Here is a 144,179-nt window from a genome sequence, read left to right on the forward strand (position 1 = left end):
CCCTCCTCTTCTTCTTCCTCTATGGCCTCTTCCTTTGCAGATTTCTCCTCTGAACCAGTGGTGCTCCATAGGCGTTCAAGGGGCTACGCAAGCAATCAGGCAATAAGATGCCATGCGATGCTTGAGTTGGTCTGCTTAGGGGACAGGAGCCACACTGCGGCAGAGATTCTGTCAGCTCTGCAGGGGCAGGCTCCAAGGTAGTTGACGCCATGCCAGCTTCAGCCAGGAAGGGTTGTATGTGACAATGACACCAATATCCCCTCCGCCCTTCCGACAGGGACACTTGACCCATGTTCCCTGTTTGGCTCACATCCTGAATTTGGTGGTGCAGCAGTTCTTGAGCAGGTACCCGGGCTTACAGGATCTTCTGAGGCAGGCCAGGAACATCTGTGGTCATTTCCGCCGCTCATATAATGCCAGTTCTCGGCTTGCTGACATTCAAAGAGAATGCAACCTACCCAAGAACCACCTCATTTGTGACATGCCCACCAGTTGGAACTCAATGTTGGCAATGTTGCAGTGGCCATCAATGAGTACCTGTGCGAGTATGGCACCAGGACAGGGTTCATTGGAGAATGAATATTTCCAGTGGTTACTGATCAAGGATGCATGCACTGTCCTGTCACCATTTGAGGAGGCCACAAGGATGGTGAGCAGTGACAGTGCATGCATCAGTGATACTCAGAACAGCAGGAGGAAGAGGAGAACTTCCTTACCTTTCAAGGCCCCTTCATCCAGATAGTATTCCTGCAGGCCCATAGGACACAGGAAGAAGAGGAGAAGGAGGAGGATTGTGTCAGCATGGAGATGGAGGATAACACTCAGCAGCAGTCTTCAAGGGATTGTTTTCAGCTCAGAAACCCATGGAGTTGTACATGGCTGGGAGGAGGTAGTTGCAGATCATGTGATCCTTAGTGACTCAGAGGACTAAGGATCGAATGCCTCTGAAAACTTACGCTGCATGACCTCCCTGATCCTGCAAAGCCTGCGAAAAGGACCCTAGGATTCATGGTATCAAGGACAGGGATCAATACTAGCTGGCAACCCTTCTTGATCCACGTTACAAGGGTAAAGTTGTAGAACGTATCCAGCCTTCGCAGAGGGAGCAAAGGATGAAACATCAGGAGGCCTTGAAGAAAGGTTTGTGCAATGTGTTTCCAGAGCCTGGGAGGTCACAATTTCCTGGTGCTGGACAACGTGTTGCTGAGGCTTCATTCACTCACAGAGAGATTGGTGGAGAAGGTGGCAAGCTGACCGATGCCTTCAGACAACTCTTCAGTCCTCAGTGCCCAGGTTTGATCGGTTCCAGCAACCATCGCCAGCGTCTGCATTACATGGTGCAGGAATATTTAGGGGCAAGATCACACTTGGAAACCTTTCTAACAGAGCATCCACTGGGTTACTGGGTCTTGAGGATGGACCACTGGCCGGAGCTTGCTCAATATGCAATTGAGCTACTGGCCTGTTCTGCATCCAGCGTTCTTTCTGAACACACATTCAGTACTGGTGGAGGGTTTGTAACCGATCACAGAGTGTGCCTGTCCACACTGCTCACATTCATAAAAATAAATCAGTCTTGGATCACCAGCTACCAAGCACCTGATGCTGATGTAACCAATAGATTGTTCTATGGATGTGGGATCCCTTGAAGACTGCCTATGCTGAGTGATTATCATATTATGCTGAGTGACTATCCTATTCCTCCTCAATGTTGATGATGCTGGCTTCTAATAATATTTTTGATTCGGGGCACCACCAGCACTTCCTAAGGCCCAATTTTTCTGCCCCTGTTTAACAGGGGCACGTAATTAAAATGTTTCATCTAATATTTCACAGCAGGGCCCATTCCTGCGCCCACCAAGAGTAACAGTGAGGCTTTACAGTGTTGTGACACCACCACCTAAGGTCCAATTTTTGATCTAATATTTCACAGCAGGGCCCATTCCTGTGCCCACCAAGAGTAGCTGTGAGGGCTTACAGTGTTGTGGCACCACCACCACCACCAAAGGCCAAATTTTTTTGCACCTGTTTAACAGGATGTAATTGCAATTCTTCATATAATATTTCACAGCAGGGCCCGTTCCAGCACCCACCAAGAGTAACTGTGAGGGCTTACAGTGTTCTGGTACCACCAACACCCAAGGCCCAATTTTCTGCAGAGTATATAGGGCAGGGCATATAGTATATAGAGGCAGTCCCCTACTTACAAACATCCGACTTACAAATGACTCCTACTTACAAACGGAGGGAGACAACAGAAAGTGAGAGGAAATCTACCCCTAGGAAGGGAAATTCTCTCCTGTAAGAGTTAATATGGGGAAAAGGTGTCTTCACTGATGCTCTATCATCAATCCTTGTTTCCCTAATAACCCAACATTTTCAAAATCAAATTGTCCATGGAACAAAAAGTGAGGTGAAATCTTCTGAACAGGGCCACAGACAGCAAAACAAATGTTACAGGGGTGATAACCCTTCCCTATGTTATCCAAAAAGCTTAAAAATAGATTTTTTGGCTAGAGCTACACTTTAAAAATGTACCTGTTCCATATCACAAACAGATAAAACTTAAGAACAAACCTACAGTCCCTGTCGTGTTTGTAACCCGGGGATCCCCTGTATACTGCTGTTCAGAGTATATAGGGCCTGGGGGTCTTACACCTTTTTTTTTTATTTGAGAGCAGGGTTCCCCTAATATCCATTCCAGACCCAAAGGGTCTGGCAATAGACTGGGGGGGGGAGCCCATGCTGTTTTTCTTAATGATTTTCATCTGTATTGCCGGGACCCGTCAATAACAGCCGCAAGCAATTTTAAATGACTTAATGTTCTAAACACTGGAAAACTATTCCACTTTACAGGCATACTATAGACACCCCCCAGGTATGAAATTTAAAGGAATATTTCACTTTTATTGTTTCATTTTAAGCATTATTAAAATTACTGCTCCCAAAAAACTGCAGTTTTTAAAACTTTTTTTTTTGCATTGATACATGTCCAGGACAGGCAGGACCCCAAACACTTTTTATAACAATAACTTGCATATCAGTCTTTAACATGAGCACTTTTGATTTTTCACGTTCGTGTCGCATTCAACGGTGTTCGTGTGTTCATGCAGACTTTTTGCCTGTTCGCATGTTCTGCGGTGAACCGAACCAGGAGGTGTTTGGCTCATCAATAAGCAGTGTACATGAAGCCTAAGATGCCCAAGGTAGGCAACTGGCTATGCATCTTACTACTTGATCTCCGTCCATAAAGTCGAAGGGGGTTATATCCCGCTGCACTTCTGTGCATCATACATATATTGTCTATTTTGGATGTTGGTAGTTTTATTTACTTATACTGCATACACACGGTCGGAATTTCCATTGGGAAAAGTCCAACGGAAGCTTTTCATCGGAAATCTTGACTGTGTGTAGGCCCCATCGGACTTTCTTGGACGGCATTTCGGACGGAGTTAGATTTAGAGCAGGTTTTAAATTTTTCCAACAGAAAGGATTTCTAGTGGAAATTCCATTTGTCTGTATGCAATTCCGACAAACCAAACACCATGCATGCTTGGAATCAAGTCGACGCATGCTCGGAAGCATTGAACTATATTTTTCTCGGCTCGTCATAGTGTTGTATGTCACCGCGTTCTAGACGGTCGGACTTTGGTGTGGCCATGTGTAGGCAAGACTACTTGAGTGGGATTCTGTCAGAATTCCATCAGAAAAACCTTCAGCGTTCATTCTGACGAGAAAACAGGAAGTGTGTAGCCCTGGATACCATTGTTTCCCTCATTATAATACCACCTTCCACTCACTTTCTGTACAATCTCCCTTTGCTCTGCACCCTTTCCATATTAATAATGCTACATAAATTCCAACTAGACTGTATGAACCATTATTGAACACACCATGTTTCATACATTTTATATTGAAGTGATCACCTACCTGTGTATAGTGATGCAGACTGAGTAACTGAGCTAGTGCATGATTTGTATGGAAAGTACCATCACCAATAAAACCAGCCACTTCTCCATGTCCCTTACAGTAATAGTTGGGAGCTTCCTTTTCTCCAGACAATATCTTTGTGGCATATCCTATTGTTTTCATTGGATCAGAACAAGTACTAAATATATGATAGCCCAGGGTAACGTTGGGTAAAAGATCGGGGTTCTTGTTAATCTCATTTACAGCCAAAATCATGGCTAAGATGCATCTGTATTCTTCAAGGTCAACCCTGTAGGATAGTGAAAGATTTTCAAACTACGCAAAATTATTACGTCTGAGACTACAGTTTGGGCACAGCCCACAGTTTAATTAGAACTAACACAAACTTATGTGTAGTGCCACCACCGCAGCAGCTACTGTGTTGGGTCTTTTGTTCTTGCCTTGACCTTGGCAAGTGCCTTAGCTTCTAACACCTCAGGTGTACATGTTAATATGGGTAAATTAGCAATTTTTGTTAATACTTTGGGGTCACCCTGAAATGAGACTCGAGACCTTGTAGTAAATACAAATGTAGTGCTGGCTCCTGATGACAATGCGCTATATGTTTTTAAAGTTAATATTCTTGAAACCACAGTTGGGTTTTGGGGCTAATTTGACTAAATTATGGTTTCTTTCAAAGTATTTATTAGTTTCAAAAGTATACAATCAAGTAAGAAGTACAAACAATATCTCAAGATAGACAACAAAGACTGGTCGGCCTTTAGTGAGACAAATATTTTGAACAGTGACACAAGCCCTTGACCTCTGGGGGCCCCAGATCAATATAAATTAAAACAGGGAACATAACATTAAAAGAACGAGCTGTATGGCTACAAGAGTCCCTGGCGACACCAAACTGAGGAGGACCAGAGGCCCCAGGGGGCCAACCCAGCACCCCTTACGGGAACTTGCTGTGCTAGGCAAGCTCACGTCCTCCCGCACCCAATATAAAACCAGAAGGGTCCAAGGAATCAGTGAGTTTATGAAACAGGATTGAGACCTACAGAGGAAAGGCTATTAGACTTTTGAGACCAGTCAGAAAAAAAGTACCGTTATCTTCTGAATCTATCATGAGGCTAAAATGCTAAGAGACTGAAAGAAGATGAAGACAGGGGAAAAGTGGGGTGAACAGACACAATAGAGAGTAGAAAAAACTACTAAGGGAAACCAGAAGGATCTGATAAACACCAGATGGGCTAATAACACTAAAGAATCGCACCGTATGTCTAACTGGAAGGGGTGTTCATCTAGTAGAGGGGATAAAACGAAGGTAGGGGAAAGGAAAAAAAAAAAAAAAAAGAGGGGGGGGGGGGAGCCAGTCAACAGAACCGACGCCGGGACCCGAGCGCCCAACAAGCCAAATTATGCTATATACCAGTGATGAGGGAAATGCCCACATGCTGGGCCCAAGGTTCCCAAACTAATTCAAATTTGTCTTTATAGTCTAATAAAATGCTAGTCATTTTCTCCTGGGTCATAATCCAAGATATCTTATGTTTGACTGCCAGTAGGGAGACTCTGGGCTGTTTCCAAGATTTGGCTATGGTGATCTTGGCTCCCAGCAGCATAAAGTGGATCAAGATGTTAGTATACTTGCTATTTTGTGGGATGGGGCCATTCAGGAGGGCCACAGAAGGGGTTCTAGGGATCTGAATATTTGTTACCTGATTGATCAGGTTGAACAACTTCCGCCAGAATGGTCTGAGTTTGATGCATTCCCACCAAGTGTGGACCATTGTTCCTGCCATGTCACATCCTCTAAAGCATAAGGAATTGGTCGAGGGAAACATCCGGGCCAATTTAATCGGGGTCAAATACCATCTAGTCATCACTTTAATGTTAGCCTCGATCAGGGAAACATTCTTAATTCTTTTATAGGCTCTGGAGAAGGAGGAGAACCAGGACTCCGGTTTCCATTGAATGAGAAGATCCTTTTCCCAGGCCAGCATGAAGGGTGTTTTACTGCCATTCTGGGCAAGAGCTTGGTATATAACCGAGATCCCCTCTCTCTGATCAGTGGCTTGACCACACCACACTTCATAATCGGAAAAGCGCGGAGGTCCCGGTTTCTCCCTCCAGATCCCATGAAGGTAATGTTGAATCTGAGAAAATCTAAATGGTTCAGTGTTTGGGAGTTCTAGCTTCTTTTTGCAAAATTGCAGGGAGATAGGGCCTGAGGGTGTGAAGAAATGACCGATTCGGTACAGCCCCTTATCCAACCACCACTTGAAAGACTTAATATCTGTTCCTGGAGGGAAGTCCCGATTATTAAAAATATGAGCGAGTGGGCGAGAGTCTGACACTAAGGATTTGTTTGTTTTAAGCTTATCCCAGAGGGAGAGGGATTGTGAGAGGGTGGGCGAGAGAATGGGGGGCCGCTCTTTGGCAGGGACCCAGAGCAGGAAATCTAAGGTATGTAAGGGGGCGGCCTGTCGCTCTATTTGCAACCATTCCGGTTTTTCCTGCCTGGAATATACAGTAGATAATTGAGCAAGTCTGGCCGCTTGAAAATACCAAAGCAGCTGCGGGACTCCCATCCCCCCTTGTTTTTGAAGCCTAAAGAGCGTGTTACAGGGCAATCTGTGACCCTTCTTCCCCCATATAAACTGAGTTACCTTCCTCTGAAATGATTTAAGGTGGTCAGTCCTGATGGCAATTGGCATTGCTCTGAATAGATAAAGAAGCCTGGGAAGGAGAGTCATTTTAAGGGAGTGAACCCTGCCCAACCATGAAAGGTCATGCTTTGCCCAATTTTGTAAGTCCAGCTCCAACTTCTTGTAGGTGGGAGGAAAGTTGGCCGAGTATAGTTGTTCTATTTTAGGAGTGAGTTTGATCCCCAGATAATCAAGGGACGTGTCCCTCCATGCGAATTCAAAGTTGTTCTGCAGGCTACTAACTGTCTGCACCGGGAGTGAAATATTAAGGGCGTGAGATTTGGCAAAATTGACCTTGAGGCCAGAGGCCACTGAAAAGATCTTTAGGGTTTTATAAAGGATGGGCAGCGAGGTGATTGGTGAGGTGAGGAAGAGCAGTAGGTCGTCTGCGAACAGACCGCATTTATGAGTTTGGGCACCGCACGAGACCCCCTGTATGTCAGGATTCGTGTGGATGGCAATGGCTAGTGTCTCGATAGCTAGGGCAAAGATTAAGGAGGATAAAGTGCACCCCTGCCTAGTGCCTCTAGCTATGGTGAGTGGTTGGGAGTAGTGGCCCAACAATCGAATAGATGCGGTCGGATTCGAGTAGAGGGCATGTAGGGTGCCCAGAAACCTGTTGCCAAATCCCCAATGTTCCATGAGCGAAAAGATATATGGCCATTCGATGGAGTCAAAAGCTTTATGTAGGTCAATGGACAACAGCATACCTTCCTGTTTGGGACCCCCTATCCAGTTAGATTGAAGAACAGAGATGATGTCTACTGCCCTGCGAGTTAAATCTGGCCCTTGTCTTCCAGGGATAAATCCTACTTGGTCCTTATGGACATATCTGCCAATAAAGGATGCTAGCCGGTTGGCCAGGATCTTTGTAAGTATCTTAAGATCATTATTTATTAGAGATATGGGCCTATAATTCTCTACATCTTCCAGGCTCTTATTCGGCTTTGGGATAACCGTAATGAATGTGGTATTCAGCTGAGGATCTAATGGGGCACCTTTTGCGATTGAGTTGAAGAATTTTGTCATATAAGGTGCTAAGGGATCCACAAATGTCTTATAATATATAGCAGAAAGACCATCAGGCCCCGGAGCCGAACCCGTTTTGAGGGATTTCACGACCTCCCTTATCTCCTCAGGCGAGAATTACGCTTTCATTACATCTCTATGGTCAGCCGATAGTTTAGGCATGGGCAAGTCTCGAAAGAGGGCATTGCAGGCTTGACGGTCGCCTGCTTGGGTTGAACTGTAAAGTTTGGCATAGAAGTCTTGGAAGGCCTTCAGTATTTTGACAGGGTTAGCCGAAAGCGTTTGCCCTGCTACCCAAATTTTAGGGAAAAAGTGAGAGCGAGACTTAGGGGTCAATTTGGTCGCTAGCATGGACCCTATTTTATCTTTCTGGTGAAAATCTTGCGCTGCTCCAGCGGATATCTTTCTCTGTCCTAACCGTTAGGGCCAAGTTTAGTTCCAATCTGGCCACATCAACCTGCTCGGCCAGAGCCCGAGAGGGATGTTTCTTATGCTGAGACTTCAGGGTTTTAAATTTAGTTTCAAGGTTTTGTATGGCGAACTGTCTTGCTTTTTTTGTTGCGCGAGGCTATACCTATAATTTTACCTCTAACCACAGCTTTATGGGCTGCCCAAAGGGTTTCCGGAGAGACCCCACCCCCCACCTCATTAAGGCTAAAGTATTCCTTCAAGGAGCTCTCGATTTCTTTGGAGACCAGTGGGTCGTTCAGAAGAGATTCGTTAAGTCCCCAGTGTGTCCCTGTCCTTTTCGTAAAAAACATTGTTCATTGAAATGCTAACTATCGAATGATCTGACCAGGGAACGTCGATAATGGAAGCCTTTCGGGTGGGTGGGATCAACTCCGGTGGAACCAATATATGGTCTATCCTAGCATAGGATTGGTGTGGTGGAGAGTAATGTGTGAAATCGCGCTTGGTAGGGTTAAATTCCCTCCATATGTCAACCAAGCTGTGACTGTGAAGGAGCCTCGCAATGGATAAGCTGATTTTGGTGGGGCGTGTTAATTGAGAGCCAGGGGGTTTGGATCTGTCAAGGCCCTGATCAAAGGCAACATTGGAATCTCCCCCGAAAAGCAGCTTTCCCTCCGTCAGGGGGAGTAAGGTTTTGAGAAGGTCTTGAAAAAATTTAAATTGTCCTGTATTGGGGCATAATATGATATTATGGAATATATGTTGCCCTCAATCAAGCCCCTGACCAGTATGAACCTGCCCCCAGGGTCGCTTTAAGTAAAGGAGTGTTCAAACTTGCACGTCTTGGCAAAGAGGATAGCTACCCCTTTAGTCTTGTTCTCCGCATTAGCTAAGTAAAAATTAGGGTAGTGTGGATGGAGGAATTTAGGGCTGTACCGAACTGGGAAGTGTGTTTCTTGTAGGAGAACTATATCGAGTTTGAGGGAGCGATAGTGGTCAAGGGCTAATCTCTTTTTTCTGGGGGAGTTTAGTCCCTGAGTGTTGTGAGAGGCAATACGGAGAGCCCCCGAAGAACTGCTTGAATCAGTCATGGAACCCTGTGAATGGTGAGTTGTGTAAGTAAGCTGCTCTTACCCAAGGATGATCCCCTACCCTGAGGACTGGCTGGAGGTGAGGAGGTAGACAAGTACCATATTGGCACCGTGGTCCCGGTTCGGCTTGGCGGCTGGCTCCGAAGAGAAAAGAATAAGGGGAGAAAGGTAAAGAGAGAAACAAACATATATGAGAAGACATCAACAAATAAAGACTGTAAAGTCTGGGGGAAATTACCCCCCATAGACCAAAAGGCCAAAGGAGCCGGCACCCTAACTGAGGGCCGGCTGTCCGTCCCGCAAATACAAGAACTTGTCTTCGCGGGAAGGATGGAGGCGCAAGGGGGTCACCCCTGCCCCTAACTGAAAATTAAATTTATAAAGCCAAACAAAAAAGCCTAAGACACCACATATGAAAGGTCATATAAAACAGAAAATAAACATGAACAACTTGCGATAGAAGATGCAAAACTAGCAAAATATATCTGTCACATTCCAGTCCAGTTCGAAGGAAGAAACCGTTCAGTGGGTTGTTAATAACATGGAGGAGCCATGAAGGGGTAACTAGGAGGATAACGATTGTGTAAAGCTAACAGTTCCTCCACAACTCTCCTGTGAGGAGAGAAAAATCAACCAACATGGCCGTCAAAAAAAAAAGGAAAAAAGGGGGGGGGGGGAACTATTCTGGAGGTGCCAGAAAAGGTCCTGTAGGGGGACAAGGTAGAGTAGGAGCCCAAGGCTCACAACAACAGAGGGAAACCCGTCCCGACTTAGTGACCAAACTTAGAGAAAACCAGTTTGAGGGTCCTGAAGTCCTCGTTAGGGGGGTCTTCCATCCCTTGATTTCTTGCTCTTTCCGGATGTCCAAAGGGGGAGACCGGGCTCGTTGGTTGTAGACGCTTGGTTGAAGCTGCAGCGTTGGCCGACACTTCCATGGGAGCCTCCTGGGAGATAATCTTCAGGTGGAGGAGAAGCTTTTTACCTTCCTGCAGACTGGAAAATGAGTAGGTGCGTTCCTGGTAGGTAAATTTAACTGCGAAGGGAAAAGCCCAGCGATATTTGATCTCCTGGTTAGAGAGGGCCACGAGAAGCGGTTTCAGGGCTCATCTCTTCTGAATGGTAGATGGGGACAGGTCAGCGAAAATTTGGAGCTGATGACCGTGGCAGGAGACCTGTTGCCTCAGTCTTGACTGCTTTAGGACCTCTTCCTTTACTGCATAGAAGTGTGGCTTCACTATGATGTCCCTGGGGGAGCCATCTTTTCTCAGGGGTCCAAGAGCTCTGTGGGCCCTGTCTAGTTCCAGTCGATGTGAGGGAATATTTGGGATCAATTACTTAAAAAGTTCCTGGACTACTGCAGACACATCAGAAAATGACTCAGGAAGGCCACGGATCCGTAAATTATATCGCCTGGACCTATTTTCGAGGTCGTCGATCCTATATAGGGCCATATCCAGTTGCTCCTGAATAGTGATGGCCGAACAGTTTGCCCGGCGGTCGTTTCGCGACGAATTTCGGCTGTTCGCGGTCTGCCAGTTCGGCGGACTATTGGCGTCGTTCGCCCGGCGGACTTCCGTGTTTTTACTGTGTAAAGGAACTTTGACCTTATGACACATCCATCATGGGGTACAGGACAGCCAATTGAGACATGACAGAACATGGACACTTGGACATTTCCCCTAACTTATAAATACACCCGATCCGGTGGCCATTTTACATTCTTTCTTCTGTCACTATAGGGAAAGGTTGCTGTTTGGAGCAGGGACAGATAAACCACTAGCTATTTGGTACACAAAAGTTCTTTTCAGGACTGGTATAGGTGTTAGGTGTGCATAGGTTTGCTGTGCTACCGATTGTTGCAGCAGCCTGAGTGTCTTTTGTCAGTTTAGATAAAGGGACAGAGCGCTGTGCCTGCTGCTATTTTAGGGACAGCCAGATTAGTCATCATCATCATCATCATCATTAGCTGTTACTATCAGGTCCACAAAAGAGCTATTCGAGTAACCAGTAATTGTTCCAGTCTCCTCTGTTTTGCCAGTTTGTATAGGGACAGGAAGGAAGCAGTGTGTCAGGCAGTGAGGGTCAGTTTAAACAGTTGCTGTTACTATTAGTTCCACAAAGGTTCTTTTCAGGACTGGTATCAGTGGTATGGTAATAGGCTTGTACACGTATAATATTCTTTCTTCCAAATATAGAAAGAATATTATACTTGACTGCTGCCCTTCTGCTGCATTCTGCTAATCATTCACAACTCACTTGTTCCACAAAGCTCTTTATCAGGACTGGTAACTTGGTCTGTGTAGGGTGCTACAGTACATAGGGTTGAGTGCGGTACAGTCTGCTGTTCTGTAAGGACCGCTATCGGTCCACAATAGATAGGGTTGAGGTGCACCACTGCTGACCGCTGCCCTATACTGCAGCAGTCCTTCAGCAGTATAGGGACTGACGTACAGTCTGCTAATCAGTCACACACAACCTACTTGGTCCACAAAGGTCCTTATAAGGACTGGTAACTTGGTTAAGGGTGCTACAGTACATAGGGTTGAGTGCGGTACAGTCTGCTGTTCTGTAAGGACCGCTATCGGTCCACAATAGATAGGGTTGAGGTGCACCACTGCTGACCGCTGCCCTATACTGCAGCAGTCCTTCAGCAGTATAGGGACTGACGTACAGTCTGCTAATCAGTCACACACAACCTACTTGGTCCACAAAGGTCCTTATAAGGACTGGTAACTTGGTGAAGGGTGCTACAGTACATAGGGTTGAGTGAGGTACAGTCTGCTGTTCTGTAAGGACCGCTATCGGTCCACAATAGATAGGGTTGAGGTGCACCACTGCTGACCGCTGCCCTATACTGCAGCAGTCCTTCAGCAGTATAGGGACTGACGTACAGTCTGCTAATCAGTCACACACAACCTACTTGGTCCACAAAGGTTCTTATAAGGACTGGTAACTTGGTGAAGGGTGCTACAGTACATAGGGTTGAGTGAGGTACAGTCTGCTGTTCTGTAAGGACCGCTATCGGTCCACAATAGATAGGGTTGAGGTGCACCACTGCTGACCGCTGCCCTATACTGCAGCAGTCCTTCAGCAGTATAGGGACTGACGTACAGTCTGCTAATCAGTCACACACAACCTACTTGGTCCACAAAGGTCCTTATAAGGACTGGTAACTTGGTTAAGGGTGCTACAGTACATAGGGTTGAGTGCGGTACAGTCTGCTGTTCTGTAAGGACCGCTATCGGTCCACAATAGATAGGGTTGAGGTGCACCACTGCTGACCGCTGCCCTATACTGCAGCAGTCCTTCAGCAGTATAGGGACTGACGTACAGTCTGCTAATCAGTCACACACAACCTACTTGGTCCACAAAGGTCCTTATAAGGACTGGTAACTTGGTGAAGGGTGCTACAGTACATAGGGTTGAGTGAGGTACAGTCTGCTGTTCTGTAAGGACCGCTATCGGTCCACAATAGATAGAGTTGAGGTGCACCACTGCTGACCGCTGCCCTATACTGCAGCAGTCCTTCAGCAGTATAGGGACTGACGTACAGTCTGCTAATCAGTCACACACAACCTACTTGGTCCACAAAGGTCCTTATAAGGACTGGTAACTTGGTGAAGGGTGCTACAGTACATAGGGTTGAGTGAGGTACAGTCTGCTGTTCTGTAAGGACCGCTATCGGTCCACAAAAGATAGGGTTGAGGTGCACCACTGCTGACCGCTGCCCTATACTGCAGCGGTCCTTCAGCAGTATAGGGACTGACGTACAGTCTGCTAATCAGTCACACACAACCTACTTGGTCCACAAAGGTCCTTATAAGGACTGGTAACTTGGTGTAGGGTGCTACAGTACATAGGGTTGAGTGAGGTACAGTCTGCTGTTCTGTAAGGACCGCTATCGGTCCACAATAGATAGGGTTGAGGTGCACCACTGCTGACCGCTGCCCTATACTGCAGCAGTCCTTCAGCGGTATAGGGACTAAAAGTTTTGTCACAGGGTGATTTAAAAAATGACAGGCAGAGGAAGAGGCAGGCCCTTCCGCAGGGGTGGTAGGGGTAGGGCAGGAGCAACAGCCTTGATCCAAAGTGGGAAGTTGCAGAAGGTGCGTTCAATTACTTTAAAGGACGCACCAGACTTGGTTGAGTGGCTCACTCAGCCTTACTCTTCTGCACCCTCCTCATCCTCTCAATCTGCACCCTCTTCTTCACTCTCTGCTATGTGCACCCCCAAAGACACTACCACCAACAACACCACCACCGAATTATTTTCCGATCCATATCAAGAGGACATTTCTGATGTGCAGCTACTCTTGGTATTGGATCAGGAAGAGGAGGTAGCAACAACCGCTACTCAGCAGTCTGATGACAGTACCCAGATCAGCCCAAGGAGGAAGTTGGTCCCCGGTGTTGTTGCCTACTCCGAGATCTCTACTTTTAGCGGTGGGGAAGGTGACGTTGATGATGACGTGTCTAGTGATGTCACGTGGGTGCCCACAATAGAGGAAGAGGAGGGGAGTTCAGAGGGAGATATGGACCAGCAGATAGGGAGGAGAAGCAGGAATAACTTACATTGCACAGGAGGGACAAAGCAGACTGCAAATGTATCAGGAGCGAGTCATCGACCATGTACGGTCACATCTGGCGCTCCCAGGACACCGGCACATGGCTCCGCAGTGTGGGCTTTTTTTAACGTGTCCGCTGCTGACAATAGCGTTGCCATCTGCAATCTTTGCAGTCAACGAATTAGTCGCGGTAAGCCCAACACTCACCTAGGGAATACCGCCTTAAGAAGGCACATGGGCAGCCATCACCGAGCCGAGTGGGAGCAATGGAACACACAAAGCCACATTGCAGGCTCTCACCGTCCAGCCTCGTCTTCTACTTCTCCTTCTCCTCTCTCCTCACAATTGTCCTCCACTCCACCTTCCATCACGCCAAGCTCACATTTTTCTGCAAAAAGGCAGGCTTCCGTGGGCCTAATGTTCGAGCGTAAAAAAATGATGATGCCGGATAACCCTCTTGCCCAACGATTGACGGCTGGCTTGTCAGAACTCATAGCCCGCCAACTACTGCCATATAAACTGGTGGACTCGGAGGCCTTTCGCAAATTTGTGGCCATTGGAACACCACAATGGAAGGTCCCAGGAAGGAAGTTTTTCTCAGAGAAGGGCATCCCAGAGCTATATGGCCATGTTCAGCGGCAAGTGAATGTATCTCTGGCACACAGTGTCAGTGCCAAGATACATCTGACCACAGACACGTGGTCTAGCAAACACGGGCAGGGAAGGTATATCACTTTTACTGCCCACTGGGTGAACCATCTGACGGCCGTCAAGCATGTAACCCGTGGCACCCGTGTAGATTTGGTTTTACCGCCATGGATTGCATGCAGGCCTGACTCTTCTTCTCCTCCTACTTCATCCTCCTCCCTCTCCTCCTTTTCCGCTGCTAGCGTCTCTTCCGCTGCGCCGCCCAAGCTCCCCAGAACCTATTCCACATGCCAGGTGAGACGTTGCCATGCCGTGCTGCGTCTGTTGTGCCTGGAAGCCAAGAGCCACACTGGCCCGGCACTCCTTTCAGCTTTGCATTCACAGGCAGATCAGTGGCTAACACCGCTCAATTTGACAGTTGGTAAAGTGGTGTATGACAACGGTGCCAATCTGCTTAGCGCATTGAAACAGGGCAAAATCACGCACGTGCCATGCATGGCACACGTCTTAAACTTGGTCATGCAGCGATTCGTTGTCAAATACCCTGGGGTCCAGGACATCTTGCGGCAGGCAAGGAAAATCTCGGCCCATTTCAGAAGATCTTACACGGCCATGGCTCGCCTTGCTGACATTCAGCGGCGACACAATCTGCCAGTCAGACGTCTTATTTGTGATTGCCCGACGCGATGGAACTCAACCTTCTATATGCTTGATAGGCTGCTCCAGCAGAAACGTGCAGTTAACGTCTACCTGTATGAACTCTGTGGAAGAACCGGTTCTGGGGAGCTGGGTTTTTTTTTACCGCGCCAGTGGCTGCGACGCATGCAGACTTCTGCGCCCATTTGAGGAGATCACCAAACTGGTCAGTCGCAGCCATGGCACCATCAGTGGCATGGTACCTTATGCCTTCTTTATGGAGTGTGCATTGCGTCATGTCATTGATCAAGCTGTGGAGGAGCAGGAGCGGGAAGATGAGGAAGTCGCAATGCTGGATGAATTCCCAGAGGGGGCTACTCTATCTGAGACAAGTCAACAATAGGAGTCTGAAGAGGAGTCAGAGGAGGATGGTGCCGGGGCGGATGAGAAGGAGTTGCGGGTACCAATCCAACAGCGCCTGCAAGAAGAGGCCGGTTTGAAGATGTGCTGGTGACTTCAGATATGAGGTTATTCTTTCAGCCGACCCATCGACAAGTGTCATCCGGATCCAGCATCAGGGAACGCCTAGACCGTCAGGTGTCCGACTACATCGGGTTAACGGCCGATGTGGACGCTCTGAGGAGTGATGAACCCCTGGACTACTGGGTGGGCAGGCTTGACCTCTGGCCAGAGCTTGCCCAATTTGCAATGGAACTGTTGGCTTGCCCCTCGTCCAGTGTCCTGTCCGAAAGGACGTTCAGCGCAGCAGGGGGGATTGTGACCGATAAGCGTACTCGCCTAGCTCACGACAGTGTTAACTACCTCACATTTCTAAAAATGAATGAGGCATGGATCTCGGAGGAATTCAACACATGTGACCAGTAGACCATGTATATGTCTATAAACTATTTTTTTAATCGAGCACAGAGACCTTCTTTCTTCATTTGGCTCACTTCCTTGTCCAAAAAAAGCACACCGTACTATATGCCCGCACCCTCCTCTTTGAAGAGGTTGAGCGGTGTCATATTTCTACTGGGGCTGCTTATTATGAGGGGCTCCCACCATCCCTGTGCTGTGCTGACATCCTCCTGGGGCTGTACCTCTGTTGTGCAAATTATGAGGGGCTCCCACCATCCCTGTGCTGTGCTGACTTCCTCCTGGGACTGTATCTCTGCTGAGCATATTTTGAGGTTCTCCCACCATCCCTGTGCTATGCTCATTATGAGGGGCTCCCACCATCCCTGTGCTATGCTGACTTCCTCCTGGGGCTGCTTAAGGTGCTGTTGTCAGTGCTGTATATCACTGTGCAGGTGTCATTGCTGTATGTCACGCTGCTGATGTCAGTGCTCTCTATCACGGTGCTGTTGTCAGATCACTCTATCACGGTGCAGGTGTCATTGCTGTATGTCACGCTGCTGATGTCAGTGCTCTCTACCACGGTGCTGCTGTCAGATCACTCTATCACGGTGCAGATGTCATTGCTGTATGTCACGCTGCTGGTGATCATCTCCTGCACCCTCTTCTTTGCCTACCCTGGTCCCAGACCTTCCCTCTCCTCCATTGCCTTCATGCGCTCCACATTCCTGAATTGTCACAACATTTTCCCATATAAAAAAAGAATGCTTGTAGTTGTCGATCCCAGATTCACCTCATACATGTGTTATGTCATTGGCCATGTGGTGGGACTATGTTTGCACAGCTATTAATTCTTTTGTGGCTACAAATTTGACCTGTAGGTTTGCGAAGTTCGCCTCCCATTGAAGTCAATGGGGCCCGCCGCGAACGCTCGGTTTCGCGAACGATCGGCCGCATTCGCGGTCCGCGTTCGTGGTCCGCGTTCGCGAAACGTCCCTTCGGAAATTCGTCCATCACTACTTACCACTGACCGCCCTGTCCAGCGAGGCATGGACATTGCCTTCCACATGCCGGTAGAGAATCTCCTTCCGTGAGAAAAAGTGGCATTTGGGAACCTGCCACTGAGGAACAGCACATTGCACAAGCTTACGGAAGGAGGCCGAGTCTACCAACTGAAAAAGTAGCAGTTGAAGTGCTAGCAATTTAGCCAAGCTAGCATTCAACCGCTGGGCATGTGGATGGCTGGGAGTGAACTTCTTTCAACGGTCCAGCTGCTGGGGCAGGGAAATTTGCCTGCTACAATTGGATGTCGTGTACTGCTAGCAGAGTGCCCACAAGTACTTGGCTGTGACACATCTAATTCTACACCTTCATTCCTCTCAGTGCAGGTTTCAGAGAGGACTAAATGTCTAGAGGGGTTGGAGATCCCAGCTGATGAGGAACAAGGAGAGGTCCACTTTGTTCTTTGGTGTGGGTCTTTAAGGTACACTTGCCAATGAGCTGCATGGCAGGTCAACATATTGCCAGATTGCTGTCCTTCTTGAGCATCCCCTCTCTCTGCGCTCATGCCACTGCCTTCCTCTAGCTGGGTATCATCAGCATAGCCTTCAAAATGCTGGACATCCTCCTGGAGCATGTACCCAACACTGTGCTCAAACAGTTCTGGGGACTCCTCAGGAGGACATGATGTGTCTAGGGAAGGAGTGACTGATGACATTGAGATGAGGGAAGAGGACGCATTGGCAGTTGCTTGGCTAGTACCCTGAGCCTGGGTGAGATAGGATGAGGAGCATGAGGAGGGCTTGTTCATCCACTCTACCAAGTCTTCGGCATGATGCGGCTCAACCCATCCAGGTGCCAAAAATAAGGACGAGCGTGTCCCATGGCCACGTGCTGATGACAATGCACTGCATCCACGACCAGCACTGTTGTCTCTAGACACAGAACCTGCTTGCCCTCTTTTATTGGCTCTTGACTGTCTGCCTCTCCTTGTTGGCCTTCCAAATATAGTAATGGCCTGCAGGGAAATGGGGAAATCAGCAATTGGGGTAGGCACACTACACCCACTGTAAATGCTGCAGATGCCTGTATTACAGAAACAGAACAACGCCAGCAATAAGGGGTATCTTCAGGTGTATACTGTGCAGGAGGCACACAACAGCCACGCTAACAGCTGCAGATGCCTGTATTACAGAAACAGAAAAACACCAGCAATAAGGGGTATCTTCAGGTGTATACTGTGCAGGAGGCACACAACACCCACTCTAACTGCTGTACATGCCTGTATTACAGAAACAGAACACCAGTAATAATGGGTATCTTCAGGTGTATACTGTGAAGGAGACACACAACACCCACTGTAACAGCGCTAGGTTCCAAAGCAAAAAGACACTGTCCCTGCCTATCTTGCTCTTTCCCTGCACACCAACACACTACACAAGGCCACTGTGCTGGCGGCCTTATATAGTGTGGGGCATGTACTAAACCCCCTGAGCTATATTTGGCCACAGGCATCCTGCCTGTGGCCAATTATGGCTCTCCTGGCTGCCGGCGCTATGATTGGCCAAGCATGTGGGGTCACAGTGCATGCTTGGCCAATCATGAGCCAGCAATGCACTGCAATGGCGTAGTGAATTGTGGGCCATTCGGGCCACACGAATATGATGTGAACGGTCCACAAAGTTCTGAATTCGGCAAACAGGTGAAAGGCCCATGTTCTAGTCAAGCGTGCATTCGAGTCGAACACTGAGCTCTTCTAATGGGGACAATAAATAATAGTCCTTCAAGGAGAGTAAAGTTCAAAAAAGTGCATATACAGTGGGGATTGAAAGTTTGGGCACCCCAGGTAAAAATGTGTATTAATGTGCATAACAAAGCCAAGGGGAGATGGAAAAATCTCCAAATGGCATCAAATTACAGATTAGACATTCTTATAATAAGTCCAAAAAAGTTAGATTTTCATTTCCATCATTTACGCTTTCAAAATTACAGAAAACGAAAAAATTGTGTCTGCAAAAGTTTGGGCACCCTGCAGAGTTAATATCTTGTACTGCCCCCTTTGGCAAGTATCACAGCTTGTAAACGCTTTTTGTAGACAGCCAAGAGTCTTTCAATTCTTGTTTGAGGTATCTTTGCCCATTCTTCCTTACAAAAGTGTTCCAATTCTTTTAGATTTCTGGACTGTCTGTCACACACTGCTCTTTTAAGGTCTATCCATAGATTTTCAATAATGTTGAGGTCAGGAGATTGTGAGGGCCATGGCAAAACCTTCAGTTTATGCCTCTTGATGTAATCCCCCGTGGATTTTGAGGTGTGTTTAGGATCATTATCCATTTGTAGAAGCCATCCTCTCTTTAACTTCAGCTTTTTCACAGATGGCATCAAGTTACCATCCAAAATTTGCTGAAATTTTATTGAATCCATTTTTCCTTCTACTCGTGAAATGTTCCCTGTGCCACTGGCTGCAATACAACCCCAAAGCACGATTGATCCACCCCCATGCTTAACAGTTGGACAGAGGTTCTTTTCAGTAAATTCTGTGCCCTTTCTTCTCCAAATGTACCTTTGCTCATTCCGGCCAAAAAGTTCTATTTTAACCTCATCGGTCCACAGAACTTGTTTCCAAAATGCCTCAGGCTTGTCTATATGTTCATTTGCAAAGTTCAAATGCTGATTTTTGTGGTGAGGACATAGAAGAGGTTTTCTTCTGATGACTCTTCCATGAAGACCATATTTGTACAAGTATCTCTTTATAGTGGAATAGTGTACCACAACTCCAGCGTCTGCCAGATCTTTCTGGAGGGATCGTGCAGTCAAACGTGGGTTTTGAATTACTTTTCTCACAATCCTGCAAGCTGTTCTGTCTGATATTTTTCTTGGTCTTCCAGATCTTGCTTTAACTTCTACTGTTCCCGATGACTGTCATTTCTTAATTACATTCCGAACAGAGGATATTGACATCGGAAAAGGCTTTGTTATCTTCTTATAGCCTTCTCCAGCTTTGTGAGTGTCAACTATTTTCAGTTTCAGTTTTCTAGACAACTGCTTAGAAGAACCCATGGTGCTGATTGTTGGGGCAAGGTCAGATGAGTCTGGCCATTTAAAACCTTTGAGATTGTCATCACCTGGTCTTCCCAGACGATTATTAGGAACAATCCATGACACTGTCAAGTCTCAGCTTTGCAAAGGGGGCAGTGCATGCTATAAATTCTGCAGGGTGCCCAAACTTTTGCAGTTTTTTTGTAATTTTGAAAGTGTAAATGATGGAAATAAAATCTAACTTTTTTTGACATATTATAAGAATGTCTAATCTTTAATTTTATGCCATTTGGAGATTTTCTATCTTTCTTTGGCTTCGTTATGCACTTTGATACACATTTTTACCTGGGGTGCCCAAACTTTCGATCCCCACTATATATATATATATATATATATATATATATATATATATATATATATATATATATATATATATATATATAAGGTGGCTTAGTGAAGAAATGCAAAAAAAGTTCTTGAGCAACTCCACAAGATGCTCCTTATGGCAGTGGTCTCACAGGACTCTCACCTTATACATGTGAAGAAATCAGCATCAACAGATATCACCAGGTAAGTTGGTCTTTCCGCAGCATCCAGAACCCAGTCAAACTCTTATACATTGACCACTGCACTAGTGGCTTTCTGCAACCCCTATTTTTCTCCATGCAGCTGTCCTAATATACTCTGGTATAATATAGGCAATACAATGGTATACAAAATAAGAAAAATGCCCCAATGGTGTAGTATGTTAAAATAAACTATGGATTAATTTATTAAGGTGCTGATGAATGGCTCTTACATTAAAAACAATTAAGACAGGCAAAAAAAAAACAGAAAGAATGGCGTTCACAGCGCCTCCTCGCGTTACTTCTGGTACGCGTCTGCTTATGGCCACTCCCTATGCGTTACGTTACGTGACTTCATATGGGGAATCTAGCTAAAACTATGTTAATCTCCTTGGTTGTTATAATTCTGATGTTTCAAGTCTTCTTGAGAATAAAACCTATGCTTGATCAATGTAGTACCTGGAACCGGCTTTTATGTTTAGAAGTTTTCGTATTAGGATATGGCGAGGTGTGGGGTAGGAGTGTTGCCTCTGCAGCATTGAACGAATACTCCATTGAGGCAGCAGTTTACAAAGATATTTATACAAAGATAACAATGTATTATTAGGTCCTAAAAAGGAAACTATTTTAAAATTAAGTCAAATTTAACTGATATTAAAATGATTTTAGAATACACCAAACAAAATGTATTTATTAATATAGCCAGATAAATCTACATATAATATAATAAATTGGCCCTGACACAATTACCATACATTGTTATAAGCTTATAAAACAACATGTTTAATATTTATTTTCCGGGAAGGTGTTGAGTGAGATCTTCCCTCTCATGAAGAGTGATGGGTGTCTCTGGTATCTGACACTTTAGAATGATTTGGATACTTTGTCCCCCTCTGGTCACTGTGGTTCCTCTTCACTAAGTTACAACATTGTTCTGTAGTAATGTAATGTCTGGTGGGAGGAACCACTACACCCAGCAGGGGAAAAGGTTTCCAACAAACCCGAATTGTCTGATATCAGCGATGTTCAAAGCAAAACTTCAACTCACTGTCCACCAGAGAGGTAAGTATTAAATGTTAAAATTTAACAGTGTTCAATCTCAATACACCAGCAAAATACTAACATTACCAATAATAGAGATAATGCTATAACTACTGGTAATCCAGTGTTGCTCCATACATATTAGCGGATTACTGTTTTTGCATTCAGGTCAGGTCTGAACAGTATTATGTAACTTTTTGGGAAAAATATACAACCGAGAAGTCCAGAACTTGAGGCCATTATAGCAAAAACCTCCACAGCCACCATGTATTTCCCTCTGGTGCTCAGATAGGCCGGGATCATGGCAATCCAGACACTGCAGAACACCAGCATGCTGAAGGTGATGTATTTGGCCTCATTAAAACTGTCCGGTAATGTCCTGGCTATAAAAGCAATAATGAAGCTCACAGCTGCCAGAAGCCCCATATATCCCAGGACAGAGTAGAAGCCGATAACTGAACCCTCATTACACTGAATGATGATCTTCCCCTGATAAGAGTGAGTGTCCCGATCCTGGAAGGGGGGAGAAATAGACAACCAAGTGACACAGATTATGACTTGGACCATTGAGAAGATACAAATGATAGAATTGGGCAGTTTGGCTCCCACCCATTTCCTCCAGGGACTCCCAGGTTTGGTGGCTTTAAAAGCAATACACACCATAATACTTTTGGCAAGTAGAGAAGAGACGGCAACTGAGAAGATGACACCAAAAGAGGTCTCACGCAGCATGCAGGTCACATCTACTGGATGGCCGAGGAACAAGAAGACACAGAGGAAGCTCAACATGATGGAGACCAGGAGAAGATAGCTCAGGTCCCGGTTATTAGCTTTAACAATGGGGGTGTCCTGGTAATGTATAAATATTCCCAATATTAAACCAGTCAGGAGACAACAGAGGATGGAGACAGCTGAAAACACAGCAACAATGGGATCATCAGTATAGGAGAGAAATTCCACCACTCTTGGAACACACCGATCCTTCTTCTGATTTGGCCATTCATCATCAGGACATTTCATGCAGTTTTCACTGTCTGTAGGAAGAACAATACAAACACAATGAGCATCGGGGTCAGAGCTTCTGAGAAAATTAATTGCCTTGTGTTGTCTCACAGCTATCAATGGGAATTCCATCATAACATTGTGGGAGAGTAAAAGGCAATATCTTAAATAATAAATGTAATATACTGTACATATAATACCAATATGAATACAATATAAATATAAAGTATAATGTAATAAATGACCTGATTCCTGTGGCTATCAGTTGCGATGACCATCAGCCACCCGCATTTACACAGTAATCAGTGGTTATTTTTAGCTCTGATTGCTGTATAAATGTCAATGGTCCCAAAAAAGTATAAAAAATTGTCCGATCTGTGCACTGCAATGTCGCAGTCCCAATAAAAAACGTTTTTTATTAAGGTTTTCATTTATACAGTTGCATACGTAACATAAGACATTCATAACAGAAATAAGTAGACAACCAGATTGGATCCAGCTATAACACATTGTAGCTAAAACCTTCATTATGTAACGTGTGAGTGGGAAGGTCTAACCCCCTGCCCAGTCGCCCCTGTGGGGTCTAACTGTGACCAGGAGAGGGGTATACCCCTAACCCACATTTGGACTTTCGTATCTGTTTTATTAAGATATTATTATTATTATTAATATTATCCAAATGTATGAATATATGCTAAGTAAAAAGTATATAATTGCTGGTGTCGTTGCTCAATTTCTTGTAGATGGTTGGTACATTAGTTGTGAATTATTGTTAGTTAGAACCAATTGTTTTGGTATATTTCAGCTTGAAATGGCCGGTAGATGCAGTTGATGCGGAATAATGGTGTTTATATAGTATGAACTGTGTGTCAGAAGTTGAAGGAGATGCGTCTAGTGCAAGCCAGGGTTAGTGTAAGTTTTGGTCGTACCTATTGGTGAATCTGCTGCTGGTGGGGTGTATGTTAAATGGTGAAAGTAGGGGTAATGAAAGGGGGGATTGAGAAGGGATGTATCAGGCATATAGGGATTGTTTGTGTGTGGATGGTTGTGACACCATAACTCTTGTCGGGATCTTACAAAAGGAGATTATGATATTCACTTGTTGTGCAGAAATGTAACCAGCAAGACCATGTCTGGATAAATTTGCTAGGGGTGTCTCTTGCTTGATGAATTAAGTCTTCAATTTCTATGGTTTTATTAATCTGACGTATCCAGTTTTTTAGGGATGGGGGTTCCGTGGATTTCCGTTTGGCAGGAATGCACATGTTTTCTGCCATAATGAGATGTGTGGCAAGTGATCGCAGGTAGGTATGGTTTGGGTGGGTTGAGTGGTGTAGTAAGAGTCGTGCTGGAGAATAATCAATGGAGTAAGTAGTAATCTGTTGGGTAAGCTTGTGTACCTCTTTCCAAAAAGGTTGGTGTTTGGCGCAGGACCACCATACATGGAATAAAGAGCCATTTTCTGTCCCACATCTCCAACAGCGTGGAGATGTTGATGGGTATATATTATGTATTTTGAGAGGTGTTCTGTACCACCTAGAGAGCAGTTTAAAGGCATTTTCTTGGACACATACATTTACTGACCCTTTGTGTGCAATCGTATATATATTTTCCCAGTCCTTGTCAGTCAGGTTAATATGGAGATCTGTGTGCCATTTGTCTGTTGTCCAATCATGCAAATAGTTTTGGCTTGGAAATAATAAATTGTAGTAAATGAGATGAGGTGTCTTTGATGGTCTTTTTTCTTTCACATCTCTTCGAAGGGTGTAAGTTGTCTTGTCCAGTCTGCAGTCTTAGCTTTGGAGTCGAGGAAGTGCCTGATTTGTAAATATATCCAAAATGGGATATTATTAGTATTCAATTTGGTTTTTAAATTCGTATAGGACAGCGGGAAGCTGTTTTCCAAAAAGTGCTCGGCTGAGACTGAGGTCTGTGACCAAGAATCCGTTAGGAAGGTTGGCCACTGTTATACTCTTAATATCTACATTTTAATTGGCTTTATTATATTTTATTTAGAATATGAATTCTCCATTGTGTGAAAGAAACTTTGAATCAGGTAATCCTATGTTATGACATGCGATAATTGAAGAAGTAAACATTTAAAACCTGTTAGGATTTTGATGAATATTGTATATTATATATATGCTTTTAGAGATAAATGCCTATGTAACTGATATGTTGTTTAGTTTCACTTCCCCCCACTTCATTAGTATGTTCAGCTGTGTTGAGTATTGCCAGATGTTATGGTAACCACTCTTTAGCCCACACCCTTGTGAAGGAGGGTTTATTCTTTTGGCGCAAATTTAGAAGTCTGTTTTATATAAGCAAAAGTTAGGTGGGAAGGCTTCCTGTTGGATCCTACTCTCGCAACTAAACAGATTCTCAGAAAACATACATCTCAGCTACATTCAGCATACAAAGGGTTATTCCGCCATTTTAGAACACATGGTCAAGCTTGAAGTATTATATATTTGAAAAGAAAAAAAGATACTAATAATTTTATCATTGTACTATTTTTGTAAGTATTATTTTCCATTTAAGTGTGTACAATAAAAACACACTTTTTGATTTACGCTGACTCAGAACTAATTAAGGAAATTCGTCTCACAATCTCAATCGGTCTCACCAGTTATATATAAGAGATATATATACATTTTCAAATATTTTTACAGCCACATTCCAGGGGGAAAGGCTGCATTCATTCTGAGTGGGGTCAGCGGTCCCCATGTGGAAGAGGTTTTGTATTTGGTACACGTGTGTTGAAAAGTTGAGAGCGTTGGGGAAATTAATGGGTGTGTAAGGAACGTGGACGGGACTTGTTTAGGGTCGAGCCAGGGAGTTTGGGCTACTGGGATGGAGTTTAGGGAATTTTCTAAATGGACCCAGTCTTTGGTGGCGGAGTGGATGTTCCAGTCAATGATTCTAGATAAGTGACAGGCCTGATAATATTTCTTGATGTCCGGAATGCCAAGGCCTCCCTTATGTTTGGGTTTGGTTAATTTGTCATAGTTTAGTCTTGGTCGTAATGTACCCCAGATAAACTTTGTGCTTAGCCTGCGATAAGTTGCGAAGAAGGAAGTTGGGAGTTTGATCAGTAGTGTTTGCAGTAGGTAAAGGATTCTAGGTAGTATATTCATTTTCAATATTGCAGCTCTGCCAAACCACGAAAAGACTCCTGTAGACCATTGTTGTATGTCTTTGGTGATATGCTGTAATAAGGTCAGGTGATTTACACGGTATAGGTCTGCTGAGGAGGTGGTCAGTTGTATGCCTAGATATGTGAGTTGGTCGGAGTTGCATTTAAATGGGAAGTTGTTCTGGCATTGTAATTGTTGCTCACGGGGTAGAGATATGTTTAGGGCGTTGGATTTAGCAAAGTTGATTTGAAGATTAGATATTTCTTTAAAGTGGGCGAGTTTTGTAAGTAGATTTGGAATAGTCGTTAAGGGTTCAGGAAGGAAGAGAAGTATATCATCCGCAAAAGCTGCAGTTTTATGAGTGCGTCCCCTAACGTCTATTCCTTTTATATCAGGGTTGGCTCTGATGCTTCTCAAAAGCGGCTCAATCGTGAGAACAAAAATTAGGGGAGATAGAGGGCATCCTTGACGTGTTCCGTTCGTGATGGGGAAGGCATCTTATAGGTGGCCGTTGACTCTTATTCGAGTTGTAGGCTTGGATTATAACAGGAGAATAAAGTCTAGCATTCTTGGGGGAAGGCCAATGAATTTTAGTGTTTCCGTCATGTAGTCCCAGGCCACTCTATTAAATGCCTTCTCTGCATCAAGGGATAAAAAAAACCTTTACGGTGTTGTGATGTGAGCCAGAGGTGTATATTTATGGCCTTGAGCGTGTTATCTCTCGCCTCTCTACTGGGGATGAAGCCCATTTGGTCCGGGCGGATGAGGTCAGGGAGCATTGGGAGGAGTCTATTGGCTAGGATTTTGGCATACCATTTAAGATCTACATTTAAAAGTGATATCGGTCTGTAGTTCAAGGCTAGTGAAGGGTCCTTGCCAGGTTTGGGAATTACAGTGACATGATCTGTCAGTAAGTCTCGAGGTGGGGTGGATTGGGGTGTGCATGAGTTGAATGTCGAGAGGAAGTGAGGGGTCAGGATATGTTCATAGGTTTTATAGTAACCTATCGTTAATCCATTGGGACCAGGGCTTTTACCTGCTTTCATTTGTTATTTCCGCTTCTGCTTTAGTTAAGGGTTCAGTTAGGGTTTGAGAGGCTGAATCCGAAAACTGGAGCGGGGCCGCAGTGGTGTAGGAAATCCGTGATCATCTGTTTTCTCTTGATTAGTGTATGTTCTGGAGCCTGTTTGGTCAAGTTATATAGCTTTGAGCAGTAAGTCACAAATATTTTCCCTATATATGGCGAGGCGTTGACTTTGCCACCTGTCGGGTCTGTAAGGGAGTGAACGGTGTTGTGTGCTTTTTTTTGTTGGAGAGCTCATGCTAGTAATTTGCCTGCTTTGTTTCTTTTTAAAGTATATATATATATATATATATATATATATATATATATATATATATATATATATATATATATATATATATATATATTTTTTTTTTTTTTTTTTTTTTTGGGAAAGGATATATTTGTGTCAGATTTGTTTCCCTAGGAGTTCTAGCATTTCTTTTCTACATTGGGTCAGGGAAGATAAAGTGGTAACAGCTTTGGTGTGTTTGTGTGAATTTTCTAATTGTCGAAAACGGTTGATGAAATCATAAAATTTTTGTCGTTTCTCCCTGTTTCGATTTGCAGCAGCTGCTAGGAAATTCGCTCTGACCACACATTTGTGTGCTGCCCAGTTTGTAAGAGGTGTAGTGTCGCTGGCTTTGTTGTCGGTAAAGTATTGCATGATGATATGTTCTGTTTCCTTGATCGTTAATGGATCGGTAAGGAGGGAAGGATCAAGTCTCCACGATTTCGAATGAGGGTGGGCGTCAGGGAGTGTTACTGTGAGCGTGATTGGATGATGATCTGAAATAGATGCTTGTGATAGGAGGGGAAGAATAGATTGTGAGATGAACAAGTAATCTATGTGAGAGTATTTGTTATGTGGGGCTGAATAATATGTGTAATCTTTGGTATCGGGGTACAGGGTTCGCCATGTGTCATGTAATAAGAGGGTTTGTAGTTGAGTTTTTATTGCTCTCAGAGCAGCGTAGGGGAGAGATGAAGTGCCGTTGGAGGTATCGAGCAACGGGTTTAAGGGAACGTTGAAATCTCCACCTAAGATCAGAGCCCCTTCCTGATAGGCTATCCATTTTTGTGTGATTTGACGAAAGAACGTGACTTGGTTGGAATTCGGGACATATATGTTTGCTAAGGTTAACATTTTCCCTTTGTACGTTTCTTTAATAAAGACATATCCACCACTATTGTCAAATTCCTTGTCTATAATCAACAATGGGCATCGGTTAGATAGCAGGATAGACACCCCTTTTGACTTTGATTCTCTGTTAGTAGAGTGGTAGGCTGTGGGAAAATAATGGTTATGGAATTTCGGGGTTGCATCTGTGCGGAAATGAGTCTCCTGTAAAAGGAGAATGTTAGCTTTACTTTTTTGTATGTATAAAAGAAGTTGAACTCTTTTTCTCAGGGACATTAAGCCCTTTTCCATTCAGTGAGACAATTTTGAGTTGGTCTATGGCGGTCTTGTTGGATCTTGCAGACATTGTGTAAGTATACATTCACTAACACAGGTTGAACAGGATGGACTGGTGTCTTTATTCAACCTTACCAACAGACCAAAGGATACAAATAAGAGATGTTCATTTTCAGAGTTTTCAGCCAATTTAAATTGGAACACTCCATTATTATTTTTCTACTTAAAGCAACTTTATTGTGCATGCTTCTTTTTTTTTTTTTAACAGCCTGTTATTTTTTTCTCCACTTGCCAATGGACAATAACTAACTAATCACTAACTAAGAGTTCAACTATGTGATATTATCTATCTATCTATCTCTATATCTTAAATTAATGAATCTATTTAACCACTTCAGCCCCGGAAAGATTTGCCCCCTTCCTGACCAGGCCATTTTTTGCGATTCGGCACTGCGTCGCTTTAACCTGTTCCCGTCCGGCGCACGCCGATGTACGTTGGCAGAATTGCATGGGCAGGCATATTGGCATACAGGTACGTCCATTTTTATATGCCGCTCTGCCATCGCATGCACGCCGCCGGCGGCGTGCTCGCGTCCCTCGTGAGTCCGGACTCGATTGCCGCGGGGATACCCGTGATCGTCTCACGGGGTGGCAGAACAGGAAGATGCTGTTGTAAACAGCATCTCACCGTTCTGCCTAGCAACAAGTGACGCTGATCTCTGCTCCATGTGATTGGAGCAGAGATCAGCGTTCACTAAAACAAAGCCCAGCCCCCCACAGTTAGTAACACTCCCCTAGGAACACTTAACCCCTACACTGCCGCCCCCTGGTTAACCTCTTCACTGCCAGGGTCATTTACACAGGAATCAGTGCATTTTTGTAGCACTGATCGTTGTATAAATGACATTGGTCCCAAAATAGCGTTAAAAGTGTCCGATAATGTTGCAGTGACGATAAAAATCATAGATCACCACCATTACTAGTAAAAAAAAATGATTAATAAAAATGCCATAAAACTATCCGCTATTTTGTAGACGCTATAACTTTTAAACTGAGAAAGAAATTTTTTTTTTTGGGGAATATTTATTATAGGAAAGAGTAAAAAATATTGTTTTTTTTCAAAATTGTTGCTCTTTTTTTGCTTATAGCGCAAAAAATAAAAACCGCAGAGGTGATCAAATACCACCAAAAGAAAGCTCTATTTGTGGGAAAGAAAAGACATAAATTTTGTTTGGGTGCAATGTTGCACGACCGCGCAGTGGTCAGTTAGATCTACGCAATGCCAAATGGCCCAGTCATTGGCCAGCCAAATCCTCCAGGGCTGAAGTGGTTAAGGAGCAGCAAACCTGCCCTTAATTTATTCACTGCAACATGGAGACTGTGAAAACTGTACACATTATTATACAGAGGAGCCTTGGCTTAGGCACTGTGACTTACACATATATTTGCAATGGTAATCAACAAAACCCTCTGTCTTTGACATAAATTGTTAGACTGGGTCAATCTGGTTTGTTTGCAGGCTAGCTGGTAAGGCTGGCCATACATAATATAATTTTCTTGCACACTTTTTCTTTACATTTAGCAAAAACATATAATAAGTTAAACACTTCCCGAACGGGGCATGCCAATGTACGTTGGCAGAATGGCACAGACAGGCAAATGGGCGTACCTGTACGTCCCTTTAAATTTGCCGCCATGCCATCACGTGTGTGCGTGCATGCGTGCGCCGGCCAGGACCTCCGTGAGTCAGATCGTGGGTCCTGTGGACTCGACCACTGCGGGGATGCCCGCAATCATCTCATGGGGAGGAAGAACGGGGGAGATGCTAATGTAAATAGGCCACAAGTTCTGCCTAGTGATACTGACACTGATCTCAGCTCCCTGTGATCGGGAGCAGAGATCGGTGATGTATCACACACAGCCACACCCCCCAACGTTAGAAACACCCCCAGGACACACTTAACCACACACTGACACCTAGTGGTTAACCCCTTCACTGCCAGTTTCATTTACATTTGTATAGCACTGATTGCTGTATAAATGACAATGGTCCCAAAAATGTGTCAAAAATGTCTGATGTGTCCGCCATAATGTCACAGGCATGATAAAAATCAATGATCACCACCATTACTAGTAAAAAAAAAAAAAATATTAATAAAAATGCCATAAAACTATCCCTTATTTCGTAAATGGATATTTATTATAGAAACATTTAAAAAAAAAAATTTTTTTTCAAAATTGTCGTGCAGTTGTCAATTAAAGCCACACAGTGCTGAATCACAAAAAGTGCTCTGGTCTTTGGCTAGCAAAATGGTCCAGGGCTTAATTGGTTAGACTTAATACTTTCAATTTGTATGCAATCAGGCAGGCCCTTGCATTACAAAATATTTTGAGGTCTGTATGTATGAAGGGGAAGAGGTATATTACCAGTGTAGCGGCCATAACCCTTTGTAGGGCGGCCTTGAATTATTGGGCTTACCGGTTACTTCCGCTTGGCTTGTTCTTCCACGTCTAGGGGTTCCCAGGGTTGATACCCAACAACTTGGATGCTGACACCAATAAAGTCCTTTTGAAAGGTTTTATTTTGCAGAGGTAGCATCCAATAACACAGTCTCAAATAGGAACAGAGGGCAAGGGTGAAGAGCTCAGGCACCTTGAATTGCAGACATAACAAAGTCTCTAATACCACCCAGAGAGTAGCCACTCACAGTTGGGTACTTCACAGCTGAACAGATCTCTAGTCAGAGATCATGGCAGTCAGCACATTGATTCGGAACTTGTCAAAACCTCTGCACGTGTACAGGTTATAACTGACAGTGGACAGGAACCTTTTTCTTCAGTACCTGGAACGTTCTCTGTCTCCTTGATAGTATTGGAAAAAGTGTGGATTTGTCAATGTTCTTCCCAACTCAGTAACCAGGCACTTCTCAGGATGCCACTTGTCGGCCCTCCTCCGAAGAGTCCTCCCCCGATCACTTTCACGAGCTGTGGTGTCCCTCCAAGCCGAGAGCACACCCGGAAACCTTGAATCCTCCCTCAGTTACTGCGCCTCAGACCAGCCGGTTCCCAGACTCGGGAACAGACAGATCCCTACCTCAGACCAGACAGGTCTATTGGGGGTAACCAACAGAAGCATGTTGTGGGATGTCGATCACCCTGGTCCTGGAACCAGAACAGACCACACGGGCCTCACAAACTCCTCTCCTGAACACGTGACCTCCACATCTTAATAACTCCTTCCCAGACTCCTCAGCGGGGCCCGACACACCCACTGATTGGTTCTGAGAAGGCTCATACCCAAAACGTCCAACCAGGCCTGGTTCTGGCTTGTCATGTGCACTTCACTGTACACATGACCAAGCAGAACTTCTATCACAGCCCAGCAAAAACTCATGTAAAGGTTAACCTACATAATTGACCCTCAGAACCCCTATTGTTCTGAGGCAAAAACAAAATTTACATAGCGAATTACATTTTGTCATTCGCTGCAGGGCGTGTGTGGCACGGCCTGTGATCAGAGAGTCTATGAGACTTGCTGGATCACAGGGCCCATCAGTGCCATCTTATCAGGGCCCATCAGTGCCATTTTATTAGTGGCCAGCAGTGCCGCCTTATCTGTGCGCATCAATACCGCCTTATCTGTCCCCATCGGTGCCGCCTTATCTGTGCCTATCAGTGCTGCCTTAACTGTGCCTATCAATGCAGCCTATCAGTGCCAACCAGTGCCGCCTCATCATCATATAAATGAAGGAGAAAAATTACCTGTTTTCAAAATTTTATAGCAAACTATGAAACATGATTTTTTTTTTAAAGATTTTCCATATTTTTATGTTTGCTTAGCAAAAAATAAAAATCCCAGCTGTGATTAAATACCATCAAAAGAAAGCTCTATTTGAAGAGAAAAAAATATAAACATTTAATTTGGGTACAGTGTTGTATGACCGCGCAATTGTCATTCAAAGTGTGTCAGCGCTGAAAGCTGAAAATTGGTCTGGGCAGGAGGGGGTTTAAGTGCCCAGTAAGCAAGTGGTTAAAAACAATTATACAATTTGTTTGTGCTAATGTGTACCACAAAAAAAAAACTTTCTGTTTGTTGTTTTTTTTGAGATATTGGACATTCAATGTTAGATTATGTAACCTAAAGCCCCTCCCACTTTGCACTTTGTTATTACTTTTCAAAAACAAATATTCCATATTTATGCTGCATTGGCAGGAAAAAACAAGCATATTGGTATAGTGTGTTTTTTTTTTCACACAGAACTCTCATTTTGTATCAGAAAAAACGATTATGGGACTCATTTATGCTTTTAGCCTGAACTGCCCTAAAACCATGGAGAGAGCGATGAGTCTAAAGCATTATGGGTGCATTATGGGTGGAACTGCATGTTCTACACTGTGCCTGCGTAGGTTTCCTCCCACACTCCAAAGACATGCTTGTAGGGTAATTTGCTCCTGTGTAAATTGGTCCTAGTATGTGTATGTATGAATGTGAGTTAGGGAAGGGATCTTAGATTGAAAGCTCTTTGAGGGCAGGGACTGATGTGAATGTACAATGTATATGTAAAGCACTCTATAAATTGATGGTACTTGAAGTAAATAAGTTAATGTACAGTATGTGTTCCTAACTTAAACTTTTCTATAAACTGGAAAAATTTAGTTGGTTTTACTTGAACCTATGGTCTATAAAGTGGAAAATTTGAGTTGGCTTTACTTGAACCTATGGTCTATAAAGTGGAAAAATGTAGTTAGCTTTACTTGAACCTATGGTCTATAAACTGGATAAATTGAGTTGGCTTTACTTGAACCTATGGTCTATAAACTGGATAAATTGAGTTGGCTTTACTTGAACCTATGGTCTATAAACTGGAAACATTTAGTTGACTTTACTTGAACCAATGGTCTATAAACTGGAAAAATGTAGTTGGCTTTACTTAAACCTATAGTTCCACACAAGTTAAAGTGGAGTTGCACCCAAAAAGGGAACTTCCGCTTTAAGCACTCCTCGCCCCCTTACATGCCACATTTGACATGTCATTTTTTTGGGGGGATTGGGGGCTTTGTTAGGAGGGGGATTTCCTGTCCCACTTCCTCCTTCCACCCAGGGGCCGCCAAGGTGACTCCTCCTTTCTCCTTAGGCAGCCCCTCCCTCTAGGCGATCTCCTGGGACACGTGACAGGTCCCAGGAGATCACCCGTCCACTCCAGGTGCGCAGTGCAACTCGTGCATGCGCCGTGCATGCCAAGCCGTGAAGCCGAAAACTGTCATGGCCATGTGCCCAGAGTGCCGATGGACGCGCCGGCGGAGAGGAGGGGGGAGGAGTGACGCTCCGTTCGTCTGCATTGCTGGACCGTGGAACAGGTAAGTGTCTGTTTATTAAAAGTCAGCAACTACACTTTTTTTAGCTGCTGATTTTTAATAAACATAAAAAGCCTGGAACTTCACTTTAAGGTATGTATTCCTAACTTAAAACAGTATGATCGATAAACTGAAAAAAATATTTAGTTGGCTTTACCTAAAACAACAAAGTTGAAAACATGAAAATTCAAATGAGTCAGACAAAAATAAGTTTAGTTGACAGTACTTAAAAAGCTGATGCAAATAGTTGCCTCAATTATTTTGAGTAGACCCAGCACAATATTTTTTTTTTACAGTGTGACTGTTCTTTTGTTGTGTCTGGAATATAGAAATGATAAAATAACATAAAGTGGTAACTGGAGTCCATCTTAAACTGGCCATACACCTATAGATTATCTGCAGATTTTCTATGGTCAGATGGAAAAAGTGCAACAGATTTCTCCATGTTTGCTAAACTGTGTGGATGGAGGAATCTCCCACTTTTTCCATCTAACCATAGAAAATCTGCAGATAATCTATAGGTGTATGGCCATCTTAAATCCCTAAGACAGCAAATGTGTTCATGGCTAGGTCACCAGGTGAAGATTAGGGGCAAAATGCCTTCCTCCAGCCTATAGCAGACTGATGACATCATCTTAGCCTAATAAAAGGCACTGACTGGAGCTCAAGGACAACTTTTTAAATCATAAATGTGGAATTTTAGAAACTATACAGTTGCTGTGCATTGTGATATATCAGGCATTGATTCACGCAAGCTTGTAAGGCTATGACAAGTCCACTTTACTTTACCGTGCAAAAATACCTCTTGATGCTGTCATAAAGAAATAGGAGAGAAGAGGGATTCTGTCGTTTTGTAGAAGTGGTAATAGTGGTAGTAGTAGTAGCAGTAATAGAAGTAGCAAAATATAACTGGGCAGGGCTGATACCATTTCTTGTGATTTCAGTCCACAATCTCTGGTGTTTTGCCATCCCACAACAGGAATTAGGAGCTGAGTGCATTTCTAAAGCCCCGTACACACGAGCGGACTTTTCAACATCCAAAGTCCGACGGACTGATTCCGCCAGACTATTCGATCGTGTGTGGGCTGCAACGGACTTTTGATTCACCAAAGTCTGACGGACTTTAGAATATGGAACATGCTTCAAATTTTTCCGACGGAACTCCGCCGGACCCAGTCCCTTCGAAAAATTCACTCGTGTGTATGCTATTCCGACGGACTAAAACCGACGCTAGGGCAGCTATTGGCTACTGGCTATGAACTTCCTTATTCAAATCCAGTCGTACGTCATCACGTTCGAATCCGTCGGAGTTTGGTGTAATTGTGTGTGGCCAAGTCCGCTCAGCCGAAAAGTCCGTCAGAACTCTATCGGAACTCCGGCAGAACTCCGGCAGAACTCCGGCGGAACTCCTTCGGAAGTCTGTAGGACATAAGTCCTCTCGTGTGTACGGGGCTTTACAGGTACAACAGGTTATCTCATTGTATTTGCAGAGTCTTTGCAAGGATAAAGCACAGGGAGATGTGCTTCATATGTATTTTCCCTGACACACACTTTACCTACAACACTTCTACAGATTCCATCAATAACTTGCTAACAAATACAAAGTCTACCGGAAATGTTGGAGATCTCTCCTTCTGGACACGAGATGCACTCATAGCAACATTTATGAATTGAAGATCCAAACTTTTTTCTGCTGCCAGGTAAACAGGGATTTGAACATCGAGATATCGGGATCTGAAATCAGATATTATTATTATTATTTTGTAAATGTCCATACTATCTCATGAGGCTATACACACTTAGCCCTTGTACACACGGTCGGACATTTCCGACAACAAAATCCGTCGGATTTTGTCCAAAACTTGTGTTGCATACACACGGTCAGACAAAGTTTTTGGAAAATCCAATCATATGTAAGGTGATGACGTTATTTCGTTACAACGGGACTACGTTCAGGCTAGTAGCCAATAGCTTTGCTCTCGTAATTTGATCTGAGCATGCGTGGAACTTTGTCCGATCAGAAATCTCTACACACAATCGGACAAAGTCCAATCGGATCATGGTGTCGGAAAGTTTTATAGCCCAGCTCTAAAACTTTGTCCGTCGGATATTCAGATGGAAACAGTCTGATGGAGCCCACACACAGTCAGAATTATCCAACACGGTCTGATCAGACATTTTCCGTCGGAATATCTGGCCGTGTGTTAGGGCTAAGAGTTACACATAGGAACGAGGTTTGGGTTTTCCCCTGCCATGGGTTTAAGGCAATTTCTGTGGGTTTGAGATTCATTTGGGGGGAGGGGAGGTATTATGGGGTTTATTCCATTCACTCCATTCATTTGTAGTGTTTGTTGATTTCTATTGTATGTTGATAGGGACTCTATTTTAGATCAAACTGTTATTTATTTATTTATTTATTTATTTATTTATTGAAACAAGGCTTTCCTTCATAAATAGACAGCTTTGGTTTCAGGGTGGAGTTTTGGGTGTTTTAATCATTTATTTCATTAAAAGCAACAGTGTGGTTATAACATGGCTAAGTTCTTTGAGAACTCTTGGGTGTAAGCCATCCAGTCCTGGTGATATGTTCACATTAAGTCTAGTTTCACACCTATGTATTTTTTTAACCTCTTGCCACCGAGCATACGCAGATGTGCGTACTCGGCTTCCGGGGGTTATACCAGGATGATGCCCACACCTGCAGACATCATCCCGGTACTGATTTTTAGAGCGGGTGATTGGCTTTCCAGCCATAACAACTGATGCGGCTAAAAGCTGCTCGGCTCTTATGCCGGAGGAGCGGGAAGGGACGCCCCCCCTCCTGCTGCCTCCCGACGCTCTTAGCGGGGCTCCCGCTCAATCGGGAGCACCGATGCATGATCCGATGCCGCTAGGGAGGGACTGGAATGAAGCGGCTTCATTCCAGTCTCCTTGACGTAAACATGGAAGCGACGTCATGACGTCACTTCCAGTTTACTCGGCTGCCAATGGCGCCGGATTTAAAAATATATACAGTATTCAGAATCGCTAAAAATGGTGATCTGAATACTTTGAAGTGTAAAGGAGGGATCGGGGGGTCTTCTGTCACCACCTATTACTGTCACAAGGGATGTTTACATTCCTTGTGACAGCAATAAAAGTGATCAAAATTTTTATTTAAAAAAAAAAACTATTTATTCATTTGAAAATAAATAAAATAAATAAGATTTTTTTTTTTTTAAAGTGCCCCCGCCCCGTCCCTGCGAACTCGCGCAGCAAAGAAAACACATACGGAAGTCGTGCCCGCATATGTAAACGGTGTTCAAATCACACATGTGAGGTATTGCCACGATCGTCAGAGCAAGAGCAATAATTCTAGCACTAGACCTCCTCTGTAACTCTAACCAGAATTTTTTTTTAAAGCGGCGCCTATTGAGATTTTTAGGTACCGTAGTTTGTCGTCATTCCACGAGTGCGTGCAATTATAAAGTGTGACATGTTTGGTATCTATTTACTTGGCGTAACATTATCTTTCACATTATGCAAAAAAATTGGGCTAATTTTACTGTTTCTTTTTTTTTAATTCATGAAAGTGTCCCTTTTCACAAAAAGTTAAGCCAGTGAGTTTGTTGTTTTTTTAGCCAGTGAGTTTTTGTAAAGTGTCAGGGACTTTTTTTTTTTCCACGGCAGGTTGTGCTTTGCATGAAATAGACTTCAATGGACCATACCAAAAATGCACATGTTGCATTTTTGATGCAATGTTACATGCATTTAGCGTTTCTTTTTTTTTTATTCTCCATAACAAACTGTGTATAGCTGCTTGTTAAGGAGTTGGCTGGGAAGCTGGCCACCACTTCCTTAACAAGTGATGAGTCATCAGCTGTCAACAGGGATCACCACTGACAGCTGAATGTGAAAAAAAGAATTGCTGGCAATAAAAAAATGTCCAAAAAAATGCATGGGGCCTCTCCAATCCATACCATGCCCTTTGAGTCTGGATTTTGAGGGGAACCCTGTGCCAGAATTAAATAAATAGGTGTGGGGTAACCATTAAAATATATACCAGACTCTTATTCAAGCATGCAGCCCGGCAGGTCAGGAAATGAAGGGGGTGAGAGAGAGGCCCCTCCTGAACCATACCAGGTCACATGTCCTTAATATGGGGGTGCTTTGGGGCAGGGGGGCTCAGCCCCCCAAAGCTCCTTCTCCCCATGTAAATAGGGACGGGGCCTTTTTTCACAACTCAGGCCAATGGTTGTGGGAGTCTGTGGGCAGGGGGCTTATTGGAATCTGAAAGGGCTCCAAAGTCCCCCTCTTTAACCACTACAATACAGGGCACTTTCGCCCCCTTCCTTCCCAGCCCAATTTTCAGCTTTCATCGCTCTCGCAATTTCAATGACAATTGCGCGGTCATGCTACACTGTACCCAAATACAATTTTTATCATTTTGTTCGCACAAATAGAGATTTATTTTGATGGTATTTATTCACGACTCCGTTTTTTATTTTTTGCGATATAAACACAAAAAAAGCGGAAATTTGGAAAAAAAAACAATATTTTATTTTTTCTATTTTAAAAGAAATCCAATAAAAACAAATGTTGTCATAAATTTAAGCCAAAATGTATTCTGCTACATGTTTTTGGTAAAAAAAATTCCGTTAAGCGTATAATAATTGGTTTGTGTGATCACGGACATATGTACGCAAATGATCATGTACAGATGTGTGCAGGTGATCACATACATATGTGTGCAGATAATCATTGGGACATGTGATTTTAGTGGGACATGCCTTTTTATTATTTGGGGACATGTGTGGTGACATGTGTATTTTGGGGACATGTGTGTTTTACACTAGACTAGTGATCAGTAAGTAAAAAGCTGTAAAAAACAGCTCATACTCACTGATCACCAGCCAGCTGCAGCGATCTGCTCTCCTCTCCTCAGCGACGACTTGCGTGTGAGGAGAGGAGGAGCCGATTACCTAGCAACCGGCTGTTTGTTTTGATCACATGATGGCTGTGATTGGACACGGCCGTTATTTGATCAGGAGGGCCAATCACAGAGCCCTCCTGCCGATCCGAGATGCGCCGTGTCCGGGTGACACGAGCGCATCGGGATCATGCCGCTGAGCCGACGCGCGCGCGCGATCCCGCTCCTTCTGAAGGACGTTCCTGAACGTCCAGTCAGAAGGAGGCGGCTCCCACCCGGCCGTATATGTACATTGGCTGGATGGGAAGTTGTTAAATGAATATGGGTACCCATTCACCAAAAAACATGAGTTATTAACAAAAAAAGTCCATACTCAGGGGGTTCATAAAAGGTGTATTGGATCTGAAATCCATTGGAAAGATATCCTGATGATTCCCCACTGGACAATTCCTACAGGTGTCAGGCAGTAGATTTCCACAGGTGTCAGGCAGTAGATTTCCACAAGTGTCAGGCAGTAATCAGATCCATTCCCACAGCATCAATGCCAAAGTGCAAGTAAACGAATATGTAAAAGGAAGAAAAACTCCAATAGTGAAAAACTGCTAAAATAGGTACCCCTGATGACGTCACATCTGACTAAACGATTGTCGGGATGGTACGCACACACTCTCTGTGCATGCGTGATCACCCTGATCGCCCTCACATGTTGATGTGATTTTATTTTGTTTGTAATTCCATTTTTTTTTACTAAAGTGATCGAGTGACTCGGCTGTGGGTTATCTCGTTACATGCAGCATTGCATTGCCCTCCAATAAAGCCTATTTTAGCAGTTTTGCACTATTGGAGTTTTTTCTTCCTTTTAAATATTTGTTTACTTGCACTTTTGCATTGATGCTGTGGGATTGGATCTGATTACTACCTGACACATGTGGAAATCTACTGCCTGACACCTGTGGGAATCGTCCGGTGGGGAATCATCAAGATATCTTTCCAATGATTTTCAGATCCAATAAGCCTTTTATGACCCCCTGAGTAAGGGCGGTTGCTGGCTTTCTGTTAAGCCTCTTGTCTCTTCATGGTGACGGGTCTCACGTGGTCAAGCTCATATATTAAGCTTCACTTGTTATGAATGATCCACTTCACCAAATTCACATTGCACCAGGATTTTGATTTATGAACTCAAGTCACTTATGAATTATATGTATATGTGTATAATTGCTAGTTTCTGAGCACCTTATGATGCATTGGACTCTCATTTCATAAATTCTTTGCACATTATATGGTTATATGATTATACTATATGACTAATGTTTAATAGCCACGGTCAATATTTGCACATTTGCACTTTAATACCTACGTTTTTGGTATCTGCATATCTGTATACATTTTCTAGAAGCGCTGCACTTTTTGTTATATATCTGTTTTTGTACCTACTATCTGGGTTATAGTGCTTAGCTGCTGTATGTTGTTGCTTTACTAAGCACGGATATTACTTCTATTTTTATTAACAAGCGTATATTGATTGGTTTGCGCAAAAGCTATAGCGTCTACAAAATAGGTGATACCTGTGGCCAATTATAGCTCAGGGGGGTTTAGCACACGCCCACACTATATAAGGCTGCCAGCGCGGCAGTGTGTTCCGGCGTGCAGGGAAAGAGAAAGATAGGCAGGGACAGTGTGTTCTTTTCTCAGGCATCTGCAGGAGTTAAAGTGGGTGTTGTGTGCCTCCAGCACAGTATACACCTGTATCTACCCTTTATTGCTGCTGTTCTCTCATACAGACATCTGCAGGAGTTAGTGGGTGTTGTGTGCCTATAGCACAGCACAGTATACACCTGTATCTACCCTTTATTGCTTGTGTCCTCTCATACAGGCATCTGCAGGAGTTAGTGGGTGTTGTGTGCCTCCAGCACAGTATACACCTGTATCTACCCTTTATTGCTGCTGTTCTCTCATACAGGCATCTGCAGGAGTTAGTGGGTGTTGTGTGCCTATAGCACAGCACAGTATACACCTGTATCTACCCTTTATTGCTTGTGTCCTCTCATACAGGCATCTGCAGGAGTTAGTGGGTGTTGTGTGCCTCCAGCACAGCACAGTATACACCTGTATCTACCCTTTATTGCTGGTGTTCTCTAATACAGGCATCTGCAGAAGTTAGTTGGTGTTGTGTGACTACAGCACAGCACAGTATACACCTGTATCTACCTTTATTTCTGGTGTTCTCTAATACAGGCATCTGCAGGAGTTAGTGGGTGTTGTGTGCTTCCAGCACAGTACATTATACACCTGTATCTATATGCCGCGTACACACAATCTAATTGTCTGGCGTACTTAGTCTGCCAAAACGCATTTCACTGGACAATTCGATCGTGTGTGGGCTTCAGCGGACTTTCTCAGCGTAAAGTCCGGCAGACTTAGAAAGTATTTTTGCAGTCCAATCTTTCCGCCGGACTTGGGTTTCAGCGGACAATACGTTTGTCAGTATGCTAGTCCGGTGGACTAAGAATGACGCATGCTCAGAAGCAATTTAAGAAAAGGAAGCTATTGGCTACTGGCTATTGAACTTCCTTTTTCTAGTCCCATTGTACGTGCTGTACGTCATCACGCTAGCAAACGCCAGACTTTCTGTGTGTCCGTGTGTGGCCAAGTCCGTTCAGTTGAAAGTCCGCTGGACTATCCGCTGGATTGTTTGCCGGACTAAGTACACCGGACAATTCGATTGTGTGCACGCAGCATTAGTGGGTGTTGTGTGCCTCCAGCACAGCACAGGATACACCTGTATCTACCCTTTATTGCTGGTGTTCTCTCATACAGGCATCTACAGGAGTTATTGGGTGTTGTGTGCCTCCAGCGCAATATACACTACCCAATTGCTGGTTTTCCCATCTCCCTGCCGGCCATTACTATGTCTGGAAGGCCAAGGAGAGGCAGACAGTTACAAGCCAATAAAAGAGGGCAAGCAGGCTCTGTGTCTAGAGACAACAGTGCTGGTTGTGGACGCGGTGTATTGTCATCAGCACATGGCCATGGGACACGCTTGTCCTTATTTTCGGCAGCTGGAAGTGTTGAGCCTCATCATGCCGAAGACTTGGTAGAGTGGATGACCAAGCCCTCTTCATCCTCCTCATCCTCTCTCACCGAGGCTCAGGGTACTAGCAAAGCAGCTGCCAACAGGTCCTCTTCACTCGTTTCAATGTCAACAGTCACTCCTTCCCTAGACCCACCATGTCCTCCTGAGGTGTCCCCCGAACTGTTTGAGCACAGTGTTGGGTAAATGCTCCAGGAGGATGCCCAGCGTTTTGAAGGATCTGATGATGATACCCAGCTAGAGGAAGGCAATAGCGTGAGCGCAGAGAGAGGGGATGCTCAAGAAGGACTGCAATCTGACAGTCATGTTCCACCAGCTGCAGCATACTGCCAGGTTTGCTCCAGTGATGAAGAGGAAGGGGATGATGAGGTCACTGACTCCACGTGGGTGCCTGGTAGGAGAGAGAAGGAGGAGGCACAACTCCAACGAGGCAGGACGCCCTACGGGGGCCAGCTTAGGGGCAGCCTCTGCGCGTTATTCCAAAAGTTCTTTGGTGCGGGCCTTTTTGGATACCAGTGCAAAAGATCGCACCACTGCTATTTGCAACATATGTCTCAAGCGTATCTCGAGTGGCCAAAACATCAGCCGCTTGGGCACCACATGCTTGACCAGACATATGTTGACCTATCATGGAGCTCGTTGGCAATCATACCTTAAAGACCCACACCAAATAACAAAGTGGACCTCTCCTTGCTCCTCATCAGCTGGGATCTCCAACCTCACTAGACCTTCAGTCCTCTCTGAACTGCACTGAGAGGAATGAAGGTGTAGAATTAGGTGTGTCACAGCCAAGTACTTGTGGGAACTCTGCTAGCAGTACACCCACGTCCGATTGTAGCAGGCAAATTTCCCTGCCGCAGCTGCTGGACCGTCGAAAGAAGTTCACTCCCAGCCATCCACATGCCCAGCGGTTGAATGCTAGCTTGGCTAAATTGCTAGCACTTCAACTGCTGCCTTTTCAGTTGGTAGACTCGGCCCCCTTCCATGAGTTTGTGCAATGTGCGGTTCCTCAGTGGCAGGTCCCCAGACACCACTTTTTCTCATGGAAGGTGATTCTGGCTCTCTACCGACATGTGGAAGGCAATGTCCTTGCCTCGCTGGACAGGGCGGTCAGCGGTAAGGTGCATATTACCACTGACTCATGGTCCAGCAGGCATGGACAAGGACGTTACCTATCTTTCACGGCCCATTGGATCACACTTCTGGCAGCTAGGAAGAATGCAGGACAAGGTGCAGTAGTGTTGGAGGTTGTTCCGCCACCACGCCTCCAAAATGCTACTACTGGTTGTGACACACCTCTCTCCTCCACCCCCTCCTCTTCTTCTTCCTCCATGGCCTCTTCCAGTGCTCTGTCCTCAAAACCCGTGGTGCTCCCTAGGCGTTCCAGGGGCTATGCAAGTACGCAGGCAAAACGATGCCATGCCGTGCTTGCGCTAGATTTTGGGGGACAGGAGCCACAGTGGGGCAGATATTTTGTCAGCTCTGCAGTGGCAGGCCGAGAAGTGGTTGACGCCATGCCAGCTTGAGCCAGGAATGGTAGTTTGTGACAATGGCACCAACCTCCTCTCCTCCCTTCAACAGGGACAACTGACCCATGTGCCCTGTGTGGCTCACGTCCTTAACCTGGTGGTGCAGTGGTTCTTGGGCAGGTACCTGGGCTTACAGGATGTCCTGAGGTAGGCCAGGGAAGTCTGTGTGCATTACCGCCAATCATTTAATGCCAGTGCTCGGCTGTCTGAGCTCCAAAAGGAGTTGAACCTGCTCAAGAACCGCCTTATATGTGACATGCCCACCAAGTGGAACTCAACGTTGGCCATGCTGCAGCGGCTGCACATGCAGCAGAGGGCCATCAATGAGTACCTGTGTGACTACAGCACCAGGACAGGGTCAGGGGAGCTTGTTTTTTTCTCACACCGGTGGGACATGATCAGGGATGCATGCACTGTCCTGTCGCCATTTGAGGAGGCCACGAGGATGGTGAGCAGTGGCAGTGCATGCATCAGTGACACTGTACCTCTTGTCCACCTGTTGGAGCATGCGCTGAGTGGAATAATGGACAGGGCACTTGAGGCAGAACAGAGGCAAGAAGAGGAGGACTTCCTTGACTCTCAAGGCCCCCTTTATCCAGGCAGTGTTTCTGCTTTCCCACCCATCACACAGGAAGAGGAGGAGGAGGAGGCTTGTGTCCACATGGAGGTGGAGCCTGGCACTCAGCATCAGCAGCAGCAGTCTTTTAGGGATGATTTACAGTCCCAAGAAACACGTGGACTTGTACGTGGCTGGGAGGAGATGGCTGCGGATCATGTTGTCCTTAGTGACCCAGAGGACTCCGGACCAAATGCCTCAGCTAACTTATGCTGCATGGCCTCCCTGATCCTGCAAAGCCTGCGGAAGGATCCTCATATTCTTCAGATCAAGGAGAGGGACCATTACTGGTTGGCCACTCTCCTTGATCCACGGTACAAGGGTAAGGTAGCGGACCTTATCTTGCCATCACAGAGGGAGCAGAGGATGAGACATCTCCGGGAGACCTTGCAGAAAGGTCTGTGCAACGCGTTCCCAGAGACTGGGAGGTTACGAACTCCTGGTCCTGGACAACGTTTTGCTGAGGCTTCGGTCAGTCACAAAAGGAGTGGTGGAGAAGGTGGCCATCTGACCGATGTGTTCAGACAATTTTTTAGTCCACAGCCCCAAGGTATGATCAGTTCCAGCAACCATCGCCAGCGTCTGATTTACATGGTGCAGGAATACCTAGGGGCAAGGTCAGACTTGGACACCTTTCCCACCGAAAATCCTCTGGCTTACTGGGTCTTGCGGATGGATCACTGGCCAGAGCTTGCACAGTATGCAATTGAGCTACTGGCCTGTCCTGCATCCAGCGTTCTTTCAGAACGCACATTCGGTGCTGCTGGTGGCTTTGTAACCGATCACAGGGTGCGCCTGTCCACCGACTCGTTTGATCGACTGACTTCATAAAGATGAATCAGTCTTGGATCACCACCAGCTACCAAGCACCTGAAGCTGATGTAACCGAATACTTTTTTTTGAAATGTCACATCCCTTCAAGACTGCCTATGCTGATGCTGAGTGACTGTCTTGTTATGTTGACTGACTATCCTTTTCCTCCTCAATGATCCTTCTGATATCTTGGAAGAACATTTTTGGTTCTGGGTGATGCCACCAGCCCAATTTTTCAGCCCCTGTTTAATAGGGGTATGTAATTAGAATGCAATGCTTTGCAGCAGGGCTCAGTCCTGCACTCCAACTAGAGTATATGGGAGAGGTTGCAGTGTCGTGGCACCAGCACCAGTGCCTAAGGGCTAATTTTGTCAGCCCTTGTTTAACAGGGGCATGTAATTAAAATTTTTGATGCAATGCTTTGCAGCAGGGCTCATTCCTGCACTCCAACTAGAGTATCTGGGAGAGGTTGCAGTGTCGTGGCACCAGTGCCTAAGGCCCAATTTTTCAGCCCCTTTTTAACAGGGGCATGTAATTACAATTCTTGATATAATATTTCACAGCAGGGCCCGTTCCTGCGCCCACCGAGAGTAACTGTGAGGACTTATAGTGTTGTGGCACCAGCACCACCACCACAACCACCAAAGGCCCAATGTTTCTACCACTGTTCAACAATGGCATGTAATTCAAATTCTTGATATAATCGTTCACAGCAGGGTGCTCCAGCAAGAGTCACTTTGAGGGCTTACAGTGTTGTGGCAACACCAACACCTTAGGCCCCCATTTTTGCAGAGCATATAGGGCAGGCCCCTACTTTCAAACATCCAACTTACAAACGTCTCCTACTTGCAAACGGAAGGAGACAACAGCAAGTGAGATGAAAAAAAGACGGACAGCCAAGAAAATTTTATTTATTTCCTTTTGTTTAATTTGGGTACAGGGTTCCCCTTAATATCCGTACAAGACCCAAAGGGGCTGGTAATGGGCAGGGGGGGCTACCCATGCCATTTTTCTCAATGATTTTCATCTGTATTGCCGGAACCAGATATTAAATTGAAACTGCAAGCAGTTTCAAATGACTTTTTTTCCGTTAAATGTCATTTTGTGCAGGGACTGTTCTAAACACGGCAAACACGTGGCACTTCACAGGCATACTATAGATACCCCCAGGCATGATATTTAAAGGAATATTTCACGTTTTTTTTTTCACTTTAATCGTCATTAAAATCAGCGCTCCCAAAAAAACAGCCCTTTTTAAAAAAAATTTAGGCATTGACCCATGGGGCAGGAGCTGGGTCCCCAAATCCTTTTTAGAAATTAGCACTTTTTTTTCGAAATGTTTGAGTCCCATAGACTTCAATAGGGTTCTAAAGTTTGCACGAGTTTTCGGTCCGTTCGAAAGTTCTGGTGCAAACCAAACCGGGGGGGGGGGGAGGGGTGTTCGGCTCATCCCTAATCAACTTAGGAATGACCCCATTTATGAACAGGCACAGTGGCTAGTATATCTTAGAATAAGGTTAAAAATCCATTTAAATCATCCTAATTATGGACCTCCTCAGCAAACTTTATAAACAGAAAACAATCAAGTCATTTCTTACTTTGCCTCTTCTCCAGAGTCCCGGATCGCTAATATTGATACTCGTTTCATGTACAGAGTCTGGGCTTTGAATAATATAAATTGTTCTAAATTTCAACATGTTAGGAACACGAATCCAGACTTGTAAAAAAAGTTTAGTTGGAACTTCACTTCTCTCATTAAAGTAGACCTCTTCTGCGTTTGGGTCGGTGTAATGAACATTCCTCACATATTTGTGCAGCTTTTAATGGAAGAGAGAGATACACACATTACTTTATACAGTTATAGGAGTTCTGAAATGAAAGCCTGCTTAAAAAATACAAAGTGGTTAGGTTCCAGTTACTAGGCGGTCTTCCTGTAAATAGGAATTGGAATGAATGAATCAGGAGAATCACTAATGCCGCGTACACACGACTGGACTTTCCGGCAGACTAGGTCCAACAGTCATCCCGACTGACTTTTCAGCAGAGTTCCGACGGACTTCCGAACAAACAGACTTGGCAACACAAAAATGGACTAAGTCTGTTCGAAAGTCCGTTCATTTTGAATGTGATGACATAAGATGGGACTAAAAAAGGAAGTTCAATAGCCAGTAGCCAATAGATTCCTTTGCGTCATATTTGGTCCATCGGACCAGCATACTAATGAACGGTTTTCCCGATAGGAATTGAGTCTGTCGGACAGATTTGAAACATGTTCTATCTCTAGGTCCGTCGGATTTTTATAACAAAAAATTATCAGATTAGCCCACACATGATCGAATTGTCCGATGTCCTGATCCCGTCTGACCTAGTCTGCTTGAAAGTCCGGTCGTGTGTACGGGGCATTAATCATCACTTTTTGATGCTCCTGCAATGTCTCTATGTACATCTCTCTGACATGAAAAGATTCCCCAACCCAATTATCCAGAGAATCATCAATTATTATTTTTTTTTTCCAGATTGGACAGATCTGCATGTATATGTTCAGGAGAAAATGCAATTTTCCTGTCTATTACACTCAGACTATTACTGCTATGCCACGTACACATGATCAGAAATGTCCCCATCAAGAGATTGAGAGCATGTTCGGAAGCATTGAACTTCATTTTCTTGGATCGTCGTATTGTTGTACAGCACCGCGTTCTTGACGGTCGAAAGTTTAGAGAACTTTTGTGTGACCGTGTGTATGCAAGCCAAGCTTGAGCGGAATTCCGTCAGAAAAACCATCCAAGTTTTTTCCAACGGAAAATCCGCTCGTTTGTATGGGGCACAAGAGTGAGAAGCAGATGACATAGAAAGCTTCATATTGCGTTATTGGCATTGATAATGATTAAGAATTATCAAGCACACCATTATGTATTCTCCATATAGCTATATCACCCCTCTCTTTTAGACCCCCTCCTGAACCATACCAGGCCACATGCCCTTAACATGGGGGGTGAGTGTTTTTGGGCAGGGGGACTCTGCACTCCCCACCCCAAAACACCTTGTATCCATGTTTATGGGGACAAGGGCCTCTTCCCGACAACCCTGGTGTGTGGTTGTCGGGGTCTGTGGGTGGGGGGATTACCAGAATCTGAAAGCCCCCTTTAACAAGGGACCCCCAGTCTCCCCCCCCCATATGTGAATGAGTATCGGGTAGATCATACCCCTACCCATTCCCCAAAAAAGTGTCAAAAAGTAAATACCACAAATGACAGTTTTTGACAAATCCTTTGATTTTCTGAATCCTATAAGCCCCCACCTGCAGACCTTGATAACCACAGCCCAGGGTTTTCAGGAAGAGACCCTTATCCCCAACAACATGGGGACAAGGTGCCCCCCCAGTTTAAAGTGAAACAATAAAAGTGAAATATTCCTTTAAATTTTGTACATGGGGGGTGTCTATAGTAAGTCTGTAAAGGGGCACATGTTTCCCCTGTTTAGAACAGTCCGAGAGCAAAATGACATTTCTAAAGGAAAAAAAGTAATTTAAAAGTACTAATGGCTATAATGAATTGTCAGTCCCGGCAATACACATAAAAGTTAATTGATAAAAATAGCATGGGGTTCCCCCACAGGGAAACCCGGAACCAAAATAAAAAAAAAATGCATGAGGGTCCCCCCAAATTCCATACCAGGCCCTTCAGATCTGGTATGGTAGTAAGGGGAACCCCCACACCAAAATGTAAAAATAAAATGGCTTTTGGTCCCCCCAAAAATCCATGCCAGACCCTTATCCGAGCAACCTGGCAGGCCACAGGAAAAGAGGGGGGGTGAAGGGGGACCCCCTTCTGAACCGTACCAGGCCACATGCCCTCAATATGGGGAGGGTGCTTTGGGGGAGAAGGGCCTCATCCCCACAACCCTTGCCCGGTGGTTGTGGGGGTCTGCGGATGGGGGTTTATCGGAATCTGGAAGATCCCTTTAACATGGTAACCCCCAGATCCCGCCCCACATGTGAAATAACAGCCTACCATTTCACCAAAAATGTGTGAAAATGGTAAAAAAAAAAGACAATACAAGCCTTGGGACAAGGACTTGTCCCAGTTCGTGTATTGTCTTTTTTTTTAATTTTCACACATTTTTTGTTAAATGGTAGGGGTACACTTGTAAAGTTTACAACTTGTTAAAGGGGGCTTCCAGATTCCGATAAGCCCCCCTGCCCGCAGACCCCTACAACCAAGGGCAAGGATTGTGGGGATGAGGCCCTTCTCCCCATCCATCAACATGACGACTAGGTGCTTAGGCTGGGCTACCCCAAAGCACCCTTCCCATGTTGAGGGCATGTGGCCTGATAAGGTTCAGGGGGGGCAATTTCTCATTCCTGTGGCCTGCCAGGTTGCGTGCTCAGATAGTGGGCTAGTATGGATTTTGAGGGGGACCCCCACGCTATTTTTTAAAAATGTTGACACGGGGCTCCCCTTAATATCCATACCAGACCTGAAGGGCTAGGTATGGAATTTGGGGGGACCCCCATGCAATTTTTCTTTACATTTTGGTTTTGGGTTCCCCTGTGGGGGAATCCCATGCCGTTTTTATCAATGAACTTTTGCGTGAATTGCCAGGACCGACAATTCCTTATAGCCGTGAGTACTTTTAAATTACTTTTTTTCCTTTAGAAATGTAATTTTGCTCTCGGACTGTTCTAAACATGGAAAACATGCGCCACTTTATAGGCATACTATAGACACCCCCCAGGTAACAAATTTAAAGGAATATTACACTTTTATTTTTCACTAAAATCAATACTACCGAATATTGTTGCCATTGATACATGTCCCCTGGGGCAGGACCCAGGTCCCCAAACAGTTTTAAGACAATAACTTGCATATGAGCCTTTAAAATGAGCACTTTCGTTTTTTCATGTTCGTGTTCCATAGACTTTAACGGTGTTCGCATGTTCGAACTCATTTTCTGTCCGTTTGCATGTTCTGCTGCGAACAAAACTGGTGGGTGTTCGGCTCATCCCTAGTCAGCGGTAATGTGGACCTTGCTGCTTACTGCCTTGCCCAATCATGTCTAAACATTGCCTTCCACGTGATGGTACAGAGCTGGTATGGCCTTACGGTTAAAGAAATAGCAACTGGAAACCTGCCATTGTGGTACAGCCCATTCAGCAAATTCACAGAGGAGGGCAGAATCCACCAGATGCAAAGGATTTGTAAAGCCAGCAGTTTTGACAAGCTGGAATTTAGAGGCTGGGCATGTGGGTGGGAGGGAGAGTATTTTTATTTTTTGCTGCAGCAGCTAGGGCAGAACGATTTTCCTGCTATGCTCTACAACTGGTGATGTGCTGTCGGCTTGCAAGGACCTGGGACACCCTTTTCCTGTCAGTGGAGGCTGCTGAGAGGCTCATGAGGTATAGCAGGGTTAGACCTGAAAGGTGAGGAATGAGGAGAAGTATTGTGGCCCTTTTGTGTGGCTTTCAGGTGCTCTTGCGTGGTGGGAGGTTAAATGCATTTGTAGACATGTAGTACCCAAATGGCTGGTGCTTTTGCCATGTTTATTCTGCTTGCCGCAGAGAGTTTGCAAATTGCAAAATCAGCTGCACATGTGCTAAAAAAGGCCCACACAGCTGAGCTGTGGGAAGTGAGTCGGGATATAACAGATCCACAATGTGATGGATTAGAGTGGTTGCTTTCTACTGTTCCATGATGGCTGCCTCTGGAGGACACCCTGCCTCTTTGGAGTTGTGCCTCACCCTCACTTTCCTCCTCTGCTCTATCCGGCACCCAAGTCGCATCAGTGACCTCATCATCGTAATCTCCCCCTCCATCCTCATCATCACTGGAGCCAACTTGGCAATACGCTGTGACTGGGGGAACATGACTGCCAATTTGTTGTTTATCAGTGTTCTCCCATCTCTGTAGGCTCATATTACTCCCTTCCTCAATCTCAGAATCAAGTAATGTCTATGCATGGTCAAGAAGCAAGTGGTTGGCGCTGTGTTTAAATAATTCAGCTGACTCCTCCATGGACTATAGCAGGAGTAGCTGTGGACAAGGAGGCAGAATAAGCCACTCTGGCAGCTGCGGTGGATTGTGCACTAGTCTCAGCTTGGATGACAGAGGATGAGGAGGATGGCTTAGTAAGCCAGTCCACCACCTCCTCTGCATGCTGTGTCTGGATAGCATAGGCAACATCACTAAACAGAGAAAAATGTGCCCTGTCTGAGGATGGTCAACATCCACCTTTGCCTAAGGAGACAGATGCAGCTGGCCCCCTCATAGAGGCATAGGGACATCTGATTCTCCTTGTTGGCCTCACAGGCATAATGGGGGGCCTATTATTCAAAATCAATAGATACTAGGAAATGTGTAATTGGATGCATTGTATTCAATGAAAATTGGTGTTTGGTGCACTCTAAATTAAGGCCTGCCAGTGCCACTGACATAAATGTAAAAACTATAAAAAAAAAAAGGGAGGACACCATGTCTCAGTCAGAAAAACTGTGTCTAACAATTGAAAAAAGTTGGCAGGCAACCCCCCCTCCCCCAAAAAAATGTGGCAACCAAAAAGAAAAGGGGTTACACAGCACTGTATACAACACTAAATGGGCCCTAGACTGCACTGTGCAGTGCATTGTGGGGTGCTCGGCAGGTGAACATCCTGTTGAGCACCGTGCAAATTCAGATGTTCGCTGAACGAACAAACAGGCAATGTTTGGGCTCAGCTTGAACTGTTCGCTCATGATTGTTCATTTGGCAATGTGTGCAGGAGCTGAGCAATCAGATAACAGCCTATGTGGATAGACCTGTAATACTGAAAATAGGAGAAGTGCTTCCTGGGTTCTGTAAAGCTCACCTTACACTATACAATCTGATTGTACAATCTCCTTTAGCTCTACCATCAACTATGTAGTGCAAGGCCCTGGTTGGATACAGAGTGCTTGGATGGTGTGTCCTTTTTATTAGGGATGGGCCAGACACCTGCCTGTTCGGCTCGCACCAGAACACCCATATACTTTAAACACCTTTAAAGTCTATGGGACACTAACATGAAAAATCAAAAGTGCTCATTTTAAAGGCTTATATGCATGGTATTGTCCAAAAAGTGTTTGAGGACCCGGCTCGTGCCTCAGGGGACATGTATCAATGCAAAAAAAAGTTTAAAAAACTGCAGTTTTTTTGAGAGCAGTGATTTTAATAATGCTTAAAGTGAAACAATAAAAGTGTAATATTCCTTTACGTACACGGGTGACCCCCGCCCCCTCTGACAACACGGGGAAAGCCATATGGAAGTCCCTGTGCGTCAGAGGCGGTGGAGTCACCAGGTGGCCCTGCCCTCCATTATATAAAAACTGTCACCTGAACAGAAGCGTCACACAGCGGAAGACTCCCACTGAGGCAGATCGTGTGGAGGATGAAGCGGAGAAGAAGAAGCCATAGGAAGATGCCGGACGAGAAGACCGGAGGAAGATAGAAGAAGAAGCGGGGGAAGAGAAGATGGAGGAAGAAGAACACTGAAGAAAGATCAGAAGAAAGAAGATGGAAGAAGAAACAGGGAAAGAAAGAATAAAGAAATTGTCAAAAACCCTCTCTTGTCATTTTTTAACATTTTTTACACTTTTTTTGTGAAATGGTAGGGGTACATGTGTACCCCATTACCAATTCATACGGGGGCGGGATCTGGGGGTTCCCCTGTTAAAGAGGGCTTCCAGATTCCAATAAGTCCCCCCTGCCGCAGACCCCCACAACCAACGGGCAAGGGTTGTGGGGATGAGGCCTTTCTCCCCACCAACATGGGGACAAGGTGCTTTGGGGGGCTACCAATGTTAAGGGAATGTGGCCTGGTGCAGTTCAGGAGGGGGGCGCACTCTAGTCCCCCCTCTTTTCCTGCGGCCTGCCAGGTTGCGTGCTCGGATAAGGGTCTGGTATGGATTTTGAGAGGACCCCATGCCATTTTTTTTGTTTTGGCATGGGGTTCCCCTTGATATCCATGCCATACCTGAAGGGCCTGGTATGGAATTTGGGGAGACCCCCACACATGTGGGGAAATCCCATGTCGTTTTTATCAATGAACTTTTATGTGTATTGCCGGACTGACAATTCATTATAGCCGCTAGCACTTTTAAATTACTTTTTTTCCTTTAAAAAATGTCATTTTGCACTTGAACTGTTCTGAACACGGGAAACATGTGCCAATTTACAGGCATACTATAGACACCCCCCCCCCCCCCCCCGGTACATACATGTCCCCTGGGGCAGGACCCAGGTCCCCAAACACTTTTTATGACAATAACTTGCATATTAACCTTTACAATTATCACTTTGATTTCTCCCATAGACTTTTAAAGGGTGTTGGAATTTACAGCGAACACCCCAAATTGTTCGCTATTTGGCGAACGGGCGAATATCCAATGCAATGTTCGAGTTGAACTCATGTTCAACTCAAACATAAAGCCCATTGCCTACCTTTTATTATATAAGTTTTGGTAAATCCAAAGGAGATTGTTCAGAGATTGTACAATCAGATTGCATAGTGTATGGCTAACTTTATACACCTAAAATAAACTAGTTGCACTTTCAATTCCATTAATTGTTAATGGCACACCAAATACAGAAGCAAGCACACATTTTTCCGCGTGAAAAAAAGTGAAAAATGCAGAAACATGCACATTAAGAAATGGACAATATGCCAAAATGTCCCATGAGCTACCTTGCCATATGTAGTGCAGCCCATTGAAATCAATGGGCTGCCCTATGCGTGTCACAGGGAAAATGCACAAAAAAGGGTGCTCCCACTAAGTGTGAATGAGGCCTGAAAAAAAAAAGTTGTCGCGTTTATACAAGAACAATGGGGCCCCATTCACAACTATACCACGAGCCACGAGCAGCAAAGCAATACAATGTATTTAGAAAAAGAATATCTCTTTTTTTTAAATACATTGTATCGCTTTTCTGCTCGTGGTGCTGGCCAGAAGATATCTATATTTATGGTTAATTGCTGTTACTCGCTATGACTGCCTGTCTGATTAGCATGGGCTTCTCATATTAAGCTATCTCTCACCTGAAAATAATTGATACCCTGGTTTTCCAGCCTTAATTGCGCTCATGCAGATTTTTTTATTTTATTGATGTCGATTCTAGCCTACTATAATCAATAGTGCCTTCTACATTAAGCCTCTTTTTTGAGCGTTCCTGTGGCTGAAAAATTATCAAACATCTGGCATCTATCTTTTTTTCCTGGGATATAGCAGATTTATACTTTAGTTGTTATTTAAATACCACTATAGATCTTCTCTCTCTCTCTGCTATAGCTATCATAACTAGCTCCAGAAGAAGCGCGAAGACACGCAAAACATGTCGAGCATGAGCATAGCACTAGCATCTAATCATCCTTGATGTTCCGCAATTTTGTCCATACACCATTTCCTGGATTGTCTCATATTCAAGAGCATCTTCTCTCGCTACTATCAACTACTTTATGGCTATGGTATCAGAGCGGTAACATCTACTGTGATTAATCCGTGATTGTTTATGACTTTTTAAATAAAATTTGTAAATAAAAATTATATCTTTTTAAATTTCAATAGTTTTTGTAATTGTGCCTAAAAAGTCCATAGACCCTCCTTTCTTCCATTTGTATACGACTGTGATTCAAGACGCGGCGCGCTTATCCCCTTCCCGCCGAGCGTACGCAGATGTGCGTACTCAGCTTTTGGGGGTTACACCTGGATGATGCCCGCACCTGCAGGCATCATCCCGGTATCGTTTTTTAGAGCCGGCGATCAGCTTTCCAGCCATAACAACCGATGCAGCTAAAAGCCGCTCGGCTGTTATGCCGGAGGAGCGGGAGGGGACGTCCCCCCTCCCGCCGCCTCCTGCCGCTCTTACCGGGGCTCCCGTTCAATTGGGAGCCCCGATTGAACATCCGCTGCTTCTGGCAGCTAGGGAGAGACTGAATGTGGCTTCATTCCAGTCTCCTAATCGTAAACACAGAAGCAACGTCATGACGTCACTTCCTGTTTACTCGGCTGCCAATGGTGCCGGTTTAAAAAAAAAAATACAGTATTCAGAATCGCCGAAAATGGCGATCTGAATACTTTGAAGTGTATAGGAGGAATTGGGGGTCTTTTAGACCCCCGGCCCTCCATAAAGAGTACCTGTCACCACCTATTACTGTCACAAGGGATGTTTACATTAAACATTAAAGTAATCAATTTTTTATTTTTTTTTAAAACAATTTATTAATTTTAAAATAAATAAAATAAATAAAATAAATAAAATAAATAAGAAAAAATAAAATTTTATAGCACCCCGTCGCCGTGAGCTTCGTGCAGCGAAGAAAACTCATACGGAAGTCGTGCCCACATATGTAAACGGTGTTCAAATCACACATGTGAGGTATTGCCGCGATCATCAGAGCGAGAGCAATAATTCTAGCACTAGACCTCTTCTGCAACTCTAACCTGGTAACCGGAATTTTTTGTTAAAGCGTCGCCTATGGAGATTTTTAGGCACTGTAGTTTGTCGTCATTCCATGAGTGTGTGCAATTATAAAGCGTGACATGTTTGGTATCTATTTACTTGGCGTAACATTATTTTTCACATTATGCAAAAAAATAGGGCTAATTTTACTGTTTCTTTTTTTTTAATTCATGAAAGTGTCCCTTTTCCCCAAAAGTTGCTTTTAAAACACTGCTACACAAATACCGTGTGACATAACATATTGCAACAATCGCCATTTTATTCTCTAGAGTCTCTGCTAAAATATATATATATATATCCCCAGATGACGCCACATATGGCGAAACTTACGTAGGGTGGTCTTGACGTGCTTGACGCAAATCACGTGACATATGGGGGCGTTCGCTTTGCCGGCTGGCTTTTCTTAACGCTGATTTGACCTTTATGTTTGTGAGTATGTTTTTTATTATGGAATAAAAGATTTTGGTTTACGGTTTTACGCTATGGGAGTCTTTGCTTGCCTTTTATGAATGGTCCAACCACGTGGAAACGAGGTGATGTCCCTGTGTGATGACCCCTAAGATTCCTGATATCAAATGCCTTTCTGATTCTGGGATTTGGTAAGTGCGCATTTTTACCATTTATCAGCACGGTGTTGGTGAAGGAAATTCTCTCTCTTGTACCCGCATAGGATTTCTTGAGAAGAAACACTTATTATTGGACTGTTATGCCCACGATTACATCTTGATGAAGAACTGTTTTCTTATATATAATTTTGAGCACTTTATTTATAATATCTTTGATTGTTCATAAAAATGTTGTGCACTTTACCACTGTATGCTCATGACTACGTCTTTATGAGGAACTGTTGCTTATATATCATTTTTAGAGCACTTTATATATATATATATATATATTTTTGTACACTTGATTATTGTATGAGTTATAGAGTAAATTTTTATTATTCACTTAGTTGGGTTTTTGCATTATAATTTTTGACTAATTATAGTGTATACATATTATTCTGTTATAGGTTTTAGATATATTTTTTTAGATTTTTATAATTGTGAGCGCGGTTGAAATTCCTGACATATATATATAATGTTTGGGGGTTCCAAGTAATTTTCTAGCAAAAAATATGGATTTAAACTTGTAAACACCAAATGTCAAAAATAGGCTTAGTTATTTAAGGGATTATTTACCAACTCTGTATCCACCATACCACTTGGTGTGTTGATACATGTATCCCCTTTTTCCATAAAGACACACTTTTGTCCTATAATATAGGATAGGATCATAGTAATATAAACACTTATTATCCAACTTACTTTGCGCTGTAATCTATTTTGTTCAGATTTATGTTTCTCCATGTACATTGCATGAAGAGCATTGCCCATAACATATACAGCCTTGTAGGCATAGGAGAGCATTGCTGCAAAACCAACAAGAAAGGGTAAAACATTTTTTACATCTGTACAACGTTCTGCAGAAAATTCATTGTAAAGCTGTAAACGGTAATTTTTTAATTTGTTTGAGGAAAGGCAGTGAAATGCATACAGACCAATATCTTCCAGAATTGGGTCATTTGGGCAGCTGGAGAAGTTGACACCATTCTCATAACGCTCAATGTTTGGTATTTCATTTGGTGACCAAATAAAAATAAAGCTGTATTTGATTAATGCCTCACACGAAGCAGTGACACAAGATAGTTTACTCCACGACGGTGGGAAAATAAATGTGATTGTTTCTATTACAGAGGGCATTTGAGAAATAAAATAATAAAAGTCGGGTGTGAAGATTCCACACACTATGATAACTTTAGCTGCTGATTTACTAATAATCCTTATTCTCTGAAAAGCACCTTCTTCATTATGAGTGAATTGAACGATATAATCTGTGCAGATCCCATGTTGGCTCATCTTCTTCCTCAGTTCTTGGGCCTCCTCATCACCGCTGCCATCCCATGCTGTTAATATTCCAACCCAGTTCCATTCCAAATACTTCAAAAGTTTTATAATAGCTGCAAAACGAACCCAATCGTCTGGTATCATACGGAATAAAGTTGGATAGATTTTTACATCACTCAGGTGTAGGTCAGTGGCTCGATAAGTGATCTGGGTAATATGTTGGAAAATGCATAAATGAGATGTTATTAAATAATTAAAATTGTGTAGAATGGAATAAATGAATGGCACACAAACAGGGATGAATCCATGGAAAGAATCGCCTATGGCAAGCACTAAAATTGCACCCCTACCCAAACATCTGTCACCCATAGAAGATTAGATCATAATATCAACAGCCTTTCCCCCCAAATGCTTGTTCCCCCCTTTCCTGCCCTGCCAGGCCGCATGCTCCAATAAGAGCCTGGTATGGAATTTGGGGGCCACGCCATTTAAAAAAAATATTGGCTATTATATTATATAATATTACCCCAAGATCCATACCAAAACAAAGGGCCTAGTATGGATTGGAGGGGGAACTCATGTCATTTTTTTTTCAGATCTTTTGTTTACATGCTGCTGTCAGCAGAGGAATTCCCCACTAACAGCAGGGAAGTGGGCGGGAGCCAGCTCCTAAACAACCAATAATGGCGCATACACATGAGCGGACTTTCCATGAGAATAAACTCTGACGGTCTTTCCGACAGACTTCCGTTGGAGTTCCGACCGAACGGACTTGCCTACACACAATCACACCAAAGTTTGTTCGTTTCAAACGCAATGACGTACGACAGGACTAGAAAAGGAAGTTCAATAACCAGTAGCCAATAGCTGCCCTTGCATTGTATTTGGTCTGTCGGAATAGCATACAGACAAACAGTTTTCCCGATAGGAATTGATTCCATCGGAAAGATTTAAAACATGTTCTATTTCTAGGTCCATCAGAATTTTTGAAGAAAAAAGTCAGATGAAGCCCACACACGATTGGAATATCCGATGACATGATTCTGTCGGACCTTTTCTGCCGGAAAGTCCGCTCGTGTGTACGCGGCATAACATATCCCTGCTGCTGACAGCAGAGAAGAGTCCCTGGTTGTTAGGACACTGGCAGGAGCCAGATCCTAACAATCAATGTAAAAATGGACCCTTTGTCCACTTATATCTGTTTCCATTTTTTTAAACTGAACAAAAAATGAGACTTGTTGGGTTTAAAAAAAAAACAGATCTGAAAGGACGTGAATGTAAACGGATCATCCGTTTACATTTATTTGCCTATAGGAGTGTATTGCTGTTTTTTTTAATCCCTCACCGGATGGATGAGAAAATGGACAGACTGAACTCCCATGTGAAAGGGCCCAAAGTGGATTAGTATCCCAAAAACAAAGAAAGGGAAGGCACGAACCCCTGGTGCATTATCAGAGTAAAAACTGGATTTATTGATAAAAAAACAACCAATAAAATGCATACTCACAAAGGTTCATAAGTTTACAGCAAGTAAACTTTTGCTATATATACAGACGTTCTGCACTCCGAAACACGGAGACTCTATAGTGTATTGCACTATGTATCATTGATACCCATGTTGTTCAAAATGCTTTCTTATATAATGTTTTTATGACAGTTTAAGTTATTAGTTTTTAACAATCGTATATGAAGCGTAAGCGAGCCATCAGAAAGAATCAAGTGAAATGCTAAGACCATCCAGCATCTTGGTGCTAAGGCCAACTAGTTCTCCTACCCTTAATGCACCATAAAAATCAAGGGCAAAATCCAAAGTAAATAAATGTGTTTCGAAATCAGAACCACAGACCTTGGGCAGCTGTAACACTAAGCCTTTTGGTTTGTCCCAATATAACGGACAGCGATCTGCAAAAATCTTTACCTTTTTCCAACCATTAAGGACTTGACACACCAGGAACAGTTTTGTAAAATCCAGCCATCCCAGCAATTTTAAAAGAAAAGCTAAAGGCGCCAAGTTTTTTTTTTAATCAATGACCAATGGTAGATCACCCTGAGCAAATAATTCCCCAACAAACCGAAGGAAAGGGTCCTGTATTTCACCTACAGTGGGTTCAATACCCAATTGCTTTTGAGCATGAACCAACAATGCCATATTCTTCAGTATACCATCCAAGTACCAAGGAGCCAGAGAACTTCTGATGAGGTCCCACATGCTGTACCTCTTAAATTATTTGACCTAGCCAGGCTGGACACAAGTCACTTTTATCTCTTGCCTCCGGAACCAATGCTCAAAATCACTCCTGCTAAAAGCGGAACAAAGAATCAGAAATTTAATTGAATTGACCAGGAATATGCAAGCTCTAAACACATTATATCACAAACATAATAATACAAACTGACATAGTAATGTCACCACCATGAGTGAGGAAGCTGAGAGGGAATTAATGGCGGAGACGACCACAGAATTATGAGCATAAAAGCACACTTCTCTATTTCTGAGGAGATCACCCCAAAGAGCCACGAAAAAAATAGGCTCCGAAGCCAAACCCACCTGCTGCATCTGCGTACAGCTCCAATTCAGAATTGGTCTGAAGAGGGTCCAACCAGTAAGATTTTCCATCAAAACAATCTAGGAATTATGCCCAAATGCACAAATCTGCCTTATGACTTGAATACAGGGAACAAAATGATGGGACTGCCATGGCCAGAGACAGTCTATGTGAAAAAATCCATCTCACTGGTTGACAAACTACTACATTTTGCACTGAGAGCAAAAAAAATAAAAAATTGACCCTTCGTTATGTGTAATCGCTTTTAGGAAAATGTATTTTGCATGTCGAGTGTTGCACATAACGAAGGGTCATTTTTTTTTATGCTCTCAATCCAAAATGAATGTCCTGCCAACCTATTTTTTGGCAAAGTAGAAATGCCCCGAACCAAAGGACCATCTGCTTTATCCCTTGCCAACAGGACCCTGAAACTTTGAAAAAAACATAAGGAAGATGGCACAACAGTAGCCCACACAGGTCAGAATCTACAGAGCATACCAGAAAAAAGTCATCAAGAGTGCATGATGGAGGACATAACCGATCTCTTTTTCACCACCCACTCCAGGAATGTACTAAATGCTTCAAAATATGAACAAGAGATGGCACACCCCATTGGAAGATAGTGATACACAAAACAATTCCCTTTAAACTTATAACCCAAGAAAGGAAGGCTATCAGGATGCACTGGAAGCAAATGGAAAGCTGATTTTGCCATCAAGGCACCCAAACCAGCCTCCCTAATCAGGTTAAGTGCAAAATCAAAGGTTGTATAAGTAACAGAGGATAGATCTTTCAGGATCCCATCATTCACCAAGCCCCCTTTAATAAATGCTAAATGATGAATAAGCCAGAATTTACCGTGAACCTTTCTTGGCATGATTCCCAGTGGGGACACCACTAAATGAGGGATAGGAAGGATGGAGAAGGGTCCCGGCCATCCTACCCAAAGTTACCTCCCTATCCAATTTTTCCTGTACAACATCAGGGTGAACCCTAGCAGATTTGAGGTTCTTATGAGTTGTAGTTTAAGGAAAGGACATACAAGGTATCACAAAGTCATTTAAATATCCATCCCCAAGCAAAGCAGCCACCTCCATATTAGGATACCAATACGGGAAGAAGCGCCTCTAAGTTCACTGGGGTCTTCCCCTTTTCCAGAGACATCACCCCACCGCCTTTGACCTGATTTGTCTTTTTTGAAACATCGCACCACAGGGTGTCCCCCATTGCAGTGTAGCGCACCTTTTCTTTGTTTAGAACAGTACCACAGCAAAATTAAATTTTAAAGGAAAAAAAATTAATTTAAAACTGCTCGTGGCTGTAATGTATTGTCGAATCCCGGCAATATAGATAAAAATCATTGAAAAAAATGGCATGCCCCCCCCCAAGTCCTTTACCAGGCCCCTTTGGTCTGCTATGAATATTAAGGGGAACCCCGCACCAAAATTTAAAAAAAATAGTGCGGGGGCCCCCCTCTAAAATTCATACCAAGCCGCTCAGGTCTGATATGGATTTTAAGGGGAACCCTGCACCAAAAAAAATGGCATGGGATTCCCCCCAAAATCCATACCAGGCCCTTATCCAAGTACACAACCTGGCAGGCCGCAGGAAAAGGGGGGATGAGAGAGCTGCCCCCCTATCTTGAACCATACCAGGCCACATGCCCTCAACATAGGGAGGGTGGGACCCCAAAACACCTTGTCCCCATGTTAATGGGGATAAGGGCCTCATCCTCACAACCCTTGCCCGGAGGTTGTGGAGGTCTGTGGGCAGGGGGGCTTATTGGCATCTGGAAGACCCTTTTAACAAGGAAACACCAGATCCCGACCTCCCCTATGTGACTGGGTATCAGGTACATTGTACTCCTACCCATTCACCCCAAAAAAGTGTCAAAAAATTGAAAATGACAGCAGACAGTTTTTGACAATTCTTTTATTTAAAAAATAAATAAATAATTGTTCCGCAATGTAAATCCATCTTCAAACACAGCGGTGATGACCAGAGAAAAAAAATAAAAACCAAAAAACTGTGCCTCGATGGGAGACTCCTGCCGACTGCAGCCTTTTTGCACTGACAGCTGTGAGAGCATGTGGCATGTGGCCTATGTTGAGAGCATGTGGCATGTGGCCAAGTGGTGTGCTCTTATAAGGGTCTGGTATGGATTTTGGGAACCCCCACGCCATTTTTTTATTTTTTTTTACTTTTGACATGGGGTTCCCCTTAATATCCATTACCAGACCCAAAGGGTCTGGTAGTGGACTGAGGGGGATGGGGGCCCATGCTGTTATTTTCAATGATTTTTATGTATATTGTCGGGATCTGGCAATACATTATAGCCGCTAAGCAGTTTTCAAATTACATTTTTTCCTTTACAAATGTAATTTTGCTGCTCTCATTCACAAAATAATCTACGGCCACTATGTAAGCAGCCTTACATAATTTTGGGCGTGGACTCAGCCCCCTGAGCCATGATTGGCCAAATGCACCCTGCCTTAGGCCAATCGTGGCTCTCACAGAAGAGCGTGCTGTGGGTGGCCAAAGCACGCAGGTCAGGTGCATGCTTTGGCCAATCAGCAGCCGCCAATGCACTGCAATCATGCTGTTCATTATGGGGCGTTCCATGGGTGCTCGAATTTCCCACGAATGTCCCATAATGTTTTAAATTCGGCGAACATTGGGCTCATCCCTACTGGTAATAAGGCAAATGGTCCCTTAGTGGCAACAGCTACCACTCTACCTCCGACCACTGACAGGTTTTCCGGGCCACAGAACCATCACTTATGCTTGGACTGCAAGCCACAATCCCAGCCTTGTGCTGCTCTCTTGCTTCTGGATAGGCCCTCAGACAGCCCAGCAGTCATACAGGGGCAATATGACAGCCATCCAAGTATCACAGAACGTAGATCACCTGACTCCACGCAACTATATAGGCGCTTCAAGCAGGCCATGGGATTCAAAGAAACCCTTACCTATTGGCTGAGATATCTACATACCCATAATCTGACCTTGCATTGCCCTTCTCCTATCTAGCACCACCAAGTACCCAGCCACCTAGTGGTAGTAGAGACAAGTGCAACCAGGCCAAACTTAGGGAGGAATCAATAGACCTTTAACAATCAACCAGAATAACTACTCCTTGGCAAGTAAATTTTTGAAGAGCATCCCTGCCTAAACTCGAGAATGATACACATATTTTCCCGATGTCACAAAACTACATGGTCATAATGAGACATCCATTGATCCTATATCTCCTTGAACTTCCCACTGTATTCAGAAGGGGAAGAGATACAACTGAAAAATCTACACATACGGCCTAAATGCTTTTATAACTTCATATAGATTGTAACCCAAAAAGCATTGCCTTACTGCTTCACAGAAAAGGGGCACAATAGGGTGTGTTCATTAGACATGTGCACAATGGCAAATTTTGTTTAGTTTCGGTTTGTTGTCATTCGTAAAATTCATCATTTCGTTCTGTTATATTCGTTATGTTACGTTAATACATTTTTGAATAATTCGTTATTATTCGTAGCGTGTCAAATTCATTCGTTCGTATTCGTTGAAATTCGCTATTTATGTATGTATAGACATTCGTGATAATGATTCGTAGTTTGGAAAGTCGTTTGTTTATTGAATCTTTTAACACACATAATGACAACGTCTCTTCTCCTCAGCTCAAATACAATACAATACAACACCCTTCTAACTCAGTTCTCAGGAATTCCCTTTGCCAGTAATCCATCCTCCGGCACAAAATTAATTAGCTGATTGGACTATAAGATTTACTTTGAGCTGAACTTTTGTTTCATTAGATCTTTAAAGAATTACCGAATCATGTTGAATTCATTCAAATTCATTTGTTGTATTTCTTTTGTATTTGTTGTAATTCGTTATTTTTTTATTCGGACATTCGGGGGTTTGCAACGGATTACAGAGTGTGCCTGTCCACAGACTCTGTTGATAGGCTCACATTCATAAAAATGAATCAGTCTTGGATCACCAGCTACCAAGCACCTGATGCTGATGTAACCAATTGATTTTTCTATTGATATGAGATCCCTTGAAGACTGCCTATGCTGAGTGACTATCCTATTATGCTGAATTACTATTCTATTCCTCCTCAATCTTGATGATGCTAGCTTCTAAGAATATTTTTGGTTCAGGGCACCGCCACCACTGCCTAAGGCCCAATTTTTCTGCCCTTGTTTAACAGGGGCATGTACTTAAATTTTTTGATCTAATATTTCACAGCAGGGCCCGTTTCTGCGCCCACCAAGAGTAACTGTGAGGCTTTACAGTGTTTTGCCACCACCAGTTCCTAAGGCCCAATATTTCTTCCCCTGGAGAATGTAATTACAATTTTTGATCTAATATTTCACAGCAGGGCCCGTTCATGTGCACCACCAAGAGTAACTGTGAGACTTTACAGTGTTGTGCCACCACCACCACACCACCACCAAAGGTCCAATTTTTCTGCTTTGTTGCCCTAATAACCCAAATTTTTTCAAAATCAAATTGTTGATGGGACAGAAAGTAAGGTGAAATCTTTTGAACAGAGGTACAGGCAGCAAAACAAATGTTACAGGGGTGATAACCCTTGCCTATGCTATGCAAAAAGCTTAAAAATAGATTTTTGGGCTGGAGCTACACTGACAAAATGTACCTGTTCCAAATTACAAACAGATTCAACTTAAGAACAAACCTACAGTCCCTATCTTGTTTGTAACCCAGGGACCATCTGTATACTGCTGTTCAGAGTATATAGGGCCTGGGGCCCCATGCCTTTTTAAAAAAAAATTGGGTGGGAGGTTCCTCTAATATCAATATAAGACCCAAAGGGCTTGGTAATGGACTTGGGGGGGGGGCATGCCGTTTTCCTCAATGATTTTCAACTATATTGCTGGGACCCGACAATACATTACAGCCGCAAGCAGTTTTAAATTACTTTTTTTCTTTCAGAAATGTCAACATGCACCACTTTACAGGCATACTATAGACACCCCCCAGGTACGATATTTATAGGAATATTTCACTTTAATTGTTTCACTTTAAGCATTATTAAAATCACTGCTCCTGAAAAAAACGTCAGTTTTAAAAACTTTTTTTGCATTGATTCATGTCCCCTGGGGCAGGACCCAGGTCACCAAACACTTTTTATGGCAATAACTTGCATATTAACCTTTAAAATGAGCACTTTTGAATTTTCATGTTTGTGTCCCATAGACTTTAATGGTGTTTAACTTTTTGCCAGTTCACATGTTCTGCCGCGAACCAAACCGGGGGGTGTTTGGCTCATCCCTAAATGTGTACAAGCAGCCTAAGACACCCAAGGTAGGCAACTGGCTATGTATGTTACTACTTAATCTCTGTCCATAAAGTCCAAGGGGGTTATATCCCGCTGCACTTCTGTGCATCATACTGTACAGGACGCCAAGGTTGGGTCCTGGACGGGTGCTATATAAAGGCCTCCAGGAAACAGCTCATAAAAGACAGGAAGTAGTGAAGAGGTGGTGGTGAGGAGGAGTAGGTGATTTACACCTGTCTGATGAGCTGTGTTGCTGTTTGGAGGCTGCTAAAGATTCAAGGACTCTCAAAACTCTGGAGCGAAGACCCGGCTACAAAACTGTATGTTTTTTTTTTCATTTTGCTTTGTGCTGAAGATAAGCAGAATTTGTTTCATATTTTTGACCTGTGTGCTGAAGAAAGCCTTATTTTTGATTTGCTTATAAATAAAAGCCTTTTGTTTCAAGTTTAAACGGTTCATGCACTAAGTCCCGTGGAGCTATTTTCCCCAAAGTTTACAACTGGTGTCTTGGATGCTGGCAAAAGTGCATTTGCAGCTGCAAAAAATGTTTAAAAACTAAAAACTGACATTTAAAGAGACTGTGTAAATGGCATGTCTTGGGTGAAGTCAGCTCAGATGCTGCAAGCAGCAGGTAAAGACATGGAGGAGGTCATCAGGGCTTTGGCACAAGCCATTGTGACCCAGCAGCAAGTTTCAGCAGATGCAAACCATTGCTATGAGGAAGTGATGGCTCAGCAGCAGCAGGCCAACAGCAGGAAAGCACACGGTTGCTAGTCGCCCAGTTTACTGCTCAGCAGGAGTCCACTCAAGCACAGGTGGCTGCCTTGCAGGAGGCAGTACAGCGGCTGGCTCAGGGAGGAGAACAAGCAGTTGTCGCTGCTGGCAACCAAGTGTCTGTGAGGGCAAGCCATTTTTTTTACAAAAACTGACACTCAACGATGACGTAGAGGCCTTTCTCACCACCTTTGAAAGGATAGCGGAGAGAAAGGGGTGGCCCCATGACCAATGGGCTGGCATTATCTCCCCTTTCCTCACTGGAGACCCACAAAAGGCCTATTTTGACCTCCCAACAGAACACATCAGCAACTATGAGCACCTGAAGGCAGAGATCCTGGCCCACCTAGGAGTGACCACAGCCATCCAGGCTCAGAGGGTGCATCGCTGGTGGCACAAACCTGACTGACCACCTAGGCTTCAAATGCATGAACTGGTACAGCTGGTTAAAAAATGGCTGCAGCCAGAAAAACTGTCAGGCCCACAGATGGAACGAGTAGTGATGGACTGGTACCTGAGGTCCCTGCCAGATGACCTACAGTGCTGGGTAAGCCATGGAGACCCTGCAACCGCTGACCAGCTGGTTGAGTTGGTTGAAAGGTACACCATGGTGGAGGAGCTGGTTGGGCCTGCCAAGTGCCAGGAACCCTCACCAAGGGCAACCAGACCGGCCACAGCACCTAGGAGAGAAGCCCTGCCAGACATTGGAACCCACAAACCTGCATCGTCTGCTGCAGAACCTCGAAGGGTGGTTCCTATCCCAAGAATTGGAGACCTACAGTGTTGACGATGTCGGTCCAGGGGACATACCCGGGCGCATTGCCCACTTCAGGAGGAGCTTATGGATTGCGGTACTGGTCAGAAAAGCTCTTTCTATGTGCAAAGATTGTGTGCCACTCATCTGGATCCGATCGCAGGACGGTTTGAGTGTGAAGTGTGGGTGAACCACCTTCTTGCCAGGTCTCTACTAGACTCCAGTAGCATGGTAACACTTGTACATGCCAGGGTGATTGGGAGCCTCGGCCCAGTGAGTAAGACTCTACGCATAATGCGTAACCATGGGGACACCAGGGAATACCCCCCTGGTTCCGGTGACTGTTTCCTATGGCCGTACCTCAGTAGCACAAGAGGTCGAGGTAGTAAGACGTTTAATACATATTATAGTGGGGCGGGACTGTCCACTATTTCTTGAACTGTGGAACAAGGTACAGATGGGGCTGCCAGGACAGCTAGGAGCGTCTGAGTGGTCTGGGCCTGAAACCCCCACTTGTCACTGATTATGATATTGTAGCGAATGTTAATTTGATAATGTTTCTGTTTCAGGTCTCAAATCCGAGTTGACCTCTGGGATGGGGGGGGGTTCTTCCCATTACAGGTCATGCTGGGGGAGTATGACGAGGAGATCTCCCCATTGCAGTTCCCGGTTGAGGAGGGTGAATGGGAAACACCCTCAAGGCCAGTGCACCCAGACCTGGATGTATCCAGGGGTGCGTTTGGCACTGCCCAATTGCAGGATCCTACTTTGGGCAATGCTCGAGAGCAGGTTTCTATTGTTGATGGGGTCTCACAAATACCAGGGGCAAATCAGAGGTTTCCTATTTTTGCGTTGAAAGGGGACTTGGTTTATTGAGTGGCTGAAATCTGAGGGGAAACTGTAGAGCAGTTGCTGGTTCCCCAACCATATAGGCGGATGCTACTTAATCTAGCCCACAATGACACACTGGGAGAACACTTGGGGGCAGAGAAAACAGAGGCTAGGATGACTACCAGTTTTACTGGCCAGGGGTGAAGGCTGAGGTTAAACGATATTGTGCATCTTGTTCCATTTGCCAGTTAAGTGCCCCACTATAGAAGCCCTCTGGTACCCTTGCCAATTGAGGTTCCATTCGAGCGGATTGCTATGGATCTCGTGGGACCCCTGGTAAAGTCGGCAAGGGGACGCCAATATATATTAGTCACCGTAAGCTACGCAACCAGGTATCCAGAACCAGTTCCTTAGAGGAAAACTTCCTCTAAGGCCATTTCCCAGGAATTATTTCAAATGTTTTCCCGAACTGGATTCCCCAAAGAGATACTAATGGACCAGGGCACCCCTTTTATGTCAAAGGTGATGGCAGACTTGTACAAACTATTTCAGATTAAAAAGTTGCAGACGTCCGTCTATCACCCGCAGACCGATGGCCTAGTTGAGAGGTTTAATAAAACTCTAAAGTCCATGTTAAAAAGAGTGGTCCAGAAAGACGGGAAGGATTGGGATATGTTACTCCCTGCCCTCTTGTTTGCCATCTGGGAGGTTCCATAAGCGTCCACGGGCTTCTCAACGTTTGAGCTAGTGTATGGACAAAGGCCCCGGGGGTTGCTCGATCTAGTAAAAGAAACATGGGAAAGTGAGTCTTCACCGCACAAAACAGTGGTAGAGAATATCTCCCAAATGTGAGAGAGGGTGGCTAAGGTGATGCCGCTGGTGAGGGAGCACATGCAGAAGGCTTAGGATGCCTAAAGAAGGGTGTATAACCAATCAGCTAAAATCAGACAGTTTCAAGGAGGAGACTGGATGGCTGTCCTAATACCCACAGTGGAGAGCAAGTTCTTGGCCAAGTGGCAAGGTCCGTTTGAGGTAGTAGAAAAAGTGTGTCAGGTAAACTACAAGGTACACCAGCCAGGGAAAAGAAAACCATACAAGATCTATCACGTAAATTTGTTGAAACCCTGGAGAGACAGAGAACAGGTATCTGCGGTGGTAGCGGTACAGTCAGGGGACCATGCAGAAATCTACCTGGTGCAGGTGGCTGCTACCTTAACTAGGCCCCAAACTCAGCAAGCAAAAGGGTTTCTTCAAAGAAATAGGGACATGTTTTCAGGGTTGTTGTGTCTCACCAATGTCATCAAGCAGGGCATTGTAAACAAGCCCAATGTAAAAATGTGGTTAAAGCCTTACCATATCCCAGATAAGGACTCTCAAAACTCTGGGGCGAAGACCCGGCTACAAAACTGTATGCGTTTTTCTTTAATTTTGCTTTGTGCTGAAAATAAGGGGATTTTGTTTTATGCTGAAGATAAGCGGACTTGTCCCCAAAGTTTACAATATCTATATTGTTTATTTTGGATGTTGGTAGTTTTATACGCTTAGCCCTGGTTACCATTGTTTTCCTCATTACAATACCACCTTACACTCACTTTCTGTACAATCTGCCTTTGATCTGCACCCTTTCCATATTAATAATGCTACAAAAATTCCAACTAGACTGTATGGAACAATCATTGAACACACCATGTTTCATACATTTTATAATGAAGTGATCACCTACCTGTGTATAGCGATGTAGACTGAGTAATTGAGCTAGTGCATGATTTGTATGGAAAGTACCATCACCAATAAAACCAGCCACTTCTCCATGTCCCTTACAGTAATAGTTGGGAGCTTCATTTTCTCCAGACAATATCTTTGTGGCATATCCTATTGTTTTCATTGGATCAGAACAAGTACTAAATATATGATAGCCCAGGGTAACGTTGGGTAGAAGATCGGGGTTCTTGTTAATCTCATTTACAGCCAAAATCATGGCCAAGATGCATCTGTATTCTTCAAGGTCAACCCTGCAGGATAGTGAAAGGTTTTCAAACTACACAAAATTATTACGTCTGAGACTACAGTTTGGGCACAGCCCACAGTTTAATTAGAACTAACACACATTTATGTGTAGTGTCACCACCGCAGCAGCTACTGTGTTGGGTCTTCTGTTCTTACCTTGACTTTAGCTTCAGTGCCTTAGCTTTTAACAGCTCAGGTGTACGTTAATATGGTTAAATTAGCAATTTTTGTTAATACTTTGGGGTCATCCTGAAATGAGACTCAAGACCTTGTAGTAAATACAAAGTATAGTGTCCATAATACTCAGATAAACAGGGTATAAGAGTAGAATTTTTGCAGTATGAACTATAATGAAGCTTTATTGGATATGGTTAGAGTGCTACAATGAACTTGGACTAGAGCAGAGTAAACTGTAGCTCTCTTCACTAAATGAGCAGAATAAGGAAAGGCAAGACTGGGAGAAAAATAAACGCAGATCAAGACTAAGTTGCCTATGAACACTTGAGACTAGGAAGCTAGGACTTTGTACAAGAGAGTTGGAAATATCCAAGTGAACTACGTACAGTCTTTAACCAGTTGCTGACCGCCGGCCGTCAAATGACGGCCAGGCGGCGCAGCTATTGTGGCGGGAGGCCGTCATATGACGGCCTCCCGTTTAAACAGGGATGCGCGCGATCATGCGCGCGCATCCCTGTTTCTTCGGTGGCGGCGTGTCACGGAGACACCGCTCGCCACCGAAGGGGGTGAACAGCCATTCGTTATGGCTGTTTACCACGTGATCGGCCGTGATGAAGTCACGGCCGATCACAGATGGTCACACCCCCTACGTGCACGGCGCATGCGCGCGATCGCGAGCGCACTGCGCGTGCACGTCGGTGGCGGCGTGTTCCCCGGGAACACTACTCGTCACCGACACTGGTAAACAGCCATTGGCTGGCTGTTTACCCACGTGATCGGCTGTGATCCTTTCACAGCCGATCACTAAAATGTAAACAAACCGCGGTAACGGGATGTTACCGGGTTCTCCTCCTCACACACCGATCGTGTGTGAGGAGGAGATTGCGGTAACATCTCGTTACCGCATACAGTGTACACCAAACATACTGATTGCCCCCCCCCAATAAAGAGGACCTGTCACCACCCCTCATAGTACCTGTCAATCACAGTCCATCAGAGTACCTGTCACAGTCCATCAGAGTATTTGAGTACCTGTCCCAGCCCATCAGAGTACCCGAGTACCTGTCCCAGCCCATCAGAGTACCGAGTACCTGTCCCAGCCCATCAGAGTACCCGAGTACCTGTCCCAGCCCATCAGAGTACCCGAGTACCTGTCACAGCCCATCAGAGTACCCGAGTACCTGTCCCAGCCCATCAGAGTACCCGAGTACCTGTCCCAGCCCATCAGAGTACCTGTCCCAGCCCATCAGAGTACCCGAGTACCTGTCCCAGCCCATCAGAGTACCCGAGTACCTGTCCCAGCCCATCAGAGTACCCGAGTACCTGTCCCAGCCCATCAGAGTACCCGAGTACCTGTCCCAGTCCACCTGAGTACCCGAGTACCTGTCACAGTCCACCTGAGTACCCGAGTACCTATCTCCAGCCCATCAGAGTACCCGAGTACCTATTTGCAGCCCATGTCTCATAGAATATACGTTGGGGTGTTTACTTTCCAAAATGGGGTCATTTTGTGGGTAATTTCACTGTCCTGGTGGTCCAGGACCTTCAAAAGTGTGATGGGTAGGAATGAAATAAGATGTGTCATTTATGCTCCTAGAACGCCTGAACGTACTACTTCAATGTTTGGCCCATCTATGTGGCCAGGCTGTGTAAAAGTCCTACACATGTGGTATCGCCATACTCGGGAGGAGTAGCAGAATGTATTTACATGTTATGTGTTAGAAATATCTTATAAATTGACAATTTTGTGTAAAAAAAAAATGCGTTTTAATTTTTTTCCACATATTCCAAAAACTTCTGGAAAAAAATGAACCGTTCAAAAGACTCATTATGCCTCACAGATTATACGTTGGGGTGTTTGCTTTCCAAAATGGGGTCATTTTATGGGAAATTCCATTGTGCTGGTACTCCAGGGCCTTCAAAAGTGTAATAGGTGGTTGAGAAACGAGATGCGTAATTTTTGCTCATAGAACGTCTGAAGGTACTACATCAATTTTGGTGCTCTGTATGTGGCCAGGCTGTGTAAAAGTCTCACACACGTGGTATCGCCGTACTCGGGAAGAGTAGCAGAATGTATTTTGGGGTGTAATTTTTGCTATATACATGCTATGTGTTAGAAATATCTTATAAATTGACAATTTTGTGTAAAAAAAAATGCGTTTTAATTTTTTTCCACATATTCCAAAAACTTCTGGAAAAAAATTAACCATTCAAAAGACTCATTATGCCTCACAGATTATACGTTGGGGTGTTAGCTTTCCAAAATGGGGTGATTTTATGGGAAATTCCATTGTCCTGGTACTCCAGGGCCTTCAAAAGTGTAATAGGTGGTTGAGAAATGAGATGCGTCATTTTTGCTCGTAGAACGTCTGAAGGTACTACATCGATGTTGGTGCTCTGTATGTGGCCAGGCTGTGTAAAAGTCTCACACATGTGGTATCACCATACTCGGGAAGAGTAGCAGAATGTATTTTGGGGGGTAATTTGTTGTATACATATGCTGTGTGTGAGAAATAACCTGATAATATGACAATTTAGTAAAAAAAAATAAAAAAAAATAAAAAATCTTCATTTTGCAAAGAATTGTGGGAAAAAATGACAACTTAAAAAAACTCACCATGCTACTTACTTAATACCTTGGGATGTCTACTTTGTAAAAAGGGGTCATTTGGGGGGTATTTGTACTTTCCTGACTAGTTAGAGTCTCAAGAAATGAGATACACCTGATGTACTGAAGGCCTGATCAGAAGTGATGAATTTTCAGTGATTGGCACCATAGATTGTAGACTCTATAACTTTCACAAAGACCAAATAATATATACTAATGTGGGTTATTTTTACCAAAGATATGTAGCAGTATAAATTTTGGCCAAAATTTATGAAGAAAAATTACTAATTAGCAAAAATTTATGACAGAAACGAAGAAAAAGGCATTTTTTTCACAAAATGTACGTTTTATTTTATTTATAGCACAAAAAATAAAAAACCCACTAGTGATTAAATACCACTAAAAGAAAGCTCTATTTGTGTGGAAAAAAGGACGCAAGTTTCATATGGATACTGTGTTGGATGACTGAGTAATTGTCATTCAAAGTGTGAGAGCGCTGAAAGCTGAAAATTGGTCTGGTCAGGAAGGGGGTGTAACTGCACTGTACTGAGGTGGTTAAATTTAAACTTCTGATGGATAGGTGGATGTCCCTTCACTTTGCGAGAAAGTCCAAAGGAACATTAGACAATCTTAGAACACTGACATCGGAAGGGCCCAGAAAAAGTTAAAGTTTAGTGCTATATTTACTCTCTCTCTATATCTATCTCTCTATCGAGATTATATATATATATATATATATATATATATATATATATATATAAATTAGAGGTGCGCATCTTCACCGGTCTCACGATTCGATTACGATTATCTGATCAACAATTCGATTTGATCAGATTCCATGATGCATCACGATTACCGACATGCTCCCACTTCTGCTTGGGCCGCCTAGGTGGCCCTTCCACCCTGCAATCTTCTGGGACACATCACATCGCAGGACAGCGCAGTGAGACAAACGCACCGGCTGGGAATCTGCAAGCTACCACAACCAGATGCCCACAGTAGTATTGCCAACGCTGTGAAGAGGCGGGGGGGGAGAAGGGAGGATTTGTGTGGCCACATCGCTGGATTGTGGGACAGGTGAGTGTCTTTTTATTAAAAGTCAGAAGATGCACTTTTTTTGTAGCCGCTGTGCCCATCAAACGTAGCCACTGTGCCCATCAAATGTAGCCACTGTGCCCATCAAATGTAGCCACTGTGCCCATCAAATGTAGCCACTGTGCCCGTCAAACACAGCCACTGTGCCTGTCAAATGAAGCCACTGTGCCCATCAAATGCAGCCATTGTGCCCATCAAATGCAACCACCTGTGGCCCTTAAACGTGGGCCGAGCTGAGCAGAGCAATCACATGATCGGGATGTATTTACTGTGAAATTCAGTATGAAGTGACATATTTTTTTTAAAAAGCACATCATTATTTGTAACATGGAGTGTATTAAACAAAAGTATTTTTAAATATATGCCTGCAGCGCTTTCCCAGGAGGGGCGGGGCAAGTCGGGATGACGTCACCCGCAATCGTTTTTCCAATCCTTATGCAATGATGCCGCATCGGGACACCAGGATTGTGATGCATCGATGCAACAATTAATTTCAGCACCCCTAATGTATATACAGTTGACCCACAATACAATAGATCCTCCTAGTGGGTATACACAAAGTCTACAAAGATGTCACCAATGGGTCGGTGACCTGCTCACCAGCTCCACTGTATCTGTTGTAGCAGACTCCTTCGCCCCCTTTTAGGTGATCTTGATTACAGGCGGCTTCCTGTAATTGCATGAAAACTGTATGAATAATGAACCTTGTAAGCTCGTTAGAGCTTACAATCTTCTAGATTGTAAGCTCTAACGAGCAGGGCCCTCTGATCCCTCCTGAATTGAATTGTATTGTAATTGTACTGTCTTCCCTGATGTTGTAAAGATCTGTGCAAACTGTTGGTGCTATATAAATCCTGTATAACAATAATAACCTTGTGGCACAACAGCGGGACCAGCACGGCAGTGGTAGCAAACAGCTAATCTGGGTTCTATACTCTGGATCCTCCTGCGATGTTAATGACAGGTCTCTGTGTGGGTCTTGACCCCAACAGCCAGCTGTACCCTCTCTATGCCCCAGTCCAACGGTTTGCAGCTGATCGAACGGCTCTTTGGAACTGAAGCTCCCACCACTGATACAACACATGGGAGTTATTTACAAAAGGCAAATCCACTTTGCACTGCAAGTGCACTTGGTAGTGCAGTCGCTCTAAATCTAAGGGGTGGATCTGAAATGAGTGGAAGCTCTGCTGATTTTATCATCCAATCATGTGCAAGCTAAAATGGTGTTTTTTATTTTCCTTTCATGTCCCCCCCCCCCCCGGATCTACAGCGACTTTACTTCCAGGTGTACTTGCAGTGCAAAGTGGATTTTCCTTTTAGTAAATAACCCCCACAGTCTCCTAAGTTCTCTCACTCTCTCCAACAGGTTCTTCCCTTCTACAGTCAGTGATGGTGACTGCCCTGCTCTTTCCTGGGCTTTTCTATTTATATGAATCCTCCTAGGCTGCTCCTGCCTCTAGGCACAATAAACTCTGTAGTCCAATAGTGTAGCAAGTTTTATTAGTAAAAATAAAAAGTTAAAATGCAAAGCTCATGCACTCTTCCCATCAGACTTTCGGTGGAATTCCAATGGAATTGCCGAACGAACGGACTTGGCCACACACGAATGGACTAAGTCAGTTTGAAAGTCTGTTCATTTTGAACGTGATGACATAAGACGGGACTAAAAAAGGAAGTTCAATAGCCAGTAGCCAATAGCTTCCCTTGCGTCGTATTTGGTCCGTCGGAACAGCATACAGAGGAACAGTTTTCCCGATTAGGAATTGAGTCCGTCGGACAGATTTGAAACATGTTCTATCTCTAGGTCCGTCAGATTTTTTAAATGAAAAACGCTCGTATTAGCCCACACACGACTGGAATGTCCGACGGACTGATTCCGTCAGACCTAGTCTGCCGGAAAGTCCAGTCGTGTGTACGCGGCATATCACACACATAGCGTTTGCTTTTAGGCCAAAAAGTTCAATTTTGCTTTGTCTCCCACATGGCTTCTCGCAAACTGCAAACAGGACTTCTTATGACTTTCTTTCACCCATGTCTTTCTCCTTGCCACGCTTCCATAAAGGGCAGATTTGTGGAGAGCACCACTAATAGTTGTCCTGTGGACAGATTCTCCCACCTGAGCTGTGGATCTCTGCAGCTCCTCCAGAGTTACCATGGACCTCTTGGCTGCTTCTCTGATGAATGCTCTCCTTGCCCGGCCTGTCAGTTTAGGTGGACGGCCATGTCTTGGTAGGTTTCCAGTTGTGCCATACTCTTTCCATTTTTGAATGATGGGTTGAACAGTGCTTTCGTGAGATGTTGAAAGCTTGGAATTTTTGTATAACCTAACCCTGCTTTAAAATTAATGCATCTCCAAGAATTCTGGGTGTTCTGTGGGCTCAGTCTATATAATCTATATGGTGTGTAGTATGTTCTACGTGTTATCTTAACCGCTTCCCGACCGGCTTCTGTACATATATGGCGGCAGGATGGTGCTCCTGCATGAATTGCCATATATGTACGGCGGCTCCTTTAAGAGCCATAGCAGGCACACGCTCACTGCACAGCAGGGGGACCCTAAGCACATGGCCGGCGGGCATGATCGCCCCCGGCCACGCGTGATCACAAGATCGGGAACGAGAGCCAGAACGAGGATTTGTGTGTGTGTGTAAACACACACATCCCTGTTCTGACAGGTGAGGAGAAACAGATTGTATGGTTCCTACTAAGTAGGAGCAACGATCTGGCTCCTCATCCAGTCAGTCTCATCCCCTCACAGTTAAGGCCTGTACACGCGATCGGATTTTACGACGGGAATTGTGTGATGACAGGCTGTTGTCAGAAAATCTGACCGTTTTGTATGCTCCATCGGACAATTTTTGTCTGATTTTCTGCCAAACAAATGTTGGATAGCAGGCTTTAAAATTTTCTGACAACAAATGTGTGTTGTCGGATTATCCGATCGTGTACACAATAGTCCTTCGGACGAAAAACCAAAGTACAAACACGCATGCTCAGAAGCAATGCTAACCATAACACAACATTAGCAGAAGTTGCCCAAAGGGTGGTGCTAAAGAGCTGAAAAAAACATGTAGTTACGAGTTTGTTGGCCAACAATTCTTTGCCGTTTTGTATGCAAGACACGTTCATGGTTAACTCCCTTCGGACGAAAGTCCTACGCTTTGTCCGCAGAAAATCTGATCGTGTGTATGGGTCTTTAGAAACACTCAATAGTGAACACAGTTAACCCCTTGATTTCCCCCTAGTGGTTAACCCCTTCCCTGCCAGTGTCATTTGTACAGTAATCAGTGGCTATTTTTAGCTCTGATTGCTGTATAAATGTCAATGGTCACAAAAAAGTTTCCGATCTGTCCGCCGCAATGTCACAGTCCCGATAAAGATCGCTGATCACCGCCATTACTAGTAAAAAATAAATAAAAATGCCATACATCTATCCCCTGTTTTGTAGACGCTATAACTTTTGCGCAAACCAATCAAAATATGCTTATTGCGATTTTTTACCAAAAATATGTAGAAGAATATATATTGACCTAAACTGATGAAGAAATTATTTTTTTCCCCAAAAAAATTGGATATTTATTATAGCAAAAAATACAAAATATTGTGTTTTTTTTTTTTTTTAAATTGTCGCTCTTCTTTTGTTTATAGAAGAGGGACCTGACATAGAATACTTAATCAAAAGTGTGTCACGTCCCAATAGAACATGAAAAAAATAAGGGGAATACCCCTAGAGTGGGACTTTTTAGGCACTACTGCAAAAAAATGAAAATGTGTATGAAAAAGTATATAATTTTATTTCAAAAATAACATATCCAAAAAAAATATATAAATAAAAAGAAAAAAAATTTATATATATATATATATATATATATATATATATATATATATATATATATATATATATATATATATATATATAAAATAGCTGTACAAGATTGACAATTATGAATACAGTTAAAAACCATCAATGGAATGTAATACAATCTCCCTGAACTGCCGCGTTTCAGAAATTCTTTCCTTCTTCAGGGTTTGTACTGAGAAATTTACATCTGAGAAATTACAGAGTGTAGAGAAGGGGGGTTAATAACAGATATCACCACCATAACAAACCTTCGAAATTACCACAGACGCAACTCACTTACTTATAATTCATTGACATTATATGAGTATCCACAAGTTTTAAATAGGAGTTTATGCAACCTCACAACTGGCTCCCCACATACATCCACTAAGGGGTCTGCTTAAAATCTCCCGGGCCAATGGAAAAAACGCCCAACCGGAGATATCTGTAAGATAGTGCTGAACAGAGCGCTGTATGCTGAAACCAGGTACAGCGCCTGTGTGTGTACTGACTGGGGTCCAAAATGTAAGAAACCTAAAACCAAAGGCACATAATTAGATCAACTAGCTTATAAGGCTAGGGTATCTCCTTGGGGAAAAATGGGGGAAATGGGTCAATAAAAGAGACGAGAGAGACCTACCTAGGCACCGAGATGCAAATATAAGCCAATAGGCAAGCTGGTAAATAGAGAGGACTATGCTAACATTAGCAGGATATCTCAAAACCAAAGCGGCTTCAGTGTTGACACGGCCAATGATGTTATAGACACAGAGTATAGGAAGAAAGAGGAAAAAAACACAAAAACCCAAATTATTAATAGGCATCCAAGGGAAATCAACCAAAAGATGTAGCGTAAAAAAGGGTACAGTCCCCACTTACTTTAAGAGCACATCTCAATCTCTCCTGACCAGACCATCCTTGTCCCTACCTGATCTACTACTGAATGAGCTGGGCTATTTGTAGCCCTGCTGATTCAACCCTCAGCTGATTCCATTGGAATCAGCTGATTGGGGGTGTGTCCAGGCCAAGTCCTCACGAAGGGCCCCCTGAGTGTTGGCTGCGCCCCGGCTCCTCACTGCGACTGTGCTGATGACGTTCAGCACAGAGGCACCGACATCACACAGCCGCGCCAGCGGAGTGACGCATCGCGGTCAACTCCGACCGGCACGGCTGACAAGCCCTGGAGACAGCCTAATTGGCTTGTCCAGGGCTAGATTGGAGAGAGTGTGACTGATGGAAAAGACACAAACAAAGCCTCCTTAAGTGTCCTCAAAGAGGACATCATAGCCATGCCAGGCACACACACCAAGACAACTCCAAGAATGGGCAGAGGGGACACTAACACACCACAATAGAATTACAAATGAAACTAAAAAATACAGAGATGAATACATTTTGTAATGCCGAATAGTGTTAAAAATGGCAAAACAAGAGAAAACAAAATGCCATTAATAATGATAATACCCCGGCCATAACTATATAAGAAATTCCTTGATTCCAAGCCAATATGGTAAGTCACACACTGAATGGGTAGTATGCAAGGGAGCCAGCTATAATGTTGCAAACACGGAAAAACGGCCAGACAGACAAGCGTGCAGGACTAAAGGACAATACAAAACTCGACATAATGACAACTGAATGAAGAATCTACAGTTTGATACAATTGGACACATAGCTAGATTATTATCCCTAAAGCATCAAAACAACAAGAAAAACAAACATAATGGACATAGATGCATTGCAAAGTAGATAACGCCAACCATATCATTAATTAAAAGAGGGGCATACGTTCCAGACACTAGAACCCTATACTTAAGTGGGACAATCAAAATCACAAGTCCTATTTTTCCATTCCCCCTGGATCAAAACCCTCCAAAAATGGCTTGAAACAAACCACATCGCTGAGCCCAGGGGGCTTGGTAGCTTTTAAGTTGTAAATCCAATGTAATTCGAGTTGGAGGAGACTCTGGTTCCAGTCTTCCCCCCCCCGAATTCGGATGTATCCGATTCAGGATCAGGAACTTGATCCTTGGGAAGACACCATGATGTACCAAGGTAGTATGTCTTCCCAATGGCAAGTCTGGGTCACAGGTTTTCATGCTCCCAATGTGTCGGTATGCCCTATGCCAAAATTCAAGCTTGGTCTTCCCGACATAGAAGCACTCACAATCACATCAAAGCATGTATATAACATCTAAGGTCTTACAATTTGTGAAATGCTTAGACCTGAAAGTACTACCTGTCAGGTAAAATAGGATTCCTGTTGGTATCCATAAATTTGCAGTACCCACATGCCCCGCACATGAAAGTGCCCTCATACTTGCAGTGTTCGATATCATAGCCCCCCTTAAATTCACTCCTTACTATTCTAGATGCCACAGATGTGGCCTTTCTAAAGGTAAAGAGAGGACTTTCGGGAAGAAGTCTGCCAAGAATGGAATCCAGGGTTAGAACATGCCAGAATTTGGATACAATTTTTCTCACTTCCACATGTTGATTACAGTACTTCGTGATAATCCGAAGAGCATTATCTTGATTTTTCATTTTTTGTGAGTAGATGTTTATGTCGGGTATGGGATGTAGCCTGTCTGAAGGCTTTTTTTAGAGATGTACGTGAGTAGCCTCTCAAAAGAAGTCTCTCACGTAGATTGTCAGCCTCTACTTTGAAGATTACATCATTGGTACAGCTTCTTCTCACCCTGGGGTACTGGCTGTACGGTATTGATCTTATTAAACTTTGTGGATGGAAACTTGAGGCATGTAATATGGTATTGCCTGCAGTGGCCTTCTGAAAAAGGCCACTGCTAAGCATACCATCCTCACTCCTCGAGACCATTACATCCAGGAAAGAGATCTCACTACGGCTAAATTACATAGTGAAGGTGAGATTAAATTGGTTTCTATTCATGTTGTCAAGGCATTGATGTAGAGGTTCTAAAGGGCCATCCCAAATAGTGAAAGCATCGTCGATATATTGGAACCATGCAAGAAGATGGTCTGAATATATTGATAAGGCTTCATCACTAAAAAACATATTTTCCCACTACCCCAGGTACAGGTTCATGTAGGATGGGGCACAGCAAGTCCCCATCATTACTCTCTGTACCTGGAGGAAGTGGGTACCATCGAAGGTGAAAATGTTGTGGTACAGGATATACTCTAATAACTATAGAATGATTTGTTGTATGCCCAGTCACCATCCCCTCTTTAATAGAGGGCATGTTTGACAGCTGACAATCCCTTGGGGTGGGGGATGGAGCTGTAGAGAGCTTCTACATCGATAGTGACTAGGTAGGTGTTATCCGGTACCACAATATTTTCAATAATCTTCAAAAAATTAACTGTATCTTTCACAAAAGAACAAACTTATAACATGGGGTTTAAGATATTCATCAATTAAACAACTATCGCGTTCGCTAACGGATCCCCTCCCCGATACAATGGGTCTGCCTGAAGGATTCAAGCTATCCTTTTGGACTTTAGGTAATGAATAGAACGTTGGTACAACCGGAAATTTGACTCTGATATACTCCCATATAGTTTTGTTAATGACATTGTTATTCTAGGCCGAATCAACCAGCAAATAATATTCCTGATTTAATCAATCCATAATGTCTCTAGTGATCTTCCTATACCAATTTATGTTTGTTAAGATTTCTAAACACATAGAAGTGTACTAGGCATTGTCCATCAGGACAATATTGCCCCCCTGTTCAGCTGGCTTAATAGTTATTGATTTATTATCACTCAACATTTGGAGAGTCTGCTTATCCGACGTATTGACATTGGTTACCCTTGGGGATCGAATGGACAATTTATCGATCTCCATATTCATCAACTTCAAGAACATGGCCACGTTCTTGAAGTTGGTGAATATGGAGATCAATAAATTGTCACTATTATATTCTAGAGGTTACAACACATGACTTCTGCTTGTTGATTGGTTGCTAGAAATTACTGTACATCAATACTGCTCACTGATTGAATGCTAGAGATTACTGAACATCTATACCACTCACTGAATGGTTGTTATAGGTTACTGCACATTATTACTGCTCACTGATTGTTTGCAAGAGGTTAGTGCATAGCATTAATGCTTACTGATTGGTTGCTAAAGGATACAGCACATTATCTCCTCACTGCCTGCCTGCACATTCACATGCACCAAAATTCTGGGTGCTGTTATTTTGAAGAAGGGTTCCACCTCCAATTTGCTTACTTTTGCAGAACATGATGTTAGGCTTAATGACCACAATTGTAGGCAGAACTTTCAAGCATGCTCCTTCACCTCCTCAGTGGGCAGCATTCAGCAGAAGTGATGGTGGATGTGACCTCAGGGGGACATGATATACATATGAACACTGCCTCTATTTAAATAGCAATGCTGTGGTCCACGACTATTTACATATTAATGCCTCCACTATTTACATATCAATGCAGGTTATTTACATGTAAAGATGGTGTCTGCAGGTGAGTCATCTGTACATGGCAATAAGGCAGAGCTGTACAGCAGCAGCAGAAGTTTACACTGAGATATCGGGACAGAGCACGGGACTAAAACTTCAAGGGTTAAGGGAATTTAAACTGGGATAGTTGGCAAGTATGAGGCAGCTGCTTTCGGCCCCACAACAATGATGGGGCCCAAGGCAGCTGCCCCTTTTGCCCTGCCTTAAAAATGGTCCTGGGTGGGAGCACTATGTAATAAATGTATATTGATGAAACAAAGACTGTAACCTAATAATGAGGAGATATAAATCATCAGAATACACATTTGTACATTTTCAGAAAATATTAGCGTAAAATAGGAAAATTATGTTGTCTTTTTGTTGTGTTATATAGAGAGAGCAAAGATGATACAAAAGAAACTTACTCCTCACAAAAGTCCAAGCTTACAGGTTCATTACCCCATCCAAGAGTTCCTTCTTCTATACTTCCCTGACGTACGATCCTAATGTGAGCAGAGACTAATCCTCCGATAATGACATCTCCCTCCTGGTAATATTCATACTTCCACACTGGCTTTAGCATATTAAGTCTGCATTTAAGTGCTGAGCTCCGGGTCTCTATGACTACATAGGATGTGATGGGAAAGATGAATATCAGCAGGTAACAGAGACAGAATTCCGGAGAGCAATTCATGGCACACAGCAGGTCCTCTCAGTCACCGGCAGATCTGCTCAGGAGGAGACACAATCACCGGAGCTTTATACACATCGACTGACACCGATTTACACTACAGAACAGAGAACATGATAATAGTAACTTCACTCTGAAAATACGAAATCCATTTCAGGCACTGTAGCTGATCTAATAAAGTTGGATTATTATTTTATTTCATATTCAGTACGCTTTTAGTAGTTAGTGCCCTAAAAAAAAAAAAAAAAGAATCCTTTTTCTGGTGAATATACAGTAGTGTAGCACCGTCTAGTGTGCTACTAGTGGCTGTGTAGGTAAATTATATTTTGGCTCAGGGCTAAGCGTTAGCCATAGAATCTGGGTCAGGGTTCATTAAAGTTCAGGGCTGGGTGACCCATCCAGGCAGCTCTCTGGTGCCTCCCCCTGGTTCTAGAATATTAGAGAACATTCTGGAAATTAGTGGGAGGAGGCTGGGAGGGGCTTCTATGCATATTTAGAGGCCCTTAGCCAATCCCCAGGAGTTGGGTCTGGCAGGGGAAATATGCTGCGTACACACGACCGGACTTTCCGGCAGACTAGGTCCGACGGTCTTCCCAACTGACTTTTCAGCAGAGTCCCGAAGGACTTCCGAACGACTGGACTTGGCCATACACGAATGGGCTAAGTCTGTTCGAAAGTCTGTTCATTTTGAACGTGATGCCGTAAGATGGGACTAAAAAAGGAAGTTCAATAGGCAGTAGCCAATAGCTTCCCTTGCGTCGTATTTGGTCCATCGGGTCAGCATACAGACAAATAGTTTTCCCAATAGGAATTGAGTCCGTCGGACAGATTTGAAACATGTTCTACTTCTAGGTCCGTCAAATTTTTATAACGAAAAATGGATTAGCCCACACACGATCGGATTGTCCAATGGACTGATCCCGGACCTAGTCTGCCGGTAAGTCCGGTCATGTGTACGCAGCATAAGTGAGCCTTGAAATGTTGGCTGAGTCATGCTGACAGGGAGTCGGGTGGAAGATGGAGCTGCATTGAAGAGGGAGGGACTGCCATACAGGGGGTCTACCTCGGGCGGGTCTCAGGTGTCTGGCCTGGAAGAATCCTACCAAAGAATAAGTTAGAGAAGGCTTCCTGCGAGCAAGGAAGGACAAACTGAGTAGATCAGCATGGTGCAGACAAGGAGAAGGACTGCCACTTGCAGCAAGTCTTTCTTGAAGACAGTGGTGCGCTACCATGTTTCCCCCGAAAATAAGCCCAGGTCTTATATTAATTCTGACAACAAAAGACACAGTAGGGCTTATTTTCAGGGTAGGTCTTATGGTGCTGTGTGCCTCCCTCCCCCCCTTCCTGTCACAAATGCCCTGTGTAAAAGTAGCACTCCACATGTGCTACTTATCTAAGGGACTGAGAGTTTCTAGCCTGTAAGACTAACAAAAGACTGTTAGTTTCTAGACATGTGCATTCGTTTTCGTCCGAATGCATTTTCGTCCAAATTTTGGTTATTTTTGTTATTGTTTTAACAAATGATAATGAACGGGCAGAATCCAAAAACCGAAAGATCCGACATAAACAAATGCTTTATTTTTGTTTTTGTTGCAACAACAGTTTGTTATAGATAGGAGATTCGACATGACGCTGACAATAGCGATCTGTGACCATCGAACCTGTGGTTGAATGTGCCTAACCTTAGCTCTATTAGTCCAAGATTATTCTACATAGAGAGCAAAGATTTGACATTATAGGGAGAAAAAATTTGACATAGAGAGAAAAAATTTGACATAGAGAGAAAAGATTCGACATTATAGAGACAATAGCAAAAAAGGTTGAATGTGCCTAACCTAACTCTATTAATCCAAGATTATTCGACATAGAGAGAAAAGATTAGACGTGAAGATTCTATGAAGCAGTCACCGTGAGGGGACATTTATGGTCAAATGCTCCGCCCATAGGCTATAGAAGAATTCTAATGTTGATTGACTAGTAATAATAATTAATAAATATAATTATTACTAGTGTCATACAACATTAGAATTCTACTAGAGCTTGTAGGTGGAACATTCATCCGGAAATGTACGATTGCGGCGTCGCACAGTTTAGCTGCTCTGTCGAATCTTCTTAGAACATTCGACAGACACCATCAGCCTCCAATGACAGATTCCACCTTTAAGTATGTCAGATTTTCAGACGAATGCATTTTTTAACGAAACAAAATAAATAAAAACAAATTTCAGGAGTAACTAAATGTATTTTTCGGACAAAAACGCAATTTCCGAAATGAAGTATTTCAGTGTGCACATGTCTATTAGTTTCTAAAGAATAAATCAATTTGAGTTCTACAGAGGATCAAGTCTAGCTTTGCAGGAGGAACAAGTAGAGCTGTAAATAGGGAGGACGTTTCCCTGGTTCTTTTTGTGACTGTCAAGTTGGGCATCCCATAATCCCTTACCCCATCCAAGTTATCCCCTCAATAACACAACAAAGACAAAGCTCAAGGACTGTTTTTTGCGTCTGGATATGAATTGAAATTGCCATTTGACTGGCTGTGTAGCAGTGGGGAACCCTTTCACTTGCAGCCCCCAGGGGGGAGTGCTACAATAGGAATAGGGAAAAGACAGAATAAAGGAAAAGATGGACCTGGCAAACTCAAACAAAGGAAAAAAAAAGAGAGTCTCACTGTGGCACCATCCCATTCGTTTCAAATTCCATACAATGTAAATTCCCCTAATGATGGAAGGCCGGGTTCCAACCGAATACGAGGCTATTCCTCCACAGGGGAAGTGATTTTATATATAGGCCAAGCAAGTGAGAAATCAACAAATATATACAAAAAAATCCCTCACGTCATAAAAACATCAGTTTTATTCTATCTTGTTAAAAGATGCCACCAAGATTAAAATCAACAGTACAAAACATTTAAGCAAATGTACATAAGTATAGCAAGGCATGCTAGCCAACACGTTTCGCTACATATGCTTCTTCAGGGTCATGCTCTAAAGATGGCACCTACAAAAGTAATAAGAAAAAAATCTTAAAATTTAAAAAAACACACAAAATAAATACCGAAACACATATGAATAAATATAACACTTATATAATGCTACATAAACTATATTAGCCAGGAGGGACCTCAGAAAAAAAGGAGGAGAAAGAAAACAGAAGGCACGGACAGGGAAAGTATTCTAGGGTGGCATCAAATGAATAAGGGGCGAACAAACATGCACCCCAGGGAGTATTGCAAAAAAAGCATAACTCAAACTTAACCAAGTGAAGTGTCTTAAACAATTAAAAAGACAGAATCCTATGCATAACCCTCCATCCCAGGGTAGGAACCTATAAAGTTGCCCAGAATCCCCATACTTCCAGATCAAGAAGGTGGTATTACATATCTGAAAAATAAAGAGAAACACTAAACTTAAAAACACTAAACTTTTAACAAGATACAATAAAACTGATGTTTTTATGATGTGAGGGGTTTCTTTGTATATATTATTTGGTTTCTCACTTGCTTGGCACATTTAACCACTTGCTGACCTGCCGCCGTCATTATACTGCGACAGGTCGGCATGATCCTGCAAACCGTCATAGTTGTACATCAGTCCCTTTAATAGCGCATGCTGCACGGTGGGGGTGTCAATGCCCATGACCAGCGGTCATGATGACCGCTGGCCACGAGTGATTGTGGGCACCAGAGCCAGAAAAGGGACGTGTGTGTGTAAACACGCACATCTAAGTTCTGTGAGGAGAGGAGAGGGAGAGATTGTGAGTTCCTACGAGCTGGGAACCACCTACGAGCTGGGAACCACAATCTCTCTTCTTCTATAGTCAGTCCCCTCCCCCTACAGTTAGAACACACACAGGGAACACTGTTAACCCCTTGATCGCCCCCCTAGTGTTAACCCCTTTTCCTTCTAGTGACATTTACACAGTAATCAGTGCATTTTATAGCACTAATCACTGTATAAATGCCAATGGTCCCAAAAATGTGTCAAAATTGTCTGATGTGTCCACCATAATGTTGCAGTATTGATAAAAATCACAGATCGGTGCCTCTCAGATGCCCGCCAGGACCATCAGGATGCCACCATGACCACCAGGGATGGCCACCACACTAGACCACCAGGGATATGCCAATCAGTGCCCCGGAAGCTGCCAATCAGTGCACATCAGCAATGCCTGCCAGTGCCATCAGTGATGCCTATCAGTGCTATCTATCAGTGCCACATATCAGTGCCGATCAGTGCTATGTATCAGTGGCAGGTATCAGTGCCCAGCAGGGAATTATTTTGCTATTCAGCACTGTGCTATTTTAACCAGTTACCGACCAGCTGTCGTGATTATACTGCAGCAGGTTGGCAAGATCCTGCAAACCGTCGTAGCTGTATGTCAGCCCTTTTAAGAGGGATAGCTTCACTGCGGGGGTACCAATGTGGCCAGCTGTTGAGATGACCACCGGCCACGTGTGATTGCAGGCATGTGAACCAGAACAGGGATGTGTGTGTGTGTGTGTGTGTGTGTAAACACACACACACATCTCTGTTCTGTGAGGAGAGGAGAGACAGATTGTGTGTTCCTACTAGCTAGGAACAACAATCTGTCATCTCCTCTAGTCAGTCCCATCCCCCTACAGTCAGAACACACTAGGGAACACAGTTAACCCCTTGATCATCCCCTAGTGTTAACTTCTTCCCTGCCACACAGTAATCAGTGCATTTTTATAGCTCTGATCGCTGTATAATTGTCAATGGTCCCAAAAATGTGTCAAAAGTGTTCAATCTGTCCGCCATAATGTCACAGTCCCAATAAAAATTGCTGATCAGCGCCATTACTAGTAAAAAAAAATCCCATAAATCTTTCCCCTATTTTGTAGACTTGTGCAATCCAATCAATCTATGCTTATTGCGATTTCTATTACCAAAAATATGTAGAAGAATACATATCGGCTTAACCTAAGAAAAAAAATAGCTTTTTTTAACCAGTTCCCGACCGGCGCATGTCGATGTACGTTGGCAGAATAGCACGGGCAGGCATATTGGCATACAGGTACGTCCGTTTTTATATGCCGCTCTGCCATCGCATGCCGGTCGGGACCCCCATGAGTCCGGTCGTGGGTCCCGCGGACTCGATTGCCGTGGGGATACCCGCGATCGTCTCACGGGGCGGCTGAACTGGAAGATGCCATTGTAAACAGCATCTCCCCGTTCTGCCTAGCAGATCAGTGACGCTGACGCTGATCTCTGCTCCATGTGATTGAAGCAGAGATCAGTGTTCACTAAAACAAGCCCAGCCCCCCACAGTTAGTAACACACCCCTAGGAACACTTAACCCCTACACTGCCACCCCCTGGTTAACCCCTTCACTGCCAGTGCCATTTACACAGGAATCACTGCATTCGTATAGCACTGATTGGTAATGGTCCCAAAAATGTGTCACAAATGTCCGATGTGTCCACCATAATATCGCAGTCACAATAAAAATCGCTGATCGCCGCCATTACTAGTAAAAAAAAAAATTATTAATAAAAATGCCATAAAACTATCCCCTATTTTTTAAACGCTATAACTTTTGCGTAAACCAATAAATAATCGCTTATTGCGTTTTTTTTGTTTTTTTTTTACCAAAAATATGTAGAAGAATACGTATCAGCCTAAACTGAGGGAAAAAAAATGTTTTTTATATATTTTTGGGGGATATTTATTATAACAAAAAGTAAAAAATAATGCGTTTTTTTTTTTTTTCAAAATTGTCGCTCTATGTTTGTTTATAGTGCAAAAAATAGAAAACCGCAGGGGTGATCAAATACCACCAAAAGAAAGCTCTATTTGTGGGAATAAAAGGACGTCAATTTTGTTTGGGAGACACTTTGCATGACCACACAATTGTCAGTTAAAGCGACGCAGTGCCAAATCGTAAAAAGTGGTCTGGTCTTAAGCCAGCAAAATGGTCCGGTCTGAAAGTGGTTAAAAAAAATTGTAGATATTTAATATAGCAAAAAGTACAAAATATTGATTTTTTTTTCAAAATTGGCACTTCTTTTGTTTATAGCGCAAAAAAAAAATGCAGAGGTGATTAAATACCACCAAAAGAATGCTCTAATTGTGGGAAAAAATGGACGTCAATTTTGTTTGGGTACAGCGTCGCACGACCGCGCAATTGTCAGTTAAAGCGACACAGTTCCGTATCACAAAAAATGGCATGATCATTGAGCAGCCAAACCCTCAGGGCTAAAGTGGTTAACTGACAATTGCGTGGTCATGCAACACTGTTCCCAAAAGAAATGTATATCTACACACAAATAGAGCTTTCCTTTGGTGGTATTTCATCACCACTGGGTTTTTTTCTTCTTTCTTATATAATGAAAAAAGACCAAACATTTTAGTTAAAACAATATGTTAATACTTTCTGTCAAAAAATCTATAAATAAATATGTATATAATATAATAATAATAATAATAATAAAATAATAATATATAAATATTATATATAATATAAATAAATATCCAACTACAGCTGCCAAGCAAACAATAGCGAGCCCATGGACAACCCCTACCCTCTGTGTCCTAGCAGCCCAAAACAGAATAACACAAGCTAGAATTCATACTAAAATAGATGCTGTACTGCTAAATAGGATCCCTAAATATGAAAAACTCTGGAGTCCTTGGGTTGAACATTACTTACCCCTCAACTTTGATTCCTTAACAGCTCACCACCATCATATACCACACACACTCAACCATCCCCTGTCCAGCCATCTATTACACATCACAAGCCCGCCATGACACTCTGGGCAGGAGACAACCAACACAAACCCAGCCTCCCCAGCCTACTTACGGAACAATTTATAGCAATTGAATGAAGCGGTTCTATGGGGCACACCCCCATGCCTGGGATGCTATAGACTCCAAAAACCTTACTCACTCTTGCTCTAAATGCAATTGCTTTCCATGCCACACATCCATTAAAATTGGTTTAACGTCAGTTCAAAGAAGGATTATTGTTTCAATGTTAATACCACATATCTCTCTGAGACATGATTCTTTTATCTCAACAGTATTGATCTTTATATCACAAAAGGTTACTGTGACATGTTTATTGTAATCTGTCTCTTTTCTCCAATAAAATACTTAAACAAGAAAAAAAAAATATCCAATAAAAAATAAATCTACACATTTGGTGGAACTGCCCAATCCTCAACACATTTTGGGCTATGCGCTTTAGACTCCTACACTCAATTCTACCAACCCCTGTATCCCTTACGCCTCAAATGGTACTATTGGATCTGGACATGGATTTATGGACCCGACTAGAGATGAGCCGAACACCCCCCCGGCGAACGGACTGAAAATTCGTACGAACTTTAGAACCCCATTAAAGTCTATGGGACTCGAACGTTCGAAATCAAAAGTGCTCATTTTAAAGGCTAATATGCAAGATATTGTCCTAAAAAGGGTTTGGGGACCTGACTCCTGCCCCAAGGGACATGTATCAATGCAAACAAAAGTTTAAAAACTGCTGTTTTTTCAGGAGCACTGATTTTAATGATGCTTAAAATAAAAAAAAGTGAAATATTCCTTTAAATATCATGCCTGGGGGTGTCTATAGTATGCCTGTGAAGTGGCACGTGTTTCCCATGTTTAGAATGGTCCCTGCACAAAATGACATTTCTAATGGGAAAAAAGTCATTTAAAACTGCTTGCGGTTTTAATGTAATATCTGGTTCTGGCAATACGGATTAAAATCATTGAGCAAAATGGCATGGGTATCCCCCCCCCCCTTCCCATTACCAGCCCCTTTGGGTCCTGTACGGATATTAAGGGGAACCCCGTACCCAAATTTAAAAAAGGAAAAGCGTGGGGCCCCCAGGCCCTATATACACAGAACAGCAGTATACAGGCAGTGCAAACATGACAGGGAATGTGTAGGTTTGTTGTGTTCAGTAGAATCTGTTTGTAATTTTGAACTGGTACATTTTTAAAGTATAGCTCCAGTTAAAAAATCAATTTTTAAGCTTTTTGGAAAACATAGGGAAGGGTTATCACCCCTGTATATTTTTTTTTGCCGTCCGTCTTTTTTCATCTCACTTCCTGTTGTCTCCTTCCGTTTGCAAGGAGGAGACGTTTGTAAGTTGGATGTTTGAAAGTAGGGGTCTGCCCTTATATACTCAGCAGAAATTTTGGCCTAAGGTGTTGGTGTTGCCACAACACTGTAAGCCCTCAAAGTGACTCTTGGTAGGTGCTGGAATGCCCTGCTGTGAACTATTATATCAAGAATTGTAATTACATGCCATTGTTGAACAGTGGTAGAAAAATTGGACCTTTGGTGGTGGTGGTGCTGGTGAAACAACACCGTAAGTCCTTACAGTTACTCTCGAAGGGCGCTGTAACGAGCCCTGCTGTGAAATATTATATCAAGAATTGTAATTACATGCACCTGTTAAACAGGGGCTGAAAAATTGGGCCTTAGGCACTGGTGCCACAACACTGCAACACCTCACAGAAACTCTAGTTGGAGTGCAGGAATAAGCCCTACTGCAAAGTATTGCATTAAAAATTGTAATTACATGTCCCTGTTAAACAGGGGCTGAAAAAGCCACTGGTGGCGGTGCCCAGAACCAAAAATTTTCTTCCAAGTTATCAGCAGGATCATTGAGGAGGAAGAAGATAGTCAGTCAGCATAACAGAATAGTCACACAGCATCAGCATAGCAGTCTTGAAGGAATGTGACATTTCAAAAAAAATTATTCGGGTACATCAGATTCAGGTGCTTGGTAGCTGGTGGTGATCCAAGACTGATTCATCTTTATGAAGGTCAGTCGATCTACCGAGTCGGTGGACAGGCGCACCCTGTGATCGGTTACAAAGCCTCCAGCAGCACTGAATGTGCGTTCCCAAAGAACGCTGGATGCAGGACAGGCCAGTAGCTCAATTGCATACTGTGCAAGCTCTGGCCAGTGATCCATCCTCAAGACCCAGTAAGCCAGAGAATTTTCAGTGGGAAAGGTGTCCAAGTCTGACCTTGCCCCTAGGTATTCCTGTACCATGTAACTCAGACGGTGGCGATGGTTGCTGGAACTGATCATACCTTGGGGCTGCGGACTAAAAAAATTGTCTGAACACATCGGTCAGATGGCCACCTTCTCCACCACTCCTTCTGTGACTGACGGAAGCCTCAGCAACACGTTGTCCAGGACCAGGAATTTGTAACCTCCCAGTCTCTGGGAACGCGTTGCACAGACCTTTCTGCAAGGCCTCCCAGAGATGTCTCATCTTCTGCTCCCTCTGCGACTGGAAGATAAGGGCCACAACCTTACCCTTGTACCGTGGATCGAGGAGCGTTGCCAGCCAGTAATGATCCCTCTCCTTGATACGCTGAATACGAGGATCCTTCCGCAGGTTTTGCAGGATCAGGGAGGCCATGCAGCTTAGGTTAGCTGAGGCATTCGGTCCGGAGTCCTCTGGGTCACTAAGGACGACATGATCCGCAGCCACCTCCTCCCAGCCACGTACAAGTCCACGGGTTTCTTGGGACTGTAAATCATCCCTAAAAGACTGCTGCTGATGCTGAGTGCCAGGCTCCACCTCCATGCTGACACAATCCTCCTCCTCGTCCTCTTCCTGTGTGATCAGGAACACTGTCTGGATAAAGGAGGCCTTGAGAGGCAAGGAAGTCCTCCTCTTCCTGCCTTTGTACTGCCTCAAGTGCCCTGTCTTTTATTCCACGCAGTGTGTGCTCCAACAGGTGGACAAGAGGTACAGTGTCACTGATGCATGCACTGTCCCTGCTCACCATCCTCGTGGCCTCCTCAAATGGTGACAGGACAGTGCATGCATCCCTGATCATGGCCCATTGGTGTGGGGGAAAAAAACTAGCTCCCCTGACCCTGTTCTGGTGCGGTATTCACACAAGTACTCATTGATGGCCCTCTGCTGCGTGTGCATCCGCTGCAGCATGGCCAACATTGAGTTCCACCTGGTGGGCATGTCACATATAAGGCGGTTCTTGGGCAGGTTCAATTCCTTTCGGAGCTCAGCCAGCCGAGAACTGGGATTATATGACCGGCGGAAATTAACACAGACTTTCCTGGCCTGCCTCAGGACATTCCGTAAGCCTGGGTACCTGCCCAAGAACCGCTGCACCGCCAGGTTAAGCACGTGAGCCACACAGGGCACATGGGTCAGTTGTCCCTGTCGGAGGGCGGAGAGGAGGTTGGTGCCATTGTCGCAAACCATCATTCCTGGCTTAAGCTGGCATGGCGTCAACCACCTCTCAGCCTGCCCCTGCAGAGCTGACAGAATATCTGCCCCAGTGTGGCTCCTGTCCCCCAAGCACACCAGCGCAAGCATGGCATGGCATCCTTTTGCCTCCGTACTTGCGTAGCCCCTTGAACGCCTACGGAGCACCGCTGGTTCTGAGGGCAAAGCACTGGAAGAGGCCATGGAGGAAAAAGAAGAGGAGGGGGTGAAGGAGAGAGGTCTGTCACAACCAGTAGTAGCATTTTGAAGGCGTGGTGATGGAACAACCTCCAACACTACTTAACCTTGTCCTGCATCCTTCCCAGCTGTCAGAAGAGTCACCCAGTGTGACGGAAATGATAGGTAACATCCCTGTCCATGCCTGCTGGACCATGAGTCAGAGGTAATATGCACCTTACCACTGACCACCCTGTACAGCGAAGCATGGACATTGCCTTCCATATTCCGGTAGAGAAGCTGAATCGCCTTCCGTGAGAAAAAGTGGTGTTTGGGAACCTGTCACTGAGGAACCGCACATTGCACAAACTCACGGAAGGGGGCCGAGTCTACTAACTGAAAAGACAGCAGTTGTAGTGCTAGCAATTTAGCCAAGCTAGCATTCAACCACTGGGCATGTGTATGGCTGGGAGTGAACTTCTTTTGACGGTCCAGCAGCTGGGGCAGGGAAATTTGCCTGCGCCAATCGGACTTCGGTGTACTGCTAGCAGAGTGCCCACAAGTACTTGGTTGTGACACACCTAATTCTACACCTTCATTCCTCTCAGAGCAGGTTTCAGAGAGAACTGAAGGTATAGTTTGGTTAGAAATCTCAGCTGATGAGGAGCAAGGAGAGGTCCGCTTTGTTCTTTGGTGTGGGTCTTTAAGGTATGCTTGCCAACAAACTGCATGGCAGGTCAAAATATGTCTGGTCAAGCATGTGGTGCCCAAGCGGCTGATGTTTTGGCCACATGAGATACGCTTGAGACATATGTTGCAAATAGCAGCGGTGAAATCTGATGCACTTGTCTCAAAAATGCCCACACCAAAGAACTTTTGGAATAACGTGGAGAGGCTCTGCGGTGTGATTCAGTCGGTGTGCTGCCCTTAAACTGGCCCTTGGAGGGCATCCTGCCTCGTTGAAGATGTTCCTCCTCCTCCTCCTCCTCTCTCCCATCAGGCACCAATGTGGAGTCAGTGACCTCATCGCCCCCTCCCTCCTCATCACTGGAGCAAACCTGGCAGTATGCTGCAGCTGGTGGAACATGATTGCCAAATTGCTGTCCTTCTTGGGCATCCCCTCTCACGCTACTGCCTTCCTCTAGCTGGGTATCATCATCAGAGCCTCCAAAACGCTGGGCATCCTCCTGGAGCATGTACCCAACACTGTGCTGAAACAGTTTTGGGGACTCCTTAGGAGGACATGGTGGGTCTAGGGAAGGAGTGACTGATGCCATTGAAACGAGGGAAGAGGCGTTGGCAGCTGCTTTTCCAGTAACCTGAGTGAGAGACGATGAGGAGGATGAGGAGGGCTTGGTCATCCACTCTACAAAGTCTTCGACATGTTGCTACTCAACATGTCCAGATGCCGAAAATAAGGACAAGCGTGTCCCATGGCCACGTGCTGATGACGATGCACTACGTCCATGACCAGCTCTGTTGCTTCTAGACACAGAGCCTGCTTGCCCTCTTTTATTGGCTCATGACTGTCTGCCTCTCCTTGTTGGCCTTCCAGACATACTATTGGTCTGCAGGGAGATGAGAACATCAGCAATTGGGGTAGCTTTAGGCGCACACTGAGCAGATGACACAGTACACCGACTGTAATTACTGCAGCTGCCTGCCTGTGGTATAGGATCTGAAGAACACGAGCAATTGGGGTAGCTTCAGGTGTACACTGTGCAGGTGGCACAATATACCGACTGTAACTGCTGCAGCTGCCTGTGGTATAGGACCAGAACAACACCAGCAATTGGGGTAACTTCAAGTGTACACTGTGCAGGTGGCACAATACACTGACTTTAACTGCTAAAGCTGCCTGTGGTATAGGACTAGAACAACATGAACAATTGGGGGTAGCTTCAGGTGTACACTGTGCAGGTGGCACAATATACCGACTGTAACTGATAAAGCTGCCTGTGGTATAGGACCAGAACAACACTAGCAATTGGGGTAGCTTCAGGTAAACACTGTGCAGGGGGCATAATACACCCACTGTAACTGCTGCAGCTGCCTGTGGTATAGGACTAGAACAACACCAGCAATTGGGGTAGATTCAGATGTACACTGTGCAGGTGGCACAATACACCGACTGTAGTTACTGCAGCTGCCTGTGGTATAGGACCAGAACAACACTAGCAATTGGGGTAGCTTCAGGTGTACTCTGTGGAGGGGGCACAATACACCAACTGTAACTGCGCTAGGTTCACAAGAAATGAAGACACTGTCCCTGCCTATCTGTCTCTCTATGAACGCCGCAACACACTACACAAGGCCGCCGAGTAGGCGGCCTTATATATTGTGGGCGTGTAAAAAAAAACCTGAGCTATAATTGGCCACAGGCATCCTGCCTGTGGCACATTATGGCTCTCCTCGCTGCCGGCGCTGTGATTGGCCAAGCATGCGGGTCACAGTGCATGCTTGGCCAATCATCAGCCAGAAATGCACTGCGATGTTGCAGTGCATTGTGGGCCATGAGCGCCACATGAATATGGCGCGAACGGCCCACAAAGTTCTGGCTTCGCCGAACGGGCAAACACCCGGTGTTTGAGTCGAACATGCTTTCGTCTCGAACACCAAGCTCATCCCTAGCTTCGACCTTCCCACGCGGTCATCTCCCACTTAGGCCACTTATTTCTACTCGACTAGCTATTGACAAAACTACTAACAAAAAATGGAAAACCCCCTAACTCGGAGCTAATTTCCCTTTTGAATAACCATTGCCTGATGGAATTTACGTGTGCCAAAGCCATCCCTACAAATTCCTAAATTCAAAAAGCACTGGGATGTTTGGCTCAAACATTCTAAATGCCTACCTCCCATGAATGCTCTACCACATATCTGAAACCCCTAATGCTGTGCTCATACACAATTGACCATATCCTTGCTCATATTAAACAAGAAAAATAAAAAAATTTGATGGAACTGCCCAATCCTCATCACATTTTGGACTATGATTTCTACACTCCTCCTCTCCATTCTACCAACCCATGTATCCCTCACAACTCAAATGGTACTGTTCGGTCTGGACATGGATTTGTGGCCCCGACCTTCCCACACGGTCCTCTCCCACATACTTATGGCTACTCGACTAGCTATTGCCAAAAAATGGCCAAAGCCATCCCTACAAATTCCTAAATTCAAAAAGCAATGGGATGTTTGGCTCAAACATTCTAAATGCCTACCTCCCATGAATGCTCTACCACATATCTGAAACCCTAATGCTGTTCCCACACACAATTGACCATATCCTTGCTCATATATCTGTCAAGCACAACACAAATGTTTACCTTTTCCTTTAATTGCTAAACCTTTTGTTAGACATACTCAACTGCTTCTCAAATGTCTTATGTATATCTTCTATTGATGTGATAACTTACTTATCATCTGTCTACTCATATGTTGATCAACTGTTCAACTTTGTACTCTTTTTACTCTGTATAACTTACAATAAATATAGGTTTAAAAAAATTAAACTATGGTACATATACTGGAATTTATGCAGCTATGACGCTGTACTGGTAATGACGGTGATCAGTGACTTTGTAAGACTTTGATAGTGTGGCACTAGCTGATGCTGGCAGGGAGGTACATTAGCTGACTTATGCCCCGTACACACGATTGGACTATCCGGCGGACAATCCGCCGGACTTTGCAGTGGAGGTCCGCTGGACTTTCCGAACGAGCGGACTTGCACACACACAACCACACACAAACTGACTTTCCGGTGGACAATCCACAACAGGACTCTTGGCGGAGGTCCGCCGGACTATCCAAATGAATGGACTTGCCCACACACAGACTAAAATCCATTCATTTTGAACGTAACTTCAGGTATGACGGGACTAGAGAAGGAAGTCAATCTGGCCGCCTCCATCGGCAAGATTGACACCTTGCTAGACCTGTCGCCTGGTATGGGTTTTAATGGCAACCCCTACACCGAAAAACGGCGCGGGGGTCCCCCAAAGTCCATACCAGACCCTTATCCGAGCACGCAGCCCAGCCGGTCAGGAAAGGGGTGGGGACGAGCGAGTGCCCCCCCTGAACCGTACCAGGCTGCTTGTCTTCAACATGGGGGGTGGGTGCTTTGGGGAAGGAGGCGCCCTGCGGCCCCCCCACCCCAACGCACCTTGTACTGTTGAGGTCTCTTCTGGACATCCCTGGCCGTTGGTTGTTGGGGTCTGCGGGCGGGGGGCTTATCAGAATCCGGGCCCCCCACCCTATGTGAATGAGTATGGGATATATTGTAACCCGGGCTCCTCCACTGTCCTCTGCTCTTTTGCCGCCCTTTTGCTAGCAGAGGAGCCCGGCTTTCTCCTTCGTCATCGTCGCTGTCCGGGCGTCTTCTTCCGACTTCGGGGGTCTTCTTCCGACTTCTGCGTGCTTTCCGGTTCTTCTCGCTGGGCTCCTCCGCTGTCTTCTGCTATTTTGCTGCTCTTTTGCTATCGGAGGAGCACGGCTTTCATTGTCATCACTGCCGTTTTCTTCTTCTTCTTCCTCTTCTTCTTCTTCCTTCTTCTTTTCTTCCGATGTTGACATGACACTCTCGACCACTGTAATGCCATGGACATGTTACGTGGCGACTTATACAGGCATAATGGGCTGGGTTACTGGGTGATGTCATGTGGTGATCCCGCCCCTTATGACATCACAGTCACGGGGATGCTGGGACTATGATATCATAAGGGGTGGGGTCACAACATGACATCACCCAATGGCCCCGCCCCTTATGTATATATAAGTCGCCGTGTACCGTGTCCACGGCATTACAGCGGTAGAGAGTGTTGTGTCAACATTGGAAGAAAAGAAGGAAGAAGAGGAAGAAGAGGAAGAAGAAAAAAGACAGCGGCGGTTACAACTAAATCCACACTCCTCCGCTAGCAAAAGAGTGGCAAAAGAGCAGAAGATAGCCGAGGAGCTTAGCGAGAAGAACTGGAAAGAGCAGATAAGTCGGAAGAAGACCCCTAAAGTCAGAAGAAGACCCCCGGACGGTGACAATGATGACGAAGGAGAAATACGGGCTCCTCCTCTAGCAAAAGAGCGGGAAAAGAGCAGAAGATAGCCGAGGAGCCCGGCGAGAAGACCCCCGAGGTTGGAAGAAGACCCCCGGAGCTGCCTAATAAACTATTTTAAAAACCTGTGTAGTGTGTTTTTTCATTGACACTTTTTCCCCCAGGTGAATGGGTAAGGGTACGATGTACCCCATACTTATTCACACAGGGTGGGGGGCCAGTATCTGGGGGCCCCCTTATTAAAGGGGGCTCAGAGATTCCGATAAGCCATCATCAAAATGGGGACAAGGTGCTTTGGGGTGGGGGGCTTGCAGGGCACCTCCCTTCCCCAAAGCACCCACCCCCCATGTTGAGGGCATGCGGCCTGGTACGGCTGTAGAAGGGGGGCGCTCACTTGTCCCCATCCCCTTTCCTGACTGGTCGGGCTGTGTGCTCGGATAAGGGTCTGGTATCGATTCTGGGGGAAATATCCAAATTAACACAAACCCGTTTAACAAATTTTTCCAAATATTCGTAAATTTGAATCTTCGAAAATTCGTAAATTGGAATATTTGAAAAAGTGTAAATTCGTAAAGTTGAAAATCTGGGAATTGAGAAATTAGAAAATTCGTAAATTTGAAATCCGAAAATACGAAAATAAGAACAAAAAATTCAAAAGAATGAAAATACGAAAATAAGAACAAAAATCTGAAAATTTTGAAAACCCGAAAATTTTAAAATCGGAAATAATAACTAAATAATAATAACTAACTATTAAATTATAGGTATTAGAATTTACTTTCAAATTTGACTGTTAGTGAAAGTAGCAAATGCGAATTTATCTGAAGTTAAGAATCATCTGAAATAATGAATGCCCTATCTAAACGAATGGAACATAACAAAGTAATAATAAATGAAAAAGAAATAATAAGAACTTTTTATTATTATTATTATTATTATTATTATTAATTAGTTTTGTTCTATTTGTTTAGTTACGTCATGCGTTATTTTGGATAGATCGTATCTTTGGATAAATTTGTATTCATTAAGTTCACTAACAGCCAAATTTGAAAGGAAATTTCAATACCTATAATTTAATAGGTAGTTATTATTAGTTAGTTAGCTATTATTTAGAATTTTCGGATTTTTTATTTCTTTCAAATTTTCGGATTTTCTCTCTTATTTTCCGAGTTCTGAATTTTTTTAATTTCCGAATTTTTTCATTTCTATATTTTTTGAATTTTTGAATTTATAAATCTTCGAATTTCCGGATTTTGGAATTTTCAAATGTACAAATTTTTGAATTTACGAATTCTCGAATTTCCGAATTTTCAAAGTTTCAAATTTATGGATTTTCGGATTTTCAAAATTTCCAATTTTTAAATTTTATGAATTTTGATCATAATGAATGAACCAAAAAAAAAAAACGAATGAAAGGAAAACAAAAACGAATTTTTCGGCAGTGCACATATCTAGTGATAATACTGTACATTGGCACATTAGTAATGCCACTGACTAGAAAGGGGTTAACATCTAGGGACAATCAAAGCATTAATGATGTTCCTACCAATCTCTAATGTGTATAATATGTGCTGCTTTTACTAACAGATGTGGCAGCCACTTTGTACAGAGCTGTGTTGTTAGTAAACACAGGGCTCTGTGCTGTGATTGGACACAGCCGATCAGCAGGTCCCAGCCATAAATCATTGGCCAGGACCTGCTCCCAAACTTGTGCTGTAGGTAATCACAGCACAGATGGGGTGGGGGACAAGCCCAATACCCGTAAGAGCTGGATCACGTACATGTGCCGTGCCACCATTCCGTCCATTGTAAATAAATTGCAGGTGGTCTACAAGAGGTTCAATTAAAAACGATTCCCATGTTTCTTTGCAATCCCTGTAACACCCCCGTACCATCTCTTGAAAGTCCATTCCCTCCAATTGTAAGTCAGTCTTTCTTTCTTTACTCCTTTTGTGGGTATCACTCATCTGTTCCTTGATCCAACGCATTGTCTCCCCTCTGATGTTCTATCACCAGCACTTTTAGGGTTCATTCAGAGTGCTGGTGCCATAGCCAGTCTGAAAATATCTCTACTGATTGGCACTGGCTTACAATGGTAAAGCAAATTATGACTTGAGGTTTAAACAACAAGTTTATATGCCTAACATGAGCTGGTCTGTTCCGTGACCATGAGTCTGATGCACACTCCATTAGTTCCAGTGTCTCATTTGACCCTACAGCCCATTAGTGACTCATGTGCATTTAACGACTCGAGAGCTCCTGTGAACTCTAAAGACCCCCAGTGTCTCCAGTGACCCAGCCCCCCTGTGCACTTCACTGACCCCAGTGTCTTTGGTGAACCCAGTGCCCCTTCACACTCCAACATCTCTAGTGCCTTTTGTGACCCCAGCACCCCTGTTCATTGCAGTGATCCCAGTGCTTCTGTGCATCCCAGTATCTCCATAACATCTGTGACTCCAGTGTCTTCAGCCACCCAAGTTTATACTGTGACCCCAGCACTCCTGTGCATTGCAGTGATCCCAGTGCTTCTGTGCCTCCCCAGTATCTCCATAACATCTGTGACTCCAGTGTCTTCAGCCACCCAAGTTTATACTGTGACCCCAGCACTCCTGTGCATTGCAGTGATCCCAGTGCTTCTGTGCCTCCCAATATCTCCATAACATCTGTGACTCCAGTGTCTTCAGCCACCCAAGTTTATACTGTGACCCCAGCACTCCTGTGCATTGCAGTGATCCCTGTGCTTATGTGCCTTCAAGTATCTCTATGACCTCTGTTACTCCAGTGTCTTCACCCAAGTTTATTCTGTGATCCCAGTGCTCCTGTGCCAACTAGCGACCCCAGTTTCTTTGGTGGCCCTCAAGCTCCTGTGACTCCCATGGTTTCCAAATGAGATGCAAAATTTGCTCTCATCAGAAAAGAGGACTTTGGACCACTGAGCAACAGACCAGGTCTGTTTTTCTTTAGCCCAGGTAAGACGCTTCTGTTCTGACGTTGTTTGTTGTTCAGGAGTGGCTTGACAAGAGGAATACAACATTTGAAGCCCTTGTCCAGGATTCGCCTGTGTGTGGTGGCTCTTGATGCATTGACTCCAGCCTCAGTCCACTCCTTGTGAAAGTCCCCAACACTTTTGAATGGTCTTTTCCTGACAATCCTCTCCAGGCTGCGGTCATCCCTGTTGCTTGTGCACCCTTTTCTTCCACACTTTTCCCTTCCACATAACTTTCTATTAATGTGCTTTGATACAGCACTTTGGGAACATCCAACTTCTTTTGCAATTACCTTTTGAGGCTTTCCCTCCTTATGGAGGGTGTCAGTGATTGTTTTCTGCACAACTGTCAGGTCAGCCGTCTTTCCCATGAATGTGATTCCTATTGAACCCGACTGAGAGACCATTTAAAAGCTGAGGAACCCTTTGCAGGTGTAATGGCTTAATTAGCTGATTAGAGTGGGACACTTTGAGTCTAGAATATCGCACTTTTTCACAATGTTATACTCAAATTCTCTGATATTGTGGATTTGGGGTTTTCATGAGCTGTAAGCCATAATCAGGACAGCCACCAGAAATGGTGGGGCCCCTTATACAGCTTTAGGCCTGCCCCCCCCCCCCCCCAAGCCTGACCATCAACATTCCCCAGGGCCTGCCCACTTGCTGTTCCATCAAATCTGCTCACTGGGCATCCCAAGCCCTCATTCTCCATCGCAACTCCTCCATCCCATATCCTCCTCCTCCAGTCCCATCTATTCCTACCACAGAAGGGGGGAAGTGGGACAGAAAGAGAGCAGGGGGACAGGTGGGGGGCAGTGGGTTAGGAGGGGGAAGCGGGGCAGGAGCGAGGAGTGTCACAGGAGAAGACCAGCGTAACAGGAGGGGGCAGCTGGATTAAAGGGGGACAGGTGAGGGGCAGCGGGACAGGTGAGGGGCAGTGTGACAGGTGGGGGAGAGCAGGGCAGGTGGGGGGCAGAAGGGCAGGTGGGGGGCAGAGGGACAGGTGGGGGGCAGAGGGACAGGTGGGAGGCAGTGGGACAGATGGGAGGGAGAGTCACAGGTAGGGGGGCAGCGGGACTCATGGGAGGCAGTGTCATAGGTAAGGGGGAAGCTGGACAGGTGGGGGGACAGTGGAACAGGTGGGAGACAGCGGGACAGGTGGGAGGGAGTGTCACAGGTAGGGGGACAGTGAGACATTTGGGAGACAGTGTCATAGGTAAGGGGGAAGCGGGATAAGTGGGGGGGCAGTGGGACAGGTGGGAGGGAATGTCGCACACACCTAGGGAAACACCAGTCCTCCCAGCTCTCACATTTTCAGCAGTGCCAGGAGGGGTAGCTGAGCCTGTATCCCATCTCCACCAGGATCTCCGCTGGCAGCTGCAAGAAAGGGAGGCTTCTTCACCCTGACCTACTCATCCATGGGGCCCTCCGCTGGCACAACTGGCCCCACCCACCCTGCATAGCCCAGCGCCCACTGGTACCTGACTGGAGCGGAGCCTGCATGCACAAAAGAGGGGGGGCTCCTCCACCAGACCTCCTCCTCCATGGGTCTATCCGACCTGCATGCAAAAGAGCAGGGGGGCTCCTCCACCCTGACGTCCTCCTCTGGCTCCATGGGGCCATCCGACCTGGCACCTGACATCACCCCACTCCGCACAGCGCCTGACAGCGTGCCCCGACCTGCACACACGTGGGATCTGCCCACCTCTCCACCCTCCCCTGCATCCTGGCAGCCAGTCCTGGTAGCTGCCTCATGTTAAAGATAGTCCGGCTTGTGACCTGTGGTACGGGCCCCTCGGACGGGTGGGCCTCTTACATGTGTACCAGCTGTACCCCCTGATGGTGGCCCTGGCTATAATCATCAAAATTATGACAAATCACGGCTTGAACTATCTTGCTTTACATGTAATGTAATATATGAGATAGACTCATGTAATGAGTCTATCTCATATATTAGTTTCACCTTTTAAGTTGCATTAGTGAAATAAAAGAACTTTTGCACGATAATCAAATTTTTTGAGTATCACCTGTATATGTGTGTGTGTGTGTGTGTGTGTGTGTGTGTGTGTGTGTGTGTGTGTGTGTGTGTGTGTGTGTGTGTGTGTGTGTGTGTGTGTGTGTGTGTGTGTGTGTGTGTGTGTATATATTTTTATTTATTTTTCATAAACAGAATATATTACATAACCTTTCTTCACAAATCACAAGTCCAATAGTTATAGTATGTATTGTATTCATTATTATTATTGGTATTTTATTGAATAGTACATTGTAATCTTTAATTATCGTAAACATTTTCTTAATATTTGACATGCTAATAACAATTACATTATATTGTATATTCACATCTAATGTTAAATATAACATTTACTGAATATCTAGCAAAGGAAATTACTAAACTTCATAACTTCTATTCCTCGGCATTGCTGATGCTGGAAAGCAGTTCTTTAGTAAAGTATTATTAGACGTCTTCTTCAGGGAACAGCCGGAGTTTGTTCTATTGGATGAAAGTTTAGAGATACATTTAGAATGTTGTATTCCTTGTGAATTATACAGTAAAATCTTTAATATCCCCGTTGCATTTGATTCTGCTGTAGAGAATTGTACAGTAGAGAATAGTAAAGCCGGTGACATCATTTTTCATTATTAGAGCGATTGTAAACCTTCTGTGTGCCGTTCTCCCGGGACTACCGACACCTGAGCTGAGCGCCCCCTAGAGACACCACAAGACCGGCACATGATTACAGTGGTGGGACCGCTCCATTCACAATACAACAAAAAGAACAATTAAGTCACCAAAGAACAACAAACCTGAGATTTTATTGGATGAAAGTTTCTGCCGGATTCCCCCAGGAAACAGACGCTGAATTTACTGATCACCATCTGCTTTCCAATACAGACTGTCATCATACAAGTCTTACTATGTCTCTTCACTTTAACTATTCATTTACCCACCTAGTTTAGGCTAATAGTAATAAGAAGCAAATGAATAAATAAAATAATAGTAAACATAATAGTAATAATAGTAAAATAATAGTAAAAGCATTATTATTATTATTATTATTATTATTATATAATTAGCACTATGCAAATAATTTAGATGAACACAATGTGCCTCTAGTTTGCTATTGCACATCCAATTATTGCTGATTTTGGACATTTTGTCCCTATAAGGTGCAGTACATAATGTAGATCATCACTTTACTTAAGATGAATTAATAAAAAAAATCAAAAATAACTAAAAAAATAATAATGTGAGTGGCTTTCTGTGTAATACATTGTACATTTACTAAATTACATGTCATAAAAAAATCCTGTACACTATGCTGTCATAGAAAAATAAGGCAACAAATGTATGCAGAGGTTCACAAAGTCCAGCATTAGTGAAGTCTATAGGAGGTGAAGAATAAGTATTTAAACCCCTTGACATTTTCCACATTTTGTCATTTTGACATTTTGTCTTGTTACAACCAAAAAAAAAACGTAAATGTATTTTATTGGGATTTTATGTCATAGACCAACACAAAGTGGCAAATAATTGTGAAGCGGAGGGAAAATGATAAATGGTTTTCAAAATTTTTTAGGGCTGTTACTGATTTAAAATTTTCGTGTTGGATTAATTGATTTTGTTTTATCGATTAATAGACTAATTTCGATGAATTATAACACACATACAGATCCAACTACTTTTAGCTGATCTCCTTGCATTGCAACTCTGCATTAGTCAGTGGTAAATGTGGTATACACTATATACAATCACCCGACACTAGTTAGTTTCCACAATCCATGACTTGACTTCACAGTTCACACAAATACGTTTTATATTCAAACTGTAGCACTGACGTAAGGATTTTTTTTTCTCCACAGTAGTGTGACAATCCCTCCACCTCCGGTCTAACTAATCACTCTCACCTTATGGCACGGACCCCTGTGCAACACAGGTGGTCATGCAAGCGGGTATCAAAAGGGTTAACGCGGACCATAAACTTCTGTCATGTCTCCTTAGATCTCAGCAAGGACGCCGGGTCATGGGTAGAAAGAAAAGATCAAACTGCTCACCGCTTAAGTATAAGATTTCATTTTTGTGTTCAAACACAAACTACTCACATAAAGATGATAAAAACACAGCATGTAAAGCTGACAATCATGTTAGTTCTGTAGGGCAGCAGTGGGTGACGTCATGCGTAGCTCCTCCCCCATACGCATTACATTCAATCAGAACTTTGACATCACCGGACTCCCCCCTCCTTCCTTTCGTTAGCAGACGGAGGCACTTGGGGAAGGGGGGAGGAGTCCAGTGACATCACCGAATCTCCGATGGAACTCCCTGAAGACCTGGAAGCCGGCAGAGAGGTGAGTACTGATTAAAAGTATTTTGATTGATCAAAAAAATGAATCAATTAATCGAGGAATTAATCTTTAATTTCCACAGCCCTAAAATGTTTACAAACAAATATGTGAAATATGTGGCGTGCATTTGCATTCACCCCCCTTTACTCTGATACCCCTAACTAAAATCTAGTGGAACCAATTGCCTTCAGAAGTCACCTAATTAGCAAATAAAGTCTGCCTGTGTGTAATTTAATCTAAGTATCAATACAGCTGTTCTGTGAAGCCCTCAGAGGTCAGGGATAAAGTTGTGGAGAAGTATAAAGCAGGGTTAGGTTATAAAAAAAAAATATCCTAAGCTTTGAACATCTTACAGAGCTCTGTTCAATCCATCATCTGAAAGTGGAAAGAGTCTGGCAACTGCAAACCTACCAAGACATGGCTGTCCACCTAAACTGACAGGCCGAAAAAATGGTGTGGTGGTCCCCCCAAAGTCCATACCAGACCCTTATCTGAGCACGCAGGTGGCCGATCAGGAAAGGGGGAGGGGACGAGTGAGCCCCCCCACCCCAAAGCACCTTGTCCCCATGTTGATGAGGACAAGGGCCTCTTCTGGACAACCCTGGCCGTTGCTTGTCAGGGTCTGCAGGCGGGGGCTTATCGGAATCCGGGAGCCCCCTTTAATCCTGGCCCCCCACCCTATGTGAATGAGTATGGGGTACATCATACCCCTACCCATTCACCTGGGGGAAAAAGTGTCAATTAAAAAACACACTACACAGGTTTTTAAAGTAGTTTATTAGGCAGCTCCGGGGGTCTTCTTCCTGACTTCGGGGGTCTTCTTCTGACTTCTCCACACTTTCCGGCTTTTCTCGCTGGGCTCCGCTTTTTCCTTTGTTGCCGCTGCCATCTCCGTCCCTGTCCTCCACCCCCTTTCCTGACCAGCTGGGATGTGTGCTCAGATAAGGGTCTGGTATGGACTTTGGGGGGACCCATACCAGGCGACGGGGCTCGCAAGGTGTCAATCTCAGTGACATTGACTTCCTTCTCTAGTCCCATTGTGCATGAAGTCACGTTCAAAATGAATGGGCTTTAGTCCATGCGTGGGCAAGCCCATTCATTTGGAAAGTCCGTCGAACCTCCGCCAAAAGTCCGATGATAAGTCCGTCGGACCTAGTCCACCGTAAAGTCCGTTCGTGTGTGGTCGTGTGTGTGCAAGTCTGTTCGTTCGGAAAGTCCGGCGGACAATCCGCCGGACCAAGTCCGTCAAAGTCCGGTCATGTGTACGTGGCAATAGAGTCTGCAAAAGACTTGTATTTGGTACACCTTCCAGCATGACAACAACCCTAAACATACAGCCAATTCTACAAATGGATGGTTTAGATCAAAGCATATTCATGTGTTAGAATGTTTTGCAGCTGTCCAGAGCCTGGCACTAGTGATGGACGAACTTCTGATGGGACGTTTTGCGAACCGTGGACCCCATTGACTTTAATGGCAGGTGAACCTTAAAAACCTCCAGGTCATATTTTCAGCCACAAAATACTTACTAGCTGTGCACACATAGTCCCACAACATGGACACTGACATAACAAAAGTATTAAGTGAATCTGGGATCGACAACGACAAGCATTCTTTTTTTATCTGTGAAATTTTGACAATTCAGGAGCGCATGAAGGCCTTGGAGGAGAGGCAAGGTCAGTGCAGGCTATGAAGGGGGTGCAGGAGATGATCAGTGCCACAGTCAGGGCAACACAGTCCTGTGCCGGTGTCCCAGTGTGCCATCCTGTGCTTGAACCCCTCTCTCTGCCCGGCCCTTACCCCCACCTATGCAGGGCTCCACTGCGGTGGTCTGGAGGTGCCAGTCCAGTGCTGATCCTCAGCCATAGTGCTGGCACTGCCTGCTGATTGGCTTCTCCGCTGCTATTTCCCTCATTGTCTGAAACCAGCACCGCGATAGAGACTGAGCACTGACACCAGCACCGTGATAGAGAGCACTGACACCAGCACCGAGATAGAAAGCACTGACACCAGCACCATGATAGAGAGCACTGAGACCACACCAGCACCGAGACAGAGAGCACTGACACCAGCACCGAGACAGAGAGCACTGACACCAGCACCGAGACAGAGAGCACTGACACCAGCACCGAGATAGAGAGCACTGACATCAGCACCGAGATAGAGAGCACTGACATCAGCACCGAGATAGAGAGCACTGACATCAGCACCGTGATAGAGAGATAGGGAGGGGGGGGGAATAGGATTGGCGCTATACCCTTTAAAAATTGGAGACTAAGGTATACAATTAGCAAGAAATTTCCAGCAGGCTGGATAATAAAATAAAATAAAATAGATATGTATAACTTGTGTATGTGTCAATAAGTGTCAGCAATTATTGTGTCCTTTAGAGACCATAAGTGTCATAACGAATCCTAAATGCATAAATCATTAAACAATTGTAACAGCATGCAATAAAATTATATAAAGTGCAAGGTGCTGGTGAACAAATTCTGGTATTTGTGACAATCCTATATAAATAAAATCTGGTATTTGTGACAAACCTATATATAAAAAAAAAGTAAAGCTTAGTATATATAGAAGAAATATATATAAAAAATATATATGTATAAAAGATATATAAAAAAATCCGTTTATCTGTTACACGTATCAAGTCCTCACGTAGTGTAACTATGATGAAAGGTACATATTACATAGTTGAATAAAGATGCAAAAAGGTGAAAAAAATGTGGTAAAATTAAGCAGTAAAAAATGCAAAAATAAAATGCAAAAATAAAAATGGAAATAAGAAAAATATTAAAAAGGTAATTAAAATAATTAAAATTGGTAAAGAGTGTCCCTCAAAAAAGTGATTATGAATTAGTGGGGTGTCCTCTGCGGGTGAAAGTGAAGTGAAGGGTGGAGGAAATTTCAATTGTTGTTCCCGGTGCTCTGTGGCTATTTTTATGCAGTTGCTCTCACCAGAGTTATGGCCCCTTCCGGGGTGGATCAACCTTCACAGTATCAGCCACTGTGTAGCTCTCTGGCTTGCCTCTATTGCGGTTCCGGGAAACCTTCGTTCCTCCGTTCATATGCCGTGTTCGGTTATATGAAATGAATAAGAGGCATATCCATGGTGCAGTACGTCTTATAAAACTTCGTATTTATTATATAGGCAAAAGTACTACTCACAAACATCCGTTCATATGCTTATATTGAAAAGGAAAGATTCCGTTCGGCTAGCACGCCTTCTGAGTTAGCAGTGTATGCTTCGTGGCCACGCCCTACGCGTTTCGTCATCAAAGACGTCCTCTGGAGCGGCCATTTGCATACACCTTTTCCCATATATAGGGTGTAATGTGTCACCGCGCATGTGCGGATAATCCCGCGGCCATTTTAGTTGAGGGAATGCCCTCTGCTGGTATTATACTGAAAATTTAAACCACGCATGTGCGGGTAATCCCGCGGCCATTTTAATTGAGGGAATGCCCTCTGTTGGTGTTATACTGAAAGTGTAAACACAAATATAGAAGTATATATTGCCGGGACACATTATTCCCTAATCTGTGAGGGAAAATTAACATTCCAAATTGCATACAATTTAATGTAAAACGGAGCAAAACAAAAACAATTAATTATGTAAAATTAATTAAAACAAAGCGAGACCAATTAAAAAATGTACATAATTTAAGTATAACGAAAAGACCTCAATATTTTAATTATGATATAAATATGTATTAAATCCTGAAAGGATTTTTCAAGTGCGGTCAATGCCTCCCCTGCCGTAAAAGTAGAAAAACTAATAGGAAAACCACCACTTTCACCTCTACTACCAATGGTAGGACTTTCCCCATAAAAGAACTTATCTCCTGCAGAAGCACCCACGTCACATATGTTATAGAATGCCCCTGCCGCAAGCAATATGTGGGAAGAACCACGCGAGAACTACACAAAAGAATTAGGGAACACATTACTAACATTAAAAATGGATTTGACAAACATAGTGTCTCACGGCATTTCAGAGACTATCACAATCAGGACCCCAGACAAATGATTTTCTACGCAATTGACAAGATCAAAGGTCATTGGAGGGGAGAAGACAAAACCATAAAAGTCTCACAGAATGAAACCAGATGGAGTTTTAATATGGAAACTTTACATCCTGCAGGAATGAATATCGACTTAGATCTTAATTGCTTTTTAACTAACTTTTAATGTTTAATCACTTGACTTTTTATACAGGTCGAATGTAATACATTCAACCACAAGCCTTAGAACACCTGCATTTTTTAACTGTTAATTTTTTTCATTTTACTAAAGGTATATTCATTCCCATTAAATCCATCTTTAAGTTTACCCCCACCCTGGACCTTATTCATCCACTTTACAAACGGGTCGAATGTTATTCATTCAAAGTTCCCATATAAAAAATAATTCACAAAAAGAACAGTCCATCCTCCTTCTCTTCAAACTATTCCCTTAATGTAATAAATAAGTACTAAGAACACACCTCTTTGGTGTTTGGCTCCTTTCAATACACTTTCCTAACCTACCTTTTAACCTACTTTTTAACACAGCATTACTATTATTATTATTATTACATACATTACCCTCTTCTATATTATATATATTTTTTACTAATTTCTCCTTTTACTAATTTTTTCAGTTTATTATATCTTATATTCTCTATTTTTAGCCCACTAAAGAATTTTAAATACAAGCAAAATAAATACTCTCCTCCCACAATCTTAATATTCACATAACCTTCTCTAGTAATAAATATTCCCTAGAAAAAAACACACACCTTCGGTAGAACACCTTTTTAGATTTCTTTTTTATATCTCCTCAAATCCCAAATATCCCAGTTCCTAATAATAAAAATTTTTTAAATATTTTTAATACATATTTATATCATAATTAAAATATTGAGGTCTTTTCGTTATACTTAAATTATGTACATTTTTTAATTGGTCTCGCTTTGTTTTAATTAATTTTACATAATTAATTGTTTGTTTTTGTTTTGCTCCGTTTTACATTAAATTGTATGCAATTTGGAATGTTAATTTTCCCTCACAGATTAGGGAATAATGTGTCCCGGCAATATATACTTCTATATTTGTGTTTACACTTTCAGTATAACACCAACAGAGGGCATTCCCTCAATTAAAATGGCCGCGGGATTACCCGCACATGCGTGGTTTAAATTTTCAGTATAATACCAGCAGAGGGCATTCCCTCAACTAAAATGGCCGCGGGATTATCCGCACATGCGCGGTGACACATTACACCCTATATATGGGAAAAGGTGTATGCAAATGGCCGCTCCAGAGGACGTCTTTGATGACGAAACGCGTAGGGCGTGGCCACGAAGCATACACTGCTAACTCAGAAGGCGTGCTAGCCGAACGGAATCTTTCCTTTTCAATATAAGCATATGAACGGATGTTTGTGAGTAGTACTTTTGCCTATATAATAAATACGAAGTTTTATAAGACGTACTGCACCATGGATATGCCTCTTATTCATTTCATATAACCGAACACGGCATATGAACGGAGGAACGAAGGTTTCCCGGAACCGCAATAGAGGCAAGCCAGAGAGCTACACAGTGGCTGATACTGTGAAGGTTGATCCACCCCGGAAGGGGCCATAACTCTGGTGAGAGCAACTGCATAAAAATAGCCACAGAGCACCGGGAACAACAATTGAAATTTCCTCCACCCTTCACTTCACTTTCACCCGCAGAGGACACCCCACTAATTCATAATCACTTTTTTGAGGGACACTCTTTACCAATTTTAATTATTTTAATTACCTTTTTAATATTTTTCTTATTTCCATTTTTATTTTTGCATTTTATTTTTGCATTTTTTACTGCTTAATTTTACCACATTTTTTTCACCTTTTTGCATCTTTATTCAACTATGTAATATGTACCTTTCATCATAGTTACACTACGTGAGGACTTGATACGTGTAACAGATAAACGGATTTTTTTATATATCTTTTATACATATATATTTTTTATATATATTTCTTCTATATATACTAAGCTTTACTTTTTTTATATATATAGGTTTGTCACAAATACCAGATTTTATTTATATAGGTTTGTCACAAATACCAGAATTTGTTCACCAGCACCTTGCACTTTATATAATTTTATTGCATGCTGTTACAATTGTTTAATGATTTATGCATTTAGGATTCGTTATGACACTTATGGTCTCTAAAGGACACAATAATTGCTGACACTTATTGACACATACACAAGTTATACATATCTATTTTATTTTATTTTATTATCCAGCCTGCTGGAAATTTCTTGCTAATTGTATACCTTAGTCTCCAATTTTTAAAGGGTATAGCGCCAATCCTATTCCCCCCCCCCCTCCCTATTTCATTTTATTCCTTCCCTTATTGGGTAGGAATTTAAATAGGGGCTGCTCTTACCCAAACCACTATCCATAGCGCGACCTACAAACCCCCTTATTTTTACCGTGATTGAGAGCACAGACATCAGCACCGTGATGGAGAGCACTGACACCAGCACCGAGATAGAGAGCATTGACACCAGCACCATGATAAAGAGCACTGACACCAGCACCGTGAGAGCACTGCCACCAGCACCGTGATAGAGTGCACTGAGACCACACCACCATCGAGATAGAGAGCACTGACACCAGCACTGATACCAGCAACTCGATGCGGAACCCAAAAATATGACACCGCTCAACCTCTTCAAACAGGAGGGTACAGGCATATAGTACGGTGTGCTTTTTTGTACAAGGAAGTGAGCCCAAGGGTTCATCACTTCTCAGAGCATCCACATTGGCTGTTAACCCTGTCGGTCTAGGCGTTCCCTGATGCTGAATCCGGATGAGACTCATCGATGGGTCGGCTGAAAGAAAGACCTCATATCAGAAGTCACCAACACATCTTCAAACCGCCCTCTTCTTGCAGGCGCTGTTGGATTGGTACCCGCAACTCCTTCTCTGGGAGTGGGAATTCCTCCTCTGCCAGCGCACGCAAAAGCAGAATGCAGCATTTCTCGAAGCAAGGCCTGGAAATGCTCCATTCTGACAGCCTTCTGTGACGGTGATAACATTTCTGCCATTTTGTGTTTGTACCGGGGGTCTAAGTACGTTGCCACCCAGAACTGGTCCTTGACCTTTATGCTTTTTATATGGGGGTCCCTGTTAAAACACGGGAGCATGAAGGCCCCCATTTGCACTAAACTGGAAGCGGTGTGGTGGCCTGGCTCCTGCTCCTCATTCAGGATAATGTCGTCCTCCTCGTTCTCCTCTCCCCATCAACGCACAACAACAGGGATCCCAGAAAGGTTGAAAGCATGCTCTTCTTTTTTTTTTTTTTAAATGTATATTTATTGAAGAAAGATTTTTTGCATAACAGAAAAAATATATTTTCGATACAGACAATCAAAATTGACGTTGCAAGTGTAACAGCAAAAACCGCCACAGGCGGGATACAAAGTGTTGAGACTTTGATACATCATGTTGGGGGGGAGGAGAAAAGGATACACCACAGGCTCGCAAACAAATGATACATAGTTAAAATAAGAACTGTAAGTTGTAAAAGGGACGTATAATTAGAATCCTGAGACCGAACCTTAATAAAACATTCCTGGGAGTTCATACCAACATATCAGGGTGCTGTCTCAGGGTTAAATGTGGAGTTATCCCACCTGTCCCATATCTTAGAGAACTTGGATAGGGAGTCCTGTACCAGTGCAGTCATGTGTTCCATCCTGCGCATATGTGCAATAGCGGAGATTAACTGTGAGTGGGTGGGGGGGGGTAGGAGACAGCCAGAGGGCAGGGATCACTCTCTTGGCAGCTAAGAGGATAAAAGCTGTCAGCTTCTTGGCGTGTTTAGATAATAGGCAGGCCTAGTAAGTAGTGCCTAGGGTCTAAAGGGATATCTATCCCCAACACAGAGTGGAGTAGGGAATGGACCGTAGACCAAAAAGGTACAATCAAAGGGCAGCTCCAGAATATATGATAATGGGTGCCTTCATTCCATAGACACCTCCAACACAGTTTAGATACGGTGGAATCGTATTTGTGTAACACTTCCGGGGTCTTGTACCAAAACATCAGTATCTTATAGGCTGTCTCTCTCTGCTCCGCACACCTAGAAACTTTAGAAGTGGACGTCCAGATGTCCTGCCATTGAGAAAGAGTTAAGGGAATTGGTAGAATTTTGGCCCATCTCCTCACATAGAGGTGGGATTCCGTGGTGGGAGAGATTGAATTGTGGAGGATGCTGTATATAGAGGATATGAGGCCTTTCTGACAAGGACCCTGGGGGCATAAAGTTTCAAAGGCGCTAGGGTTGACTAAGGTCAGGGCAGGAGATCTGGAATGAAAATAGTGTTTAAATTGGAGGTATGAAAAAAGGAGCTAATTCGGGATGTCATATTTATTCTGAAGCTCTGGAAAATATAGGAGTTTACGGGATATCGGGTGCACCAAGTGGCGGAGTTGGAAGATGCCCGAACTAAACCATGGGAACATATTCTTCACAGAGAGACTGTCTGGCAAATCTGGGTTGAAGATGACATTCAACAGGGGTGGGCATGGAGAAGAGAGAGAGAACTTCCTATGACATTTTTTCCACATGGATAGCGTAAAGAGCATCGGCCCAAGGTTTATGCGCCTAAGCTGAGCTATAGAGGAGGGTAAATCTGACCACAGCATAGAACAAGGATGGACAGGGCTGATGACACTAATTTCCAGCTCCGACCATCTACTGGTAGCGAAATACGATGACCAGGAGATAGTTGCCAAAAGATGAGTTGCAGAGTAATACTTCACTATGTCGGGGGCTCCCAACCCTCCATGGGAACGTGGAGCAAAAACCACTGTTTGGGCGATTCTGTGCGATTTATTCCCCCATATAAATTTAGTGAAGGCCCGTTGGATATTCCTAAGCTGTGACATGGGAATAGCGATTGGTAAAGTTTCAAAGAGATATAAAAACTTAGGGAGTATGGCCATTTTTAGTACATTAATCCTGCCCAGGAGAGACAAAGGGCAAGTTGTCCAACCCCGAAGCAGGCTATGTGTTTCCGCGATTAGGGAGATAAAGTTGGCTTCGTAGAGGGAGCTGTATGTGGCGGTCAAGTTAATGCCAAGGTACTTGAGGGAAACAGGGCACCAGTGATAGGGGAAATTGTGTTTCAAAGAAGCGAGGAGTGGATGGGAAGCGCTTCAGTTTTAGTTGTATTAACCTTATATCCCGAGAGTCTGCTGAATGTGTCTAAAAGGGTGTGAAGGTTGGGGAGGGAGATGTGAGGTTTCGTCAGAGTGAGGAGTATGTCGTCTGCAAAGAGAGACAACTTGTACTCCTTCAGTCTGAGGGAGACTCCGCTTATGTCCGGGTTCTCCCGTATAGCTGCGGCTAGAGGCTCCAGGCATAATATAAACAGCAAGGGGGAGGGGGGACATCCCTGTTTAGTGCTGTTACTGTGTGAAGAGCGGGGATATATAAGATGCCAATTGGACCTGGGACGTGGGAAGAGAGTATAAAGCCTGCAGGGCCAACAGAAAAGAATCAGAAAAACCAAAACGCTGAAGCGTGGCAAACATGTAAGGCCATCCTAGCCTGTCAAAAGCTTTTTGCGCATCAAAACTCAGGATAATGGCAGGGCGAGATGTTTTATCGAGCAGGTCTATAAGGTCGATGGTACGTCTAGTATTGTCACCAGCCCGTCTACCCAGGACAAACCCCACCTGATCGTTGTGGACCAAGGCAGGAATCATTGAGGAAAGTCTATTAGCTAGAATTTTAGTGAAGATTTTATAATCGGAGTTAAGTAAGGCTATGGGCCTGTAGTTGTCCGGTAAAGTAGGTGATTTACCCGGTTTTGGGATAACTGTAATGTGTGCATGGAGAAACTGGGAATGGGGTACGATACCCTTCTGTAGGGAGGTAAAAAGGGAGGTAAAAAGATTTAGCAAGTGGGGGCTTAGTGTCGGGAGGAAAGTTTTATAATAAATATAGGGTAGTCCATCGGGTCCTGGGGATTTATGGGATGGGAGTTCTTTCACAACTGCTGCCAATTCTTCTGGCGTGACAGTAGCATTAAGGGTATCCACTTGGGATGAGGACAACACTGGTAATTTCAAGGAAGTACAGAAATCATCAAAGCGATCCTGAGAGAACACGTGTTTGGTATCAGAAGCTAGGCAGTTGTATAATTTTTTGTAGAAAGCACCGAAGACTTTAGTCATTGTTAAGGGGCAGTAAGTTGGAGTGCCATCCGACTGAATAAGGAGTTCAGGATAGGAGTGAAATGGGCGGGGTTTGAGCTTATTCACCAACATCCTATGAGGCTTGTTGGCAAACTCATAAAATTTTTGTTTTGCCCAAAGTAGGGCTTTGGAGCATTTATGCATATCTAAAGATTTTAACCTTTCATGTGTGCGAAGACGAGGCACCGAAGGGGAGGACAAGAGCAGAGCTCCAGCTTTTTGCAATTGCGAGAGAATGTCCAGTCTCTGCGCAGCCGAGTCCCGCTTAAGGTGGGAGCTGGCTGAAATACACAATTCTCTAAAAAAGGCCTTGTGGGCCTCCCAAAGGGTGGACACGTCTCGCATGGACCCTCCGTTAAGTTGAAAGAATTTGGCTAAACTTTGGGACAGATGAGTTTCAGTAACTGGATCGCGTAGGAGAAAATCATTAAGTGTCCAGTGGCAGGTTCTGGGTGTGGAGGAGGAGAGAGTGAGGTCGAGTTGAACCGAGGTGTGGTCCGACCACGTCATGGGGTTCAACTCCGAGGCCACTGCGGACGTTAGTAAGGGTGCCGTAACAAAGATATAGTCCAATCTGGAGTACATCTTGTGTGGGGGAGAGTAGAAGGAAAATTGCCTGTGTGAAGGGTGCTTAATCCTCCATATGTCTAAAAAATTGTGGGACCTAATGAGTTTGCGAAATGCAGTAGATTGACGTTCTGTTTTAGAGGAGGGGTTATCTGAGAACAGGGTTTGTCTGTCTCTTCTAGCGGACATGGTCATATTGAAGTCCCCGCCGATGATCATGAATGGCTGGGCATATGTGCCCAGATTTCCCAAGACCTCAGTGAGGAATTGAATCTGATCTGAGTTGGGAGCATAAATGTTAATTACAGTAAGAGAGCGGGATAGGTAGTCGCAGTCCAGGAGAATGTATCTACCCTGTGGGTCAATAAATGAAGACTTAACCCGTAACGGACAGGTTTTTTTAATCAGTATCGCAACCCCTGCTTTACCTGAGGGGTCGGAAGCCATAAAAGAAACCGGAAAATGCTTGGCGGCAAATTTAAGAGAGCCCCCTGGGTGGAAGTGAGTCTCCTGGACTAGGACCACGTCTGCGTTTGAGGACTTGAACTCCTTCAGAGCTAACCAGCGCTTATGAATAGAGTTCAGGCCCTTGACGTTGTAAGTAAGTACCCCCAAAGCCATTGTTTACAAAATAGTTTTAGCTCAAGGTATCCATAATAAACAGACAATGACCAGATATAACCATACAAACCAAGAAAATACTGGGTTACGTGGTGTATCCTAGGAATGGAAAACAGGTAAGAGCATATAATAACAACAATGCATCTAAAGAGTGAAAAAGAAAACAACCAAAAGGAGCAAAAAATAGAAAAACAAACCATAAATTGTAGAAAAAAAGCCTGAGCGGTAAAAACCACCCAGGAGTCCACAGCCATAGCCGTGGAATAAAAGGAGGCACATCAGGGGTTCCAGCTCATCTGGAGAGACCCCCGCCACCTTCCAGCACTAGTTACAGGTAGTAAGAATGTTATACTGTAGTCCCAACAACCAAAAATAGGGATAGAAGAAAAGTTACAACCCATAAATAAGGGTGTAAACACCCCCTGTCAGGGGGAAAACGTGGTGAGATAAGGGCCGAGGCTGGAGCTAACCAAACACAGCACATGAAAGCTCTCTTCAAGGAGGGAGCCTGGGAAACGGGTTACGCTGGGGAGTAGAGAAGGACTTCTGCGATTTCTGGCGTGCAGGGGTCCAGATCCGTCCCGGAATGGACAAGAGTCTGGGCGTCGTCGGGAGCGGACTGGAATCTTCGTCTGGTAACGGTGGTAGACCTAGGTTGCGGATGAATGCTTCACTTTCCTGGAGGTCCCTCATGGAGTATTGAATCCCGTCTTTAGTAGCCGAGAGACGAAAGGGGAAACCCCAGCGATACGGGAACTGGTGATTCTGCAGATGTGTAGTCACAGGGCGGAAGCTGCGACGTTTAGCGAGGGTGATTGGGGATAAGTCACTGAAAATTTGAATCTTGGCTCCCTTAAATTCCAAACGAGATTTGTTGCGGGTGGCCATGGTCAAAGCTTCTTTGCTGTCGTAGTAGTGTAAGCGCACTATAATGTCTCTAGGGTTAGCTCCAGCGACAACATTGAAGAGGCTGACTAGGTACGGTTTGATCTCTCCCTCGCTGACGGCTTCAGGAACTCCTCTGATGCGTAGGTTTTGGCGACGTTCCCTGTTCTCCAGGTCTTCCTGTTGGGACTGGAGCTGAGAGACAGATTGCTTCAAACCGGCGTTATCTCCTTCTAAAACGTGCACATACTGTATCAAGTCATCAAATTTAGTTTCCAGGACGTCAGTCCGTTCACCAATCTGAGCAAGCTCCCCCCGCAACTCATGAGCAAGTTTACCCATTTACTTAGAGACATTGCTTGTCAAGTCTTGCAGGAGAACTCACAGCTTGTCATCGAGTACTTCAACTGTTAGAGGGGCGGACATTGTGTCCGAGTGGCCGCTTGGCAGGGATCGTGAGCTGTCTTGTACTGACAATTGGGAGGTCACTTGTGCATATGTGGAAGAACCTGGAGACGGGGAAGGGGAAGTTGGCCTGCTCAGAAAGCGGTCTAGAGTCTGTGAGGGCCGCAGATCCGGAGACAAAGACTGAGGAAGGTGTTTCGGCCCGTATTTCACCATGAGGCGTTGGGACTAGGTATATATTTAGTTACATGCGGTGTCTCCCACGTGGAAGTAGCGACTGTGAGTGGTACGGGAGCATAGGAAGGCGGCTAGGGCCCACGTAGAGTGATCACATATCTGTCAAATAAGGAGACCCGGGGTGTGACCCCGAAATAGGTTGTTGCAGGGTAGAAATCACAAGCCAGCAGTGGAGGGTGGGTGAACAGACAGTAGCGGTCCAAAGCATTTGGGGGGGCTCCAGTAAATACAGCACTACTAGCTTGCAGAGAGAGTCAAGGCAAGGACCAGGATGGAGAGTGGGCAAATGAAGGCCTCAGGGAGCAGAGGAAGGGGTAGGGTGGTCCAAGATGGCCGCCGGCTAGGCCAAGGGCAGTCTCAGGGTGTGGAGGAGCGTATGGTGTGAGCAGGCAGCCACTCAGGGGTAGTCAGGCTCTGCTGAGGCAGGGGTTAATGCCTTTGCTCAAGAGGGTAACAAGCTAGAAGCCGGAGGGGATGAACTGATAATCTGCAGCAGGCCTTGGGTGCAGCAAGATGGCCGCCGGAGCTCACCTCTTAGGCTGAAACACTGGCATCCCTCCAGGCATCCGACAGATGGCCACAGGATCTCGGTCACAGGCGGGGGTATCCTGTAGGTCCAGCAGCGAGCGGTGTCCGCGGTGGTCTGGCTCGAGATGTGCCCCGAGATCCGCCGCCCGGAGGTCCCGAGAAGCTGAGTAGGCCGCAAGGTGGCGGCGGCGCCCGGTCTGTCTCGCTGTCCGTGGCCGCGGGCCGGATTGCGGTGTCAATATCAGCCAAAAAACAGCCCCATCCGGAGTACAGGAGTCCCACCGCTTAGGTGGATGGTTCAGTGGGCTGAAAAACAGTATTGCGAGTGAGGATGGGCGTGGATAGTGAGAGGCACTAGCGGAGCTCCTCTCTGACACGTCCATCCTCTTCAGCTTCCGGCCACACCCCCGAAAGCATGCTCTTCTTGTTCCTCCTCATCCGCCCTGCCACCATCCTCCTCTGACTCCTCTTCAGACTCCTGTTGTTCACTTGTCTCAGATAGAGTAGCCCCCCCTGGGAATTGATCCAGCATTGCGACTTCCTCATCTTCCTGCTCCTGCTCTTCCATGGCTTGATCAATGACACGAAGCAATGCACGCTCCATAAAGAAGGCATAAGGTACCATGTCACTGATGACGCCATGGCTGCGACTGACCAGTTTGGTGATCTCATCAAATGGGCGCAGAAGTCTGCATGCGTTGCTCATGAACAGCCACTGGCACGGTGAAAAAAAACCCAGCTCCCCAGAACCTGTTCTGCCGCAGAGTTTGTACAGGTAGTCATTAACTGCCTGTTTCTGCTGGAGCAGCCTTTCAAGCATATAGAAGGTTGAGTTCCATTGCGTCAGGCAATCACAAATAAGACGTATGACCGGCAGATTGTGTCGCCGCTGAATGTCAGCAAGGCGGGCCATGGCCGTGTAAGATCTTCTGAAATGGGCCGAGATTTTCCTTGCCTGCCACAAGATGTCCTGGACCCCAGGGTATTTGACAACAAATCACTGCACGACCAAGTTTAAAATGTGTGCCATGCATGGCACATGTGTAATTTTGCCCTGTTTCAATGCGCTAAGCAGATTGGCACCATTGTCACACACCACTTTACCAACTGTCAAATTGAGCGGTGTTAGCCACTGATCTGCCTGTGAACACAAAGCTGAAAGGAGTGCAGGGCCAGTGTGGCTCTTGGCTTCCAGGCACAACAGACACAGCACAGCATGGCCATGTCTCAGATGGCATGTCGAATAGGTTCTGGGGAGCTTGGGCTGGCGCATCGGCAGAGACGCTAGCAGCAGAAAAGGAGGAGTCAGCCGAGGAGGATGGAGTAGGAGGAGGAGAAGAAGAGCCAGGCCTGTATGCAATCCGTGGCGGTAAAACCAAATCTACACAGATGCCACAGGTTAGTCGAAAAACTAACATTATGGGGTGTCAGCGCCACCATAATGCACTGCGAGATCGCAGTGCATTTCTGTATGATAATTGGCCAAAGCATGCACCATGACCTGCATTCTTTGGCCAATCCCAGTGTCCTTAGCTAAGAGAGCCATAATTGGCCAAAGGCAGGGTGCCCTTTGTAGTGTGTTGTTGGCGTGGACGGAGAGGGAGTGTGATGTAGATTGAGCAGGCAGGCAGGTTATTCATTTAGCTGCAGTGTATGTAATATATATATACAGTCAGTCATATATATATATATATATATATATATATATATATATATATATATACAGTCAGTCTTGTATATACCGTGTTTATTGGCATATAACACGCACCGGTGTATAAAACTCACCCCAATTTAAGAGGGGAGTTTCAGGACAAAAAGTTGTTTTTCAAATAAACCACTTTAAAGTAAAATAATGGTCAGTGCCATCAATGCAGCCTGATTAGTGCCCATCTGCAGCCTCAATGCACCCTGATGCCCATCTTCAGCCTAAATGCAGCCTCTGTGCCCATCTGCAGCCTGATCTGCGCCCATCCAATGATGCCTGATGCCCACCTGCAGCCTCAATGCAGCCTCTGTGCCCATCTGCAGCCTGATCTGCGCCCATCCAGTGCAGCCAGATGCCCATCTGTAGCCTCGATGCAGCCTGTGTGCCCATCTGCAGCCTGATCTGTGCCCATCCAATGCAGCCTGATGCCCATCTGTAGCCTCAATGCAGCCTCTGTGCCCATCTTCAGCCTGACCTGCGCCCATCCAATGCAGCCTGATGCCCATCTGCAGGCTCAATGCAGCCTCTGTGCCCATCTGCACCCATCCACTGCAGCCTGATGCCTATCTGCAGCCTCAACATCTCTCATGCAGTGCAGGAAATCAGGAGGGGGACTTGCACCGCCAGAATCACTGAGCCGTCTCAGTTGACAGACACCTACACAGTCCCGCCTCTGCCATCGCCATTGGACCAGCTCCTATGATTGACAGAACACTGGTCCAATGCCGGTGGCAGAGGCGGGACATGTGTGTGATGTCAGAGCCGAGTAAACAGGACATGACAGCTCGGTGATTCCAGGGGAGCTCGTCCCCCTCCTTCTCCTACGAGGTATGCTATTGGCATATAACACGCACTATTTTTAGGGGGAAAAGTGCGTGTTATAAATCAATTAATACGGGGCATATATATATATATATATATATATATATATATATATATATATATACACATTATACTTTATCCAGATCATATTCCTGCGGGCCCGCCGATCACACAGGAAGAAGAAGAGGAGGAGGAGGATTGTGTCAGCATGGATGTTGAGGATAACACTCAATCTTCAAGAGATCGTTTTCATTCCCCAGAAACCAATGGAGTTGTATGTGGCTGGGAGGAGGTGGTTGCAGATCATGTGATCCTTAGTGACCCAGAGGACTCAGGATCGAATGCCTCTGCAAACTTACGCTGCATGGCCTCCCTGATCCTGCAAAGCCTGCGAAAAGACCCTAGGATTCGTGGTATCAAGGAGAGGGATCATTAATGGCTGGCAACCCTTCTTGATCCACATTACAAGGGTAAGGTTGCAGACCTTATCCAGCCTTTGCAGAGGGAGCAGAGGATGAAAAATCTTTGGAAGGCCTTGTAGAAAGGTTTGTGCAATGCATTTCCAGAGCCTGGGAGGTTACAATTTCCTGGTGATGGACAATGTGTTGCTGAGGCTTCATTCAGTCCCAGAAAGAGCAGTGGAGAAGGTGGCTGGCTGACTGATGCCTTCAGATAATTCTTCACTCCTTAGAGCAGTGTTTCTCAAATCCAGTCCTCAGGCCCCCCCAACAGGTCATGTTTTCAGGTTTTCCATTATTTTTCACAGGTGATTTGATCAGTTTCACTGCCTTAGCAATTACCACAGCCGTTTCATCTGAGGGAAATCCTGAAAACATGACCTGTTGGGGGGGCCTGAGGACTGGATTTGAGAAACACTGCCTTAGAGTCAAGGCCTGATTGGTTCCAGCAACCATCACCAGCGTCTGAATTACATGGTGCAGGAATATCTAGGGGCAAGATCAGGCTTGGAGACCTTTCCAACAGAACATCCACTGGGTTACTGGGTCTAGAGGATGCACCACTGGCCAGAGCTTGCTCAATATGCAATTGAGCTCCTGGCCTGTCCTGCATCCAGCATTCTCCCTGAATGCACATTCAGTGCTGCTGGAGGGTTTGTAACCCATCAGAGTGTGCCTGTCCACAGACTCTGTTGATTGGCTCACATTCATAAAAATGAATCAGCCTTGGATCACCAGCTACCAAGCACCTGATGTTGATGTAACCGATTGATGGATATGGGATCCCTTGAAGACTACCTATGCTGACAGACTACCCTATTATGCTGAGTGACTATCCTATTCCTCCTCAATCTTCATGATGATAGCTTGTAAGAATATTTTTGGCTCAGGGCACCACCACCACTGCTAAGGCCCAATTTTTCTGCCCCTGTTTAATAGGGGCATCTAATTAAAAGTTTTGCTCTAATATTTCACAGTAAGGCTTGTTCCTGTGCTCAGCAAGAAAATCTGTGAGGGGTTTCAGTGTTGTGGCACCAACACCATCGCCTAAGGCCCAATTTTTCTCCCCCTGTTTAACAGGGTCTCTTTATTATTTGCACATTTAATATGTAAGAGTGATTATATTTATTTGAGGAATATTTGAGGAATATTTTTTGGGGGTATTTATATGTGTTTTTATTTGCATGCAGTGTATTTAGTGTGTATGATTTGAATACTTATAGGAAGGGATCGGTGGAGGTTGTTACTTCTTAATCTTTTTAGCTTTTTTTTTGACACGTCTGACTAGAAGATCTTGGAGATAGCATATATACCCTCTTATGGGGCCCTTATGATTAATAACATCCTTTCAAATGAAGCTACAGCCGGGTGCCCACAGTTAAAATGCCGGCACTGCTGAGCGGAGGGGGGGACGAGCAGGGCTTTGATCCCCCGCATTGCTGGACCCTGGAACAGGTAAGTGTGGGAGCTCAGTGCATTGCTGTATGATGATTGGCCAGAGCATGCACCATGACCTGCATGCTTTGGACAATCACAGTGCCCTCAGCTAAGAGGGCCATAATTGGCCAAAGACAGGGTGCCTTTCGTCAATCGTGGCTCGGGGGACCAAGTCCACACCCACACTATATAAGCCTGCACTTCGGCCTCATGTAGTGTGCCATTGCCGGCGTAGACAGAGCGAGAGTGTCATTTAGATTCATCAGGCAGGCAGGCATATTATTCAGTTAGCTGCAGTGTATTTCATATATATATATATGAGCCTTCTGTTCGGGTCCAACATGAGTTCGACTTGAACATTGGCTGTTCGCCCGTTCGTCAAAAACCGAACATTATGGGCCGTTCGTGCCAAATTTGAGCTGCATGTAATGTCCCATAATGTTCGGTTTTTAACGAACTGGCGAACAGCGAATGTTTGAGTCAAACTCATGTTCGACCCAAACATAAGGCTTATCCCTAATGGTCACTTTATTATTTGCACATTTAATATGTAAGAGTGATTATATTTATTTGAGGAATATTTGAGGAATATTTTTTGGGGGTATTTATATATGTTATTATTTGCATGCAGTGTATTTAGTGTGTATGATTTGAATACTTATAGGAAGGGATCGGATGAGGTTGTTACTTCTTAATCTTTTTAGCTTTTTCTTTGACACGTCTGACTAGAAGATCTTGGGGATAGCATATATACCCTCTTATGGGGCCCTTATGATTAATAACATCTATTCAATACATATTAAAGTGGTGTTGCACCCAAAAAAAAATATGCATGAATGTGCCTAAAAAAAAAAAAAATGTGGAAAAAATGTTTTTGTTTTTTTACCTCTAAATGCCTGTTGCTAGGGTGTCCCTCGTAGTCTGCCTCCTTCAGTGCCTGGGCTGGTGATATCACTTCCCCTCAGCACAGGAAGGGCTCAGCTCTGCCCCCTCCCTCTTGTCAATCATCTGTGACTTGTGACAGGTCCCAGATGACTGCGTAGCCAATCACAGTGTGCGGCGCCGCTCGCGCATGTGCAGTGGGTGCCCGACTGTGAAGCCACAGCGGGGTGCCCACAGTTACAGTGCCGGCACTGCTGAATGGAGAGGGGGACGAGCAGGGCTTCGATCCCCGCATCGCTGGACCCTGGAACAGGTAAGTGTCCGATTATTTAAAGTCAGCAGCTGCAATATTTGTAGCTGCTGGCTGACTTTTATTTTATTTTTTTTAGAATGGGAACTCCTCTTTAAGCTAATATAATTTGAATGTTTAATGTCTTCTTCAGTATAAAAGGTAAAGAGAAAATTAGTGTCTCTTTACAGCGTGATTAGCTGCTGATCACAGATGTACTCAGGAGAGGAGAAGAGAAGTGCTCATTTGCTCTTTACCTCTTTAAAGAGTGTAATAGGAACTGATTGGTAGCACTGATGTCGCCTATCAGTGCTGCCTATCAGTACCACTAGGGATGAGCCAAACACTCCCCGGGTTAAGATCACAGCAGAACATGTGAACAGGCAAAAAATGTGTTCAAACGCGCGAATACCGTTAAAGTCTATGGGACACGAATGTTAAAAATCAAAAGTGCTAATTTTAAGAGTTAATATGCAAGTTATTTCCATAAAAAAGTGTTTGGGGACCTGGGTCCTGCCCCAGGGGACATGTATCAATGCAAAAAAAGTTTTAAAAACAACAGTTTTTTCGGGAGCAGTGATTTTAATAATGCTTAAAGTGAAACAATAAAAGTGTAATATTCCTTTAACTTTCGTACCTGGGGGGTGTCTAAAGTATGAATGTAAAGTGGCGCATTTTTCCTGTGTTTAGAACAGTCCCTGCACAAAATGACATTTCTAAAGGAAAAAAAGTCATTTAAAACTACTTGCAGCTATAATGAATTGCTGGGTCTCGGCAATACAGATAAAAGTCATTAAAAAACTGTCCTTTGGGCCTTGTATGAATATTAAGGGGAACCCCCGAAACAACATACCCCCGAACAAATTCTATACCAGGCCCTTCAGGACTGGTATGGATATTAAGGGGAACACTGCGCCAATTTTTTATTTTTTTTAATGGCGTAGAGGTCCCCCTCAAAATCCATACCAGACCCTTCAGGACTGGTATGGATTTTATGGGAACCTCATGCCAAAATTAAAAAAAAAATGATGTGAGGGTCCCCCCAAAAATCCATATCAAACCCTTATCTGAACAAGCAACCTGGCAGGCCTCAAAAAGAGAGAAGGGATGAGAGAGCGTCCCCCCTCCTGTACCAGGCCACATCTACCCCTACCATTTCACAAAAAAAGTGTTAAAATGTTAAAAAACCACAAGACACATCTTGAGACAAGTCCTTTTATTATTATTATTTATTAAAAAATAAAAAAAATAAAAATGTCCCACGAACTCCATTCATCTTCTTCTCTCGCTCCGCTGATGGACCGGAAAAAATAAATTAAAAGATCCGCCTCCATGGGAGGCATCCACTGTATGACGCTTCAGCGCTGATGACATTCTTTTATAACTTTTTTGGTGAAATGTTAGGGGTTACAATGTACCCATTACCATTTCAAACAGGGGGGGCGGGATCTGGGTCTCCCCTTGTTAAAGGGGGCTTCCAGATTCCGATAATCCCCCTGCCCGCAGACTCCCACAACCACTGGGCTAGGGTTGTGGGGATGAGGCCCTTGTCCCCATCAAGATAGGGACAAGGTTCTTTGGGGGGCTACCCCAAAGCACCCTCCCCATATTGAGGGCATGTGGCCTGGTACGGTTCAGGAGGGGGGGCGCTCTCTCATCCCACCCTCTTTTCCTGTGGCCTACCAGGTTGCCAGGGTCTGGTATGGGGGGGACCCGACGACATTTTTTTTATTTTGGCGTGGGGTTCCCCTTAAAATCCATACCTGATGGTCTGGTATGGAATTTGGGGGGACCTTACGCAATTTTTATTTTTATTTTGGTTTAGGGGTTCACCTTAATATTCATACCAGACCCAAAGGGCATGGTAATGGACTGGGGGATCCCATGACGTTTTTTTCAATTACTTTTATCTGTATTGCCGGGACCGACAATTTATTATAGCCACAAGTACTTTTAAATGACTATTTTTCCTTTAGAAATGGCATTTTGTGCAGGGACTCTTCTAAACATGGGAAAAATGCGCCACTTTACAGGCATACTATAGACATCCCCCAGGTACGAAATTTAAAGGAATATTTCATTTTTATTATTCACTTTTATTGTTTAACTTCAAGCATTATTAAAATCACTGCTCCCGCAAAAATGTGAGTTTTTAAAACTTTTTTTGCATTGATACATGTCCCCTGGGGCAGGACCCGGGTCCCCAAACACTTTTTATGACAATAACTTGCATATTAACTCTTAAAATGAGCACTTTTGATTTTTAACATTCGTGTCCCATAGGCTTTAATGGTGTTCGCGTGTTCGAACAAATTTTTTGCCTGTTCGCATGTTCTGCTGCGAACCAAACCGAGGGGTGTTTAGCTCATCCCTACTCCTGAGCAAATTTTTTTTTCCAGTTCTTTGGATGTAGGCAACTTCTTAGAAGAATGCAATGTGACATTTTCAAAAACTGGTCAACCACCATAGGAATAACTGTGTTGCTCAGGAAGTTAGCTAAATCCACAACAAAATCAAAAAACAAGTGGGTCCAAGGCCTCTTCCCACTGAATATGGGTTGTAGGAGGCCCGCTTATTATTATTCTGAGCACCCATGGGACAAGTGGCTGCAAAGGTGATTACATCAGTGCAGAGACTAGGCCACTAGAATTGTTGAAACATAGACCATATGATTTTTCTCTGGGTGCCAAGCTTCTTTAGAAGAATGGTAAGTCTGGAGCAATGCATCGTGGAGATTCTCGGACAAATCAGCGGTTATGAGGTTTATCAAGAGAATTGATCTAAGAGGCCAGATATCCCTCATCCAAAGGTGAAGTAAGATTAGTGCAAGAAGTGGCTAAAATGAAGTCCGGAGGTATCACAGGAGTAAGAACAGACTTAATTTTGGAAGAGGATAAAAACTGCTGCGATAATTCATCTTCCCTTGTAACCTTTGTTCCGGGTAAGAATGAGACTGTAATGTAATTGAAGCTTGACAGAAAAAGGGCCTACCAAGCACAAGCCTAAGCATTTAGCCTTAGACAAAAAAATTAAGATTCTTATGGTCAGTCAAAATGAGGACAGGCAAAGTAGTAACCTTGAGGAGATGCCTCCATTCTTTAAGAGCTAAAATTATGGCTAGTAATTCTCTGTCCCCAATTTTGTAATTGTCTGCAGGAGACAATGTTTTAAAAAAATTGTCACAAGGATGCATTGAGCTCTCAGAGGTAAGACATTGAGACAGGAGAGCGCCTACTCCAGCCTCAGATGGATCAACTTCAAGAATGAAGGGTAACATAGAATCAGGATGTTCGAGAACAGAAGCTGTAGCAATAGCGGCCTTGAGGGATTCAAAGGCTTTAAGTGAATCCAGGGACCTGTCCTTCCTGGTCATGGGTTTGACCAGAGAAAAAAATTAAGAATAAATGTGCGATAATAATTGGCAAAGCCAAGGAAACATTGAAGAGGATGTAGACCTATGGGTCAAAGCCATTTTAAGACTGCAGATAGCTTTTCTGGGTCCATCCATATGACATAACCCAAAAATGTAACCTGTTCACCATGAAACTTGCATTTTTCATCTTTGCAATACAGATTGTTCTCCTTCAACCTCTGTAGCACACGAGAGACGTCTGTCTCTAGGGCTTTAGAATATATGAGAATATCATCGAGGTAAATCACCACACATTGCTGCAGCATATCTTGGGTGACATTGTTAATAAATTCTTGGAAAACTTCAGGAGCATTGCAGATACCGAAGGGCATTACGAGGTATCCGTAGTGTCCGTTCCTGTATTAAATGCACTTTTCCATTTGTGGCCCTCTTTAATCCTCACAAAATTGTATGCCCCTCTCAAATTGAGCTTAGTGAAGACTGTTGCTCCATTGACGCTGTCAAATAATCCCATTGTCAATAGTATCAGACAACCATTGTTAACAATAATGCGGCTGAGATCCCTATAATCAACACGGGGTCTCAGTTCGCCACTCTTATTTTTCACAAAGAAAAAGCCAGCAGCGGCAGGAGAAGAGGATTTGTAGATGAACCCCTGGCATAGTGAATCTGCAACATACACCTCCATAGCCTTATCCTCCGAGACAGACAGAGGGTAAACCCAGCAACGAGGAGGAATGGAACCAGGTTGAAGGTCAATTGCACAGTCATAAGGCTGATGTGGTGGCAAAATACCAGTCTGACGTTTGTCAAAGACTACACAGAATTCATGTTACTCTTCTGCTAATGAAAAGACTGAAGGTCACATGAATGTAATCACTTTCTGTAAACATGTAATGTTTATTGTGGAGACCATGACAGAACCTCGCCACTATGCCAATCAAAAGAAGGCTTGTGCCTCTGTAATCAAGGATAACCAATGACAATTGGGTAATGAGGTGATGGAATGACTTGGAGTTGTATTATCTCATGGTGAAGAGCCCCTACAGCAATGGTCAACGGCAATGGGGTTTCATAAGTCACATAGACAGGGTGTAGAGGTCTCCCATCAATAGCGTCAATGGCAAGAGGGGAGGCACGAGGCTGCAGCGGTATTGAGTTTCAACACAAAGGCACTATAACAAGCCTTCAGCCCCAGAATCGATTAGAGCCTGGGTATCAATGGAAAACTCCAGGAGACCAGGAAAGGGTAACGAGAACTAGAGGCTTGTCTTTCAGTATAGCTGGGGACGCAAAGATGTCACCTAAGGTCTGTCCCCTACAGAACCTCAAGTGAGGGCGAGTTTCCCAGATGGGTTGGACAAGACTTCAATAAGTGGCCTGCTTGGCCAGAGTAAAAGCACAATCTCTTCCTTCTCTTAAAGGCCCTCTCTTTGGCAGAGAAACATGTGAAGCCCAGCTGCATGGGATCTACTTCACCGAAGGACTCAGGAGGCACGGGAGGTGAGGAAGGCATGGGTGGGAATGCAAAGCTTACAGCCAAATGTAGAGGAGGCTTCTGCAAATGCTCCTTAAAGGAAGGAGTCTCTCTGATTCTGGTATCAATGAGAATGGCAAACAAGGTAAACTCCTCAAGATTCCTAGGTACAGTATGTATCAAGCTGCAATCTCATCTTTAATGTTATCAGAGAGGCCATGGGAAAATGCAGCCATGAGAGCCTCATCATTCCAACCAACCTCTGCTACCAGAGTAGGGAATTAAATAGCGTGGTCGGCAACAGTCCTCATACCCTGTTTAATGAACATGCTTTTGGCAGCAGAGGTGGAGTGAGTGGGAATATCAAATACTCGTTTAAAGGAGGCCACACACCCAGGGTAATTGTGGACAACATATTTTTGTGTCTCCCCTAGAGGGTTTGCCCAAGCCAAGGCTTTGTCAGAAAGTAAAGAAATAATGAGGCCTACTTTGCTGCTGTCCGTAAGGAATGCCTGGGTCAACATCTCAAAATATATTTCAACCTGGTTGAGAAACCGTCTGCAGTGAGCTGGATCACCCCAAAATGCTGGGAAAGCAGAGCCATACAGTGGTAGTATTAGAGACGGGTGCCTGAACTGAGACTGGAGTAGCAGCAGGGATGGCTTGCAACACTGGTTGTACCAGAACAGCTGGAGTAGGAGGATGCAAATGAGCTCTCCGACTCAGGAGTGTTTCGTGATGGCAAACTGATACATGCGGTGGTCCTGCTCTTCCAATCTGGAAAAAATATTACAACTAGGTGGATGGCCAGCATCTTCTGAATTCATGGCCTTTGCATAATGTCAGGAATTATAAACCAGGCGGAAACAGAAAGTGCAGTTAAAAGCACACCTTTAATGAAACAGCAAAAATAATACAGTTCATGAACATAGGCAAAAACAGAGGCCAGGGTTTGGATGCCAGAGCAGAATAGAAGTCTGCATAGTCAGGAGCAAAACTCAGGAACAGGAAGAGAAGTCAGCCAGGCCAAGTCATGCACACAGACAGGAATGTGCTGGGGGATCATAGACCACATAAGGGCAAGGAGGAAATGAGCTAAGCTGCTTAAATAGCAAAAGGGGCTGGCTGTAAGCTGGGGTAATGAGGCAGATAATGGTAACCAGGTGAGTCACTATGGTAATAACAAGTGGCTGGTAATTAACTGACAACTTATTAAAGAGGAAGTAAACCCTGATGGGTTTACTTCCTCTTTCATTCCCTGCAAAGGCAAAGCATAATGGACTACTATGCATCGCATAGTAGTCCATTATGTGTCACTTACCTGACACAGGAGCCAGCGATGTCACAGCTGTCCCCTGTAGTCCGGCGCATCCATCTTCTCATGGGGTCTCGCAGCTCCGCCGCTGTCATTCGGCAAAGCCGCGATGATGTCACTCCCGCGCATGCGCACGGGAGCCGAAACGCGCGGCATCTTCGTTGTTGACGATGTAGCGCTTAGTGCGCCTGCGCGCCGCTGTCTACGGCGCATGTGCCGCAGACAGCGGTGCCTGTCTTCGGGCAAATATCTCCTAAACCGTAGAGGTTTAGGAGATATTTCTTGGACCTACAGGTAAGCATTAAACTAGGCTTACCTGTAGGTCAAAGTGTGTTGTAAGGGTTTACAACCACTTTAAGTAGCAGGAGCCCAGCCCTGACAAGTGGGAAGAGAGACTGGAGAGTGCTGCTCACCTATATCAGGTCCCCACTCAGCTGATCATGGAACTTGCTATTTACTCACTAGAGGATGATCCCAGCTGAACGGTAATGCCAGCAGAGTGGTGATGGTGCTAACAGAAGACTCACAAACTAGCCTGGAACAAATTGTGGTGATTCTGGAAGGCCTGTTTGGAGTGAATGTGACAGTGCCAGACCTGAGATGCAGGTTTTTTGGCCACAGACAGCAGGAGGACAAAAGCCTTACCCACTTTGTGATAGCCCTCCAAAATTTGTGGAAGCAGCTAGAGAGCAAAGACTTACATGGCTGTATCAACATAGGCACCCCCAGATAAGCAGTTGTGGGACCCGTTTGTGGGAAGAATGAGGGCTGGCTCCAATTAGGAGAGCTCTAAAGGAATAAGTAAGAACTCAGCCTTCCCTCACTTTCAAAGATACAGTAGTAGAAGCAGTAGCACGAGGGCAAGAAGATGCAGAGGCTACTATCGCTGTAAAAAAAAAAAACACAAACCTCTATACAAGCGAGAGGAGGCTCTGGCACCCCCCCCCCCATCACCTATGCAGACTGCCATAAGGAAGCTAACCCAGAATTTGAATTCCATGCTACATTCAAACAGGAGTTGATCCACTTCTTGAAGAGCAAAAACCCTCTATGGAGGGATTTGGACAAAGACAGCAAATGCTGGCTTTGCAGCCACTAAGGGAATTTAGCCAGGGTCTGTTGCTTGTCCGAGAACAAGAATACCCAGAGGCCACAGTTAGAGGTTACTGGGGCAGAGGAATAATCTTCAGGAATTTCCCCCCAAAGTCCCAAAAGACCAGAGACTATGGTTGCACCTAACCACGTAGACAACATCCTAGTGAATGACCAGATGATTCCTTGTCTGATTGACACAGGGTCTGCAGTCACCATCATGGAATATGAGTTCTAGACACAATGGTCCAGGACTCAGGATCATTTGGATCCATCCTGGTTGTCCCTGAAGGCAGACAACAATCTGCATATTATAGTGGAAGGAGTTACCTGGGTGAAGATACAGATATGCGACCGGGTGGTAGAGCCCAGTAAGTTCTCCAGTATTCATTTTCTTGGGCATGAACAATCTGAAGGACTTGGACATACCACACTTTCTGAGAAGAACCAAACAGATGGGTAGGTGTGAGCAGGGCAGTGGCTTGTGGGCTGTATGGCTTAATGTGATTTGGGCTTTTGGGGCTTACCAGTGTGCAGCTAAACGTCAGGCAGAATGGGTGGGTGTTGTTTGCATGCCTCCTATGCAAAAGTTATGACTGGCTCTCCTTCAAGAAGTCATCTGGTCCTTGCCTATTGAGGCCCACAAGAAGCTAAAAGTAGCCACAGTTATGGTGCAACCCCACAAGGACCTTGAGGTGCTGAGGTAATAATTGATGTCCTGCGCCCTGTCTAAGGTATACTAGGATAAGATGCTGGTCCAACTTATTCAATGGTTAACCACCTCAGTCCCACTCCAGAATCACACAGCCCTCACAGACCTCAACATGCTAAACACTGCATCTCGGGGGCCGAAGCAGGGGTGGAGGCTATATGTGCCACATTGCAAGCTACATGACCCCCCTGAATGACAAATAGTACCAATAGCTTCTAGAACAACTGGCTATCCCCTTTCAGGAAAACCCGCTACCTCAGCAATGCATTCTTCATCAACTGCTAGAAACACATTTACTGGTCTTTGCAACTAGTCCTGTGGACTATGGGTGCACTGAGGCCAAAGATCACCCAATCCACACGGGGAATGCCCCTCCCATTCAGGAAAGATATTGACTTATACCACCAGATCTATGTCAAGAGGTCAAGAACTTAGTTCACAATATGCTGCAGAGTGGGATAATCAAATAGAGTCAGAGCCCATGGGTCATCCCTGTTGTCCTGGTATGTAAAAGGGATAGTAGTTTGAGGTTCATTGTGGATTGCCACTAATTGAAAGACTGCACCCCTTCTAGAAAATAGAGAAATCACTCATGATGATGGGCCAGGCCTATTACCTTTCCACACTCGACCTGGAAAGTGGATACTGACAAGTCTCAGTAAGAGAATAAGACTGGGTGTTAGTACAAAAAAAATGTGAAAGAAGTAGTAAGTTGGAGCTTATCTCTTAGCAGGTGGAGAAACAAACATTTTCACTGACCCTTGTGTATGATATAAGTTCAGAAGCCCCTGATTCAGTCAAGAAGCAGCTACACCACAACCCGCTGAGACTGTTAGGGTCCTGGTGTTGAAGCCCGACTTGTAGGAGGAGACCTCTCTTACAACACTGGTTCAGGAGCCGCTGGAATGGGAACAGCGGTCTCGAGAGCACAGTGGGTAGGAGTGCCTGCTGAATAGGGCCGCTGGAACTGGTAGCAGAGCGGAGATTCCTCTGGAAGGCTGAGCGACTGGAGGTTGCTGGAAGGCTGAGAAACGCAGGCAGTAGCTTCAGAAGCCGAGGACTAAACAGGCAGCAGGCTGGAGCGGGGTCAGACGGTCCGGGTCAGTAGCCAAGCAGACAGGTGGTAACAGTAGGCAAAAGAGGTGTCGGTAAAACTGGCAGAGGTCGGCAACGGAATCACAGGCAGGAGAGGTAGCGAGGTCAGACAGGCCGGGTCGGGTTTGGAGAAGGCAGAGAAGTCAAGCGAGCCGGGTCGGTAACGGTAGCAGGTAATCAGATTCAGGATCAGGTATTCAGGTACACAGGAGCTGAGACGAAACAGCGCCGCACCGGCGCACTTGAGGAACCTTTAACTGTTCAGTGGCGGGAAGTAGCGCACGCACGCCACTCACGACCACGCAAAGGAACGCGCGCACGAACGCCCGCGCGAACGTGCATACTAACGCGCAAACGAACGCGCCGACGCCTGGGTGCACGCAGCTGTGCCTGTCCATTGCTGGTAAGTTCCTGACAGAGACTCTGTTTTGAGTGGGGACTGCTTCACCGCGACTATCATCGACCATGAAGACAGTAGCCTAGTGGATGTTTCATCATTCCTTTGAGTGATATCTACCTCCCATTAAGTCCAGACCCCAGGACCCAGCTAGTCTGGATGAAGAAAATACCACTGATTCACCTGTGGACAATACAGAGAAACTGAGTCCAGATGCAGTAAGTACTGCTGAATCCCTGGACGACTTAGGTGAAGGGGTGTGGCTGGCCATGATGACCCCAAAAACCTGAGGCGTTTGAACAGATTGAAGAAAATGACAGATCTGAGGTTGGCCTTGAAGAGAACTGCCACCCAATTCCAACTAACCATGGACAACTCCCTGTATCGTACTTTGACTACATTGTAAGAAGTTTGCAGTCATTACTGTATTTATTTCTTACAGTTGTATGTTGTTTCCTTATTGTGTTTTGATGCTGAGGACAGCATCTGACAAAGGGGGGGGGGGGGGGTGGTGTAGGCAGATGCAGTTTTTACTCCCTTCTGTAGGTGGCTCTAGACTTTAGCCGTGATTCCTTTTACTGAATTACCATTTTTCCCCAGCAGAGTGAGTTTTGGGTCCAAAAACCAGACAAACCAGAATGAATTATGAGTTACATGGTTAGTAAGGTTGAATAAAGACACCAGTCCATCCAGTTGAACCTGAGTGAGTGTCTACAATTGTCCCTATCCCTGTACATTGCATACTCACATCGGTCCCTACCCTCAAGGATCCCACAATCCAAGGTCCCCAACCCATTCATATACTAGGGCCAATTTACCTACCTGCATGTCTTAGGAGTGACTCATTCAGCCCTAATGGACATTCACTTTCAATCCTGTGATGTAAAAATGTCAATTTTACCAGAAAGAAAATATTATTAAGGGAACTAAAACTATCGAAATTATACTGAATATGAAATAAAAGAATAGAACAACATTATTAGATCAGTTACACTGCCTGATATGGATACCATATTTTCAGACTGATGTTTGACTGATTCAGACTATTATTCTGTTCTTTGTTCTGTAGTGTAAATCGGTGTCAGTCGATGTGTATAAAGTTCTGGTGATTGTGTCTCCTCATGAGCAGAGCTGCCGATGACTGAGAGGATCTCCTCCGTGTCTGTTACCTGCTGATACTCGTCCTTCACATCATATACTATGGGGTAGTATTGACCTGGAGCTCAGCACCTCAATGTAGACTTCATATGCAAAAGCCATTGTGTGAGTATGACCATTGCAAGGAGGGAGATGTTATCAGAGAATTACCCTCTGCTCACATTAGGACCGTATATCAGAAAGACGTAAAAGATGGAAGTCTTAGTTTGGCTGGTGCACCAGCATTCTTTTCCTTTTGTGACTTGTAAGTCTCTTTTACCATCTTTGCTCTCTCTGTATAACTCTGTCATGCTTGAGGTGATTATATCTGCATTATTGTACTTGATTGATAGAAATAATGAAGAAGATAAAGAAGGGGGACAGCTATGGAATGGGGGGAGGGGGGTTACAGAGATGGCAGCAGTCATAAAACTGTTGGATAATGATATAGAAAACTAAGGTCCACATTGAATCCATTCTTTTTTTTTGCCAAATAAAATTATCATTCTTCAAACGTTTTCCTTTCCTGAGTAGTTTTGAAGTTCCCTTTAAGAACCAAAACATTCATGTCTTCCATAGCATGGTCTGATTGTGTGAAATTATGTCCCACAGTTGGTGCAGAAATCACCTTCTTTATGCTATTTAATGGAGTTCTGTGCAAATTCATTCATTCTTGAAAGTTCTGTCCTGTTTTGCCAACATAAGATCCTTTGCTGCAATTTTAACACTGTATGAGGTACACTACATTTATGAAGGTGCAGTTGTATGTTTGTGTGATATTGAAGGTCCCATCTCTGTGTGTGACATTTTTTTGATAGGTGAATTTGGTTGCACAGCTTGCAGTATTTTGTATTGCAGGGTTTGCTTTCATTATTTGTGACTTGATAATCAGAATGAAGTTTCCTGCTGATTTATATTACGTCTGAAGTCGGGTGGTTGTCTCAAAGCCAGTATTTGGGGTTGTTGGAATATTTCTTTCAGAGTTTCATTCTCTGTTTTGATGGGCTGTAAAACCTTGATTATGTTTCTTATCCCTTCTAGTGCTGGATTGTGTGTTATCCCTTCTAGTGCTGGATTGTGTGTGGTCACTAGAGGTAGACAATTATTTGTTTCTTTCTCTTTGTATTGGAGGAGATTTTCTCTTTGGGTTTTCAGGGCTGTGTTTATGCTGGTGTTAATGGTTTTGCCCTTGTAACCTTTCTTGTGGAAGGAGTCTGCTAGTGTTCTGTGATGTTTATCTCTGTCTTATGGGTATGAGCATATTTGGTGGTATCTGGTTGCCTGGCTGTGTATGTGCATGTAATTCTACTGGTCATACCAGGCATGTACTGGACATCGGGACTACCGGGAGTTTCCCGGTGGGCCGATGGCTCAGTGGGCCACTCTGATGTAAGGGGGCTGGTGATGGGACATTCTGATGTAAGGGGACTGCTGATGGGACACTCTGATATAAGGGAGTGCTGATGGGACACTCTGATATAAGGGATTGCTGATGGGACACTCTGATGTAAGGGGGCTGGTGATGGGACACTCAAAATGTAAGTGGGCCGGTCTGGATGAAGTCCAGGGCCAAATTTCTGTACCAGTCCAGCCCTGGGTCATACTGGTGATCGTTGGGATTGACAGAGACAGTTGTGCTGGGCCAGTTTAGTGTGTTGTGAGTGAAAACTGGAACTGTGGAGATAGTTGTATCCATCAGTGGGTTTCCTGTATAATGAGGTGTGCAGCTAGTCATCTCTGTGGTATACTGTGGTGTCTAGGAAGATGACATCTCTGCTGTTTAAAAAGTCCTTTTTAGTTTGATAGATGGGTGAAAAGTGTTGATCAATGAGAACAATTGTTTTGGATTTTCCTCACCTTCTGTCCATCTGATGAACATATCATCGATATGGCAATTTTGAGGTAAGTTAGGAACGATAGAATGCTATCAAATGTTCTGTTTAATTGAGAATGGCACACGCTAAATACATGCTGCACGTTCAATGGTCAGTGTGCCACACCCACCAGTAGAAAACATGTCACAGTACACTCCACAGATCTGTCATGTCTTGTGTGGATAATTTCAAACCATGTTCTGGAAATGTATTAATGATTTGAATAGGACCTTAGCAGGTTAATTTTATTTTTTGTAGTTATTATTTGTCATTATTCAAAAGCCACTAGACCCCAGGTTGACAGCTGCCAAATCTAATAAAGAATATGTCCATACCTAAAATGGTCACAGAGTCCTTAAAGCAGTGGTTCTCAACTCCAGTCCTCAGGACCCACTAACAGGCCAGAATTTAACTATTATCGTGGGGAGATGCAGACTAGAATACTGAAATTACTGAGCAGAAAATGATATCACATGTGATGTATTTCAGTTATCTTGCAAACCTGGCCTGTTAGTAGGTCCCAAGGACAGGAGTTGAGAACCACTGCCTTAAAGCAACTCCTCCACATATAAACACAAAATATATTTTAAATACGGCTGAAGAACCCAAGAGAGTGCTTCTAAGTGCAGCAGAAAAAAAATATCAAATTAAAAGAATAAATATACCCTCACATGAGTATAACCCAAAAAATGTAACCCAAAATCCATTAACTGTTGCCCCAGGCAATGTGAACAAACATCCATCTAAGAAGAACACTGAATCACTATGGAGCGTGTAAGCCTCGGCAATGGAGGTTTAACTTGAGTTTGACTTTCATACTTTGGTGTTGGAAGGCAACATGGTTTAATATCACAGTTCTTGAGTTTCTTTCTGGTTGATACAACCAAGGTGGAATGCAACAAGTTGCACATCAAAGCGTTGTAGCATATCAGAATATTCAGAGATCAGGCCTCCATCAAGGCTGAACAAAAACTTGGCTCCTAATCGACTGGCGTGATAATATGGAAATCCTTGATTAGCCTTCTGCAAGCAAGCTTCAAAAGGACCATAGCTGGCAAGATGATTGATGAATGTCCTGCTGCAAAGATCAAAGGATCAACAGGCACGGTATTGACCCAGGACACATAGGCATGATACATGGACAATGCTCCCCCTAGAGGCCAATACAACAGGATGGACAGTAATATAATATATTGTGAAGGACTGCCTTGTAACCACTTTCATCCATTAGAAACCGAAAATGGGCTGGCAGTAGGGTTGGGTCTGGACGGTGTATGGATGAAGTTTAAAAAGTGCACACAGGAGGGAAGTCGTCTCTTTTTTGCTCTTGGCTCGTGCCTGATGGCTCTCTGTTACCATAAATTTGAGCCTAGCTGAGGAGACAATATCTAGAGGACAGCCTTACGATAAGTATATTTGATGTTCTGTTGTTATATGCTTTTGTAATATATTCTTTTAGTATTTTCTTGGGAAATAAATAAGACGTTGTTTTACTAAGCAGTGTGTTTGTTGTCATAGCTAACCTTATATCATTGTGCTTATCAACAGTAAGTATCAGAGTTTTAATAGACTGGCTAACTATAGGAATAGACAAATTGATACATATATGGAATAAATAGAGGGAATCCGTAACCACCCTCGGATGATAATATTTAGTTTAGAAGTTATTTCAATTTGAGTATTTATTTCAATTGACACCCCCCATTTTATTTAATTTGGCTTACATTCTCCACAATGATTCAGTGTTCTGCTTAGCTGGATGTTCTTCCACACTGCCTGGGACACCAGTTTATAGCTTTTGGGTTACATTTTGTTTTTTATACTGAAGTGAGTGGATATTTGTTATTTTTTTTCTGCTGCACTTAGAAGTGCCCTTTTGTGTTCTTCTGCTTTCTATTTTTACAATACTCTGTACTAATTTTTATGATGCCACCAACATCATCATGAGTACAACAGCACACAGCCATTTTTTCATAATTTTATTTTTATTAAAGATTTACAAAAATGTACAAAATAAATCATATACATAAACAGCACAGTCACAGGTAAGAACCTATGTAGCTAACAATACATATGATTAGTTTTAAATCTGTAGTAATAAAACATAATGCAGTTATATAAGAAAAAATCAAAAATAAACTTAAACAGTAAAGAAATACACCAGGGATCTGGATGAAGAGAGCCAGGACATGATATGAAGGGAAAACCCAGCTAAAGAGTGGTAACCTTGGACAGCCTCCTTCAATCAGAACCTAAAAAAGGGAACCAAATTCGGAAGAATCCCAAACATCTCATATCTTATTAAACAAAGTAACTCCCACCGGAGCCATCATATACTCCATTCTGCATATTTCTGAAATCGCCTTCAGGAGCTGAACCGGGGGGGTGGGGGGGGATAGGTGACAGCCAGTGCAGTGGTCTAATTCTCTTGGCCACTAATAGTATAATGGAAGCAAGCTTTTTTAAAGCTTTTCCAATGTCAGGAAAAGGAAGACCCAGAAGTTAATGCAGCTGGTCCGACAGGACAGGGAAGTCTGGAGCAGAAACATTACCTTTGTCCGAAAAGCCCAATAACCTCACATTGCAAAAAAATATGAAAATGGATGCCCCTAGCCTTACCACAGTGCCAGCACAGAGGAGAAAGGGAACAGTCTTGACAATGTAAGACTACAGGTGTCCTGTACCAGAACATTAGGATTTTATAGGTCATCTTTTTCTGCACCACACATCTTAATGATATTTAAGAACATTGGGTGCACCTAGACCACCACGGTGCTTTGGAGAGAAGACCACAGAACTGGCCACCCAATGTGCTTTATTGCTCCAGATGAAATTAAGAAACCATTGTTTGAGCACCTTTAATTGAAACATAGGGATAGTAGACATTTTTAAGACATTTATCTTACCCAACCATGAGATATATACTCCAATGCTTCAACTTGTCACTGATATCCTTAAATAAAGGCACATAATTACCCAGGTATAAGGAAGAGTAGTCAAGGTGTGATTTTTATATCCAGATACTTAAGAGAGTGTGGACACCAACTATATGGATAAAACTTCTGTCGGGCGGAGAGGTCTTCAGGGGGAATGTGAAAGGGCATAGCTTCTGTCTTGGAGGTGTTAATTTTATATGCAGATAGAGACTAAATTGGGATAATAATGTGTGTAGGGACAGGAGAGTGAGACGAGGGTGGGGTAGAGTTAGAAAGACACCATCACCTCCAAATAAAGAAAGTTTGTATTCAGTCTGGCGCATAAGGACCCCCCAGATGTCTGGATGGCACAGATGGCAGCAGCTAAAGGTTCTAAACCACAAATAAAAAGAAGCAGTGACAACGGGCCCCCATGCCTAGTGCCATTGGACATCTGAAAGGTCTGCAACAGAAAAGAAGACATTTGAACCTCGGAGGAGCGGTTGGCGTAAAGAGCCTGTAGAACAGAAATAAAGGGACCTTGAAACCCAAATTGAGTTGTGAACATATAGGACCAGCTCAACCGGTCAAATGCTTTTTGGACATCTAAACTTAAGATTAGCTCAGGGCGATGGACTCTATTTAGCATGTCTACTAGGTCAATGGTATGCTTAGAATTGTCCTCTGCATGCCTGGCTGGGACAAAACCCACTTGATCCTTGTCAATAGGGATGAGCCGAACACCCCCCTGTTCGGTTCGCACCAGAACCTGCGAACAGACCTAAACTTCGTGTGAACGTTAGAACCCTATTAAAGTCTATGGGACTCGAACGTTCACAATGTAAAGTGCTCATTTTAAAGGGTAATATGCAAGTTACTGTCCTAAAAAGTGTTTGGGGACCCGGGTCCTGCCCCAGGGGACATGGATCAATGCAAAAAAAAGTTTTAAAAACTGCCGTTTTTTCAGGAGCAGTGATTTTAATAATGATTAAAGTGAAACAATAAAAGTGTAATATTCCTTTAAATTTCGTAGCTGGGGGGCGTGTATAGTATGCCTGTGAAGGGGCGTATGTTTCTGGTGCTTAGAACTGTCCCTGCACAAAGTGTAATTTATGCAGGAAAAAAAGTCTTTTAAAATCACTTGCGGCTAAATTGTCGGGTCTCCGTAATACAGAGAACACTCAATGAGTGTTCTCTGTATTAGCCGACAATTCATTCATTCATTGATAAAAAAAAAAAAAGCGTGGGGGTTCCCCTAAATTCAATTACCAGGCCCTTCAGGTCTGACATGGATATTAAGGGGAACCCCGTGTCAAATTTAAAAAAAAATTGACGTGGGGGTCCCCCTAAATATCCATACCAGACCCTTCAGGTCTGATATGGATATTAAGGGGAACCCCGCATCAAATTTTTAAAAAAAATTGACGTGGGGTACCCCTAAATATCCATACCAGACCCTTTATCCGAGCACGCAACCTGGCAGGCCGCAGGAAAAGAGGGGGGGACGAGAGAGCGGCCCCCCTCCCTCCTGAACCGTACCAGGCCACATACCCTCAACATTGGGAGGATGCTTTGGGGGTCTGTGACCCCTCAAAGCACCTTGTCCCCATGTTGATAAGGACAAGGGCCTCATCCTCACAACCCTGGCCGTTGGTTGTGAGGGTCTGCGGGCGGGGGGCTTATCAGAATCTGGAAGCCCCCTTTAACAAGGGGACCCCCAGATCCCGGCCCCCCCCCTGTTTGAAATGGTAAGGGGGTACAAAAGTACCCCTACCATTTCACAAAGAAATGTTGAGGGTATGTGGCCTGGTACGGTTCAGGAGGGAGGGGGGGCCGCTCTCTCGTCCCCCCCTCTTTTCCTGCGGCCTGCCAGGTTGCGTGCTCGGATAAAGGGTCTGGTATGGATATTTAGGGGGACCCCCACGTCAATTTTTTTTTTAAATTTGATGCGGGGTTCCCCTTAATATCCATGTCAGACCTGAAGGGCCTGGTAATTGAATTTAGGGGAACCCCCACGCTTTTTTTTTTTTTTTTTTTTTTTTTAATCAATGAATGAATGAATTGTCGGCTAATACAGAGAACACTCATTGAGTGTTCTCTGTATTACGGAGACCGGACAATTTAGCCGCAAGTGATTTTAAAGGACTTTTTTTCCTGCACAAATGACACTTTGTGCAGCGACAGTTCTAAGCACGGGAAACATGCGCCCCTTCACAGGCATACTATAGAAACCCCCCAGCTACGAAATTTAAAGGAATATTACACTTTTATTGTTTCACTTTAATCATTATTAAAATCACTGCTCCTGAAAAAACGGCAGTTTTTAAAACTTTTTTTTGCATTGATCCATGTCCCCTGGGGCAGGACCCGGGTCCCCAAACACTTTTTAGGACAGTAACCTGCATATTACCCTTTAAAATGAGCACTTTAGATTTCTCCCATAGACTTGTACAGGGTGTTCCGGCTTTTCGAATTTGCTGCGAACAGCCCAAATTGTTCACTGTTCGCTGAACAGGCGAACAGGCAATGTTCGAGTAGAACATGAGTTCGACTCGAACTCGAAGCTCATCCCTACTTGTCAATCAGACGGATGGCAAGGATTTTCATAAAAATCTTGCAATCCGAATGTAAGAGTGCTATAAGTCTATAATTATTAGGGAGGGAGGGGTCCTTGCCTGGTTTTGGTATAACCAAGATGAAGGAGTGTGTGAAGGTGTGAATGGGGAACTTTGCCTTCAAGGAGGGAATTAAAAAGAGATAACATATGAGGTGGCAGTACATAGGTTTTTGCAATATGAGTAGGGAAGCCTGTCTGGGCCAGGTGACTTGTGGGTAGGCAACAGCTTAATAATAGAAGAAAGCTTCTCTATTGTAATAGGCATGTTAAATTTTTTCAGGTCAGAGGAGGATAGCGTGGGTAGATTAATTTCTTCCAGGAAAGAATCAAATGCATCTTGATTAACCACTTGCCGACCGCCGCACGACGATGTACGTCGACAGAATGGCACGGGCAGGCATAAGGGCGTACATGTACGTCCCTGCCTTCCCGGTGCCTGCGGCGGTCGGTATTCGTACGGGAGCGATCCCGGACGAGGGGACGGCCATTCATTCGTGGCCACCCCCTCGCGATCGCTCCCGACGAATAGAAATCCTTCGTGACATCACTTCCTCTCCTGTAATGTAAACACAGGAGAGGAAGTGATGTGTTCTCTCCTCCGTGTCGGTATTTTTCGTTCCGACACCGAGGAGAGAGGATCGGTGAGTTGCACCAACACGTCACTACACTGTAGAACATGCCAGGCACACTCACACCCCCCCGATCACCCCCCCAATTACCCCTGCCTCCCAGTCACAGTGACACCAATGTCATTATTATTATTTTTTTTTGCATTGGTGTCATTTGTGACTGTAATAACTGTTAGGGCAGTTAGGGTTAGCCCCCTTTAGTTCTAATGTACCCCCCTAACCCCCCCAATAAAGGTTTAACCCCGTGATCACCCCCCGTCGCCAGTGTCACTAAGGCTGGGTTCACATTGCAGCGGTTTATGAGAACGAATGTGATTCGCACCGCACTGCAGTGCAAATCACATCTGATCTCTGTGCGATTCGAGTTCAGCCATACAGATAGTATGGCTGAATTCGCATCGCACCCGCCGCACCCACCGCACCCGCCGCAAATTCGCACGGGACCCTTTTTTTGGCCCGCAGCAGAATCGGATCGCATGGGTGTTCACACCATGCGATCCGAGTTTGCAGATCGCACTGCGATATGCGAACTGATCTGGGGGTGTCATTAACATTTCACTGACACTCCCAGCAGTTCGCATAGGGCAGTGTGAACTGCCGCCGGGAGGCATACGATGCGGGAACCCGCCGCGGATTTGTGGCGTTCCCGCATCGCTCCAGTGTGAACCCAGCCTAATAAGCGATCATTTTTCTGATCGCTGTATTAGTGTCACAGGTGACGCTAGTTAGGCAGGTAGGTATTTAGGTTCGCCGCAGCTTTTTATAGCGCCAGGGACCCCCATATACTACCGCATAAAGCCCCCTGATTGCCCCCTAGTAAACCCTTTCACCAGTGATCACCATATAACTGTTACAGGTGACGCTGGTTGGTTAGTTATTTTTTTATAGTTTCAGGGCACCCGCCATTTATTACCTAATAAAGGTTTAACCCCCTGATCACCCGGCGGGTGTCATTTGTGACTGTAATAACTGTTAGGGCAGTTAGGGTTAGCCCCCTTTAGTTCTAAGGTACCCCCCTAACCCCCCCAATAAAGGTTTAACCCCGTGATCACCCCCCGTCACCAGTGTCACTAAGGCTGGGTTCACATTGCAGCGGTTTATGAGAACGGATGTGATTCGCACCGCACTGCAGTGCAAATCACATCCGATCTCTGTGCGATTCGAGTTCAGCCATACAGATAGTATGGCTGAATTCGCGTCGCACCCGCCGCACCCGCCGCAAACTCGCACGGGACCCTTTTTTTGGTCCGCAGCAGAATCGGATCGCATGGGTGTTCACACCATGCGATCCAAGTTTGCAGATCGCACTGCGATATGCGAACTGATCTGGGGGTGTCATTAACATTTCACTGACACTCCCAGCAGTTCGCATAGGGCAGTGTGAACTGCCGCCGGGAGGCATGTGATGCGGGAACCCGCCGCGGATTCGTGGCGTTCCCGCATCGCTCCAGTGTGAACCCAGCCTAATAAGCGATCGTTTTTCTGATCGCTGTATTAGTGTCACAGGTGACGCTAGTTAGGCAGGTAGGTATTTAGGTTCGCCGCAGCTTTTTATAGCGCCAGGGACCCCCATATACTACCGCATAAAGCCCCCTGATTGCCCCCTAGTTAACCCTTTCACCAGTGATCACCATATAACTGTTACAGATGACGCTGGTTGGTTAGTTATTTTTTTATAGTTTCAGGGCACCCGCCATTTATTACCTAGTCTCACTAGTGTACCCCTAAATTTAGGGGTGTCTACTTTCCAAAATGGGGTCATTTGGGGGGGGGGTTTGTGCCATCTTGGCATTTTATGGCCTT

General features: G+C 44.3%; 2 protein-coding genes across 2 annotated transcripts; both read right to left on the reverse strand.

Annotated features, from left to right (window-relative positions):
* Positions 1-21,169: 21,169 nt before the first annotated feature.
* LOC143986458 (vomeronasal type-2 receptor 26-like) lies at positions 21,170-46,246 on the reverse strand. The gene is made up of 3 exons (XM_077484803.1): positions 46,034-46,246; positions 35,088-35,211; positions 21,170-22,537 (listed from the first exon to the last, which is right to left on the reverse strand). The coding sequence occupies exons 1-3, from the start codon at positions 46,130-46,132 to the stop codon at positions 21,645-21,647; spliced, it is 1,116 nt and encodes a 371-aa protein (XP_077340929.1). The 5' UTR covers positions 46,133-46,246; the 3' UTR covers positions 21,170-21,644.
* Positions 46,247-46,339: 93 nt separating this feature from the next.
* LOC143986470 (vomeronasal type-2 receptor 1-like) lies at positions 46,340-81,971 on the reverse strand. The gene is made up of 4 exons (XM_077484814.1): positions 81,599-81,971; positions 68,724-69,012; positions 56,212-56,997; positions 46,340-46,366 (listed from the first exon to the last, which is right to left on the reverse strand). Exons 1-4 carry the CDS (start codon positions 81,865-81,867, stop codon positions 46,340-46,342), a joined length of 1,371 nt encoding a protein of 456 aa, XP_077340940.1. The 5' UTR covers positions 81,868-81,971.
* Between the last annotated feature and the right edge of the window lie 62,208 nt (positions 81,972-144,179).

Source organism: Lithobates pipiens, unplaced genomic scaffold (genome assembly GCF_037356315.1).
Source record: "Lithobates pipiens isolate NorthernLeopardFrog02 unplaced genomic scaffold, aLitPip1_a1.2 Scaffold_160, whole genome shotgun sequence".
NCBI classification, from domain to species: Eukaryota; Metazoa; Chordata; class Amphibia; order Anura; family Ranidae; genus Lithobates; species Lithobates pipiens.

Excerpts from the sequence above, each read along its gene's own strand:
- LOC143986458 (XM_077484803.1), bottom strand. The coding sequence starts at position 46,132 with ATGTTGAAATTTAGAACAATTTATATTATTCAAAGCCCAGACTCTGTA. Across the intron at positions 35,212-46,033 it reads GACTCTGGAGAAGAGGCAAA|ATCCCGATATCTCGATGTTC; the intron begins GTAAGAAATGAC and ends ATCTGATTTCAG. Across the intron at positions 22,538-35,087 it reads AGAGATCTCCAACATTTCCG|ACAGTGAAAACTGCATGAAA; the intron begins GTAGACTTTGTA and ends TTCTTCCTACAG.
- LOC143986470 (XM_077484814.1), bottom strand. The coding sequence starts at position 81,867 with ATGAATTGCTCTCCGGAATTCTGTCTCTGTTACCTGCTGATATTCATC. Across the intron at positions 56,998-68,723 it reads GTCTACATCGCTATACACAG|ATCACTTATCGAGCCACTGA; the intron begins GTAGGTGATCAC and ends CATATTACCCAG. Across the intron at positions 46,367-56,211 it reads AAAATAGATTACAGCGCAAA|GAAGACCGCCTAGTAACTGG; the intron begins GTAAGTTGGATA and ends TCCTATTTACAG.